This window comes from Misgurnus anguillicaudatus, chromosome 21, assembly GCF_027580225.2.
Source record: "Misgurnus anguillicaudatus chromosome 21, ASM2758022v2, whole genome shotgun sequence".
In the NCBI taxonomy this organism is placed as follows: domain Eukaryota; kingdom Metazoa; phylum Chordata; class Actinopteri; order Cypriniformes; family Cobitidae; genus Misgurnus; species Misgurnus anguillicaudatus.
The window spans coordinates 53592146-53736324 of NC_073357.2; the positions used below are offsets into that span (position 1 = coordinate 53592146).

Below are 144179 nucleotides of genomic sequence, written 5' to 3' on the forward strand. Positions count from 1 at the left end.
CTGGGTCACAATTGTAATCTAGACTATGCATAAACGCTCTAATATGCATGAGTTTACATGTGGGCAGCCGAGAAAAGAGCTGGTTGGAAGTGTTTTTAGTGTTTTTATGTGAATTGGGAAACCAACAATCTAAGTGACAAGCAGCAAGAGAGGCTTAATTCTCCCCATACGGGATGAGCAGGACACCTCTTCCTGCTTGAGCAAAATCAATAGGCAACATTCTATCTAGCTCAGCAGTCAATAAGCGACACTTAAGGTGTCTGAAGAAACTAAAGGAAGCCAATAATTGTTATTAATACCCTGGATTTCCCCAAGCACTGCGTTTAGGGCGGCTGTAACAGACTTCCCACACACTGCCTCTGCCCTGCAGCTACACAGCTTTAATCACATGCAAAACAAGCTCGTGATTATACAATAATGAGGACGGATTGTGAACAACGGCATTAATAATGCTTGGCTTATATGCGTTTGTGCAGCACTGTTGATGATAACACAACTGATTTTCATGCTCGTCTGTGGGTGGGTTGTGTTAACAGGAATGCGATGATGGAACTTTAAACATGCAAAAAATCTGCAGTAGTTATTCAGAAATAGTCTTGGTAGATCAATCTCATCTAGTTGCAAAGTTTGAAACAGTTTAATAATATGTGACCCGTGCTGGCAAATTAATTCAAAATGAGCACATTTTCAAAAATTAGTTATTGTTATTTCGACATTTTTTATTTAAAAAAACCTTCAAAACGATGTATGATTTGTTGAAATCTGGAAAAAATGACAGAGCGGCATGTGTTTGAACTTGATAGAGAGCAAAGTAAATTTTGAGAAAAGATTTTTGAAGGTTAAAAAACGAAATCACTGCATCAGTACCTTAAAATCACTGGTAAATCTAATAGATTTAGCACACACAAAGTCAAAAACAATATGTATATATAAAAATATGTATACATCAAAAGAAAAAAATGTATTTGGTTGTTTAATTGACATTGAGACAGACAGGTTTAAGATATATTGTAATGCAAGGATCTAATGTAATGTTACACATCACACTGCAAAAAATGACTTACTTACTCTTACTTGTTTTTGTTTTGTTTTTGGTAAAAATATTAAAAAAATCTTAAATCAAGATGTATTTTCTTGATGAGCAAATGACCTAAGAAAATAAGTTATATCAAAATAAAACATATCAAATTTAAGCGAATTTGTGCTTAATGGCATCTGCCAATGCCATTTTTAGCTGAATTTTTCTTGTATTAAAGGTATAGCGGAAGATTTTGTTTTCCGGGTGGATCATCAAGACTATTGGTCATCCCAGTTGTCAATCATTCTGATGATATGTTGACATAAGGTCGTCGTGCGTGTTCGTCCCGAGGTTCGCTTCTGCACATGCGCACATTCAGGTGTATATGTGTGGTGGGATACGGTTTCAGACATTCATTGAAGCTCGCGTTCTCACCGTGTTTTTTCAAAATGTCTGAGGTTTGCAAGAGAAAAAGTGTCTACGAATTGTATGACAAAAAGAGAAAAGCCTCTGAAGAAAGAAACAAGACCCGAGTGTTTTTTGGAGATTATTTCACACAGGTTGGGTTTCCCACTGATGCCTCAGTCGCAAAGTTTCTACTCGACAGGTAAAGTTTGTCATGCTATTTGGAGAGATACATTTAAAATCACTGCTAGTAAAAGTTGATGTAAGCAATGATTGAATGATTGAAACATCTTGATTTAATAATTTTTTGATATTTCTACTGAAAACAAGACAAAAATACTAAGTAAGAAAGTAATTTTTGCAGTGCAGATATTTTCCCCAACAGTTAATGAAACATTCACTGGAAGGGGACATTTTATACGACTTTTTTAAGATGTCAAATAAATCTTTGGTGCCCCCAAAGTAAATATGTGAAGTTTTAGCTCATAACACCATATAGATAATTTATTATAGCATGTTAAAATTGCCACTTTGTAGTTGTGCCGTTTTGGGTGTGCCATTTTAAATGCAAACGAGTTGATTTCTGCACTAAATGGCAGTGCTGTGGTTGGATAGTGCAGATTAAGCGGTGTTATTATTCCCTTCTGACATCACAAGGGGTGCCAAATTTCAATGACCTATTTTTTCACATGCTTGCAAAGTTACTGGGTTGATCTTTTTCACATTTTCTAAGTTGATAGAAGCACTGGGGACCCAATTATAGCACTTAAACATGGAAAAAGTCAGATTTTCATAATATGTCCCCTTTAAGACATAACAGATTATATCTGCCTTAATTCTTGTCAAAACAGTTATTTTTAAAACTGTAATTCTGTGTATATATCTATATATTGTGGTCCCGCGCTCGCGCATATGTGTGCATGCTTTGGATCTCTCAGTCCAAGTGAGGAATATCATTTTTGAGTCTTGTCACTCTTTATAACTTTTTTAACATAAAGAAAGTCCTGCACTTTATTTTCGAATTCCTGCATGTTTTAAAACCGAATCCAAAATTTAGATTAAGCATTTAGGACGATACACCTCTCAGAAAATGTACAAAAAAGATCATATTACATGTTTAATGACTATTTAGGGCATTGGGATTGCTTGATGAGAGCTTAATGTACTTATTTTTATAAAAACCTAAATTTTGACCAAACTCAATTATACTTTCTTTTGCCTGTAGCTTAAAATTAGACAGTGGGCATTACGACTCATTTTGCCAGCACATACTGTTTAACTGAAATGACAAATAAGACGAACAAAAAAATGCAATAAAAATGCTTCACAATAGGGCCTTTCTCACCTTGGGAACCTTTTCATAGTAAACAAACTATTGTTAGCGTGTTCGCACATCAGGGACTGGGGACGATTTTAGTACGAGGGGCCTGCGTAGAAACCATCCTACATTTCATTTTACGATCATTTATCAAAAAATGCGTACATGTGATTCATAAAACAAACCTACGCATAGAAGACGTGCGTACCCCTTTCTTTCAGATGTGAAATCTATAAATCGCGAATGTTCTTGAACTTGTGTGCAGCTGAGCAGTTTCAGATCTCCGCCTTTAAACAACGCGTAATTAATGTCATTGACATAAAAGAGCTCTTGTCAATGTTTAAACTTTTTTCGAGCAGCAAGAGTGGCTTATATTTTAAAAACCTGCAGCAATCGGACAAGCAAAAGTGCGTATGTCTGCTCAGACCCTGACGTAGGGCAAAGCACTTTTCCACGTCAAAGACGTCAAATATGGATTATGCTGTGGATTTTGCGTTTTTTGTAAATGACGCCCCAGGACTGCATGTTTCAGGGACTAAATTAGTTCCTGCTGGAGTAGGGTCTAACCGGCACAATGCAAACTATTTCTGACAACTGTTTAATAGGATGCCATACAAAACATTAGCAGCAATATTTTTTAAAAGCGTATATACAGTTTATACTTCACAAACATGTTATAAAACATAAAGTACACATACATACGTAAATAAGTTCTCAGCCTCCATTATTGAACTCATACAGCACTTAATTCTCTAATGCGTCCCGAATTGAGACAGACAACAAAGCACAATATGGTTATTAAGTTAGGTCAGTTTTTTAATTGAAGCATTAAATGGCCCTTTTAGTTCCTGTTTTCTTGTTATTGCTTTTCTTATTATAGGCACTGACAATTACACAACATGATCCCTGCTTCTGTAGTCACCCCCAAATCTCAGAGAGCACCAGAGGTGATCTTTCCTAAAGCCCACTGTAAAATGAACAGACCTTCAGATCCAAAGCATCTTGGAGCTCATCTGTGAGGTGAGATTTTACTAAGCCACCAGTTCGCAGTCACAGTGACACCAGGGCCATTATAATTCCCATCCTCATCACCAAGACCTTCAGCAGAAATCTCTTGTAAAGATGACTGCTGCCACTGCCATTCAGAAAGAGGATTTTAAAATGTCAGCCAATATCAGAGATTTCCCTCATTAAAGTGGGTGAGGGGTTTATCCCAAAGACCCTTATGAGAGGGGAAGAGTTGTATAACAGTCTCTCTGTGTGACGTAATACAGTTAGAGAACGCTTTTCCCAATTAATTTAATATTTAAAATGAATCCCTCCCCACAGAGCGTATTGCCCTTTTACACACAAAAAACTTAACTGTTGTTAATACACATCTCCTACACTTTCATTTTAACATTCTGGATTAATGACATCTCTATAATATTATAGTATCTGCCTCCAGCACATTACATCCAGAGACAAAAGCATTTTTCACAGTGCACTGCACCTCTTTAAAATGTGGTGCTTTGCTGTATATTTAGTTGATGTCTTTATTTTTTCTTTAGTGTGATGTATTTAAAATTTAATGCAGTGACCTTGTGTTGTTCTTAACTATTCTCATAACCCATTGTCTTCTACATTGAAGAGCTTGACTGACTGACTTAAACATTTTGTACTATGTGACCTATTATGGTACCCTTGTGGCCTCATGTTCATTATGTCCTGCAAAATGAAGAAAACAAACACTGTCTGTGACAGAATAATGTCCTCTAGCAGATCATCAATCATTCTAATCAAAGAGTATTAGCTCACCTGTCTGCTTGATGGACAGCTGAGTAAATGTCTTCTGGCTGTGTTGAATAATTCAATTGTGAGATGTTTGTGTGTTTATGTGCTCATGTGATCAGAACTAATAGTGTTACAGTGGATATGTTTTCAAGTTTTTGAGATAAAATGCGTCTTTGAGGTGGAATCTGAATCGTCTCGAGTCTTTGAGATGGAATCTGAATCGTCTTGAGTCTTTGAGGTGGAATCTGAATCGTCTTGAGTCTTTGAAGTGGAATCTGAATCGTCTTGAGTCTTTGAAGTGGAATCTGAATCGTCTTGGGTCTTTGAGATGGAATCTGAATCGTCTTGAGTCTTTGAAGTGGAATCTGAATTGTCGTGAGTCTTTGCGGTGGAATCTGAATCGTCTTGAGTCTTTGAAGTGGAATCTGAATCGTCTTGAGACTTTGAGGTGGAATCTGAATTGTCTTGAGTCTTTGAGGTGGAATCTGAATCATCTTGAGTTTTTGATGTGGAATCTTAATCGTCTTGAGTCTTTGAGGTGGAATCTGAATCATCTTGAGTCTTTGAAGTGAAATCTGAATCGTCTTGAGTCTTTGAGGTGGAATCTGAATCGTCTTGAGTCTTTGAGGTGGAATCTTAATCATCTTGAGTTTTTGATGTGGAATCTTAATCATCTTTAGTCTTTGAGGTGGAATCTGAATTGTCTTGAGTCTTTGAGGTGGAACCTGAATCATCTTGAGTTTTTGATGTGGAATCTTAATCATCTTCAGTCTTTGAGGTGGAATCTGAATTGTCTTGAGTCTTTGAGGTGGAATCTGAATCATCTTGAGTCTTTGAAGTGAAATCTGAATCTTCTTCAGTCTTTGAGGTGGAATCTGAATCGTTTTGAGTCTTTGAGATGGATTCTGAATTGTCTTGAGTCTTTGAAGTGAAATCTGAATCGTCTTGAGTCTTTGAAGTGGAATCTGAATCATCTTGAGTCTTTGAGGTGGAATCTGAATTGTCTTGAGTCTTTGAGGTGAAATCTTAATTATCTTAAGTCTTTGAAGGTAAATATTGAATCATCTTGAGTCTTTGAGGTGAAATATTGAATCTTCTTGAGTCTTTGAGGTGAAATCTGAATCTGTTTGAGTCTTTGAGGTGGAATCTGAATCATCTTGAGTCTTTGAGGTGGAATCTGAATTGTCTTGAGTCTTTGAGGTGAAATCTTAATTATCTTAAGTCTTTGAAGGTAAATATTGAATCATCTTCAGTATTTTAAGTTAAATATTGAATCAGCTTTAGCGTTTGAGGTGAAATATAGAATCAGCTTGAGTCTTTGATGTGAATCTGAATCGTCTTGAGTCTTTGAGTTGGAATTTGAATCGTTTCGAGTTTTTGAGGTGGGATCTAAATCATCTTGAGGCTTTGAGGTGGAATCTGAATCGTCTTTGAGGTGGAATCTGAATCTTCTTAAGTCTTTGAGGTGGAATTTGAATCAGCTTGAGGGTTTTAAGGCGAAATATTGAATCGGCTTGGGTCTTTGAGGTGTAATATTTAATCGTCTTGAGATTTTGAGATGGATTCTGAATCGTCTCAAGTCTTTGAGGTTAAATAATAAATTGTCTAGAGTTTTTGCTGGGAAATATTGAGTCAGCTTGAGTCTTTGAGGTGAAATATTGAATCGTCTTGAGTCTTTGAGGTGAAATCTGAATCTTCTTAAGTCTTTGAAGTTAAATATTGAATCAGCTTGAGTCTTTGAGGTGAAATATTGAATAGTCTTGAGTCTTTGAGGTGAAATCTGAATCATCTTGAGTCTTTGAGGTGGAATTTGAATTGTCTCGAGTCTTTAAGGTGGACTCTTAATTGTCTCGAGTCTTTGAGGTGAACTCTGAATCGTCTTTTATGTAGAATCTTGTGACTCAAGCTTGTGATACAGTTTTCTCTAACTTTTTATGAAATAACGCCAAGTTACTTTCTCTCAGTGCTACACTTTCACTAATAATTATGTTCAAATATTGAATCATAACACAGTAGAGTTGATCAACAAGTGTAAAAGGAATACAGCATCTAAAATGACTGTTTGATGAAAATAGCACACTTTATAAATGCAGTATGAAAATACATTTTATGAGGCTAGATAACTTAGAACAAGCTACAATACGCCATTTGACGTTTAGTTGTTATACTGATCATTAGGCTGATTTTGCTACCGCATGCCAGACTTTCTGCAAATGCTTTTCCACTCCGAGAAACTTTATGTTAGAAATTCCCAAAGTCTATAACAGGTGCAGTTTCTCAGTGCTCCATTTTGATGTTTGTTTTATGTGTGGTATTTGAAAAATTGCATACTGAACCTTCAATCATTTTAAAGTTTGACAGCTTAGAATTACAACGTTCTATCTGACATTTTTTGTCAAAATTTAGTTATGCACATATTCTCACACTTATTTACATTATGTGATGTTTTTCATTTTAGGACTTAAAAAATACAAATGGAATGTAAAAACTTTAAAGCTCAATATCTCAAAAAACTATTTAGAATGCAGATAAAACCTTATCATTCGCAAGCGGCGAGTTGTTCTTCATTAAGCTTACATCTTAAAATGACATAATCATTGTTGAGTTAGTTTCTCCAAAAATGTATATATTACTCATCATTAATAGTTACTCATTTCAAAAGTAACATTATTACTTTACTTATTACTCCCAGCCAACAGTAATTAGTTACACTACTAGTTATATAAATTTTCAATGACATCCAAAAAATTGCATCATTTTTGCAGTCTGTGAATCCATGAAATTTACAGATAGATGGACAGTCGGTGATATTGATGAACTTTTTTTGGATGGTCACTGTCGTAACACTTTACTTGAAGGGGTGTGCATAAGACATGACACCTTCATAATCATAACATGACACGTGCCATGAACATGAAGGAGATTTTATGCACATTTATGGAAACTGTCATTAATTGTAGAATAAATATAAAATTTAAGAAACTACCTAGCTTCATGGATTAACATTATATTAATAACTGTCATTTAAATTTCATTAAGTGTTAATACTCTGTCAAATAGTTTTATAACAGCATCATGAATATTTTTCTTGACCTCAACCACAGTGGTAAAAATTAAACTTGTAATTAAAATGTCGATAAGTGTTAAAGGTATAGCGGAAGATTTTCGTTTTCCGGGTGGATCACCACTGTTATTGGTCATCCCAGATGTCAATCATTCTGATTATATGTTGACGTATAACCGTCGCACGTGCTCGCCTCTACGTTCGCTTTCTGCACATGCGCACTTTCACGTGTATGTGTGTTGTGCTACGGTTTCAACCATTCATTGAAGGTCGCGTTCTCACTGTGTTTTTTTTTAAATGTCTGAGGGTCGCAAGAGAAAAAGATTCTACGAATTGTATGACAAGAAGAGAAAGGACTGTAAAGAAAGAAACAAGACCAGAATGTTTATGGGAGACTATTTCACACGCTGGCGTGAGCTAAAAGGACAGGTTGGGTTTCCCACTCGAAGTTTCTACTGGAAATGTACATTTTGTCATGCTATTTGGAGAAATTCATTTAAAATCACTGCTAGTAAAAGTTGATGTAAGCTATGATTAGCGATGCTAGCCCTGGCACAAGTCACGAACTGCACAGACACGGTAAACATGCCGACAGAAACTTGTAAACAGAGTGAAGAGAAAAACTGAGCTCCTGCATGCTCTCTCTCTCTCTCTCTGTCTCGTGCACGCGTTTAACAGGCGTTACCCCTCGGAGAGTGTTGCGTGTGCATCGAGGGGCGGTTCTTTTAAATAATTCGGGAAAATCTTCCGCTATACCTTTAACACTATGTCAAATAAATGTAAATATCTTAACAAAATGCAACAGACGCATCAAAAGATTAAACCTCACTTCATGCGATAATGCAATAAAATTTTATACATTTTAATTATTATTAATGGGTTTTTTTAAACACCTGGAGGAAACAAAAAAAAAACCTTATGAACTGAAGAATAATGTTGATGATGTTGTTATAAAACTATTTGACAGAGTATTAAAACTTAATGACATTTTAATGACAAATTATATTTGTACCACTGTAGTTGAGGTCAAGAAAAATATTAATGATGCTGTTAAAAAACGATTTAATGACACTTAATGCCAAATTTAATTTGTATCACTGGTAAAAAGTGGTCAGTTATGTTGTCTTGGTAATGTCAAGTTTTCATGTCAAGTTATGATGTATTGGTTAATGTCAAGTTTTCATAACAAAGACATCTCAAACAATGTCATAGTTGCATTAAAAACGACATAATTTAACGAATAACACTTAATGACAGTTGTCATAAACATGAAAAAAATCTCCTTCATGTTCATGACACATGTCATGCCATAATTATGAAGGTGTCATGTCTTATGAACACCCCTTCAAGTGAAGTGTTACTGTAACTGTAATATTATTACTTTTTTGTTATTATTAAAACTACTAGTTACCAGGGAAAGTAATATTACTACAGTTACTAGTTACTACACTGCAAAAAATGATTTTCAAGAAAAACATTCTTAGTATTTTTGTCTTGTTTTCAGTAAAATATCAAAAAAATTATAAAATTAAGAGGCTTTTTCTTGATGAGCAAAACGACCCAAGAAAATAAGTCTAGTTTTTAGACCAAAAATATCCAATTTTAGTGATTTTGTGCATAAAACAAGCAAAAAAAATTGCCAATGGGGTAAGCAAAAAATCTTGAAAATTTTTCTTAAATACTAAATTTAAAAAAAAAGTGCTTACCCTATTGGCAGATTTTTTTTTGCTTGTTTTATGCACAAAATCACTTAAATTAGATATTTTTGGTCTAAAAACTTATTTTCTAAGGTCGTTTTGCTCATCAAGACAAAGCATCTTCATTGAAGAATTTTTAGATATTTTTACTGAAAACAAGACAAAAATACCAAGAACATTATTTTCTTGAAAATCATTTTTTGCAGCGTATTTTTTACACTCTATCAACATGGTATTTCCCATAGTTACTAGTTATTGCCCAACACTGGACACGATAGATGGTTTAGTAGAGATAAAACTGCTGTTGATAAGTGATGTATGTGATATTGCTAAACATATTGGCACAATCTTTATGTTTTTATTGACACACTGTTTATTGGTTGCAATACTCAGTCATGTTGACCTCAGCAAATGTAACAACAGTATATTTTATTATCCACTTCCCATGCAACTATTATTCCTTTGCAAGTTTCAGTATTACCAAACCACTTATCCATTTTTTTAATGTAGACAATAAAAATTGTATTTGATAACATTAGGACATGCATTAGCTAACATGAATAACATAGTTTTATAGCATTTATTAATCTCTGTTAATGTGTGTTAATACCAATACAGTTATTCGTGTTGATTGTGCATTAACTCATGTTAACATATACAATGCTTGATTTTAAAAACATTAATAAACCCTGAGATATTGCATAGGTATCGTGTTGAGATCTCAGTTGTGTCATCAACATACCACAAACTATTGTCTTAGCTCTCTATTTCTACTAGTCGGCCAGTAATGGTAACAAACAAGCACGTTGCTTTTGATATATCAAATTTATTATTCGATACAAAATGTATAACGGTAACACAAATCAGACAATGTGAACTTTTTTTTACACTCTAGCAACATGGTATTTCCCATTTTCAATTTGCCAGATTAATGAGAAATGCAAAAATCCCTACAAACACAATATACAGATATACTGTACAGTACACGTTGAAAATAAAGCCTGACGCTAGAAAGGGCTTGCAAACTAGACTTACAAAATGACCCTCAGTGGAAAGCGGTTGATTAGTTTTTTTTATCTAACTTCACAGCAGTCTAAGCATGTCATCTCTTTCTGTACACAGTAGATCTGCTCAATGACTTGCAACCCAATTGCATCAAAGAAGATGTAGGATATGACTCCTCGCTGGTCAGTGTTGATTCCAGCGGAATGATGAAATATTCTAGCAATGTATTTGTCAGAATAACAAAGACATGGTACATCAGCAGGGGATTAACCCATCAAAGTACAGGAAGTTAATATTCATGGACGCTCGCTCTGTTCTCCGAAACAAAGAATTTTCACAAGTCAAAACATAGCTGAAAGAAAATTATAATTCCACTATAAAGTGAATATTACAGCAGTCCACGAATAAATGTTACTGTTCACAAACACACTGAAAACGCATTGATGAAATAATACATGAAAATAATCAAGCTGAATATTTTGATAAATGTCTCTGATCTCATTGGATAAATATGTTGAAGAATGACCTGTCTTTGAATTTCATTTTACATCAATGCATGACCTGTAAAATCAGGTGTAGTGCTATTATGCACTTTTTTCTTCAATCCAGACAGTCCCAAAGACACAAACAACACTTTGAGACGAAGGATGATTTTCTCCTTATACAAGTGCTCCTACTGGTGGCCAACATAGACAACTGCACAGAGACGATTACAATGAACTAAATGGCATTCATCAATTTTCAAATCACATCATGATGACATTTTTGTACTATACAAGAAAACGTTATTAAGATGCATTATAAGCCGAATCGTGCAGGTGTTCGTTTCGGTGTCATGGGAGCTTCCTCTTTCCGTCCTGGGGTGCAGATCTTTATGGCCCTGTTCGGAAATAAAAAGAGATTTTTCAGTGTTAAAATTTAGGTAGATTTGTCAAATATTCTGTCTCATCTGCACACCATATTTTGCTACACCTACCAAACATTAAGAAAAGTCATTAAAATATCTGTGACCCTGGACCAGCAATAACAATACATTGTATGCATCAAAATATACATTTTTTAAAATGCCAAAAAATCATTGGGATATGAAGTAGATATTTTGTAAATTTTCTACCGTAAATATATAAAAATTTATATTTTTTATAAGTAATACGTGTTGTTAATGACTTTATTTGGACAACTTTTGCACCCTCAGATTCCAGATATTGAGTTGTTTGGCAACCACAATCCACTCTCATAGTAACAAAAAAAACAACACTTGCACATCCCAAACAACACAAAAAAAATCTGCATTTGGGTTCTTAAAAAAAAGACGACAATGGGGATGAGTAACAATCCCTTTAAGGCTTACAAAGTCTTACTTACAGCCAAAAAAACTTTCATTTTCATGGGAACTTTAAGGCCACATGAGAAGTATGAACAGCAATGACAAGAAGGTTAGAAAGAGAAAAGGACAGTTTGTATCAGTGGGAGTGGTAGCGCCCAGATCTGATCCAGCTGACAGGGTGATCTATCATCTTTAATTACAGCACTGAACTCTGCTCCCCTTCTCACACCGCCTGCAATTACATCCATCAGGTCACGACCCACATCCAGCACAAACTCAATGTCCCTCAGTACTTTCTCTCATCCTCTCACTTCTGTACAAGTCACACAAGTGTGTCACAAGTGTGTCTTTTAAAATAACAAACTGAAATGGGAATAAACCACTGATCTATATAAATGACTGGATTGCGCATAGAACGCTTAACGTAACAGCGTGAGGTGAAGCCAGCGCAGAGTTCGAGCGGCCATCTTGGTATACCCAACCGGCAGAGAGCTTCATTGACTTCCATTCAAAATCATGTTTTAAATTCACCCGCTTTACAGCGTATCAGTTACGCAAGATTATTTTTAGGATATGTGTACGTAAATTAACTGTTAATTATGGTGTTATTTGCAATGTTTATGTTTTAATCGGGCAGGAAAATGGATTTATAAAAAAAAGGTGAGTGTGTCTGCTGCGTTCTGTTAATGACACGGGTATAAATAAAGTTTTTTTGACATTCAGCTACACGGTCAGCGTTATTTCTCTAAATAAGTTTAGGTAACTTGTAAGTTTAGATAACATAAAACCAGCAAATTATTGCATGTAAATACGGTACAAAGTATGATTATATATTTAGATTTCAGAATGAGCACGTTTGTCATTAATACTAAATATGTTGCGGTCTGTCTGCTGATCTGATACTGTAATGAAGATGAATGTATAATAACTGATTAAAAACTAAAATGTACAACTTTCAGTAAATAACTATGTACATGCTTAGGACGTTTGCGTTGTAATAATGTACAGGGTAACTTCAGATATAAAAACGAAGACTTGTAAAGTGAGTTTTATCATTAAAATCTGATCGCCTCCATTGATTTAATAGAACATTTGGGTATACCAACATGGCGGAGCGGTGGCTTCACAGTTGTGACGTCATGCGCAATCCAGTCATTTATATAGATCAGTGGAATAAACAGATATAAGTGCTGCTTGCTGTGCTGAAAATTCTGTCATCATTTACTCACCCTGAAGTTGTAACCAAACTTGTATAAATTTCTTTACTCAAATATCTTCCTTTGTGTTCAGCAGTAGCCAAAACCGTTTTAAAGCACCATTGACTTCCACAGGTTTTTTTCTACTATGGAAGTCAATGGTCAAAATGGCTTAAATGGCTTCAAAACTCCATGATTCCAATCATTCCTCAAAATATCCCCTTATATTCAGCAGAACAAAGAAATGTATACAGGTTCGGAACTTGAGGTTAAGTAATGATGACAGATTTAAAAACTTGATTAACTTTAGTCAAACAAAAGAAAAGGACCACTCACACTTTAATGATAACAATAACTTTATGTGATGTCATAAGAGTCAATTGTTTTGTATAGAGATTTATAAAATCACAATATTTGGTTGAGTCACTCACAACTATTTGTAAATCTGAGGGTGCAAAAAATCTAAACATTGAGAAAACTGCCTTTAAAGGTGTCCAAATGAACTCCATAGCATCTGCATTCACTCACAGAAACTGATCATTTTGACCCATAAAATGTATTGTTGGCTACTGCTACAAATGAAGAGTTTGGTTTCAAAACACGATAAACGCCTTTTTTATACTTTACCACCAAAATCAGTATTATTTCAGGTCAGTAATAAAAAGGTAATTCTTAATTTTAAGCAAAATCTGATATCCGTCATGTCATTCTAGGGGTGCAACGGATAACAAAATTTACGGTTCGGATCACATTACGTTTTTTGAGGCACGGATCGGATCAGCAAAAAAAAAAAATCTAATAACAAATCAAGAAATTACAAAAATGTATAAAAAAGAACAAAGTTGCACATTAAGTAAGGTCTAAAATCATTAGGTACAGAAATCAAATAATTAATAACACTACATTTATTGTATTAATTAAATGTAATTATAATGTTTTTAAAGTTTCAGAAGTGATTTTCTCTTTGTCTTGGGTTGTTTGATTAACATTAATGAGACAGACTTAAGTAGGTCAATTGAGCTTACTGTCTCTTTAAGGCCAAATATGCACAGACTGCATCTCTCTCTGTGTGTGCACTACTGAGTCCCCTTAAACGAGCGCACACACACACACACAGAGGGCGAATTACAAACGGCGCAGCATAAACAGTCTCCCACATAAAAACGTTACGTTGTTTTTTTATTGCTCTGTTAGCCAACTGTATTTTAATACACTACAGTATGAGAGAGAGTAGTGCAACTCTCTGAAGTTCACACATCAAGAGTTCTGATCTTTAAGATAATTACGTCTAACTCGAGCTGGACCGGACGCATTCAACCGCATGTGCGTTTGTGCGTAAAGTAAACTGCTCAATTTAACACCTTTTTGCAGTTAAACGGTTTAAAATCACTTGAATGTTAACATTTGCAAACCTTTGAAACACTTACAAATTATAAACTTTCCCTATTTAAATTTGCGTATTTATCCGCGAATCACATGCGAGCCAAACCGTGGGTCAAAACTGCGATCTGTTACACCACTATGTAATTCTGTCAATTTTTTTTCCCCAAAACGCAATAAACGCCAGTCGTCCTTTACTGCAGTATGCAATAAATCTGTTCAACAAATCACAGCGCACAATTCCACACATTGTAAACAACAATGATGTGTGTTGAATACACACAAAATCCTAGTTTTCCTCATCTACTTTGTTTTTGTTTGTTTGCTGATCACGAAGAACAAAATAATACTTTGGATGGCATTGATAAACGTGGTGGTTTTCTGTGACAGGAAAGAAACGTAAGTCATTAAAAATTGAATAATTTACATGAGAGGCATTCTGGAGACGGAAAAATGACGGCTGTTGCTTGTTCTCCTGACAGCATCAAGCTTCTGTCATGCTAACACATTGACCCCAGGGAATCTTATGAATAACTTTCCATTATTTTACGCAAAGTCAACAAAAATGAAGCAGGACCAAAACATTTTACAGCTGATCGCTGTCAAAAAAGTTCAGCGACAACGTCCCAAGTATAACAGCAGCAATGACAGTGTTCTTAATATGACAAAGTAAATGTTTTGATTAATGCCATTAATGTTTATTTTTAATCAGTGTATACCACTAGTCAACTAAATGAATATAACACGGCAAAGATGAATGCACATTTATAGATTGATTCAAAAGATTTGTAGCATTTTGAAAAAAAATATAAAATTTAAAATTTATAAAAATAAAAATTATTTTTATAATAAATCTTTGAAAATCAAATTATGGATTTGAATTTTTTATGTTTTTAAAGTGCTTTTAACACACAGTTGTCTGTCATTTCAAATACACAAGCACTTTAAAGGTGCCAAAGAATGCACTGATGCAATATGTTATATCGTTTACTGATACTACATAGAAGGTATGTGGCTTTATTAAGTGCAAAAATTATCCAGAGATGGTTTTACATGTCCATTTACATCCCTAGGATGAAATAGTCTATTATTACGTTATTTGAAAGGGTACTGAATAATAATGTTGAGCTCTGCTATGATTGGCTGTATCTCAGAGCAGCTCCTTTCATTAGCTCCGCGTGTGTGTGTAAACCTAATGTTTGAGACTGTATCAGACGAAGATACATATTTTGAGGATCAATCAATTATTTGGAGATTGGAAATGGACATTTCTAAGTGGCAAATTTGTGTTTTTCAGTACAGACTTTGTAATAGTAGAACTTCAGCCAAAATGCTAGCATATAGCATTAAAGGGATAGTTCGGCCAAAAATGATACTAACCCCATGATTCACTCACCCCCAAGCCGTCCGAGATAATTTTTTAGACTAACACATTTTCAGTTATTTTAGAAAATGTTTTAGATCTTTCAGTTAATCAAATGTAAAGTTACGGGGTCCACGTCCTTCCAAGTCCAAAATATGTGCATCCATCCTTCCCCAAAGAACGGCTCCACGATGATAACCAAAGGCCTTCTGAGGGTAATCCGCGTGGTGTTGTTGTAGAAATATCCACATTTAAAACTTTATAAGTAAGGGATAATGTAGAGGCAGCCGGTAGTTATTGGGAAATAAGCCCCGACAGTGTGATCAGGACCCGACGCGAAGCGGAGGGTCTTGTATCACACTGAAGGGGCTTATTTCCCAGTGACTACCGGCTGCCTCTACATTATCCCGCTTATTACACGGCTACTTGCCACATAAGAAAAAAAACTGGACATGAATATGAATTTGAAACGTTTTATTGGCATATTTGTTTTAAATTAACATTTTTATCCTTCCGCGAAACTTTGCACAGATGCATAAAATGCTCGTAATACCTTATTAAGATCCTCTGCTTCATACTTGTCTGTCTCCATTTTTTCTCTTTTAGCCAGTCTTTGAGAAGTTTTAATGCCCATTCTGTATTTTTTTGTGTGATGGCTTCGTAGCTGTTATGCTCTATTTTGTCAAGTTCAGTCTCAGTAAGCTGTCTGTGTCTTGTCGTGGTTGTCGAGTGTTTGTCACAAGATGGCGCCAAACAGACAGTAATCTTTATTGATCTTTATTGGCGCGGAGCGATTTTACTCGTGCAAGTAGTCCGGCTATGCGTTATTAATTTGGAGCGGTTATTATTTGAAAAGAACGAACCTGCAAATGTCTCAACTGACCAATCAGAATCAAGCATTCCAGAGAGCCGTGTAATAAACAAAAATAACTAGCTTCCGATAACGCCACCATTTTAGACGCGTCCGTATTCAAAATGAGAACGTACGCAGTTTACGGAGGTTTCTGTGCTGCTGCTCTGTGCCCCCACCCTCCGAATTGTCATACGTCACTAAGAAAAGTGCGTACACTACGCTGATACTCTCTCCTTAATAGCGAGGAGTTTAAGATGGTTTTGTTTATCATCCTGGAGTTTGGATTTATTTTGTGAAGGATGGATGCACATTTTTTGGACTTGGAAGGATGTGGACCCTGTAACTTTACATTTGATTAACTGAAAGATCTAAATCATTTTCAAAAATAACTGAAAATGTGTTTGTCTGAAAAATGATGGACATATGCATCTCGGACGGCTTGTGGGTGAGTAAATCATGGGTTTAATAATGTTTTTTGGCCGAACAATCCCTTTAACTAGCATATACAGTAAAACCCGACCGATAAAGGATTTTAAAGGCCGATACCGATAGAAATGTTTGTTGGTTTTAAATCCCATATATTGGCCGATATTTTTTTTTTCAGAAACGCGCAACAAAACATTAACAGATTTCCCTAACATTTGTTATTTGTAGTTATTTATGAGTTTTAACTAAAATAATATGATAATGCATTTTAAAAAGAAACTTGTTTACAACAGAACAGAGGAACATCAAAATATATTAAAGTTCTGATAAATAAAATGTATAAAAATACAAACTTAAGATATGAAACGTAATGGCCTTTGAACAAAAACAACAACCAAATCAAAGTTACCAGTTTTAAAAGACTTGCTTCATAAATATAACTGTGAATAGGACTGGAGACAAATTCTGTTAAGTTCTGATAAATAACAACAACAGCAAAATATAAATTGCTGATCACTTGACTCAGGCAGTTGCTAGACGCCTAAATCCGGACCCCACCAGCAGCTACTGCTTCAGAGCGCTCTGTCAAAAACACCAACAGTGAGGAAATCTTATGAAGGCTATTTCGTCCGTTTTTTTTTAAATATTCATTTATCGGCCATTATGAATGCAGATACCGATAGTTTGGAAAATGCATAATATCGGCCTGCTGATATATCGGTTGGGCTCTAATATAGAGCTAATTCAACAGTCACAATGTTGTTTTTAGCATTGTAACAACATTGTACTTTATTTAATGTGTCACTTTATTTAATACATCTCGACTGTAACATCAAAGTCAGTGTTTTATTCAGATTGGCCTGTTTTCCTGCAGTCTTTTTTATGCATAAGGTTTACATAAGAAGGAAGAAACAACAACGTGTTTGAGGCATACGATATGTCATTACCATGTACAGGACTCTTAGGGGTTGTGCACACCAAAACTTTTAAAAGCGGCTGAAAATGCCTAGACAACGCCGAATGACAGCTGTTTTTCAGCTTTCTTCAGCTAACCGCTTTGGTAGCTCTGATACATCAGCTGTGAGACGGTTGGTTGCTGTGATACTTGTCACGCCCCTCCTCCACTGTGATTGGACGGCTGCGTGAGAACTGACATTGCAAGTGGAGCTTTTCATACAAAGTTGATCATTTTTAACTCTCGGCGCGGGAAAACTGCCAGAATGAAACCGTGGTATTTTTTCTACAGATTATCATACCACCAGAATCTTATACCGGCTGAAAAAACTCCTCAAGTAATCACAACAATATTGCTACTTGTATCTTTATCATTATAGTTGTGGTGTGATCTCTGCTTTTCCCTTTCATTTAGACGTATTTTTATATTTATTGTGTGAACTGCCCTATAGGTATTTGTCTATATGGCGCACACAGCAGTCCTCTGAGCGGCCTGATTCGGGTCAGGACAGATGACCTCTACTGTCATCAATAGATCAGACAGCATCATTTAAAAAACCCACAAAGGCATCAGCACCCAAAAGTGAGACGGCACCTTTATTATCCATTTCCCCTATCATTCAAATCAAAAGTCTAATCCGCATTTTTAATGTGATTATTGTCAAGCCGTCCATCATGCAGACAGTCAGCCGAAGGCTTGGATACAAAGATATAAAGTCCAGATTAATTAATGGTGTTATTTTACAGAACTCATCTCCTGCGCTTTTGTGGATCTGACAGGTGTGTGTAAAATTAATTTCCCGGATTAGTGTGAAAATTAGCGTCTGCCTCTATTCCCCCTCTGCGGCGGCACCATTTAAATTGCTTCAGTAATGGGGATCAGGCAGGGGTCAATATTATTTCTTTTTCTCTCCGGCGGAGATGAGAGGTGAGAAAAGCTCATCGCAGACGAGACAAGAAGATGGCAGGTGAGGAAAGAGATGAGAAAGATAGAGGCAGCGTGGGGCCGGGGATAATAGCGTTCACAAAAATTGCCACATTAGTATTTCAGCACGTCGGCCTTACTGCTAAATAAGATGATTTAGATTTTGTACGAGAGCTCGATCGGACGTTACCCAAGAAAGTGACTCTAACCTGACGCTGCCGAGGTTGTTCTTCCTCTCCTGCTCCTCTTTTCGTGCTTTGATCTGTTCTTGTGCCATAGACATCTCCTCCTCCATGCTGGTGATCTCTGCCTTGGCTCTCCGTCGGTTCTCCTGAGTGATTGAAACCAACGTGAGTGAGAATGAGAAAGAAACTCGGTTTGGTGGTGTAATATTTTGGGAACGTGTTGTTCACCTGTCTGCTCTTCCCTGCGTGTTTGATGCTGTAAAACATTGGCCCGAGCTCAGCCAGCCATTCACCATCCACCGCTGTCACACACTGCATGTATTCCTGCAAAACACACAAGCTTACATCAACAAATCACATTTCACTCAATATTCACAAGACATCTGTTTTGTTTGGCAACATTAAAGGAATAGTTCAGCCAGAAATAATGTCATTCCAGGGAGTTGTCCTATGATATTTTGTCATCAGCCGTTGAGTAATTCCATGCAAATGTCAACCTTACCATGTAAAGTTTTGAACCTTACCGATATCTTAGATGTCAATATTAGTGGCTTAGATACCAATTCGAGGAAATATGATTTCATAATGGGAAAATGAATTAAAAGCTGCCAGAAACCTAAAATGCAATAACATAATTCACCATAAATACATGTAAATATAAGCACACTTTCACAAAGAAGGTCTTTCAACTTTAAAATATAAGATATGTAAAATTCATAAATTGAAAATGGTCACCAAATATGGATTTTATAATGGATAGATGACAGAAATGAATAATTTAAAAAGTTGCACATTTGATCATTAATCAATCCATATTATGATATCTATCAGAAATTATGTACTTTTTAAATGTATATTTACTAAATCGGTCCCAAATCTGATCAGACCTCCTTTGTGAGCCTTCATACCAAATTTCATGCTTTTATCGCTAAGTGATTGATTCTGATGAAAATCTGCGCTTAGCCGCCCCATTAAAATTTACACATACCACTTTTAAGTGCAACTTTCAGAATTGTCACATCCATAACGGAGAAATGTCACATCTATAACATTGCTTCTTGCTCATAAATGCACACAGGAAAAAAAAATTGTTCTTTAAAGGAATAGTCTACTCATTTTCAATATTAAAATATGTTATTAGCTTAACTAAGAAGAGTTGATACATCCCTCTATCATCTGTGTGCGTGCACGTAAGCGCTGGAGCGCGCTGCGACACTTCGATAGTATTTAGCTTAGCCCCATTCATTCAATGGTACCATTTAGAGATAAAGTTAGAAGTTACCAAACACATCAACGTTTTTCCTATTTAAGACGAGTAGTTATACGAGCAAGTTTGGTGGTACAAAATAAAACGTAGCGCTTTTCTAAGCGGATTTAAAAGAGGAACTATATTGTATGGCGTTATAGCACTTATGGGAGTACTTCGACTGGGCGCAGTAACACCCTCCCACTCCCATTATGAGAGTGAGAAGGGGAGCGGACTTTTCAGGCGAGTCGAAGTACTCCCAAAAGTGCTATTACGCCATACAATATAGTTCCTCTTTTAAATCCGCTTAGAAAGCGCTACGTTTTATTTTGTACCACCAAACTTGCTCGTATAACTACTCGTCTTAAATAGGAAAAAAGTTGATGTGTTTGGTCACTTCTAACTTTATCTCTAAATGGTACAATTGAATGAATGGGGCTAAGCTAAATGCTATCGAAGCGTCGCAGCGCGCTCCAGCGCTTACGTGCACGCACACAGATGATAGAGGGATGTATCAACAATTCTTAGTTAAGGTAATAACATATTTTAATATTGAAAATGAGTAGACTATTCCTTTAAAGAACCATTCCTTTTCAATTTCTTGCTTCTGGTTAGGGCATTTTTATTCACAGAATTCTTACAAAGTGTGTTGTCTGCAAAAACGTGTCTTTCTTTGTGACATCCATAAGTGGGTCAGTGACAAAAACGGTTTGGCAAGATGAGAAATTCAAAAATCTTTTTAAACTTGTTTTAAACGCATGTGTCAGGTATATTTCAATGCATATAGTGTATTTATGTTGATTTTATGCAATAAAAAATTACATTTGCACCATTGTTATGAAAGTTGTATGTACTGAATGGACCTGAAAATGTCAAATGGTGTAACCGCCAACTGTGCCAAAGAATGAGAAATATTAAATATTTTATCCACCTTGATAGCATGTAAGTGTAATCATCAATAAAAAATCATTTTAAAATATCACACGAAAATACATTTCATTAGTTATTTCTTAAGGTAAATTTTAATGTGTATAATATCATAATATAATATTTTTCCTGACATATGCTGAAAACAGCTCTGTTTTTTTTTTTTTAAATAATCTTTGACAAATGATGTAAAAATGTATGTTAAAAAAATTCATATTACACTAAACTAGATGATTATATTTTATTTCACTTTTTTATAAATATTTGTATATTTTCATTTTTTAAAAAAAATACTAGTTAGACCAATTGACACAGACTGGTTACACCACAATGACATTTTTGCAAGTATCCCCCAAATATTTTTGTCAAAATGAAATAAAACCAGAAATTTAAGACTTGTTCCTCATAAAAGAGAATGTATGCAAGTAATCTGCTAATTTATTTTGAAATGTTAACCCTTTTACATTTAATTGAACCATACGGATACACCAAATAATTAATGTCATGTCATTGACGCAATGTATTTTCCCTTATCTAAAACAGAAAACATGAGACTGATATCTGATGGTCTCTATCATCTGAGGTTTATTAAAGTATGAACAGATGGTTTAAAATAGTGTTAAGAAAGAAAAAGCATGCACATAAACCTTAAATGGGTGCGCGACTATAAATCATATCAGAAAAGTGAAGTCAGCAAAGATCTAATGGCGTGTGATGTTTGAGCACATACTGATGAGAGTCTGTGTGCTCGAAACGTCACACGCTATTTGAAAGTATTTTATTACTTGACATTACTTTTATAACAATATACTGGTAAGAAATACATTATCTGAGAAATTATATTTTAATTTTGACTGAAAAAGTCACATCCATAACACTGCTCAAGTGATTGTTGTTATGTGACTAAATTTTGCTATCTTTATGCTTCAGAAGATATTTTTATTTTAGTCATTTCGATTTTTAGTTTCCTAAAGACGTAGACAACTAATAAATCAGTGCATCGTAAAACCTAATTAAGGTGCATTGTGGGACTTTTAGAAGAATCTCTTGACAGGAATACAATATACATAACTATATTATCAGTGGTGTATAAAGACCTTACATAATGAACTGTATTGTTTTTATTACCTTAGAATGAGCCGTTTTATATAAAGTAGGGCTGTCAATAGATTAAAAAAATTAATCTAGATTAATCGCATGATTTCATGAGTTAACTGCGATTAATCGCAAATTAATCGCACATTTTTATCCATTCTAAATTTACCCTTATTTAACACTTTTCAGGTTTTTAATATTCTAATCATATATACATATATAGATGCTTTATGCAAATGTATGTTAACAACAGCCTGTTTACATTTTAACATAATCACCGGTCATTGTTTTGTATATGAATTTTCTTTTCAGAAGATTTTTCTTTCTCCATTTTTGTTTGCTGCTGCATCATTTGTGACCTGTGCTGGCAAGTTGAGTCGGAATTAGCAAATTTTAAAAAAAAATAGTTGTTCATATTTTGACATTCTCTATTAAAACATAGAACAATGCATGATTTGTTGAAATATAACAAAATATGACAGAACTACACGTCTTTGAAGTTGAAAGAGTCAAATTACCACAAAAATGTCCACATCCATACATTATATTACCACCTCAATACCTTAAAATCACTGGTTAAACTAATAGATTTAGCACACACAAAGCAAAAACATCATCAATGTATGTTCAACTTTTTTTTCCTTTTGTTTGATTGACATTGAGACAGACTGCTTAAAATCTAAGTGATCTAATATAATGTTACACATCAGATAGTTTTACCCAACAGTTAACCAAACATTTACTTAAAACATAACAGATTATAGAGCCTACCTGCGTGAATTCTTATCAAAACAGATATTTGTAAAACTGTACCCAGATAGCACAGGTATGTCTGCAAGATGTCTGGTAAAGATCTGGAGATCTGGAATACATCTGGTGTGTAAAAACGTCTTATAAAGGTCTTAGAAAGAGCTGCTTTACATACATTCTAAATCAAAAACGTCTCGCAGATGTCTTCAATATGTCTATATGACATCTTTTAGGAAACGTCTCAGAGACGTATTGCAGATGAGCAAACAATCTAAATAATACGTCTTGCAGATGTAAACGCAGACATCAAATAGACGTCTTCGAGATGTTTGTGTGCTATCAGGGTAATTTTGTGAAGATGTCTATATATCCGGGTCGCGCACTCGCGCGTATGTGTGCACGCGCTTCAGATATCAGTCAGTCAGCGTGAGGGGATCGCTTTTGAGTCTTGTCGCTCTTAATAACTCTTTAACATTAATCAGGTACCGAACTTTATCTCTCTTAATGACTCTTTTAACATCAAGCAAGTCCTGCAGTCTATTTTCTAAGTCATGCACAAAAGCGAAACCAAAATGAATTGAGACGCATTTTTGTATTAGATTAAGCATTAGGAGGACGGTAACGTTACACCTCTCAGACGTATAAATAAAGATCATATCAGATGTCCAACGAGCATTTAGAGCATTGGATTTGGTAGACGATTTGCTTAATGTTCTTATTTCTATGAAAACCTTTTCCTCATTTAGAGAGAGTCACATTTGTCTGCGTCTCTGTTCATTCAACTATGGGCTGGACCAAGGGTCAAACAGAAATTGCGCGTTGCGTTAATCTCCGTTAATAAAATTAGTGGCGTTAAAATGAATTTGCGTTAACGCGTTATTAACGCGTTAATTTTGACAGCCCTAATATAAAGATATAAAAATATACATTCTTCTTTGTATTCTTTATAAAATAACTATATTTAAATGCACTTGGCAACAATGAAAAAAAATTTATTTTTATAAATTATTAAAAAGTGTAAGTGTATCAGAGCAAGTGCACTAATTCACTCATATTCCCTCATGTCTTTTTATATTCAAGAGCTGAAAGTAAAACAGGTGAAATACCTTAGTAGTCATGACCAGCTCATGGTAGATGATGTAGTCTGGGGTGTAGCCCATGCCGAACAGAGCACTGGTCGGGTGCAGATGGCACGGCATTCCGGTTCTTACGTTCACGTACTCCCCTATTCCCTAAACACACAGAAAAACATGGATCGTCACAGACTGCCTTTTTAAATCTATGCTAAACATGAACCTGTTGCTTTCAGGTTGTGTACTGTATGTACCTTTAATTTAGCCGCTTGGTGGAAGTATGCAGCACAGATGCATTTTCTGATCACATCCCAGTCTGAGCCGCAAGAGATCAGATTCATTTTCTGTTGCACCATGATGTCTTTGAGCTGAGCTCTGACCTCACGCACCTGTAATGAAGCAACACAATTAACACAAACTCTTATTATAATAAAACACACTTCAGAATAATTTTAATGTTTGCAAAATTGTGGTCCAAAAAAGATTTGGACTTAAGAAAAAGTCTGTGATGCGGCCCCATTAAAGGGACACTCCACTTTTTTTGAAAATATGCTAATTTTCCAGCTCCCCTAGAGTTAAACATTTGATTCTTACCATTTTGGAATCCATTCAGCTGATCTCTGGGTCTGGCGCTACCACATTTAGCATAGCTTAGCATAATCCATTAAATCAGATTAGACCATTAGCATCGTGCTAAAAATAACCAAAGAGTTTCATTATTTTTCCTAATTAAAACTTGACTCTTCTGTAGTTACATTGTGTACTAAGGCCGACGGAAAATTAAAAGTTGCGATTTTCTAGGCAGATATGGCTAAGAACTATACTCTCATTCTAGCGTAATAATCAAGGACTTTGCTGCCGTAACATGGCTGCAGCAGGCGTAGGGATATTACGCACTGTCTGAAAATAGTCCCCTGCTATTGAAAGTAACCAAGGGGACTATTTTCGGGAAAATATGAAAATTAGAAAAAATATTGAAACTCTTTGGTCATTCTTTAGCGCGATGGTAATGGTCTAATCAGATTCAATGGATTGTGCTAAGCTATGCTAAAAGTGCTAGTGCAAGACCCGGAAATCAGCTGAATGGATTCCAAAATGGTAAAATCAAATGTTTAACTCTAGGGGAGCTGGAAAATGAGCATTTTTCAAAAAAAGTGGAGTGTCCTTTTAAGAAATGACCTTGAATGGGTAAGGCTGATGTACCTTGCGCATGGCTTTAGTATGAATGAAGTGATCATTACACCAGATGCTGGAGTAATTGTTGTTCTTCCACTGCATGTAAACATTCAGGTAAGTCAGGTGATCGCTCTCAGGTACAGAGAACTTCTCTCTCACCTGGTCACTCTCCTCCTCACGACCCTAGAAAAAATGACGGCAGTTTCAGCATCATCACACATGGCAATAAAAGCTTTACAATGAACTTCATTGACATATAGGGATGGGCCTTACACAGAAAATGATTCATTTGTATAATCAAATATATTCACGAAATTTCCCAGTAACATATGTGGGCCAAAACACAATAGTGGTCCATGCCCGCTGGTGTGGACAAATGAGAAAATAATGACCAAGTGATTTGTGGCGTGTTGGTAATATGGACAAATGACACCAAAGTCTGGTGCTTTTTGGTAAATGGACATACTGTTGTTATCAATGCCATCATAAATGGGTCATCATTTTCCCATGGTTCTCTCCTAATGGTTAAAGTGCCCAGATTTTATTTTGCATTTCAATACATACTTGAACTGAAAGGCGAGCATGTGATGTTTGACCAGTATTGTGTTTTGACCATGTAATAAAGAGTAATAATAGTGCTATTTATTACTATGGATTGTCAAAGTAAAAATAAAATAAAACTGGTAATACTTTACAATAAGGTTTTATCAGTGAATCCATTAGCTGATAAACGTGAACTAACAATGAGCAATATAGTTTGTCATCATTAATTACACTTTTTTTAATGTTACTTAATGCCAATACAATTGTTCATGTTAGTTCATTATAATGTGCATTAACTAATGATACAACAGGTATAACTTTTGTACAAGATTAATAAATGCTGTAGAAGTATTCTTCATTGTTAGTTCATGTTAACTAATGCATTAACTAATGTTAACAAATACAACCTTATTTTAAAGTGTTACCATAAAATAAAATATGTTTTACTACATACAGTGTGTTAACATGCTTAATTATTTTAACTTCTATACCAATTTCTATTTTAAAGGGACACTCCACTTTAAAAAAAAAAAAAAGGTTTATTTTCCAGCTCCCCTAGAATTGAACAATTGAAATTTAAAATTGAAAATCGCAACTTTAAATATTCGTCGGTCTTAGTACATGATGTAACTACAGAAGAGTCAAGTTTTAAATAGGAAAAATATCCAAACTCTTTGGTAATTTTTGAACGTGATGCTAATGGTCTAACCAGATTCAATGGATTATGCTAAGCTATGCAAAAAGTGGTAGCGCCAGACCCGGAGATCAGCTGAATGGATTCCAAAACGCTAAAAATTAAATGTTTAACTTATATTTATAAAAAAAGTGGAGTGTCCCTTTAAACGTTTGGAATCTACATGACAATGATGGCTGTTTGCTGTCTTTTTGACATAGCAAACCATTTCTATTTGTTACCTTTGGTCTGTAGAAGATGGATGGTACAGACAACATGGAAACAACGATGAGGATATCAGCGCTGCAGCCCATGTCACATGACACGATCAGCATCTTAGACAGAGCCGGATCCAGAGGAAACTCCACCATGAGACGTCCGGTTGGCGTCAGAGCGCCTGAGATGAGAGAAAAAAGCCACATCAAATACTAGGTGAAGTCAAATGAAAGTATAAAGCACCAAAAGTGCTGATGATGAAAAAGAGATTCAGATCAAGCGTTTAAGAAGCTCAGATTTCACAGAAGATTTAAAAGTCTAAGAAGATTAGTGAGAGAGTGGATACTTTGAGCAGGTAAACCCGAATCACAAATAATCTGCTGTTAACATGGGACAAGAGCTTCACACAGACAAATCCCTACAAACTCAGAGAGATAATGCCGGAAATGCAATAGAGATTCATCTGACACTTTAACTTTAGTTGCAACAGCTTAAGATCTTTAATATTTTACTGCAGTGCTGTGGTTTAAGTTCCCTTCAAACCAGTTTCCTTTCCATATAAAATACCATCACTACCAAATCACTGTCTTTGCATATTAGGGCTCCACGATAAATCGCATGTGATTGTCACGCGCATCTCGTCAGTAAAGCCGGTTCCTTGATTAGTAATACATTTAGGGATGCACGATATATCGGCCGACATATCGTTATCAGCCGATAACTGCTTATTTTTAATATTATTGGTTATCGGTCTGATAGCAAAATTAGGCCGATAAATGAAAGCCGATAAATGATGGATTATTTTGGTTTGTTGAACCACTTCACTTGCTCATTGCTGGCCATGAGAAGTTTTGATTCGTGCTTTCTGTGACATAGCACGAAGATGACACGTGTTGCAGGCTTAAGAAGAGTATGCTAGTCTAGCGCAAAGACAAGATGTCCGCGGTCTGGGAGTTTTTCATTGTGAAAATAATATGAATTTTTATCGGCCTATATATATATCGGTTATCGGTCCCCAAATATAAAGAGTTATCGTATCGGCCAAAATTTCCATATCGGTGCATCCCTAAATAAATTGCCATCAGCTGCTTTCAGATGGAGCGGCATTTACTACACAGAGCCGTAGTTCACTTACAAGAGGGGAAATACGGCTCTGTGTAATAAATGCCGCTCCATCTGAAAGCAGCTAATGGCAATTTATTACTAATCAAGGAACCGGTACAATCGCATGAGATTAGTCCTGCAGCCCTATTGCATATTGATATTATTTAAACTCTAGTGGGTTAAAAGATTTAGATAATTCTCCAAGCAGGTGAGCAAAAGTAAACAAGATGACAAAAGTCTTGGTTATAGTTCACCCAAAAATAAAAAAATGGTGCCATCATTTACTCACCCTCAAACCTGTATAAATATCTTTGTTTTGCCGAACACAAATGAAGATTTTGAAAAATTCTTGTTACCAAACAGATCTGGGGCACCATTGACTTCCATAATATAATTTTTTCCACTATGGATTAGTTTTTTATGGACAGATGCACAAAAAAATGGTCACTATCTAATGGTATTATATAGCTGAAAAGGGGGCCATGATATTATTTAATGGGGCTTTGGATAGTACGCCTCATTACAGCTCACTTTTGGGGGTTTTCCACAGTGAATTGTACCTAGTACCTGATACTTTTATGGCACTTTTCCATTGTATAGTACCTAACGGTTTGGGTCGGGTCAGCTTATTTTTGGGGGCTTTTCCATTGGGTACAGTACGAAGTACCGGATACTATTTTTAGTACCACCTCGGTTGGGGTTCCAAGCGACCTGAGCTGATACCAAAAAGTGACGCGAAAACACTGTAGATCACTGATTGCTCTGAGAGAATTGTCACTACCAGAGTCATTGCTAAACCTGTCAGAGTCTGTGCTCTACTATAAGTTCCCAAACTCCATTTTAGCGATGAAAAACATCCACAGGTTGAGAATCTTAAACACCATAACAGTTTTTTCGTGCATTTTGTGGCGGCACATTCGCAACACGCACGTTTGCATATATGCTTAAATGCAACTTAAATGAGTCTTGGCGGAGCGTGTCAATTGACTCCACAGGGGTTTGTACAGAAACTGTCATGTGAGACATGGGTAGTGATAAACACGATGTGCAAACATCTATTTGTGGTGGTCAATTTTAATTTTGTGGAATAAATGAATGCATGGGAACATGGCAACGCTCTCACTTGTATGATGTCACAACAGTAGGCAGGGCAAATATAACGACACGCCTATAATCCCTCACACTCCAAAGTGTTACTAAACTCAATGGAAAAGCTAACCAAGGCAAAGTGAGGTGAGCTGACCCGCCCTAAACCGTGGGGTACTATATGCAATTGAAAAGCGCTACTGAATTATTTGCAATGTGAGCCTTTTATATTTACCACAACAGAAAATAATTGTGTTACCGCTAGACTTAGATTTATAGATCCCAACATTTACTAAGCAGCCTTTTCCAGTAATGAACAGTTCCCCTTTGTTAATTCTCTTTATAAACATCTTCATGCAAATCTATTTATTGGTACTTCAGTTGCATCTATTTCATCTGTGATAAACTACACAAATGTGATCTTAGCCTCTGCTGACATTTGTGGTCGACTGGACTGCAAGATTAGTGAAGTGTATGACTTAAAAGCTTTTTTTCACTCCTCCCCTCACTGCAGCTGTCTGTTCTTTTCTAAATTTCAGGCGAGGCGCATCTAAAACAAGCCTAATAATGGGCCGCTCATTATCAGCAACTAGCAGAAGCAGAGCAACCAGGTGAGAGTGATCGTTGGCAACTGGATGGGGCATGTCCAATGACAAAATTGAGAAAAGTTGAATTTTATGGAAATGATCAGTGACTTTTGGGAGCGACTATCAATAAGAGCGAAGCAGTGGATCTGTCTCAGTTACTGGAGTGGACAGCACTCATTTGTTTATGACAACCAGATTTTGAAACGCAACATAAAGACCTCATTGGCTGCGTTTACACTTGGCATTAACATGCGACCTGTATCCGGATGTTGTCCACATACACATTGAAAAGACAAGTGTAAACGCGTCTGTGATCGGAATGTTATCCGATCTGTGTGTCCTGATGCAGAGGTAGTCGAGGACGCATTGTGATCGGATCTCAGTGTAATGTAAACGCAATCCAGCCATCGTATCTGCATTTACAGGTCAACGTCACAAAAAACCCCGCCCACTATCATCTCTCACTGACAGCTGTCAAAAATAAAGGACGTTAGGTCATGGAGCGCAGGTGAGAGACGCATACATTCATATTTGTGGAGCAATGGAAGCTACGCTTAAAAGTATCTAAATAAATCGATATTCAAAAGCATTTTAACACTGCTGGCTGTATTTAAGTTATTCAGGCATATATGTTCCTATTCATAGAGAGATTTAATATTTAATGGCAGAATTCAGGATCGTTATAATGTTTGAGTTTCCATGGTGACATATCAACGTGAATGTTGCGCTTCTTTCTGGTCAATCGGCTGTTTCTGTCTCATTTAACACATTTATTCAGTGTTGGTTTTATGCAAGGTTACTTATATGTGTTGTTTGTAAATTACATTACTTCTTACGCACTATGAACTGGAAATTTAGGAAATTGTTAGCTCTTTTAATTAAATCATATAAAAATTACCAGGAAACATAACTAACAACAGTTTATGGTTAAAATATAAATATACATATAAGTTCAGGCAGAGCCAAAAGCCCGTTATTAAGGCAGAATAAAACAGTGGAGTCGGTCATGTTTCACACGGATTTTGTTGTTGATTTAAAGCATGCGTGTGAAAGTCAAGTTCAGCCGGTAAAGTTAAACAGAACATTCATCCGCAGTGCGGACGCTATAAGGCTTTTAAAGATAAGGCTTTTAAAGCTAAAAAATATAACGCTTAAAATGTGAACATCACGGTTGTTGGGGTTGCTAGTTATTCTCTGCGGTTGGCTTCTCAGTAGCACTGTACAATACGGGATTGCGGTTAGCGCGAAAACCCTAAATCATGTGGCTGAAGACAGCTACCCATTTTGATTGACAGCTATCCACCCAGCGCGCGTCTCCCCGCACGGGATCCGATCACACATCCAGATACAGAAGCCACATTAATGTGACAAATGTAAACGCGCCGTGTCCTGATATAAGGATGATCGGATCTGCGTGAATGGATCACCGAGATGGCATGTTAATGCAAAATGTAAATGCAGCCATAGAAAGAGATGAGCGATACACAGCGACAAAGTTGCTTGTAATGTGTACAGGGCATACGTTTCGAATCCCACCCACTAAACTGCAATGGAAGTGAGTCGAGAAACTGACTGTGTCTTGGCTAAAAGAAGAAAGTCATAAACATCTTGGATGGCTTGGGGGGAGGTAAAATATGGGCTAAATTTCATTTTAGGGTGAGCTACTCCATGTGATTCTCACCAGTGTTGTCCAGCGCTCCCAGGATCCACAGCTGATACATTGAGTTCAGCATGTTGTCTTCAGGTGGAGGATCCATGAAGTGAAAGAGAAGAAGGTCCTGCACTCCTAGCGACTTGAGCAGCAGCACAACGTTGGCCAGGTTAGTCCTCTGGATCTCTGGAATAGTGGTCGTGAGCATCTCGTTCTTATAAGCACTTTGAGTGTACAACCTAAAGAAAACGCACACAATACAGTCAGGGTTTTATTTACGATTTGTAAATGTACCTCACCAGTCATTTCCAAACAACTTCTGAGGTTCTTAAAGTGTCACTGCGCAGCCCTAAGAGAATAGCAGATGTCTGCTGCTTCTCTACTAAATGGATAAACCCTCTAAAAATGCATGTATATACAAATTGTGACTTGCGACAGTGCATTCAAGCTATATGTGCATAAGCTGATGAAGTGCCGATCTTACCTGTAACACTGTCCTGGGCCTGTCCTGCCAGCTCTTCCTGATCGCTGGTTGGCATTGGCCTGACTGATGGGGTACACCTGAAGGGCATCCATGCCAATGCGTGGATTAAACACCTAAACGATCACAGGAAACAAGACTTCTGTTAGTTCTTCGGCCTCCTCCCAAGCTTAGAGGATTAGTCCATTTTGTTAAAAAAGTCCAGATAATTTACTCCAAATGTTGATGTCTTTCTTTGTTCAGTCGAGAAGAAATTATGTTTTTTAAGGAAAATGTTCCAGGATTTTTCTCGTTTTAAAGGACTTTAATGGACCCCAACACTTAAGAGTTTTGATGCAGTTTAAAATTGCAGTTTCAAAGGACTCTAAACGATCCCAAACGAGGTATAAGGGTCTTATCTAGCAAAGCAATTGTCATTTTTGACCTAAAAAAAAGGGCTTTTAAACCACAACTTCTCATCTATCTCTGGTCCTGTGGTGCGCCAGCGCGTCCTCACATAATTCACGTGTTACATATATGAAAACGCACATTTGCAGACCATTTTAAACAATAAAATGTCATTCCTTATACGACAACATCGAAACGGTCCTCTTTCTCCACACCTGTAAACACTGGGGCGTAGTTTCGCATACGTCATCTGTGACCTCTTGACGTGATGACGTATTACATGAGGTCACGCTGAAGCGTCACAGGACCAGAGGAAGACGAGAAGTTGTGATTTAAAAGTACATATTTTCTTGTCAAAAATGACAATCGTTTCGCTAGATAAGACCCTTATGCCTCGTTTGAGATCGTTTAGAGCAGTGATTCTCAACCGGGGGTACGCGTACCCCAGGGGGTACGTGAAGAGTTTCCAGAGGGTACGCGAAAAGATTTACATTTTGCTTTGATCTCATTTACTTTTAATAAAATTGTCTTTCGTTTGTCCAGTCATTGACCTACGATTGATTTTTGTGAGGAAAGCATTGTAAAAGGGACAACTTTGTAATTTTAATCTTATCATTAATATTAGCCGTCAAGAGTAAATGTGCTGCATGATCCAAAACGCAATAGCGATGTCCAACTCAAGAAAGATCTGACTATTTTTAATGAACCTGAATAGTTTCTAAAGACACAAAGTTTATTAACTATAATTAATGTTTAAATAATGTTATAAAATTCATTCCCGCTGCTGTTGCATTTTCAAATTATGCAAAAAAAACTTTTGCATTGTTTTTGGCTAACATATTTTGTCCCGTATGATGTCTTTTGTATTTATAGAGAATGCCTTAACACATTTTGTTTCTCTTTATATTTGAACAGAATAATTTAAGTTATTTGCACACTTTAATTATCAGTAACTTAAATTGAGATTTTAGTAAATTTAGGGCATTTACTAAAAAGGACATGAGAGCTCAATTCCAAATAAGCGCCGGAGTTGAAAATTTGCGTGTGATTTACTACAAAGGCGCAAATAAAATACACAGGCACAATAATGACACAAGCACATTTCTCTAATGACCATTGCAATATATAAGAGCAGCGCAAATTAGTACAGGGTCGCAAATAAGAGACCTCGGCAGGACATCACAATGAAAATGCGGACTGCGGAGTGTGAAATTCCAGCTAAGTAAAAGTACACTATGAACCGGAGAACGAAAGATGAAGGGTAAAATACGTTTTGAAATACCTGATTTTACTTCTCCTCGTGACTTCTCCTCCTCTTTTCTCCAGCAAATTAAACGGCTTGGCAAACTTTTTATTTATTTTAAAGTATGTTCCTCTGGCCAAATGTAATACTCTCCTCGCATTAATGTTAATGTAGGAAAACTTCCACAAATGCATATGCAATAAGGTCGCAAAAATAACACCTTTTCAGAGCTAAATATCTATTGCGTGTCTTTAGTAAGTTCAGTCGTTATTTAACGCCAAAATGATGGTTTGCGCAAGCTGTTAGTAAATCTGGCCCTTAAAGGGGTCATATGACGAATTTTTTTAATTTGTAAAATAAGTCTTTGGCGTTCCCAGAGTCCATATGTGAAGTTTTATCTCAAAACACCCTACAGATCATTAATTATAGCATGTCAAAATTGCCATTTTGTAGGCCTGAGCAAAATGTGCCGTTTTTGGGTGTGTCTTTTAAAATGCAAATGAGCTGATAAAATGCAAACACTGATCGCAATGGTAGTGGTTTGTTGAAATAAACATGCTTCATCAGTCAGTGCTTTTTACTTTAATGTTTACAATTAATTAATTAATTAAAATTACTAATTATTTGTCTTTAAAACACAACTTTGGTTTAGTTTTGATGAAGGGGTACTTGAGCCTTACTGATAGGGCTGTGGGGGTACTTAGGGCTAAAAAGGTTGGGAACCACTGGTTTAGAGTCCTTTGAAACTGCAATTTTAAACTGCATTGAAACTGTTAAGTGTTGGGGTCCATTAAAGTCCATCAAAATGAGAAAAATCCTGGAATGTTTTCCTCAAAAAACACAATTTCTTCTCGACCGAACAAAGAAAGACATCAACACCCCGGATGACATGGTGGCAAGCAAACCATCTGGATCTTTTAAAGAAAATGGACTAATCCTTTAAGAAGTTTGTTCACGCTACAATCGTTGTGTGATAGATGTTACCTTCAGTTTGCAATAACCCGAATCAACCACAAACATGATCCCATCCACCGTCAAAGACGTCTCGGCAATGTTCGTAGCAACTATGCATTTCCTCACTCCATCTGGAGCCTGTTATTAAGAGCAAAGTTAAGTTTTCACATCTAAATATGACTGTAGATGATCTAATGATGTGGCCTATAAACATTACCTTCTGAAAGATCTTGGCCTGCAGGTCCGAGGGCAGCTGGGAATAAATGGGCAGCACTGCCAAAGGAGGAGCGTTATCCAGATCCCCCAATCGCTCCACAATCTGATCTGATGTCACCTATAGCAAGACAGATGATGTCAGAATTGTTATGCAAAGCCTCAAAATAGGGCTGCAGTGCGCAATATATAACAATGTCACAAATGTGCCTATTGCAATAGTTTGACAATGATTTTAATACTTAAAAGGTTATGCAAAGTCAAAGTTTTAGTAAAGTGAATGTCTCACGCGTCTTTAAATGTATTTTATTAAAGTTAAAATAGATTTTGCAAACTTAAAGCATTATTGCATCACATATCACATTATTAAAAAGTTGCAGCATAACACATTTTACTCAATATAATGCAGCCTTAACTCCAAACAACATATTACAAATAAATGACATAAATTATTCAAAGGAAAAAAGAAAATTGTAATTTACTACATGATATCATTCTTCATAATGTAAAGAGCATTCGGTGAAAATACTGAATGCTCTTTACTTTATAATACTTGTAATATTGACTGAGTAAGGTCATGTCAAAGATTGAAAAATCCAAAATCTCCAAATCTCATTATTAGATTACGAGATTTAGCCTGGATTTTACAGACAGGGTCACAGTTAATCGTTAAGATGATGTTTTTTTATTCAGAAGAAAGAACCTCCTCACCTCAATGTCCTCCTGACCAGGCATGAAAATGAGGATGTCACCCGTCATCCCGCTGAGATGAATCTGCAGGGCCTGTTTCACGGCTGCCTCCACGTAGTCCTCCTGAGGAGTCTAAAGCACAACACCACTCATCTTCAGCATACAGCTCGCATAGCAGATTAAAACTTAACTAAAGATGCTTTTAACACCTCACCTTACTGAACAGGACGTCTACTGGGAACGTTCTGCCGGGAATGTGAAAAATAGGAACGTTTCCGAAGAACGACGCAAACTTGTCCGAGTCCATGGTGGCTGACGTGACAATGAGCTTTAAGTCGGAGCGTCTAGACACCACCTGAAAAGCAAAAGAGGATTTATAAATAAATGAGGTAGAAAATGAGGTTAATCAACTAAAGTTGTAACTAATGTATGTGATGGGAATTTGCCTTTCCAAATAAAACGATAATTACAAAAAAAATAAAATCATACAGTATGTATAAAACAGGTGTTCTCACCTCTCGGAGAAGACCGAACAGCACATCCGTGTTAAGGGAACGTTCATGAGCTTCGTCCATGATGACGGCACTGTAATGATCCAGATCTGATTCCCGCAGGGATTCCCTCAGGAGAATACCATCCGTCATGTATTTGATCACCGTCTTTTCTGATGTACAGTCTTCAAAACGGATAGCGTAACCCACCTGGCATACATATTACAACAGTAAGCAGAGGGCTCAACCATGTCCTTTAACAAATCATTGTAATGCAGAGAACTCAATGGGTCTCATTCCCTAATAATTGTGCAAGTTTTTCGTATTTATACGCACACTTGAACTTCTCACGAAAACTTTCTTCCTAATTCACAACACGTGCGTACGCACATGAATTTGTTCTTACTTGTTCTTACGTTAGTGAATTTGGAGTGTTTTACATGAGCGGCCTCGTGCACGAGGTTGGTAATTTGCATAAAACACGCCCGAACCCGCTCCATATAAGGGCTTTCCACAGAAAATTTTAGAGCAGTTTGTCATAGAAGCAAAAGAGCTCGAAAAGAAATCTATAATCATATTTATTATTGGTTCCGTTTTGCTTTGCATTTTTTATTTGAGAGGTTTTGCTGTCGCTGGAGGAAGCCAGTGCTGTCTGTCCACCGGAGTAACATTAAAGAATCATTGGATGCGTTAACAAATATGACATTTAATTAATATAACAGAGATGTGCATCTGTATTTAAAATAAAACAGACAGGAGATCAAGTGATTGACGTTTAGACTTCTCCTTACATTTACATGACGTTTACATTATGCATTAAGCAGACGCTTTCAAATAGAGATTTAAAAAGTGAGGAAGATTTGTCATTACGTGCATCTTCTTTATATGTGTAGAAAAAAATAGATAGGCTATAATAATGTATAATATATATAATAATAATAATAATATAGATCATGTAATATAATATAGAATACAGAAAACTTTATAATATAAAATATAATCATGTAAATTTTATACATCAAGATTATCATACACATTATAATTATAGCCTAGTATTTGATTATTGCGTACAAGTGGTTTTAGGTTTTCTTGAATTTTTGCGTACATTTAGATGAAATTTTGAACATCCGTACGCACATCTCACGCACAAATTTGTGCGTACGCATGCTTGGTGAATGAGACCCAATGGCTTATTGCCTATTTTCTTTTATAACATATAGGGGTAGTTTCCTGGACAGGGATTATCTTAAGGCAGGACTAGACCTTAGTTTAATTAGAAAATATAACTAGTTTTAACAAACATGCCTTTCTAAAAACATTACTTGTGTGCTTTTTGAGGCAAAAGAAAGGGTACTGATGTATTTTAAGATCTGTCTGTGCAAATTATTTTCAATTGAGACAGCTCAAACTTGTGTTTTAGTCTAGGACTAGCCTTAAGCCTTGTTTGTGAAACCAGGGGATAATGTTAAATATTATAAGAATAAATCACAAATAACAAGCCTTTTAATATCCGGACAGCCCTGTCCTAGTCCCAGAATAAAATGCATGTTTGAGCTGCCTTAACTTAAAAACACCTTGTACTGACATATATTATCATATATCAATGCCATAGCTTTGTCTCAAGATGCACACCAGTAATGTTTTTTATAAAATTTGTTTGTAAAAACAATTTAAATGTCCTAATATAACTAAGGACTAGTCCTGGATTAATCAAAACCCCTAAGTGTACTTTAAAGGCAGGGTAGGCAGGAATTATCTAAAAAAACTTTTTAACAAATTTGTTTAAACTGTCTTTATATACAAATGCATAATTAAAATGTAAGTACTCTGAAAAAGAGAGTATAAAACTCGAGTGTCTGTAGACCTCTCACGACTGTGTTAAACACAGTTAATTATTTCCATTCAGGACGAAACAAATGATTAGCTTGCGCGAATATCACTCTCTCTCGTGACCATGGCACCACCCGTTATGGGATCTGCCCAGACATGCGCACACCCGATTGATTTGAACGTGCACGAGGCACTCTAGGAAGAGCTAAAATATGGCAGAGAAATTCAGAACTCACAGAAAGTGCATTCAGAAGTCACAGTACCTGCATATCCAGTCAGCGAAGGCAAACAAGGCAAAAAAAAGGAATAAACGAAGCAATCAAACGAGAGTAAATATCACGTGGCTTTTCCTCGAGTCGATGATGCGGTAGCGGTATTGTCTGCGGAGTGTAGTCCTCATCAGAGTCAACAATGCTTTCATCACGGAAACTCTTCCATGCAAAACACTGGCTTAATAGTGAGTACTAAAAGCCATCCTATCTGTTTATATTCATAGTGATAAAGTTAGGTGTATTATTACATGTGATTGTGACTTGGAGTGAATGGAAAATGAGTTGTGTTTAAAACAGTGGTGAGAGGTCTACAGACACTCGACTTTTATACTCACTTTTTCAAAGTACTAACATTTTACTTATGTATTGATATATAAAGACAGTTTAAACAAATTTGCAAAAAAGTTTTTTTAGATAATTCCTGCCTATCCTGCCTTTAAATAAAAGGGTCTGTAAATGAAATATGTATGTAAATATTGTAAATTAGACTGCAATTCTATAGCTTGTCAACATTTTCTACAGTAATTAGGGTTGTGCCGATAGACGATATCATCGTCCATCGTGATGGTTGACTGACATCACGATGGAGAGACACCATCGTGATGCCACGCCCCCTCCCCACTCCGCTGCGAGTCGACATACACTTACTCTCTTCTATATAGACTATAGTTAACCTAATATCTTTGCGTGAATTGCTCTATAAATTAAATAGAAAATATAACTAATGCATATATGCTATTTTAAATACTGTAGTCTATGCCTGAGACGTGACGTGTGTTAGTCTGTGAAAATATCCTGTCAGGCATTTGATCTTGACTAGGGATGGGCACGGATATTCGAATATTCGAATGGCAATAATAATTCGAATTTAAAAAATGCTATTCGAATGTTTGTTTGTTTTTAATGTGCCACCAAAGGGTAACAACTTATTTGATGCTTTTTCACTTCATCTATACTGTCTTTTACACACTTAAATGTAAAATATACATGAACATTCATTTGTATGTATTTCTGATTGTTTGGCAATGCAGACGAATTTAAGTTTTTCCTTTTATCTCCGGGTTTGTCCCGTATTTGGCCACTGGCTCAGTGAGGGCTCACGTGTTATTAAACGTGCTTCTCCGCCGCCCGAATCAACACATCATGAGAGATTTGTAAGCTTTCTGTTATAAAGTCTACTTTATTTTGTTAATAAGGAGACAGACACGGAGAACGAAATGAAACGGAGAACATTTATTATATGCGGTGCTCTTTTGAAAATGAACCGGATAACTGCACATGGCAGTTTAAAGCAAAGCATGATTGTATCTAGTCAGAAGAACGGGCTTTCACCGAAGCAGGTAGGATAAATACGGTTTTCTTTATTCACAAATACATGTCAAACTAAACTGAGAAGATATTTAAATGGCGACTGAGCAGTCGGTTATGTAGATGTGTTTTTTCATTTGCTCCGGGCTCTTGGTGTTTTGAGTCTGTTTAAATCATGATAGCCTACTTTGTCAAGTCCTCAAACTTTAAACTTCGCAAGTCCTCAAACTTCGCTTAGATTTGGGGTTAGTGTATAATATTTGGTATAATATAATGTATGTAAGATCAAACAGTAATGAATTAATACTAACGACCGACTTGAAACTAAGGATTTGACTAGACTTCGCTCCGCATTAAGTTTTAACGCATTTTTTTTCGGTAGGATATTTTTTAAGAAGAATTTAAAATATATATAAATAAAATATATTTTTTACAATGTTTTCAACTTAAAAATACATACATATATATATATACATACAGAATATAAGTTTAGCTTGTTGTGGATATTTCCTAATTAAGCCTTCTGTGAAATTATGACAAAATGAAAAATACAAAACACGCATGTCTTAATTAACATAATTTAAATAAACGAATATTCGTTCTTTAAGAGCTTAAATATTCGAAAAATTAAATATTAAAAGTAATAGTAAATTACTGGTAATAGTAAGTTACTGGAAAATGCCCATCCCTAATCTTGACATTGCTAGAATCTTGTCTTTTTACATGTTGTACATTTATCTTAAAATAATTAATTTTGTACAAGAAAACAGCCCATATTAATCATTTATTAGTAGCCTATTGTAGTGTCTCGGGAGATCGTGCTCATACATTGAGGCTATACTGCACTGAAGCGGCAGATTAGGATATAAACCCAGAATTCAGCGAACGTCAAGAACAAGAAAACGGGAACAACACTCCGACCGAAACGCGGGATTTACATACACAGACCATGTTTAAATTTCGATGTGTCTGGCCCTGTTCACTTTGTCTAGTTTTAATAAGCTGCGGATTGAAGTGCTGGCTGCTCCCCGCGGTGCTGAAGACCCGCTCTCTGACGGAGTACTTGTGGCACATATGCACAGATATTTACGTGCAAAATTTGGAAAGCGCGGAGGAGTCGTTGGGTTAGTAAAATAATGAAATTATAGCTTTTAAATAGAAAAAAATATTTATGTAAAGAGATTAAAAAGTGCTTAAAAGTGCACAACTCTTCTTCAGTGGATTAAAGCTACTTTTTCCCCTTATGTGCAACCTATAGTAGTTGGGATAGAAAAATAACAAAATTATAGATTTTAAGTACAGAATAGTATTTATGTAAAATATATATTAAAATAAAAAGTGCACAACTTTTCTTAAGTGGAAGTAATAAAGTAAAATAACGAATAATAATTATATAATAACGAAAAATTAAAATTACCCCCCCCCCCCCACCTAACGATATCATCGTCCATCGCGATGGTTTACGTAACCATCGTCAACTGCCAATTTATGGGGACATCGCCCAACCCTAACAGTAATACACAATATAAATGTTGATGAAAGCGCTTTAAACATGCTTTATGCAATCAGAACTTAGCACACTCCAGCTATAATTTTTTAAGCATAAGAAATTAGAGAGAAAGGGAATTTAATTTTGGGTCAAGCTTAAAATATCTTGGTCAGTCATTTACAGGCCGAAAAGTGGATTTACATGCTAGTCTCTCAAAATCCACCAGGTGGCAGCATTAGCATACTAGCTCCAATGTGTGCAGTAAATGAACTGCTATGCGCTTGAGATGTCAGCTACCAACCTCCTCTCCCAGGTTACAGTTCATTTCCTCGCTGACTCTTTTGGCCACGCTCATGGCTGCCACTCTGCGTGGTTGTGTGCAGCCCACCATGCCGTAACCCGTGTAACCGTCTTCGTGAAGATACTGTGTCAACTGAGTCGTCTTACCGCTGCCGGTTTCTCCCACCACAATCACGATGTTGTTATCCCTGCATAGCAGATAGAAGACACAAAGTTACATTAGCATACTGAGTTACCCAACACGTGAATGAGATTGTGTGTCGACACCGAACAGAACCTGATGATGTTCAGCAGCTCCTGACGAACGGCAAATATGGGCAGATATTGTCTCTGCTCCAATAGTGTTTTCTTCTTGGCGAAATCACTGCTGGCTTCACTCTTCTCCTTCATGTGATCGGCAAACTTCTGCTCCGTTCTGAAATTATTCAAATGTATTGTGAGCAAACCAGTTGGCAGATAATGTTATTCAAAGCGACTTGTAGTTGCATCAAAGATAGTGTAAACATTATGTACCTGTAATCCACAGTTCCATCTTCTCCTACAGCGTTCCCCTCGCCTCCGTCCTCTTTTTTCTTGATGCCCATGATGTCGCCCAGTTTGGTGCCAGCCAGCTCCCAGTGTTTATGCTGAGCCTGTCATATACAACAGTTACATTTACATGCAGAGCAGAGTCTACAAATGTACAATACTGGTGAAAAAACTCACTTTTTTGTTTTTCCCCATTATAGTTTAATAGTAAACTCATCAAAACTATGGAGTAACACAAATGCAACTAGGGGTGTAACGATTCGTCGTGCAAATGCGCGTTTTCTCAATGAATGAATTTGAATGAATTACGGTGAAATCCCGGCATATCCAAACGCCAGAGGGCGCTCCCGTGCAGAAACTACCTTTGTGCCACACAAGAAGTAGCATTACAAACGCCATTCCAGGAAATGTCTACACATGAATATTTATACGCTGTTCTTCAAATTGGTTCAGGTATTTTCATGATAATAAAGAATATTTTGAATGATTTTGTTTAACGAGTGTTGCTTTTTTAAATGCACGTTATAAACGACTCCGACTCATAATGATTTTAGATTGATAAGGACTTCCTACTGACCAAATGCCGTAATACAGGCACAAGCTGTGCATAAAACAAAGAATCGCAGCCTTGCGATTCAGAATCGATTTCAGACAGGCATTTTTAATGAGGACCGCGATTGAATCGTGATTGAATCGTTACATCCCTAAATGCAACTGTAGGAATTATGTTGTGACAAAAAGCATCCAAAATTAATCAAAAACATCTGAAATGTAGTCACCCATTGCCTGGAATTTGCTAAATCTTACTTGTGGGATTTTATAAAAAACAACTCAAGGTTTCACCCTATTCTTCAATATTTAGTGTAATGTCATCTATTTCAAACAATTTTTTCAATAAAATTTAAAGTTAGGTTTTTTTTGTCTACAAAGGTCATTTTAAACATTTAAACCAGTGTTGCCAACTTGGCAATTTCATTGGAACATTGATCAACTTTTCAGACCCCTTCAGCAGGGTTTTTTTGACAAAAAATCTAGCGAAGTCACTGATATGCTAACTACATAATCTAGGTAAATTTAGCAACTTTCCAGGCTTTATTTACTATCCATTGCAAATAGTAGGCAACACTGATTCAAACATACACTTTCAGATAAAAGATTTTAAGATCATGGGAAACATTTCATTCAAGTGTTTTCAAACTTTTGACCGATATCGTATAAAACATAATGCATACCTTTTTTCTCTCTTTCTGCTCTCTGTGGCGTCGGACCAGCTGACTGCCCTTGCGGGAGATGATGGCCATGTCTGAGGTCGGATCTTTTACTGGAATGACCGGTTCAGGCTTGAGTCACAGAACCAAACACAAAATCATCAATTAAAGAAAAGATGCACAAAGAATGTTTTATATAAAATTGATTTAAAAACAAGTATTTTTATAAAATGTGACCCTGGATCACAAAACCACTGACATCACACGGGTATATTTGTAGCAATAGCTGACAATCATTGTGAAAATGATAGATTTGTCTTTTATGCAAAAAATCGTTAGGATATTAAGTAGAGATGTTTTGTAAATTTCCATATATTAAAAATGTATTTATCAATAGTAATGTGTGTTGCAAAGGACTTTATTTGGACAAATTTAAAAGCGATCTTCTCAATAATTTAATTTTTTTTGCACCCAAATAGTCAAATATTGTCCTCTCTCAAACCATACAGTAATGGAAAGCTTATTTATTTAAAGGGAGTTAAACATTTGATTTTTACAGTTTTGGAATCCATTCTGATCTCCAGGTCTTGCGGAACCCATTTGAGCATAGCTAGGCACAATCCATTGAATCTGATTAGACCATTACCATCGCGCTAAAGAAATAACCAAAGAGTTTCAATATTTTTCCTATTTAAACCTTGACTCTTCTGTAGTTAAATCATGTATTAAGACAGACAGAAAATTGAAAGTTTTATTTTAATTTTCTAGGCAGATTTGGTTATGAACTATACTCTCATTCTGGCGTAATAATCAAGGACGTTGCTGCCGTAACATGGCTGCAGGAGGCGCAATGATATTACGCGGTGCCCGAAAATAGTCGCCTGCTATTGAAAGTTACAAAGGGCACTACTTTCGGTGTTGTGTAATATCATTGCACCCCCTGAACCCATGTTACGCCAGCAAAGTCCTTCATTATTATGCCAGAATGAGAGTATAGCTGCTAGCCATATCTGCCTAGAATATCGTAACTTTACAATTTCCGCCTGTCTTAGTACACGATGTAACTACAGAAGAGTCAAGTTTTAAATAGGAAAAAAATATCAAAACTCTTTGGTTATTTTTGAGCGCGATGCTAATGGTCTAATCAGATTCAATGGATTATACCAAGCTATGCTAAAAGTGGTAGCGCCAGACCCGGAGATCAGCTGAATGGATTCCAAAACGGTAAAAATCAAATGTTTAACTCTAGGGGAGCTGGAAAATTAGCACATTTTCAAAAAAGAGTGTCCCATTAAAATTCAGATGATGTATAAATCTCAATTTTAAAAAAACCCATATGACTGCTTTTTGTGGTCTAGGGTCACAAAACCAATTTATTTCCTGTTTATAGCTATTTTAAAATGTCATGTATCAGGGTTTTGTTTGTGATTTTAAATATCCTTTTCATTGTTATTTTCATGTGCCTTTTGGTCTCCTTGATTTTTCTTCTCTTTAGTATGATTTAAATATGTTATATGTTGCCTTGCCATGCCAAGTTTGACAATGATGCTTCTAATCATAAGGAGATTCATGCTTAAAGAGACCAGCATGATGAACTTTACCTGCTTAGTGAAGACAATCCTCCCATCCAGGAAGGGTGGCACAAGGTTATGGACGAGCAGGTGGACTTTGGCAGCATTGTCCTCTTCAAAATCTTCGTCCACCTCCAAACGCTGCACCACTCCACTGGTAAGCATGCGGTTGGTCTCCCAGCGTTCATTATCCTGCAGAAAGACGCAGGCACGTAACGACAAAAACAACATGTTAGAGATCAGGTTAGCACAGCTTTTATCTTGAAACCTAATAAATGTGTACAGAGAAATGGCACAGGTCAAAAACTTCATCAGACAATATATTGTATTGCATTTTCTTTCACCAAACCCATTTGTATACATTCAGGACATTTGAAATATACTGCACAAGTGGTGTGAAGTTATTCCTTAGCACTTTTGTGTCCTTTATTGACACAACTTATATATATATATATATATATATATATATATATATATATATATATATATAGAAAGCCAACATGAGTTTGAATGACACAAGGGCTAGTTAATAATAATAAAATGATTCCTTTAATGTTAAGAAATGTGGATTCTGGAATTACCTCATTGATCTGTCGTTTCTGTGCCGAGATACGTTTCTGGGTCTGCTTTTGTAAGATCTGCTCTCTTTTCTTCACATACTCCTCTGAGCTGGACGTCAGGGGGTTGTGAAACTCATCATAACCCTCATCCATCATATACCAGTCACGATCAGCTTGCTATTTGGACAAGACACAATATCACAGTTTGTATTCACCAAAGCACCACCTTAATGTTGAAAATATGCATGTTGGTACCCACACACCCACATAGCATGTGATGTTTTTTTTTCAGGTAAAGTTGTTTTAAAAGTAAAGCCTTGAAAAGTTATTACATTAATATTTTAATATCCAATGAATGCAGATTATAACCAGGAGTCAGGGCATGCATAAATATAGCTAATAGGATCCATTTTAGGTTAGCTTTTGACCTTTTATGTTTTTAATGTAACATTAAAGGCCACCTGTTATGCCCATTTTACAATATATAATGTATAATATAAGCCTCAGGTGTGCACAAAATGTGTCTGTGAAGTTCCAGCTCAGATCATTTATTATATCATGCACTGTTTTCGTGTCTGTACTTTTAAATGCAAATGAGCTACAGTTCCTCACTTCCTAACCCAAAGAGACATCGAGTGCTTTCAGACCTGATTCCTCTGGATACAGTCTGAGACAATAGCATCTCAATATTGAGATATGGCGGACAGCGTACAACTCGCTGGGGGCGGAAACTATGGTAATGCAGGACTGTCAGTCAGTGGCCGTGGGTGGGGCTTTATCAGTGTGACATCAGATTATCAAGAGAATCAAATCACCATGTCTAAATGAGACTGATTTGTTTGCCAACACACATTTGTCCAAACACCTTGTAAAAGTGGATTTTGCCTAAAATGTGCCCTTTAAAGTCAACTGAAATAATTGTATAATTTATGTACTCACCCTCTGATCCTCCTCCCACTGTTCTTTCTCATCCTCATCATTAAATGTGATGCCATTGTCGCCATCCTCTCTTTTATCTCCTAAACAACAATAGTCCATATTAATGAAACACAATAACAACAGTACATAAAGCAAACAATGTTCAATAAAAATCCTGCCTTAAAACATTCCTTCAGTCAAAATGTCTAAATATATATATATATATATATATATATATATATATATATATAAGTGGCCTAATAATTTCAAAATTCTGACATGAATTGCATATACAGAGTTAAAAAGTAACCATAATACTAGTTATTATAACATTCACCGGCCCTAACCTTTCCCTCGAGACAGGCGAGGAGTGGAGCCCAGATGTTTTCTGTCATTAGCCCACTCGTTGTATTTGTATGAAGGAGTTGGTAAAGGAGTATCCGCTGGATATTGACCTCTAACAGACCTAAACAACAAAAGCAACAAAGTTGACCACTGATGGCTGATGCACAAAAAAAAACATTCAAGCAAACTTTATTTAGTGAGATGGTGATGCGATTCATACTTGTCCTTCCTCTCGCTGTCTCGGACCGAGCGATGGCTGCGCTCCGAGCGCTCGCTCTCTCGATGGGACGGGGAGGGAGACGGACTCTCCCAATGGGAGTGGCGAGAGCTGTTATAACCACTATCATCTTCATCCCAGCTGGAGCGCGATGGAGTGGCCAATTCTTTGTGTGTACATTAAACACATATAATGTCATTTAACCATGTAAGACATTTGTCGATCCTAGATCAGGGCATTGAGATTAAGTCTATATTTTTTTTTATTGGACACTGTAACGAAAACTATAACAATATTAGCATCCACATTAACAGTATAGTCCCTCAGTAGTGCTTAAATGAATCATAATATTTAAAGGCTGTATTACTGAGCATAGTGTCACTGACCTTTGTGTCTGTTACGTGGCGATTCAGGCTCATCTCTACGCCCGCCGCGGCTGAGACGCTCCGAGCCAAATTCCCTCTGTGATCGCTCACTCCTCACGCTGCCATCACCACGCTCGGAGCGACTGCTGCCGGACCCTCGACTGCTTTCACGTTCGTCTGAACAAACCCCATACAGGAAAACTAAGATCACAGCATGGAATTCTGGGTAAACACTGAGATTTCACAGCACATCACTTACCTCGGTCTCTTCTTTTTTCTCTCTCTCGGTCACGGGAGCGATCTTGATCTCTGTCTCTTGTCCTGTCTCTGTCCCTGCTCTTGTCTTCTTTGGAAGATGCATAAACACCATGTTCCCGTCTGTCTTTCTCTCTCTGTTGATGTCTCTGTTTGAACTCCTCACTAACCCCTCCCGGGTTTGAGGGCGTTTCGGAACCAGTCACACGGTACTTCCTGCAGAGACAAATTGTACACAGTATACCTTTTTAATATGATTAGTTTTGGTATAAATTTATTTTTGTTCCTGTTTACAGACTGTTTCATTGGACGCAATTGAAAACATGCACCGCTTAATTTGCACTATCCAGCACCGGGACTGCCAGTGCAGAGAGAGAGAAATTATTGACAGCACAATTGAGATTCAATTCAACAAACCACCATCATTGTGATCAGTGTTTGCGTTTCATCAGAACATTTGCATTTTAAAGGTCACACCCAAAAACGGCACATTTTTGCCCGCACCTACAAAGTGGCTACAATAAATTATCTGTGGGGTATGTGAGCTAAAACTTCACATACACACTCTGGGGATGCCAAATCTCATAAGACCCCTTTAATATTTTCTTAAAGTGGACATTTCACAAGACTTTTTTTTCTTTGGTTTCCCCAGAGTTAGAGGTCTTCTCGGGTCTAAAGAATTGTACCCGACCCGAAATGACCCGAATCACTTTACACCCGAACCCGATGTGCATAAATATATTTTTTTAAAAGAAAGACCCAACCCGAGACAAACCTGAGAAAAGACAAAAAGAAACCCCGCTGGTCTCGCAACCAATTTGGCGAGCTGCTCCATTTGTTTTACTTTGTTATCTGACAATGACACAAAGGTAACCGCTGAAATGTACATTTAAAATTGACTGACATGTCTGTACACACACTGTCGCAAGTGCTCTTGGCAAACAAAGGACAGGTTTGAAAAGGACACTGACGCACACACGCGAAACATTTAGTGTAATTTACCTGAGACCCGATGGCACTAATATTCTACCCGACCCGTGTCCAAGGCACAAGTGAAACTTTTAGACCCGAACCGGATCGGGTCTCTGGTCGGACCTCAGGTTTTCGGATCTAGGTGGATCCGTGAAGACCGCTACCCAGTTTTAGCTCAAAATACCCCATAGATAATTTAATAGCAGGTTCAAATTGCCACTTTGTAGGTGTGTGCAAAAATGTGCCGTATTGGGGTGTGTCCTTTAAAATGCAAATGAGCTGATGAAATGCAAACACTGATCACCATAATAGTGGTTTGTTGGAATTGAAACTCAATTGTGATGTCAATTTTTTTCTCTCTCTCACTAAATTGCAGTGCTGTGGTTGGATAGTGCAGATTAAGGGGTGGTATTATTATAATAAGATCCCCTTCTGACATCACAAGGGGAGCCAAATTTCAATAAGCCATTTTTTCATATGCTTACAGAGAATGGTTTACCAAAACTAAGTTTCTAGGTTGATAAAAGCACTGGAGACCCAATTATAGCACTTAAACATGAAAAGTCAGATTTTCCTGATATGTCCCTTTTAAGAACTCAAATTTTTCTTATTTAATAAAAGTAACCTGACATGAACACAAACAAAAAACTCACCTTTCTTTCTTCACATTCTTGCTGTCACCATCCTCCTGATTTTCATCGTCAGAATCTGAATCACTTTTCCCTTCCTCCCAATCCTTGAATGATGACACCTTAGATTTTTTGGGCTGATCATCCAGAATTTCCTTGCCCTCACGCTCCTTACGTTTCTGGGCTGCCAGCAGATCTAAGCCCAGGAGAGAAGTGCGTGGAGCTGGAACCCTGAACACATGTTGTTCTGTTGAAGCGCTCTTCTTCTTTACAATGAGACCTCCGACCTGCACCCTGGGGTCACTGCCTTCTAACCGATGCAAGGATGCATCATCTTCCATCTCAACCCTGTATTCAGCTGCTGTTCAGGCTATTAAAAAAAAACTGTCATCCACACAGAAAGTAAACAAAATTAGTTTTTTAATTGTTTTTTAGACTACTATGGTAAATCTTTTTAACCCTAACCAACAGAAAAAAAACAGTGCTGCCATGTCAATGTAAATAAACAACACCATCTATATTCAATACTCATATTTATTATGAGTAAGAACGTAACAACTCCCTGAAATATTTGAGACACAATACTGGTGTCGGTTGGCCTGTTGGTAACAGACAATTTAATCCCACTATCAGACAGCACACCACTAGTTATCAGGTATCAGGATGTTGAACTTAAAATTTGAATCGTCATATTAGTTATTTAGATTCAAAAACTACCCAATGTGAATGTGTGTTTCGACTCATATATACAAAACATACAGGTGATATAAGAAAAGGTAAGTGTCTGTATATGTATAGATTCTTTAAACGTTAGGTTATTTTAAAGCAGCATTTTGGGTTAGCGATTAACTGCTCTTTAAAAGAGAAAACGCGAGTTTTACGTTACCTTTCGAGCGCTATCCACAGTGCTCTGAGATTTCACTAACGTTACTTATAAATTTCTTACATACTACAATCGTTACGTGATGTGTATTAAAATGAAAAGATTAATCGTAAAACAATTTAGCGGCGAACGTCAACAATGCATGCAGGACGGCGCCATTACTATCCCAGCATTCTCAGCCCCGTGATGTCATGTACGCATGCGCGAAAGCTTGACGAGAAGTAATAGGTCTCGTGGTTGCGTCCGAAAGCTCGAAAATGCTGCTTTTGGAGACAGCACTTCGATGTTTGCATTAGTTCCTGTCTCCTCAGTTACCTTCTTCAGCTCGAGTTTTGAAGGCAGCATAGATTTTAGGCAAATAACTAGGGGTGCGACTAGATCTCGCGAGATTTCAATTTTCGTTGAGCGGCTTGTTCGACTTCATGCGTCGTTGTTAGAACTAACGGGCGGATGATGTCAAAGTAGCGCGAGAGCGAGACGTGAAATTAGACTTCGTATGACCTCTCAAATCGTTCTCGCGGTACTTTGACGTCATTGCCCGTCGGTTCTTGCGGCACCAAATTATGAATTACTTATCAAAGACTGAATACACGTCAAGAAGAATTCTTCACTAATTTTACAGTGCCAAACTGATGCTATCTGTGCTTTGAACCTCCATTAAATATTTAGTAGTTAATACAGTACCTTTTAGAATTTGAGTGAATGTTTTTTTATGCATGTTAATTTAGTCAAAAGTAAAAACATATATATACATATAGACAAACTCGCAATTATGTTTCAATTTTTTAACATTTATTGAAATCATATAGATTCAGTATGTCTTTCATTTTTACCCTGAAGTACCACAAATATTTCCAGGCAGACAAAGACAATGTTTAATTATTTTTACTTTTATTATATAATTCTCTCTATTGGCCTAAATGTAAACCATAAACAATAAAACGTTGTCTGATGAAAACGGGACAATTTTATTATCTTAATATTACCTTACCATTTAAAAATCACGCAAAAATCTGAACATCAGTAGTTGGACAAAGCTGAACACAATGGTAAAAGCAAAATAGTATTCATTTGCAAGGGCTGTAATTTTAAAGGAAAATGTGACATTAAACAAGACATGACAATTTGGGAAGAAAACCAAGTATGACTTTTTCGTACATTAACACTTTACAATAGATTTGTGTTTGTTAACATTGGTAAATGCATTAGATAAAATGAACTAATGATGAACAATACTTCTACAGCATATTAGAAGTATTATTAATCTTAGTTCATGTTAATATCAACATTTACTAATACCTTTTTAAATTAAAAGTTATAACTGTTAACATTAGTTCATGCACAAACTGTAAATTCAACCTTTACAAACAACGTAAGATGTAACAACAGAGCTACAGAATGTGAGCATAACGTAAATGAACATGCAACAAAACGATTTGTTTAACATTGACCGTTAAAGGCAACACTTGCATATAATAGTTCATATACTGCCCTTAAAGCTAAAGCCAGTAAAGCTAAAAGTTTTGCAATGCTAAAACAAACAAAAAGAGAAGCAAATGCATACGTTGTGCAATGAATATACGAATGGGTACTCTACACACTGTACAACAGTTCAAACTATCCAAGATTTCCCAAAAAATGTTCTCACCAACATTTCAAACAAATTGTGTTTGTAAAACACTTAAATATTTCCCAATAAATGCAGAATTTCAAATTTCAAGTCTGCCGATAGAGGTACCGCACTATACAAATCTTACATGTATAAGAAAAGCATATGTATTTGTAACTTTAAAGCACTGTATGACTGTAATCCTACTGTATGCTACAAATCTTACATTTCAGCAATTGTACGTTGTCTTACGTTGAATGACAATATTTAAAACAATGACGATATGTAAATGCTTTAATCTATATTTTAATGTATTTAAAATAGTGATTTATTTTTAATAGCATGACACCATGCTCTAAGACAGAGCTTCTCGTGGATATGTACCTTCTAGGAGAGTTTAAACCCAACTCAAACACACCTAAAATAGTTTGTCAATGTCTTCTGGTACCTTAAATGCATAAGAACAGTTCAGGAACTAAACTCTACAAGAAAGTACATCTCCGAATGCAGCACCTGTTTCAACAAGGAACGGGATATATTTGCATCATTTGGTCAAAATACTTGGGTTATAACCTAAAGGTGAAAAATGAATTAGCAGCCAAGTGGAAAATGTGAACTTCTGATTTGTCTAATTGCAGAAAAAGTGATCGAGATCCGATATGGTATGACTATGAAAAACCATAATGACAAAGATCGATCCTGCAGGTAAGGCAAAACTACTACATATGGTAAAACCTGGTAGAAAAGTGGAAATGCTCTAATGGTGTATTAATCAGGTCCAAACCCTCGGTTGGGTGGAACCTAAAGAAGTAGGATGGTTGGATGTTTCGAGAGCAGTGAGTTCATAGGCTCACTGTGTCCAACAAGTCAAGGCCTCCAGACAAAGGAAATCAATTGATGTTGAAAGACTTCAGGATGATTTGTGGTCCAGCATGTAATATCGGTACATGATGCCCACAAGCACAGTAGCTATGGCAGGAATTACCCAGGTGGTCCATGACCTAACACAAGCCAAATAAACCAGTTAAAATCCAACAAATTTAGGCACCAGACAAAGTTAATGTAATGTAGTTTATATCCTAGATAAGAATCTGACCTGGACTCCTTTGAAGTTGTAAGGTAAACATCCTAGAGAAAAAGGGATCAAGTTAAAAAAAAATTTTTTTAAAAATTGAGAGTAAAATCTAAAAACTTTTTTTGTTTTCTTACCTTTTTTGATTCTTTCTTTCGATCATCCTAAAACAATAAAAGAAGAAATTGGCATTAATACTTTTTGGGGCAGTTTCTACAAAAAAATATACTGGTGTGCATCTTGAGACAAAACAATGGCACTGATATGTTAAGATATGTCTGTACAAAGTGTTTTTACATTAAAGCAGCTCAAACATGCATTTTAGTCTTGGACCAGGATAAGCCCTGTTCTCCCAGAGCCTGTCCAACCGCCCCTTTATGCACTTGATTAATGCACAAATACAGAAATTTTAAACAAAGACATGCATAAGAAAAATAACAAAGCCTACCATATGGAGTTCCCCAATGTAAAACTGCTGAAGCATCTCTCTGGCATCTGTTGAATGGCCCACGTCTTCAAAACTTTCTGTTGCATCTGTACCTGCTTGCTCAAGCAGAACTTCTTCACCTCCTGGATGCTATAAAGAATCAAGAAGTGTTTAAACGTGCAATTTACTTCACTAACAAATGCCTTTTCATTGTATCATGATACATAAATATGGTTATCATTCGGTACCACGGCATACACAAACATCGTGATAATAATCTAATAGCATGGTACATCCAGTTTTTTAAGCTTATGAAAATGCATTCCTCAAATCACATATCATATATTCTGAAAATGTTCAATCAATCCCCTTTACTGGGTAAGATAACAAGACGACCTGTGTGTTCAAGAGCAAGATAAACAACATAACCTCTGGGACATCTTTGTACACCCTCCATAATTCCAGGCAGAGCTATTGCACAACATCTGCAGTAAATCTGTATTTTTCACATTTCAAACGGAACTAAAGATTTTGGTCTATTATTGCACCACTTATTTAAAAAAAAAAAAAAGGGAAATATTTCAATATATGCTCCATAAAAAACTAACCGACTATAAACATGAATTTCAGTCTGTTTTGATCACAAACATGGCTTTAAGTGTTAGCTTGACATTCATTTCAAATTTCCAAACTTACAGTAACAGTAGCATACAGTGGTTTAATGGTTTTAAACTGTAGAAGACAACACACAATGTTTTATATAGTATGGGTCCTTTTCACATGACGTCACGCATCTTCTGTTTTGACTTGAAGCAATGTATTGTTACATCCGCCGGCATCGGACGCTAATGTCACTAGCTGGGCTTCCATCGGAATGTGAAGTAAATCTTTTCAAAATTCGCAACAAAAAAAAAACACAAATGTGAATTAGGTGCGTTTCCATCAAGATGTTTAAGTGAATGACGGTGGTATTGGTAACCTAATAATAACAGTAAATAAAACAAGGCATGCTTAGAAAATGGAGACAGGACTGCATTTAGTTACGATTTGGCAAGTTAGAAATTGATTAGCATTGTAATTGCCAAACTGAATGCTGTGCACAGAAGAAGGAATACAGAATTTTTGATGCAGGCACTAACAGCAAGAGCTGATACAGCTAGACGATCAGTCACGTGGGTTTAATGTTTGCATAAGTCAAAAACCACCTCAAGTAATCATAAAAACATTCTTATTCAAAATTATTCAAAACCGTTGGAGGGTCGGCGGCGCCGATGGTGTAGTGGGCAGCACTGCGACATGTGGTGCTTTCGCACTTTCAGCGACCCGAGTTCGATTACTGGCTCGTGGTTATTTGCCAATCCCATACCCTCTCTCTCCTCTCCTCTATCAATGTTTAAATAAAGGTAAAATGGCCAAAAAATGTAACTTAAATTTTTTTTATTCAAAACCCAGCTACTGGCATTCAGGTAATTCTGTCCTCTACACATCTGTCACAAAAACAGCTAAAAGACGTACATCTTTTCGATTTTGACGGAATCAAACTTGACATTTGAAGGACACAGATTCTTCATTGAGCAGTACCTGTTTGATAATGAAGTGTTCTGGTCTTTCTTGCATTAGCAATGGTGCTAGGATAATGTTAGTACATAATCCTAGCACATTATCATATAATTCTCATATATTCTCATGTTATCATATATTCATTTTTTTGTTTTGAAATATTCTTAACTAAACAAGTAAACCAATGTATTACTCAGTTTTGAATGCAGTTGTTGTTGATGAGGTTACAGTGACAAATTCATGATGAAGCTCAAATAAAGAGTTATATAACATGATTAGATTAGTATTATTTATGCTGCAGTGACAGAGGCTTGTCTCTGGTCGTAAAGCATTATGTAAATAGATGGTGACAATGCTGTTTTAAGGGGGGCTTCAATATACTGACATTGCCTCTGCACCAGCTTAAGACATCAGTCAGATATTATTATTTGTTAGACTTATGTTTGATAAACAGTTAATAGTTTTCTTTGTCAACTAATGACTTATTCATTTTTATAGTAAATTGCACTTGAAGCTACACATGAAAGTGTGTAAACTAGTGGCAAAGAATAGTGTCACTGTTATGAAGTGAAGTATTTCTATCATAACATTAACATGTTGGTCTTAACTTGTAAAACAGAATTTTATAACATAGTTTTATGCACATGTGTAAATTATTAAATTAAATTATTAATTAATTAAAATTGTAAATTATTCCTTTTCTTTTTACAGTGAAAAGTAAATAATTCACTGTACACTGTGTAGGGTGACCAAACGTGCTATTCTTCCCGGACGCGTCCTGGCCAGGATTTCGGGTGCGTCTTCCGGAAGTCGTATTTGTCGACCGCATACGTCATAGAGATTATTATTATTATTACAGAAAAGTCATTCCTCCTTGTTAAATAGGAAATGTTGGTATGCAAGCATTTGATTCAAACCTTGATTTTTATATTATGGGAGCTTTTATTCGTTTTATTCATTGCCCTATTGTATTATCAAATGTGTAAATAAAAATACAGGTTTTACAAGTGTTCTTGTTCTTTTAATGAAAAAGGTGTACATACTTAAAATCTTAATAAACATTAACAGCAATGTTAATGTAAATACCTTACCTTCATGCAATATCTAACATTTAAGGGATAGTTTACCCAAAAATTATTCTGGCATGATTTATTCACGCTCATATTGTTCTAAACCTGTATGAGTTTCTTTAATCTGTGTAACACAAAAGAAGATATTTTGATAAATGATGGTAAGCACAAAGTTGACTGCACCCATTTAAATACATACATAGTGGGTCAATGGGTACTGTCAACTGTGTGCTTACCATAATTTATCAAAATATCTTCTTTTGTGTTCAACAGAAGAAACTCATACAGGTTAAGAACAACATAAGGATGGTTAAATTATTACAGAATTTTTTGATTTTTGGGTGAACTATTCCTTTAAATAAAATGTTTCAATATAAAAACAATATTTGCATAATAAACACTGCAACAGCATCTCTATGACTGCAGCATGAGTGTGTATGATGGGCTGCTGTTTGAGATGGACACAGAAAGGTAAGGGCAAAAGTATGGATATCATAGGAATAGTGAATTGTTTAGCACTTCGATTAAAAAGCTATCAATGGTATATATTTTGCTGTAGGTCTGTGACTAAAACCAGCCTCCAAATGTTATAATAATAACAAAGCAAACCCTTTTAAAATGACTCAGAAAAAAATGCTTTGTATTCAAGATTTTTAATATTATTATAATATTTATATTAATATTCATATAAAAACAACTAATAAAAAAAATGTGATTTACTCTTACAGCAAGCGATATGTGTTTATATGTTTCAACGGATTTGAGCACAGTTTGCCGTTTTTTAAAAAAAGGGGAAATGATGGAAAACCACTGACCGGTTTTTCCCGATTTTACGTACTTTGTAGACGGTCCCTAACATGGCCTAAGCTCTAGCGCGTCACTTCTAGAGCGTCCTGTCCATTGCAATGCATTGAGGCGTACTAAAACAAATAAACTGACATCTGTGTTCAGTTCTACGTTCTAATGCTTTCAATTTGAAACCAATATTATTCAGGTATGCTCATGCACTAAGGATCTATTGACGATGTTTGCGTCAAACGTCACACTAACTTTATCACGGTGTTAAAACATACAGGGCTGAGTACAGTGCGTTAAAACAGTATACTATAAAAACCCTCCCGACACAAGATGCTTCTTACCTCCTCCATGAAACCTGTGATATCATAAACTTTGTCGTGGATAATGAGCCATGTGTCTCCGCTCATATTATGGACTTGAACCTCCTGACGTGTATAATACTGCATACTGCTCTCATCCGGTGTGCTGTTGTTTTCAACCTTCCTGACAGTTTCTTTACTCATTTTTCTTCGAATATAGTAACTTAACCTTGAAATTTTCAAATGCGCAAGTTTGCTGCCGTGATCTTTTCTCTTGGATGTGGAAATTTCAGCCAAACCGTCTAATTCAATGCTGCTGGTTCACCCGGCGTACAGTTTCGCCACCAGTCACAAGAAATTACCCAATCCGTTCACTCAAACCAAACGAGCCAATCAACGTTCGATTCTTTCCAATAACAGCCAATCATAATCAAGAGCTGAGCATCATGAGTTGCTTGCGTGACACAGCCGCACGTCACACCCGTTTTTACGGTTGCATAACTGTACAAATCATTAATTCTTAAAAGTCCTAAAACATATTTTTGTAAATTGCGACTTAATGCATTTTCAAAAAAATTATTATAGTTGATTTTATTCTGATTATTGTAATAAAGAAAAAACGAGAAAGTGTATTTTAGGGATCACTACTGGAAAAACCTGCTACACCGGCAAGTTTTTTTACAGTGTGCTTTGAAACAATTAAACGATTGTGGAAAGCGCTATATAAATAAAATGTATAAAAAAATGTGATGTTGTTTGATTTTTAAACGTAGTGGCTCTTTTTTTCTAGAAATGTTATTTTAACTAGTTCTGAATTGTGTAATCTAAAAGCAGTCAGATATTGGCTGTAGCTAATGTCTTTATTTTATTTCTTTAAAAAGCCCGTTTCTGAATCACTGTCCCTCTTAAAATAAACCCAGTAAATGTTTACAGAGTGACTGACTGGAACTGTTGACAAATTTTAATCCTCTGGTACAACTCTCGCTCATTTGCATATCTAATCAATAACAGTCCCACGTGCACTGTACTGATAGTGTATGTGTAAAGGAAAACATATACGTCATTACTAGTCTCAACATTAAAGAAGCAGTTTAGGAAAACAATAATACATATTCCTACGAGTATTTAATAAGATTCAAGCTCAATAAACCATTGCCCAAGCAATTTCTGGTCCGACTGTGCTGGATTAAATCTGCATTTATAGCCATAAATGAACCATCTGCTGTTTACTATAAAAAATAAAACTAATAATCATTAAACCATTTGAATTTCTGTGACTGTTTTATTAGGCTTGTTCGAGTTCATGTGGCGCCTCAAGAACCGACAGGCGGATGACGTCAAAAGACCGCGAGAGCGATTCGATAAATCCCACGGAGCCGACTAATTTCGACTCGCTCTCGCGATACTTTGACGTCATCCGCCTGTCCGTTCTTCCGGCGCCGAATAAAGTCGAATAAGGGTTTTACCAGTAGGGTGGAAATCTATTTAAATAAAGACGTATAAAGCAATTGCTTATTAACTACTGATATATCATATGGATATAATGAAGTGTATATAGGGGACTTGACAGGAACAGGTGAACTGATGTCAGAGTGATGTGGCACACCTGTGCTCATTGGCACATCATTGATCATTGACAACAGGTGTTGTCTTGCAGACCCATGTTAAGAAAAGTGCATGACATGTGATATGGATTCATGCAAGGGAAATGGATATATGCTCTCAGGTGAAGGCTTTGTGGATTTTTGAGCCATTAGCCAAGACCAGCTGCTGAATTCTTGCCACTGACCAGAAGGGACTGTTTAATGGATACTATAAAAGGTACTATTTTTACTCAAACTACTTATTGTCACCTTTGTATGTCACACTTTTCCCTTGTGATGGGGACCCATTACGTGCAAGAGTTTTATTTGCCAACAGCTCCCGTTACAGAAACTTAATCCTTAATATTGAGCAGCAGTCTTTGTTTGAGAACTATGGGGTTATTTGAACGCCTCATTGTGTACTTTACACTTCACTCAATGGATACACTGTTTTCACCCCTTCAAATATAAACTCAATTCTTTTGGAAACTTTCTGTATTTTACTGTTAAGTATGGACTTTCTCTTAATACAGGTTGTTGGTGCTGTGTATGGTTTCTCTCCAGTATGGCCTCTCTGTTTGTGCATTTCTTTCGACTCTACCGTTTGGCATTGCTGCACTGATTGAATGGCACATGCGAGCACACTATTGCTTGAACAGGGCAGTGCTATGGCTTCTCTTCAGTGTGAATTCTTGGATGTACTACCATCCTACAATCTTTCCACAATCTGAGTCTTCAATAACAGATGTTCTGAGATTGGTGGGGGGGTTTGGTTTTACAAGTTTAAGACTGCACCTGTATTATCAGTACCACGAGGACAACACTTATCACCAAGCACTGACATTTTTTTTGTAATTGATTATTTTGACTTTTCACCAAACGTGTACAAGCTCACATTTTAATGAAATGTTCAGATTTAATTTAACTTGTAAATTTGTATGCCTATGTATAGTTTTTTTTATTTGCACATGGACACTTAAGATTTAAGTTATGTTGCTAGCGTTAAAGTTGTATTTTTTACTTTTAGTATTCATTTGTTAAACACTTCACATGGATGAATTTGCTGTTTTGTACACACTGCAAAAATTGGACACATCTTTCTGGTAATAAGGATTTTTTTACCTATAGAGTTTTGCACTAAGTTGTTGGGGTTAACTGAAATGTTTTGGTTTTTTAGATGTTGTATCTCAATTAAAGGGGTGATTTTACAAGACTTTAAAATGTCAAATATTTTTTTGCCCCCAGAGTATGTATGTGAAGTTTTATCACACAATACCATATAATTTATTATAGCATGTTAAAATTGATGCAATTTTTGTGAGCAAAAAAACCCTGCTGTTTTGGGTGTGTCCTTTTTTAAAATGCAAATGAGTTGATCTCTGCACTAAATGGCAGTGCCATGTTTGGATTGAGATTGAGGGGCGGTATATCCCCTTCTGACATCACAAGGGGAGTCAAATCTCAATTACCTGTTTTTTACATGCTAGCAGAGAATGGTTTACCAAAACTAACTTAAGTTACTGGGTTGTTGTTTTTCACATTTTCTACACTTGAATATTTTTTTCAGGTAAGTGGTTGCAATCAATTTAAGCTACATTTAAACAAGCTTTTCGTTTCTAATTTTTGTTTAAATGTAGCTTAAACTAAACACCAGTAGATTTTTTTTTCAGTCAACATATTAATTCAGTATCAACTTAAAATTACAAATAAAACACAGGGTAAGTGTGACGTGTGTGTGTTGACCTCACCACTACCCGGGTCTGGATCTCCACTGCATGTCCTTTTTTTTTTTTTTGGCACCACACATTAGAGGTTTTCATTTATCATCCAAACAAAACAGGGTAGGCCTGAAGTGCAAGCGGTGGCCTGAGGTGGGAACTGTCATGGGGGGGGGCTGCTCCTTGGACCCGGTGCCACATTTGTCCCCAACACCTCAAAACACAAAAGGGCTAGATGCCTGTGGCATATTTTCCTCATCTTTCAACCCCTCTGCTATTTCTCCCTTTTTTCTAACCGAATGAATCTAAATGTATTTATTAATTGGATTACATACTGCTAAACATGTATGCAGTACTTTAAATAACCCTTCATTCTTTACACACACATACACTTACAATATGATATGTATGGGCAATGGCTTTGTTTGTTTGTCTTATTTGTTTTGTTTTTTTTACCACATGTAAATAGTGTCACTTTCTGTGTCTGCAATATAAAAAAAATTTAGCTTAAAATTGATTGCGACCACTTACCTTAATAAAATTTAGTAAATTGAATGAACAACGTTTTTCAGTGTAGGTTGATACAGGCACTGGGGACCCAATAATAGCACTTAAACATGAAAAAGACAGGTTTTCATAATGTCTCTCTTAAAGTGTTTTTATTATGTTTAACCTGCATATGTTCTGGTCTTGTTCATGGGACTAAACTAGTTGACTTGCTTACATTGATTAGCTTGCCTCCCAATCTTTTAAGGGTAATGTTGTTTGTGTATGGCAAAACTGAGTTTAAATGTTATTGAATATGCTAGATTTGTTTTCTTTAAATGCAGTTGAGGTGAGACAAGATTTTTGGTCTTTTTTCAATTGCCACAAGGGGGCAGTAAACTCATTTAGATCTGGTGTTGATCTAGAAATTTAGTGAGGATTGGGACACCAAGCAAAAAATCATTTGCCTTGACAGCCAAATACTGTTGACATAACCCACATGCCTCCCTATCCAGCTTGGATAGTCTGCACTGTAAATCACCTTAAATTGACTCAATGCATAAGTTTTACTTCAACACAAATTCTGAAAACTTTTTGTCTGCTGTATAAAGTAACACTGAGGACCAATTTTGTAATGCGTGTAGACAAAATCAGTCTAAAAAAGCAGCAGCACAAATAAAAGATGGACCTGGTCTGCAATGGTTTACTGATACTATCCCCATCCAAGCATTTTCTATAAGAAATAAGTGATCGAATCTCAGATTAGAGCTAAAAAAACAGCAGGGAAATTGGATGGTGATTTCTACTTTGTTCTCCTAGTACCATATGGAGAGATGCATTGTGAGCGTTCTAAGCAAAAATGGATGAATCGTTTCAATGCCTCCATGAATTTTATCAAAAGCTTGATGCTTATAAATCCATTCTGTTAATGTTGTTGTGGGTACTATTTTAAAGGATAAACTAGTAAAGATGAGAGAAATCATCAACCCATGTCAGATCCAGTGTCACAGTATGTGATCCTTCCTGCTCTTCCAGTTTTCCTTTCTAAAACCATTTACCCCATGATGTCAATAGCATTTTGTTTGCAAAGATAAGCCATCAGAGGTTCACAGGGTTATACTGAATGCTGTGCAAGTAGGAAATCTCATGTTGAAATATGGCATGACTTGATATGTCACCACAGCAAGAGATCATCTTTTACACAGGCTCTAGATCAGACGGGTCAGGAGGGAACGTTACGTGAACATGGGCCTAACAAAAGCATCCAAGGTCAAGGCTCACTGAAGAGGCGTGACGACGGTGATAATTAAATCCGCCCACAGTCTTTAATACACGGGGGTTTAGAAGTCTTTTGCAAATGCATGCTGAATGTATAATACTGTGCAGTTATACCCAGGTTATCTTTATTAGTCTTGAGACAGATGAATAAACTCATTGTGAATTCACAGCAACAAAGATCCCACAAAAGGAAGGTAAAACAACGTGTTGTCAGAACCATTTTAAACTTGAAACAGTGAACTGAGAATTTAAATTTAATCAAATTAAAATGTCTTTGTTATTTACATGTATGCATGTGCTTTTACACAAAGTGACTTATGAATTAAACTGAATTCAACTGAACATATTAACCTAGAATTACTCACTCTGTGCACCTGAGCGGGAACAGTTTGAGTCAGAAACGGAGATGGCAGGCCAGAGCTTGACATTTTTGCGATCATAAAAAAAAGAAAGAAATCAAGCCTCAGCCAAGTAAGAAATAGCAACGGAAAGTAACTTAAAAGCATTACTTTCCATGAAACGCAATTAGTTACTTTTTGGGGGAGTAACTTAATATTGTAATGCATTACTTTTAAAAGTAACTTTCTCCAACACTGACTGTGACATAGTAATGCAAAAGACTGCCTCAGTCTAAAGGACAATATCCACACCTTTAAAAAATAATTACAACGTGCAATTCCACACATGCACAGACGGGGATGTTGAAACTTTTTACATATGCAACACTGTTACCCAATAATAGCAGTGGGCAGTTACTTCCAAGTTTTCCATGTGGCATGCCCCCCAAAATAGAGACTCAAAAACAGATAAAGACTATAGCTTACTAATGACAATTTTAAATAAAAACCTTTCTAAACTATTAGTAAACCACAGAAAACAGTACAAATTAATAATAAAAAAAAACTAGTTCATCATGACCCCTTTTAAGGTGCAATGTGTACATTTTAGGAGGATTTAATGACAGAAATTCAATGTAATAGACATAACTATGTTTTCAGTGGTGTTTTAAGGGTCTTTAAAGAACCATTCGGTTTTAATTACCTTTGAATGAGCAGTTTTATCTACATACACTGTGGTCCCCCTTACAAGGAAGTCGCCATTTTGCACCGCCATGTTTCTACAGTAGCCCTTATGCTGCGTTTACACCAGCTGTGGTAGAGGCGTCAAGCGCGTGAGTGATTTCTATGTTAAGTCAACATTGGAAGACGCGTTGACGCGTGTCTGGAGGTCTCGTGGTGCGAATGAGGCGTTTAGCGCGGCGCGGTAGATGTGTTTCCGCCTCATTCGCGCGTCTAGTTCGGGCGAAAGGCGCGAATTGAGCGTCTGGTACGGTACGCGTAAGTGGTGATTTTTGTGCATTTTGCGTTTGAAGCGAATTTGAGGCTGAAGCCCGAGTTGAAAAATGTTAACTTTGGCAGATTTTCACACCGCGTTAACCAATCAGGAGCCTGCTTGCTGCTGTGGCTGCAGCCCGCCCGGAGTCACTCATTCAACATGAAGGAAGGCTTGATATTGTCAGTGAGCAGTCACCTGGAGCTATACGACACAAGTTCTTATTTCTATAGAGACAGGAATAAAAAGGACCTCACTTGGAAGAGTGTCAGTGAGGACATTATGGGCAACCTGGTAGGTTGTAAATACACATTTCACTTTTAAGTCACATGACGTTTATCGACCTGCGGCATTCCCACCGTTTTTTCCCGCATCTACTTCAAACTGTTCAAGCAGCAAACTAGGTGTGGAAGACGCGATTTTGACGCCTCAAACGCGGCTGGTGTAAACACAGCATTAACATACAAACTGCTTTACAGAGCACATTTGTCACTATGTTGTCTCAGATGACTACCGTAGCTTCTCTATGAGTGAGCGCTGGACTGAGCCATTGGTTGCAATTCACAACCTCACCACCAGATACTGCCAAAATCTACACCCTGCACCTTCAAATGAATAATCCTGAGTTAAATGAGTTTTAAAGGGACAGCAAGTAGGATTTTCCCCCATCTAGTGGTGAAATTGTATTTTGTATTCAAATGAATAGTGCTCTCTACCTCCTCGCTTTTCCAATTGTGTGTTGGAGCTACAATAGCCGTTATGTTCTCACGGATCTCCTTGTCAGTTTTAGCTGGTTCACGTGTTCTGACCAAAAAGCGTTGTGGAAACGCGTTGTGGTAGGCTAGTGCTTTTTGTCCCTCTCTGCTATTATAGTTATTCAATATGGCGGAACGACATGGACTTACCTGTTCAATGTAAGTAAAGAGAAGAAATTCTAAGCTTATCAAGAAAAGTCAGATTATTGCCAGAGGTCATTTGACACCAATGAGGACATATTTAAGAATAAAGACATTGATTTTGACTAATAAAATACTTACAAAACTACACATTGTCCCTTTAAAGAGACTAAGTAGGATTTTAAGTGTTTTATTAATCAAAATCAATGTCTTTATTCATAAATATGTCCTCGTTCGTATCAAATGACCTCTGCCAGTGATCTGACTTTTCTTTGTAAGCTTAGAATTTCTTCTCTTTACTTACATTAAAAGGGGAAGTCCAAGGAGGCATCCATATCGTTCCGCTGTATTGTATTGACAAAAAGCACTTGCCTACCAATGCATTTTCATTCAGAACACGTGAAACAGCTGCAACGGACAAGGAGATCAGCGATTACATAACGGCTACCGTAGTTGCAACACGCATCTGGAAAGGGGAGGCGCTAGAGAGCACTATTCGTTTGAATGCAAAATACAATTTCACCACTAGATGGGGGTAAATCCTACTTATTGCCCCTTTAAACCCACAGCCTCTTGCTTTTAGATTTCAAAGTGGAGTCAAAGATTGAGACCAAATTAAAAAATATTTATAAGTTCCTAGTCTTGTTATAAATGAATCATGAATGCATGTCATTTTGAAAACAAAACTGAAGAACTGAAAAAACAAAACTGCTTTTTAACGGAGAGTAATCTCACTTTACCTCTAAATTGACTTCTATTATGGATTAATAATCCATAAACAACAGTAAATGAGCAATGATCATCTTCATTGTTTATATTTATTAGGCTATGACAGCTTTTGAGTGTCCCCATTTGGTGTCTGCATCTCCTCACAGTGGCACCGGGGCATCCACACGATCTTCAGTGTTCATTGTAATTGCATCACCATGACAACAAACAGCTAAGTCTTCTACTGGCTAGCAGATGAAGCACAGTGCGAAGGTTTGCTTCCATGTTAACACTTCCATGGATTTATGAGATAGATGTGTAGCCCCCATGGTGTCGCTGCATAGCTTACTATTCTTTTGCAACGCTGTCATTATGGATTTGCTATAAAGCCGTAGATTGTACAGTTGCTTGTATATGGATTTTCATAAGATCATCATTATATGTTTCTATTATTTTACAGATTCTTTCATTCGTATATATTATAAATCACATTTTTTATTTCCAATCCTCATTCATGCAAGCGTTATATAAATGATATAAATGTTAAACACACAACTGAACAAAGCACAACAGCAGGGGTGTAGAGCGATCTCTATTGACCTATGCAGATTTATCTCCTAAAACCAGCCTAGCAAAGCTCCCTCTATACAACATTGATCAGCATTATGTCTGATTTTAACCTTCGAGAGCGCTAGAAGCTGATTTGATATGACCACCATAATAGGATTTGGTGAGACTTTATCCTTCCATTTTTCTCAATTACAGAAACCAAGGAAAGAGCTGAATTGATCACGTCGTCTTCTGCGGGTCTATAATGGTACTGTAGCCGTTTTTTAGATGCTGCTGAAACAGCATAAGGTTGACAGAGATATTCCCACTGCCCAAATAAAGAAAAGACGCTGTACACTGTATGTGATCCAACGTTTATATGGACTCTTAATCTCACACTTTTTATGAGAACTATCAGTTTTAGTTAGGGTTGCAAAATTCTGGAAATTTTCAAGCCTGGAAACTTTCCATGGGAATATGGGAGTTAATGGGACTAAACTGGGAATTTGAAAAAATGCAGAGTTGCCTATGCAAAAGCATCTTTTGCAGCGATTTTTGTGTGAGCATATCAGTGAACACCCCTGACCACTCGGTGAGTTTCACGTCTTTGTAAACGAAAGTTTAATGCATTTTAGGAAGGATTGTTCCAGTGCACCTATGCACCCATTGTAGAGGTGAAACAACAAACACCCTCAAACTTCTCGGGCCAGCATCATATGTCCAAATTTCAGCCAAAACCGTTCTATTTCATCATCTGAAAACAGGGCTTTAAGTGTAAAATACTGAACTTGTCCTTTAAGCTTTTGTGTTACTCAAAGGATAAATTAAAGTTTTACTTAAAATTAAATGGTGTAGTGGACAGTGCTCCGACATATGGTGCAAATGCACTTCCGGTGACCAAGTTTGAATCCCAGCTCGAGGTCCTTTGCCGATCCCATACCCCTCTCTTCACCCTGTACTTTCCTGTCGCCTCTCCATAACTTACTATCAATAAAAAAGAGGCAAAAATGGCCCAACAAACAAAAACAAAAAACAATTAAAGGCGGGGTGTGTGAATTTTGAAAAACACTTTGGAAAAGGGAGTCAGGCCGAAACACACTTGTAGCCAATCAGCAGTAAGGGGCGTGTCTACTAACCGATATCGGTGCCTGGGTTGCGTATATGTGTGGGGCGGGTCTATCAAAAGAAGGTCCAGATTCTATTGGGGTAGGGGCATGGTTGTTTAGGCGATTTCAAATGTCAACATTGGCTTTCAGAGATCATGCACCCCGCCTTTAAATCAGTCAAGACATCATTTTTAAAAATTTTATTACCTTACATGACCAAACAAAATGTTTATTTATGTTGTATATGATATAGTTTATACAAATTTCTCTAAATTTCCAAAAAAATTCCTGTTACGTTTCCAATTTGGAAATACTTCCAAAATTCCCCAGATTTTGCCCCTTTGCATCCCTAGTTGTAGGTTAACCTTCCTAATTTGCTTGATTTTGGATTTGCATGCATGTCTGCTTATGAGCAAAACATTTTTTATTTATGTTTGTATATAATATAGTTTATATAAATTTCCCCAAATTTCCAAACAATTACCATAAATTCCTGTTAAGTTTCCAATTTGGAATACTTCCAAAATTTCCCAGATTAAGTTCCCATGAAAATTTTCCACCCTTTGGCAACCCTAGTTGTACTGCACTGTAAGTAACTTTAGATGAAAGTATTCCCCAAATGCATTAATGTAAATAAACACAGCCAATGGATGATTGACCAATAAGAATTAAGAAGCCTATTCCAGTAAGACATGTAATGATAATCTTGATTCATCACATACTTGACCAATATAGGTTTTTATCTAACTAAAAAACATGCCATATTGCAAACAACGTATTAAAGAGCAACTATCATCCGATTCACGATTTTACATTTCCTTTGATGTGTAAGTGTGTATTAGTACTTGTTAACAATATGGAAAAGGTACAAAGCCCAAAGTAAACGATGACGTGAGTTATCGTCTCCAACTTCAATCTCTTTTCTTGTACTACAACAAACACATGGATTGTGATTGGTGATGTAGACAAGATCGACATTATCATAATTCCTCTCGCTTGGACTCACAGCCTGCAATTTAACTCCTGTTATCATTGCATTGTGACTGAATCTTTCAAACACGATAAGGAGGCTCACATTTCTAGCAGACGTCAGAGGTATTTAGGCCAATCACAACGTACAGATTAGCTGGCCAATCAGGGCCACAAAGCTTTTCAGATCGATTAGTTTTGTACAAAATCAGAGCATTTGAGGAAAGCAGTATATCTGGAGCTACAAAAATTTACGTATGTGGAAAACAATGTGTTTTTTTAACCATGCAAACACATTGGTATTTTGTACATTTGGTATAATACAATGAAATATTAATATTTTTAGCAATAAAATATGAGCACTTTAAGTGAACAACCTTCAGAAAAGGCAGCATATACCGTTACTTTTTTGGGATGTGGGAAAATCTGTCATACTATGGTACAGTCTATACTATCCCTTACATATCACACCTTCATGTTTCAGTGACAAACTATAAATATCACCTTGATAAAACACACAGTCATGAGCTTGAGCAGAAAGTGGTCTCACGTTGCTCAGAAAGTGTCGAGCTACATACCCGAGTGCTCATGTGTGGGTACTGTCACAGTAACACATAAGCTGTTTTATATTTTCTCCTCTTCCAGGCTGCAATCTCATGAACATCTTAATGTTTCACAGGCCACAAGCACTCACAATTACATAGACAGTTTAAGCAAATATCCTTTTAAACACAGGGAATCTGATGTAATGGTTTAAGATTATAACTAAAGGTAAAATTTGTAATCACTGCACAAGCAGTAAAGCAATAAAGGAACCAATCAGACTTTTAAACAATGACAATTGCTATGTTAAAGCCTCACAAAGCCAGAATATTTAGAGAAAAACCAACATATATTGCTTTTCAACTGTAAGAAAAATTACCAAAAAATGGTCCCTAGCTGTCACTGCGGCAGTACCTATTCAAAAAGTACACTTTCGCGCAATTAGTACCTCAAAATAATATATCTGTACCTGACTATATTAGGATATTTTTAAAGAACACCCATTGTCCGACTCACGTTTTTAAATTTCCTTAACGATGTGCAAAAGGTACAAACCCCAAAGTAAACGATGACGCGAGTCATCGTCTCCAACGTAAATCTCTTTTTTTCGACTACAACAAACACATGGATTGTAGGCAACAGTTTAATCCTGGGATTGGTGATGTAGACAAGACCGACGATATCATAATTCCTCCCGCTTCGGATTTACAGCCTGTAAGTTAACTCCTGTTAGCATTGCATTGTGAGCGAATCTTTCAAACATGGTAAGGCTGACGTTAGAGGTATTCAGGCCAATCACAACCTACAGATTAGCTGAAATCTGGATCTACAAAAATGTACGGTATGTGGAAAATAGGGCGACGCAAAATATGCGCATCGATTCGTCAGACCCAAAATGGCGGCGCCAGAGTTTAGTAGCAACGCGAGTGGCTCCACGCTTGTTTCACACCGCAAGTGTGAGCAGTGCATAAGCGGCGCCTTTTTTTCAGCGCTCATGTTAACAAGTATGCACACCAAACGCATGAGCAGCACTAACTCGCGGAGATTAATCGATGCATTGAAAAAATAATCGCTAGATTAATCGTTTAAAAAATAATCGTTAGTGGGATCCCTAGTGGAAAAAAATGTTTTTTTTTTTACCATAAATCACGTGAACACATTGTATTATACCAAATACACAAAATAACGTTTTTATCTAAGAAATAAGTGCTCTTTAATTCATCAATTTGTTTTCCTGGTTTGTGCTTTCATGAGCAGACTACGAGTTCACTAGTCAGGAGGTTACAGCAGGAACTCAGTTGCTGGGCAACTACGTCAAGAGTTCAACTCATAACTTGTAATGTTAGTCTGCTCACTAACACGCGAACAAGGAAAACAAACGGATGTTATTGTTATTTTTGCTTTCTTTGCACAAAAAAGTTCTCTTGTCGCTTTATCGTATTATTATTGAACTACTGATGGCACAAAGACATTTTTGGCAATATCTTTCATTCTTTTCTGGGCTTGAATAGTTACAGTTATAGCAGTCTACAGGACAGTCACAAGTCTCTTGGTTTTCATCAAAAATAACAAAAAATGTAAGACGATGAAAGGACTTACCCCCATGTCGTTCCAAACCCGTATGTGACTTATGATCAAATTTTCATTCTGGAGTAAACTGTCCCTTTAATAAGACATTCAAAAAATTTATGACGCAGTAGATAATAAATGGGCTTTGATGCTTTATTTTTTTGTACAAAAACTGAAGGTCTGAACCATTTATATACCGTATAAAAATTGTATTATACACACCATAAACTTTTAGTATTCGATCATCATTGCTGGCTGCATAATATCTCCATGTGTTTCAGGAAACAGTACGAAGTAATAATGCACCCAAAACAATAAGTTATGCTGTAGATAATAAGTGGGCGTTGACGCTTTATTTTTGTACAACAAACAGAAGTCTTAACATTTTATATAAACATTTATAAACAGTATAAAAATTGTATTATTTACACACAGAAAACGTTTAGTATCCAAACATAATTTCTTGCTGTATAATACTCCCATTAACAGCTTTCATATGCATGCTTATAAACCTCCACCACACAGACATTTCACATTGGAAAACTTTTTTTTAACAAGTGCTTAAGCTAAAACTTAATTTAAAATTCAGATTTACAGTTTAATTTTACAACACAGTCAAGAAGTGCTTGCATGTAATTTCACCCTCTGAACATGGCTGTTTTTTTCAGCCCACCTTAGACCATTTGATATAGTTGGTTGCGCTGGTCCTACAATGTTCCTGGATAGAGAATGCCTGAAATGTAACAAAAAGGCCTACTAAGTTGGACATATAAAATTAATGTTTGAAAAGAAAATGTCATGATGTGAAAATGTTAAAGCCAAAAGGCATAGCTGATCTGACCTTTACATTACCTGCCTAATTACTCCCCTTTCTGCATAAACTCCTTTACTGAGATTTAAAGGTTAACTTTCCTCAGTTGCTTGATATCGGATTTGCTAGATAAAGAAATGTGTGCAAAAATGTGTGTGTATTTAATAACTTAGAATGACAAGTTAACAATGCAATATCTTTCTTTAAAGAAACATGACATTTCCTGAGTAAATATGAGATAGTGCCATCAAAAGGTAAAAAGGCACCAAAAGCCATTAAACTAAAAAGGACAAAGATATGGACAGAAAACGTTTGAGAATGATGATTAAAAGAAGCTTATCTGCAAGTTATTCTCCTTCTAGAACTGGACACAAATTAATGACACCTCTGAGGCGAGACCTTAAAACTTCAAGAGGTATGAAGGTTCCTCAAGCCGGTTGTGGTTCACAGATGTTGGTCTCAGTTCTCATGAGCGTGAATAACGTGCAGGTGGACGACACGCTAGAAAATCGCTCATGAAGCGAGTAGTTACTGTTCCATCCAGGAGTCACGGACGACTCTGCCGAGCTGACGCAACCAGAATCCGTGTCAGTGCCTGGACAGAGTCCTAGACAGAGTTTCTGAAGGACCAGATGGAATTTCCTTCTAAAGCTATGGTTGATCCAGAAGTAAAAGATACAATTGAGAAAGCCATTGGAGGTTGGTAGCCAGACAGCAATAAACTCTACCCACTCTGGGACGCCACTGCCTGAAATAGCTGAAAATAAACAATTTATATTAGCTTTAAAATTATGTGTGCCCCTGTCAGTAAAATCCAGGCTAGTGTCAAATTTCAATCATTAATTTTACATTAGCCTAATTTAAATTTTTGACATGACTTAGTCAATACTAAAGATACGTTATATTTTCACTGAATGTTCTTTACACTATGTAGGATGATTTTATGTAGAAAACAGCAAGGGGGGGCGTGTACACCAAAGCATTTAAACGTGCCTAAAACACCAGGCGCACGCCAGCGTTTCTTCGGCTAAGCGCTTTGGTTGCCGTCCCTGCTGAAAAAAAGAGCCCAGTCTCCTGAAGATGCGTATAAATAGCACGAAGTGTAAAACTTGTGCAATACATACGCCAAATTCCACTTTGGCGTGCATATGATACGCAAGTCCTTCCCATTCACTTAAACGGGGCATCTTTTTTTGTCGTTTTATTTATTGTTTTTTTTTTAAAAATCTGTTTTTTAAACCATTTTTGCTTGGGTTTAGGGTTAGATTTTAGATTTGCTTAATGAGGTTATTTAATATACAGGTTTCTCCATGTTTTTGTCCATATTTAAGCCATGGTCGCTTGGAGTTGGGGTTAGACTTGGGGTTTGGGTTAGGATGTCTTTTTTATATAACAAAAAGTTGTTCTAACCCTAAACCAAAGTGAAAATAATAAAAAAGCAAAAAAATTGAGAAACCAATAAATAAAACGACAAAAAAAATGCACCGTTTAAGTGAATGGGAAGGACTTGCGTATCATATGCACACCAAAGTGGAATTTGGCGTATGTGTTGCACGAGTTTTACACTTTGTGCTATTTATACGCATCTTCAGGAGAAATAAGTTATGAATTTAACAGTTTTTACGAAGAGACAAGTTTCCCAGACAAAGACATCAAATATACAACACAATGCAAGTCAGTGAAAATCAATTTATACTTTTGATGTCCGTGTTATCTATATTGGAACCACATTATATCCTTAAAGTGATTGTTCACCCCAAAATAAAAACCATGTTGTTACAAATCTGTATAAATGTCTTTGTTCTGATGAACACGAGGGAAGAAATTTTGAGAAATGTTTGTAATCAAATAGGGGTGTAACGATTCATCGTGCAAATGCGCGTTTTCTCAATGAATGAATTTGAATGAATTACGGTGAAATCCAGGCACATCCGAACACCAGGGGGCACTCCCGTGCAGAAACTCCCTTTGTGCCACACAAGTAGCAGCATTACAAACGCTATTCCAGGAAATGTCTACACATGAATATTTATACGCTGTTCTTCAAATTTTTTAAGGTATTTTCTTTATAATAAGTAATATTTTTAATGATTTTTTTTAACGAGTGTTGCTTTTTTAAATGAACGTTATAAACGACTCCGACTCATAATGATTTTAGATTAATAAGGACTTCCTACTGACCAAATGCCGTAATACAGGCACAAGCTGTGCATAAAACAAAGAATCGCAGCCTTGCGATTCAGAATCGATTTCAGACAGGCATTTTTAATGAGGACCACGATTGAATCGTGATTGAATCGTTACATCCCTATAATCAAACCATTCATGAACCCCATTCACTTCCATTGTATTCTCTTATCCTACTATGGACGTGAATGGGGCTCATGATCGGTTTGGTTACAGACATTCCTCAAAATATCTTCCTTCGTGTTCATTGGAATAAATAAATTTATACAGATTTGTAACAAACCTGGAAATGATGACAGAATGTTCATTTTTGGGTGAACTATCCCTTTAAGGCTAAAATGCAGCTCTGAGCTAATGATTGAATAGGTCTATCTTAGCCTACTTATTTTACATCTAAACATTACATAGGGTACACAACTTATTAATGTGTGTTACTTGGGATTCGAACCTATGATCTTGGCTTTGACTCATGATTGCAAACACAATGTAAACAGACATCTCACCATTGTAAAGCATGATCACCATGCACGGGGTCCAGCAGGTGTAGTACACGGTCATGACGGGCACGAGTACACGTAAGGCCACTTTAGGTCTGTATCCTCCACCCCAGTTGTGTTTCCTCAGCCTGACCCTCTGTCTCCTAGCAGCTATCCAGAGCCTGAGGTTACAGAAGGTCATGATAGCCGAGCACGGAAAGAAGATGAAGCACGTCAACGTGAGCGAGTACGTGACGTTGCTGGAGTACAGCGGGTTGCACACGAGCGATGCTCGCGAGAAGTAAACCTCAATGATGCCCGCGGGAAACGAGATGGGCACGAGGAGAACGGGTGGGAAGATCCACGCGAACGAGATCAAAAGCAGCGCCCTCCTCCTCGTCAGCAGGGTGGAGTATTTTAAGGGGTAAAACACAGCGATGTATCTCTCCAGACTTATGGTTGCGAGTGTGTACATGCACGTGGAATAGATAGTCGCGTTAAAAAACGCCACCACGTGACAGAACGGGTCCGGGCCCTTGTTATATTCCTTCATGAAACTGACGCACAGATTTAGAGGCATGATGAGCAACCCGAACGCCGAGTCGGCTCCGGTTAACGATAAAAGGAAATACCGGGAGTTTCTCGACCATCCCGATACAGCGGAAGCTATGACCATCACCACTGCGATGTTTCCCAACGTTATCATTACTCCCAAAACTGATATTATCCCAATTTTAATGGGGCGGTGAGCCTCAAGTGTCCCCTGTATCGTTAGATCCGTCTCTGTCACATTATACTCAACTGGTGTCGGGGTGGAGACGTTAGTTTCCATGGTGTGGTGTTAGTAACAAGCCATCGTTATTTGCTTTTTTCCAAAAATAAGAGATTAATTTAACAGGACTACACAGCACACGCTCCAGAAAAGATCCGCACCTGTCACAAATCAAGTTCGGAATCACGTGATCACACTCAATTAAAGGGCAGCAATGATTACGTCACTACGGGTGTGTTTGGAGTGGCCTTTTTAAATGATACACATATTTACTTTAAAAAGTGGAAAGAAAAAAATCACTTAAATTAATTTAGTGGCATGTATGTACATTTATTTATTTCTTTCCTTATTAATGTATGTTTATTATTTCTTTAGGCAGCTAATGTTAATAATGTGACTATTTAACATGAAAGTTGTATAGAAATATTTTGCATTTGATGCACAGCAAAAAATTATTTTCAATAAAAAAATTCTTAGTATTTTTGTCTTGTTTTCAGTAAAAATATCTAAAAAATGTTAAATTAAGATACTTTTTCTTGATGAGCAAAACGACCCAAGAAAATAAGTCTAGTTTTTATGCCAAAAATTGTGATTTTGTGCATAAAAAAGCAATTTTTTCTTGAAAATCATTTTATCCTTGACAGTGCATTCAAATTATACATTTTTATTAGTTTGTATCAAGTTTGTTCTCTGAAATTCAACCAAACGAGTAACAGAAATATTTCTATTTTATGTGCTCATAAATTACTTTATATTACACACACTGCAAAATAAAATCAAGAAAACATTTTCTTAGTATTATTGTCTTGTTTTCAGTAAAACTATCTAAACATTCTTAAATTAAGATGCTTTTTCTTGATGAGCAAAATGACCCAAGAAAATAAGTCTAGTTTTTAGACAAAAAATATTAAATTTAAGTGATTTTGTGCATAAAACAAGCAAAAAAATCTGCCAATGGGATAAGAAAAAATGTTTGAACATTTTTCTTGAATTTAGTGTTTAAGAAAAATGTTCTAGATTTTTTTGCACAAACCCTGTAAACCAAAAAAAAAAAAAAACTGTAAACAAAGAAGCCATGAGAAACATGTACACTCTAATAATGGCTGGGTTATTTTTGACCCATAATAAGTAAATATTGGACAGGACACATACTGGGTTAAAAATTACTCAATGCTGGGTTAAAATGATCCAATATTGGGTTGTTGTTATGCAACCAAGAGGTATAATAAACCAGCAGTTGGGTTTAAAAAACCCAGCATTGGGTCAATTTTAAACCAGCTGTGTGTTCTGTCCTATATTTACCCATTATGGGTCAAAATTAACCCAGCCATTTTTACAGTGGCACTAAAATTTATGTGCATTTAGTTATTAGTTTATTTTTCTTGCAACTGATGTTAATAATGTTAAAGGGATAGTTCACCCAAAAATGGAAGTTCTGTAATAATTTTCTCATCTTTGTGTTGTACTCAACTTGTATACATTTCTTTTTTCTCATGAGCACAAAATAAGATATTTTGATAAATTATGGTATGTACACGGCTGATTATAACCATTTACTTCCATTAGTAGGTAAAACTAATACAATTCAATCAACTGTGTGCTATACCATCATTTATCAAAATATTATCTTCATCATTTATCACAATGCTTCCATAATATTTGTTTTCATAAGTCAATGGTTACATACAGTTGTGTGCTTACCATCATTTATCAAAATATATTCTTTAGTTTAGAACAGCATGAGGATGAGGGAATGATGACAGAATTTTCATTTTTAGTTGAAATACCACTTTAATAATACGCAATACATCTTGTTCTGGCATTAAAAAAAATGTTGTTTTTACATTTTTAAGAATCAGACACATTAAGCATTTGGCAGAGTGTGTTCCCAGGGTATCAAACCCACAGCCTTACCAAATGAGCGACATGAACACTGATATTTCTATATGTAAAGTTTGTATGAAGTGGTCTAGTCCTGTTGTTCTTAATGTTAAAGGACAGTGTAGCTTTTACTTATTAAAACCTTTATTAATACAGTTAAAATAACACATCAACATTCTGATCACATATATTAGAGAAAGTGCAATGAGAGATCAAAGTTTCTTCTACATGTTTAATAACCTTTCAACTTTTTTGCAGAGCCTGTGTGAAAATGGATTTTTAAACACAAATGTATTCTGCGAGGTTATAAAAACTGTATGCATTAATAATCATTACAAAAGAATAAGAATAAATGCTGTTTTAGATGAGGTGCAGCATGGCAAAAATAGATCGGTGAATGACTGAATCTTTTGATTTAGAAAAGATTATTTTTCTCTTTGCAATACTGACTCCCACCAAATGACAGCTGACATGAGTGAGATGAAGCTATGATTGCTGCTGTCTTGCAGAAGATTGAGAGAGTGGGACGTGAGAGGAAATTCTGATTCAACATTAAATCTGTGTTGTGTACAAATCAGATCTATCCACATGTATTTATGCTTACATTTTCTGTTTTTAGACACTCAAGGGGTTGTGACCTACTTGCAGATTACTCATCTTTTTTACCGTTAAACTAAAAAAGTGTGAATTATCTTTTAAATCATATGAAACATTTCAGCCGATGTTAACAGGCAACAGTGCCTGAACATGTGTATATATCACATCTCTGCTGATGAGATATGGATCAATGCCTATTGAATGTATTGAATTTATATAACTCTCACCAAGTAACTTGTGACACATGACAGATACTGCAGAGAGATACAGTAGCAGCCTGGTTCATGCAAAGAGAAAAACTGTTGAAAACACACACAGAGACACAGAAGACTTAAAGGACTATTCCGTTTTCTTAAAGGAGAGATCCAGATGGTTTGCTCACCACCATGTCGTCCAGGGTGTTGGTGTCTTTCTTTGTTCAGTCGAGAAGAAGTTGTTTTTTGGGGGAAACATTGCAGGATTTTTCTCATTTTAATGGACTTTAATAGAGCCCAACATTTAATACTTAACACTTAATCGTTTTTTTCAACGGAGTTTCAAAAGTCTATAAACGATCCCAAGCGAGGCATAAGGGTCTTATCTAGCGAAACGATCGTCATTTTTGACGGGAAGGATAAGAAATATGCTCTTTTGGACCACAACTTTTCGTCTAGGTCCGGTCCAGCGCGACCTTACGTAAATGCGTAGTGACGTAGGGAGGTCACGTGTTACATATATAAAACGCACATTTGCGGACCATTGTAAACAATAAACTGACACAAAGACATTTATTAGTATCATTTGACATACAACAACGTCGGAACGGTCCTCTTTCTCAACACTTGTAAACACTGGGGCGGAGTTTCACGTTCGTCCTCTATGACCTCTTGACGTCATGACGTATTGCGTGGGGTCACCTGGCGCATCACGACCAGATCTAGACGAGAAGTTGTGGATATTTTTTATATTTCTTGCCTAAAATGACAATCATTTTGCTAGATAAGACCCTTATGCCTCGTTTGGGATCATTTAGAGTCCTTTGAAACTCAGTTGAAAAAACTGTTAAGTGTTGAGTTAAGTGTTAAGTGTTGGTGTCCATTAAAGTCCATTAAAATGAGAAAAATCCTGCAATGTTTTCCTCAAAAAACATAATTTCTTCTCGACTGAACAAAGAAAGACAATAACATTTTGGATGACATGGTGGTGAGTAAATTATCTGGGTTTTTCTTTTAAGAAAATAGAATATTCCTTTAAGGTTTGGGCCATGTGGATGCCAATTAATTTTAATAGGAACTGCTAGTTTTGATCAATTTTACTTATCTTAAATGATTAGGAAAATTCATGTGTGAATTTGTAAACATAACCAAACGATATAAAGACAAACAGTCAGAAAAAAATGTTTTTTTTTTTTTTTAAGAATTAGAATATATATATATTTAAAAATTACTTAGATTTATTTTTAATACACGTAATTATATAGCAACATTTTTTTTAAGCCTATTTTATACCATTTTCTTCATGCATTTTTATCTTTATCCATTCACTGATAGATGTATTACATAATTACTTACAATAGGTATATCTGCATAATGTAACCACAATAATTCACGATGTTCAGTTTTAAATATCCTTAATACTCTGAACACATTGGCTTTACCTGAATAACTAAGAAATTAATACACAACTTAATACATAGTCCAATAAGATAGCGTTGTACTTACCTAAACAGAAACCAGCTTATGTAAGAGGAAATGATGTTATTTATTTGAAAAGATGCAGACAATCTATTTGTGAATATGTTTGAGAATGTCAAATGATGTTTCACAAGTTCACACTAACATCCTTAAATTGCTGCCCATTATAGAGAGCTTGAGCATGGGCTCCTAACACCTTCCTCGAATTTACTTAACTAGGAACGGCAGAAGAATATTCACAGGAGAGTTATAAGCGATTTGTTGTCGAACTTTCTTACACCCCATTAATAGAAACTTTCAGTCCAGGTGGCAATTATTTCCATTTTAATAATTTCCTTGTGATATTATACATTTTTATATACAAAGTAATCATTTTTTATTCACCCATTTATATAATTGTAGCATATTTGGATATATGCACACACAGCTCATTTGTGAAGCTGTTTATGTCTGTGGTTAAGTCAAATCTCTAAAATAGCATGTTTTATCCCTGGGGAACTGCTCTGATCACATCTGCTCCCCCACATCCCAGTTTCTGCAAATAGACACCTGTGACCATACTGGATATTTTTAAACCACATTTCTCAGAAGCCGCGTATTCTAAATTATAATCATTATAATCAAATTAGCATAATTTTTCTATATCGACTATGTGTCTACACTGTCAGAAAAAAATGGTCAAACAAAAGTCCCAAGCTGTCACTGAGGCAGTACGTTCCTAATAAGTACCATTTAGTACAGATATGTATACATTTGGTATACCTCTGAGGTACTAATATGAATTCTTTAGGTGCAAATGTGTATTTTTGAATGGGACAGCCTTCTCAGTGACAGCTAGGGACTATTTTTCTGACAGTTTATAAATCTATCCACCTGTTTCTTGATGTAAATGTGGGGGCCACCATTTTGAGCTTTCTTGTTTATGACTTCCGGTGAGCCACTTAAGCTAATGGTAGTCTATTGCGAAGGACGCCAGTGTGCCGTTTTGACTGGCTGTTTAATGTTTATTATGAAATACAGGAAGACCGACATAATTTGTGCAGTTACGGGTTGCATTATTAGCTAAAACAAACACATGAATCTCTACAAAAAAAAATTTTCAACAATAATCCATGCACAAGAACCGAATGTGTATGTGGCGCACATGCCCTCATGATCTGTATTCACAAATCCATCCAGTAAAACCTTACATAGAAACTACCAGTAAACAATAAATACAATAATTGTTTAAAAACAACTAATATTATGCTGAAAAAATATGCTGATTTAGCAGATTTATTTATTCTGCTAATATATATTATTACAAAAATGCGATTACAGTACAGAATATATAGGACATAATCTGCATACTTAATGTTTTTAATAGTTCGTAATGTGTTTGCGCGTACTTTTGTTATGTTTTAAATGAAAAGGCAAATACTTTAAAAAGTAAGCAAATAATTTCATAAGCTTATGTCTCCACCAGTGGCGGCTGGTGACTTCTTTTTTTGAAGCTCACGATGCGAAGTTCGTCACAACATGTATGTAACTTGTCATGTGTTTGGTTCGTCATTTCAAAATATGTGTTCTGCGCTTTGAGAGATCGTGTGTGCATCACGTGTCATGCCAAAATAAGTGCCTGCTGCCTTGAACTTGAACTTGAAAGGAGACGCTTGTGTGTGCCAGATATTCGCACAATCTCATGCGTAATTAGAGTTTACTGTTAAGGGAGTGTCTTTTGTGTGTTTTTTGGGAACGCGACCGTCTCTTTTATCATAAACGGTTTTGACGCGTTTCCAGCAGGCACTTATTTTGACAAAACACGTGATGCACACAGGATCTCTCCACATGCATGACACATGTTTTGGAAAAGGGAACCACAAACGTGACAATCCGAACACTTATTATGAATTAGCGCATCCTCAGAAGTGCAGTCACGAGCCGCCACTGGTCTCCACCTAACGTTGAAAGTGCGTAAGAAGCGATGTAATAATATTTTCATAAAACGAAAACAATACTCAATACATGTTGTAGTTTAATATGTTTATTATGGTTTGTTCATATAACTTACAATGTGTTGAATGATACTGCTGACTGTGTCGGACCACGAGAAGCGGTCTATTAAAAATTGCCTTTTAAAAAACACTCACACCAGAGGGACAGTTGTGACATTTTAAACCATCCCCTGAAAAGTTAAAGCAACACTATGTAGTTTCCATGTAAAAATGACTTACAGCTCCCCCATGTGGTTGAAAAGCGCAACAGAGCCTGGTATCAGACACTCTTCTGCAGGCAGGGGGAGGAGCAGGGCTGTGTGCTCTACCCGCCAATGCAACTTTCAGAGTGTGCTTGTAGCAGCTAGGAGGTTGCTCAGGTTGCAGCAACAGTACAATTTGTCCAGTTAAAAGTTGTTCTATCACTGAAATAATTTTAGAGACATTATTTAAAGGTACAAAACTGCATAGTGTTGCTTTAAAAACGCGAAGTCTTGGTAAATTCCATGTACAAACACTCGATTGAATTTCCCATTGTAAAGATACTGGTATGTCTCTGTGCTTTTATATGCGCATTCAAGACCCATTACCTCAGATGAACACCACGAACGGATTGAATATATCTTCATATATCAAGCCACTTCTTAATTTCATCCTCACACTGGTTCATACCAGTATAGTAAATATTAACTGTTTAAATCATGTTTTATGCGTTTTCTACCGGCTGGCTATTGAACCGGAAGTCTCGCACAGGAAGGGAAATACGTCACATCACTTCCACGTTCGAGATGGTCAGGTCAATGTGCTTTAAAATACCATGCGGCTGTTACTGTTAACCCTGAACCACTGAGCTGGCATTGAAGTGGCTTGGTTGAACCTGAATAACTTAGATCTGAATGAATACTTAAATAAAAAAGAAAAGCAAAGGAAGGATTAGAGTATAAAATAATAAGCTGAGGTGGGTGTACAGTAACACTCGATTTTACCGCAAATCATAAATATTTACAAATATAGAAAAATCACTAAATAGCTTTTTTCTTGCCATGTTTTCAATCTTACAGTGGCATTTAGCTGCCCTACATGAAAGTTAAGTTATTTTAAATTGTAAATCTAAGTTCTCTTCTCAACCTCTTGACCATTTTTTCCTCGAGTCAAGCATAAAAATAACAAGGGCATTTTTCTCTCAGTTAACAAAAAATCGCTTAAGTGTTGTGTAACCACAGATTGTCTAGAAAGTCGACAATAGCGAAAGCTATTGACTTTCATCGAATGAGCTCTCGATCTTGTTTGTCAGTTCGAAAGCATCGATTCGAACCCATCACCTTTGCTTCTGCCTCCGGGGAAATGCTTCTTCCATAAACACATTTTATAAACTGTATAGCAGCTGATGAGGGGCTGCTAGGCAGACTTCCAATGTCCTAACCTTTTCCGAAACAAAAGGAAAGTGTCCGTCGGCATATGCACTCAGCGGGAGCTGCTTGGCACTTTGCCCGTGAGAATTAAATAATTCTGAAAAAAAAATCAGAAATAGGAAAGCATCAGAAATAGTTCATATGTATGCCAGTGTTGGACTATTAAGCAGCCCCCAAGCAATCCTGCAGGTCCAGACATCAAACTTATTATGATTCATTTAATGATGATGATTCATCACGAACAAGACTAAACTGGAAAAAGCAGCCCACATTTTAAATGGCTCAACCTCTTTTCTGCACAAAACAGAAGTTCATCAAACTATGAAGTACGTCAACAGCTTATTATACTGTACGTCATGCACACGTGAGACTCCAGTAATAACCATTGCATTCAATCTCAACGTCCCTTTGATTATTTTCCCTCGCTCAAAAGAAACCATCACAGATTATTATAAGAAACCAAAATCTCATCAGCTACAGAACAGAAGAATCAGATAAGAAACGGCAAACCTTCGGCTATCAGATATTCACGATTTCAGAGCTTCATGGCTCCTGGTTAACATAAAAAAGATGCAAAGTGAAATGACAGAATAGATTTAAGATGATCAAGAATGTTTTCACCCAGACTTGATGATGATCATCCTCACACAGATAGCAGATTATGACACCACCTCCCTTTTTGATTTATTTTGCTTGTCTTCACCCCAGCGGGTAAATGAAATAGCATTGCCACATTAAGCGACTGGCAGAGCCACTGTGAATGCTGAAGAATGCTTTGCAAACTTTCCTTTGAGACTATCGTTGGCTCTCATTGGCTCTGCTGACTGTGTTGAAAGGAATGAGTAATCATGGTCAGGCCAAGAAACTGAATGAGAGAGAGATAGGGCAGGAAATGGAAAGGAGAGCATTATTTTCCAAGCTGATAGTGCATGTTATTGCCATGATAATTGAGAGTAAATACTTTCGTGTGCTGGTGGATTTTGTGCATCCAAAAGCACCAGGTATTACCGCACTGATAATGAGACACTGAATGAAAACTACATGCCCACATATCTGACTAAATTATCTGTTAGGTTATGGCAGTCTCATAAGGGAGAGACTGCTATTGCCTACTTTAATACAGTGTTCTGACTTCAGTTTGGAGCATACTATCATGTGACTTTATCTACAATACTATGGTAACACTTTACAATAAGGTTATGTTTGTTAATAGATTAGCTAACACTGAACAATCATTTCTTAATCTTAGTTCATGCTAATTTCAGCATTTATTAAAATCAAAAATTGTTAATGTAAAAGGAAAACATCACAGTTTTTTAATATTGTACTATGTTCTTTCCTCAACTTAGACCAATTAATACATCCCTATCTTTATTCAATGCGTGCACTTAATCTTTGTACAGCGCATCGTGGATGTGTTAGCATTTAGCTTAGCCCCATTCATTTCTTAGGATCCAAACAGGGATGAATTTAGAAGCCACCAAACACTTCCATGTTTTCCTTAAAAAATCCCAACGTTTTGTTTTGTGTCTTTGAATAGGGAAAACATGGAAGTGTTTGGTGGCTTCTAAATTCATCCCTGTTTGGATCCTAAGAAATGAATGGGGATAGGCTAAATGCTAACACATTCACGACGCGCTGTACAAAGATTAAGTGCACGCAGATCAATGTGATTTATGCGCACACCTACAACACCATTACTGCTATAAAACTGGTGTAACAATTGTGATTCTGTCTGTGAAATTTAGGCTAAAGTTTCATAATGTAATGATGAGCAGTGGCGGAGCGTGACTGCTCATCCGAGGAGCGCAAATTCAAAATATGTGTTTGGGTCATATGTGTTGATTGTCTTTTGCATCATGTGTTTGTTGCATCATGTGAACCATGTGCATCAGGTGTTTTGTCAAAATAAGTGCCTGCTGCACAAGTGTCAAAACTGTTTATGATAAAAGAGATGCTCACGTTCACAAAATACACGCAAGTCATTCCCTTAACAGTAAACTCTGATTACGCATTAGATTATGCGAGTATCTGGCAAAAGCGAGCGTCTCTTTTATCATAAACCCTTTAGATGGTCTGCAGCGGGCACTTATTTTGACAAAACACGTGATGCACACAGGATCTCTCGACGCGCACAACACATATTTTGTAATTATGATGGGCTACATACATGTTGTGACGAACTTCGCATCGAGCACCCTCAGAAAACTTTTTTTTCCTATTTTTAAACCATGGGGTTGGAGTTATAGTTGGGATTTGGGTTAAGATGTCTGAAATGTAATAGAAAGTTGTTCTAACCCCAAAATTGAGAAACCAACACAATTCAATTCAATTCAATTTTATTTATATAGCGCTTTTCACAAGTGTTAATTGTTGCAAAGCAGCTTTACATGAGAAGATGTAGAAGAGAACACAGAAAATCAATAGATAAAATAAGAAGTAGAGAAAGCGGTTTAACCGTACAAGCGAGCATATTAATAATGTAACGTATACTGTAAAGTGCTAAGTTAAGCCGAAGTTGGCTGACTCTCCCTGGGATTAAAAACCCTCTAGGAAAAAAAACCCAATGGGAAAAAGTCCTAGAAGGACAAAAACCCTTGGGAGGAATTAATATATATTTATATATATATATAGAAACGGTAGGGATAGGAGGCGGGTAAGCGAATTAAACTGGTTTAGCCGGTGGTCGTTGGTCGGGCATCGGCTGGTCCTCACGTTGAAGGACAGCCAGTGGATCAGTGATGCAATGATCTTCACAGCAACCGGAACTGGGTCTGTTTGTCTCATTGTCCTCGTGGTTGAGGACGAGACAGGGAGAGAAAAACAGAATTCTATTAGCGTAGGGGCCGTTCGCATGCAATGCAAGTGTCAAACATTATAGTGGTTCAAGTCGGCTCGGTTCCAGACAGGCTAACTATTGCGGCATAAGTATATTACCCATATGAGGTATGTGAGTGCTTTGTTCTGGACAAACTAACTACTGCGGGAAATGTACATTTACTGGACATTTTATGTGAATGCTTTGTTAAAGAAGAATGTCTTAAGTTTAGATTTAAATTGATCGACTGTGTCTGATACTCGAACATTATTTGGTAAATCATTCCAGAGCTTAGGGGCTAAGTAGGAAAAGGATCTACCACCTTTAGACACTTTTGATATTCTAGGGATAATTAAGTGACCAGAATTTTGTGAGCGCAGTTTACGTGATGGATTGTATTCTGATAGTAGTTCTTTAATATACGAAGGCGCTAGGCCATTTAAGGCTTTGTAGGTGATTAGTAATATTTTAAATTGTATACGATATTTAACTGGTAGCCAGTGTAAAGATGCCAGAATTGGACTGATGTGGTCATACTTTTTAGATCGAGTAAGCACTCTTGCGGCGGCGTTTTGAACCAGCTGTAGCTTGTTTACCTGATTTGCATGGCATCCCCCGAGTAACGAGTTACAATAGTCTATTCTAGAGGTCATAAAAGCATGTATAAGCTTTTCTGCGTCTGATGCAGACAGCATATGGCGTATTTTTGAGATATTTCTAAGATGGAAGAATGCTGTGCGGCAGATGTTGGCGATATGACTATCAAAAGATAGATTGCTGTCGAACATTACGCCTAAATTCTTAACCGTGGAAGATGGCACCACCGTGCAGCCATCTATGGGCAACTTGTAATCTGACATATTATGTTTGTAGCGATTCGGTTCAATAATAAGTATCTCTGTTTTATTGGAGTTTAGCATAAGAAAGTTTTGTGCCATCCAGTCCCTAATATCACTAATGCAGTCTGTTAGCTTAGAAAACTGGTGGGTTTCGCTAGGATGCGACGAGATGTAAAGCTGGGTATCAACCGCATAGCAGTGAAAACTTATGTTATGTTTCCTGATAATGTCTCCTAGAGGTAACATATATAACGAGAACAGGATAGGGCCTAGAACTGATCCCTGAGGTATACCGTATTTAACGGGGGAGTGATATGACTCTTCCTCATTTACATAAACAAAGTGATATCGATTGGTTAGATACGATCTGAACCAGGCTAACGCCTGACCACTGATGCCAACATAGTTTTCTAGTCTATTGAGTAAGATTGTATGATCTATTGTGTCAAAGGCTGCACTAAGGTCTAGTAATATAAGGATTGAGATTTCACCACGATCGGATGTTAATAGGAGGTCATTTGTAACTCTAAGCAGCGCTGTCTCTGTGCTATGGTGGGGCCTGAATCCTGATTGGAACTTTTCATATGTATTATTATTTTCTACGAATGTGCGTAGCTGGCTTGCCACTACTTTTTCTAATATTTTAGAAAGAAAAGGTAGATTTGAGATTGGTCTAAAGTTATTAAGATCTCCTTGGTCAAGGTTTTGCTTTTTAATGAGCGGTCTAATAACTGCTAGTTTGAAAGCTGTTGGAACGTATCCTAATTCTAGAGATGAGTTAAAGATATTAAGTACCGTGTCTGACACTACATGAAATACCTCTTTTAGTAATTTTGTGGGAACGGGGTCTAGTATACAGGACGATGATTTGGATGACGTTACTAGTTTAGAGAGCTCTTCTATTGTAGTAGGATTAAATGACTCAAGATGTTCGTTTGGTAATCTAGTGGAAAATGTACTATTGGGTAGAGTGATGGCTGCTTGCGTAGTTTCTATGTTTTCCCTAATAAACATAATTTTGTTAGTAAAGAAGTTCATGAAGTCATCACTATTGTGTTGGAGTTTACTATTGGTTTCTGTTTGTTCTTTGTTTCTAGTCAGTTTCGCAACTGTGCTAAATAGAAAACGAGGGTTGTTATGATTTTCTTTAATAAGCGTACTGAGATAGGTAGATCTGGCAGTTTTAATAGCCTGTCTGTAGTGTTGAACACTCTCTTTCCATGCTGAACGCCATACCTCTAACTTTGTGCTTCGGTAGTTTCTTTCCATTTTTCTAGCTACTTTTTTAAGGGCTGCAGTATGATGGTCATACCATGGTGCTGGCGGTTTTTCTTTGATTCTCTTTTTTCGAATGGGAGCAACGGCATCCAACGTGCTAGAGCAGACGTTGTTCAGGTTTTCTATTATAATATCTAGATCACGATTATCTGCTACATGTTTCATTTGGGACAGGTCTGGAAGAGTGCTAATAAAGCTATCTTTAGTGTTGGAAATTATTGTTCTGGCTAATCTGTAGCATGTTGTAGACTGAGCGGTCCTATCTAGAAGTATTGTGCATGACACAAGGCAATGGTCTGAAACGGCATCGCTCTGGGGTGATATTTCGATGTCATTAATATTGAGTCCGAGTGACAGAATTAAGTCTAGTGTGTGATTACGAGTATGCGTGGGCCCTGACACGTTTTGTTTAATGCCGAGAGAATTTAGAACATCCATAAACGCACGTCCTAATGCATCTTTTGGATTATCCACATGGATATTAAAATCACCAACGATAAGAGCTTTATCTACAGTGACTGTAAGCTCAGATAGGAAGTCTGCTATTTCTTTGTGGTGGCCTGGAGGCCTGGAGGCAAAATGACACAAAAAGATGAGTGATATTAAGTGAACGGGAAGGACTGGCTTATCATATCTGGACTTTGGCATATGTATTGCACGAAATTAAAAAAAAAAGTGTTTATCGCGTTTTGGAACATGTATTTGCATTTGAATAGAGCTGCGTTACCGCTTTTGTACATTTTGGAATAAAACAACGCCTCTCCCTTTTCTTTGTTGCATAACTCCTCTCTCGGGGGCTCACAGGATAATAAATGGTCCTCTGAATGAACACTTTGGTCTGTTGCAGGAAGTAGTAGGTCATCAGTCTACTTTTCACCTACCGTTTTTTGAAATACTATGAATTCGGACCTTTCTACTTGCCTCCCCTACTGCTTTTCGCCAACTATAAAGTATAAAAGTAGGCGGTTTCGGACACACCCCTTGTGTTGTGCATATGGATCCACTTCTGGCTTTATCTCTTCCCACAATGTTACAAGAAAGATGTTCAAGAGAATCTATTTCTTTCTACCATCGCAATAGGACACAGAAAAAGATACAATCCAATCACTCTGTGCTTTGTTTCTCAAGTGCACACTTCCATATGCTTATCTGGCACTTTCACAATATTGTTGTGTGCCACTGAGACGCTCATTAATTTTTAATTTGTGTTATTCTCAACACAAGAGATTGGCAAGAACAACAAATATGTTAGTTATTCCCATGCAAAATCTATTAATGATATGCAAATGAGTTTTGTTATTATCTGATCATTGACAAGATTGTTTCGCCAAATAGACATACGAGTTTGGAAGCTTTTTCCGCTCATGCACATTTCTGTGATAAGTAAATACTTCAATTATAATGTGAGGAGAAGCGAGATGAGACGTTAAGCAATGAGGCATTGTTGAAATCTACCAGTGTGAAGTCACAGAGATAAACAGAGCTTGTAGAAAATGAGAAGCAGAGCTAACCGTGGACCAAGATAAGATCTGAAGTCTTTTTGTGTTACAGTGAGACGGAGGGTTCATGGTTATTCTTCACAGCCAGGAGCAGCTAACAGTGTCTCATTAAAGATCCCTGAAGGTCTTTGTATCCAGAATATGTGGCCTGTTAGAGATCTTTCCTTTTAATGTTGGGACCATTAGATAAACCTTTGACTGCTTCACATTTTATTTTTAAATATATAGAAAACAGGTACCAGCTATGGTTTCTGGTGTGAAAGTTGATATAACAAGCTATATGTTACCAGTTGTTTTTGATTAATGGATACCTATATACAGTACTGTGCAAAAGTTTTAGGCCACCGTGCTACCATTAGATTTGTTGTTTTTGCAATGTTATAGTGATCATATATAATTATTTCTCAGGTTCTTTATTACAGTATAAAAGTATAAGCTGAAGTGTCAAGTATTTAGAGTAAACTTCCCTTTTACTTGAGCAATAGCAGGCAGCTGCAGGATCTCTTAAACCAAAATGAAATTAAATCCTAATTTCTAATTCTAATTGAATGAGTTCAGGACTTCAGTCTCCTCAAAAAAGCTTAAGATGTTTTTCGTGCCAAGAGATGTCACACTAAACACTGACTGATGCCTGAAGAAGACATTTAGTTAGTAAAATTTCGTTTTTATTTTGTTTACATATTCTCTGTATTTTCTGTTTGTATAGTGACACTTTGTAGTTTTTCAACCTTCATCATGTATTTTTCAAGCTGCCTGTGATGGTACATTGACTTAAAATAGGTTGAATGACATGTCTACCGTAGCCTGACGGGGTCTGTATTGCTTTTAATCATACGTTTAAAATTGGGGTTTCGGGTAGTAACCTGAGCACAAAAAGAAAACTACAAAAATCGGCTTTACGGCATACGTCACTTCCTTCACTTCCTCAAATTCGGACGTGAGAGCGCAACTATTTATTTTCCTTATGTTTTTGTCATGGCCGAAGCAGCAACTAAGAAAAATAAACCCAAGGTTTTATCTGAGGAGACGAGAAAAGGGAGAGTGACAGATTAAAAAGAAGGACAAGGATCAATTTTATTGGGCCAGCGTTTGCTCGCTGGTGTGAACTAAAGGAGGTGGAGGGGTTCCTGACCGATGCTGACTTGGCCGTCATGCCTTTGGACTAGTAAGTAATGTTTTATATTGCTTGCATAAAAGTCCTGTATGGCTCCTGAACAGTTTTTTACGTGAATTTTGCTGGAGGCTACTTGTGGAGTGTAGAGAGACTAACACTGGCGCCGTGGTAGCGTACTAGCGTTATTTACCTACGACCTGGGCGAGCCGGTATCGATTCCCCTTTAAGGCAATGTTTTATATAAACTTTAACCAAGCAACCACCGTTACAACTGGCTTGAAAACATGAGCTACTCGATCTTTTGGCATTTGAAATAAAATAAAACCCATGAAATTATTTTCATATGACATGCTGGAAGGCACACTTTGTGACCTAAAGAGTTGTCTTCTTTTCCTTTGCGACAGTGCTGCAGCGCTTGTAGCCTCTAGGGGAGCTAGACGTGAAAAATACATGTCTAGCACCCCCTAGTGGCCAAAAGTTCCGCAGTGTGCCTTTAATAAAAAGAGTGAAAAATAAATATGAATGGACATTAAAAGTTTGCTAAAACAACATATCTGGTGGTGGTGGCCTAAGACTTTGGCACTATTTGTCTGTGATAGATGGATTTTAAGATGGATTATTCTTTGTTTAGTTACAATTTAACTTTAACTTAAAAATGTAAGTACAACAAGGATTTTTTTTACAGTGAATTATGAATGTATGATAGATAAAAATTAAATGGTTTTTAAAACTGTTAACCAAGACCCAGATATTACATGCACTAGGTTGCTTATTTTGCTCAAGAAAATTACACATAAGTTTACTAGTCATAATAAACAAGAAAGCTTATAACCCAAACTGCTCAACCCATTTATAGCATTAAAAAAACAACTTGTCATGGATTTATTGCATTTTGCGGAAAATAATCAGTTTTTATAATAAATCTTTGAAAATCAAATTATGGATTTAAATAAAAAAAGATGCTATGTGAAAGTTTTTAACAGAAAATATTGTTTTTCATCTTGTCACTTTCTTGGTATAGAAAACACATTTTTACCCAAATTAGTCAAAATTGATTTTCTTGCGTTTTGGAACCAAACTCTTCATATATTTAACAGCTGTCCCTTGTGGTTAAATTGTGCTTGTTTAACGCCATTCCAGTGACTTACATGTATCAACATGGCGGATGTAGTACTTAATTTATTCATACCATCCATATTTATACTATATATATTACGTTTTGTTTAAATGGTCGATGATTACTTCATCTAATTCAGTACCTACTGTCACATTATGCGATTTCAGATGCAGCCATCGGCTATTTATAGACAGATGAGATGGTGGTGACTCAATGACCTTGCCACTGTCACCTTGGTTTCCTTTGACATCCTGAAAAAATATGTATTCTAAAAATACTGTACAAATACAAAAAGTAAGATTGTCTAATGTAAAAGCACAACAAACAATACACTGTCAGAAATAAAGGTACAAAACTGTACCTTTTCTGTCACTGGGGCTGTACCTAAGTTTCCGTTTGGTACCTTTACAGGAATACAACCCAGAATACAATTTTGGGTAGATTACTGTACCTTAAGGACCTACATTGTTAGAAAAAAGTCAAAATATGTAACCCTAGCTGTCAGTGGGGCAGCACCCTTTAAAAAGGTAAATGTATGGACCATTAGGTACAGATATGTAAACATTTAGTACTAATATGTACCTTTGAGATACTAATATGTATTTTTGAAGTACTAATAAGTTCTCTTTGGTCCCAGAATGTACTTTTGAGGTACTAAAATGAAATCCATAGGGGCAAAGCTGTACTTTTTGAAAGGGTACAGCCCCAGTGACAGAAAAGGTACAGTTTTGTACCTTTATTTCTGAGAGTGTATGAAGTATCATACATGTCTGTACACTGAGTAGGAAAGTGTAAATGTTTTAATAATTTGGGTTAGGGGTCTAAGTGCTAAACTTGGCTGTAGTAATGGTGATGTTTGTTGTAGCTTTCTTGTAGCTCATCTATTTTTTTAAGTGGTACACCTTTGTATACTCAAAAAGTTCATATTAGTATGCCAGGGGTACAAATTGGTGCCAAAGAGTGCATATTAGTATCTCAAAAGGTATTGTTGCCAAATGTATACATATCTGTATACCTAAATAATACATATTAGGACCTTTTTTAAAATGAACGGACCCAGTGACAGCTTGGGAACATTTTTAACCATTTTTCTGATAGTGCTGGTACAGCATGGAACTAACAACATCCAGGGTTTATTACATGGCTCTCTGGAATACTTGATTCTGATTGGTCAGTTGAGACATTTGCAGGTTTGTTCTTTTCAAATAATAACCGCTCCAAAGTAATAACGCATAGCCGGACTACTTGTCAGTTAAAATCCCTCCGCGCCAACAAAGATTACTGTTTGGCGCCATCTTGTGACAAACACTGGACAACCACAATTAAGAATGGAACATTTTGACATTAATTTTAACATGTACGGAAAAAACTAAACATTTAAACAGTGGATAGAAGAACGAACAACGACAAGACACAGAGAGCTTACTGAGACTGAACTTGACAAAACAGAGCATGACAGCTACGTAGCCAACACAAAAAAAACAGAATGGGCATTAAAACTTCTCAAAGACTGGCTAAAAGAGAAAAAAATGGAGACAGACAAGTATGAAGCAGAGGATCTTAATAAGGTATTACGATCATTTTATGCATCTGTGCAAAGTTTCGCGTAAGGATAAAAATCTTAATTTAAAACAAATATGCCAATAAAATGTTTCAAATTCATATTCATGTCCAGTTTGTTTTCTTATGTGGCAAGTAGCCGTGCAATAAGCGGGATAATGTAGAGGCAGCCGATAGTTATTGGGAAATAAGCCCCTTCAGTGTGATACAAGATGTCCTGATCACACTGTCGGGGCTTATTTATCAATAACTACCGGCTGCCTCTACATTATCCCTTACCTAATCTTCAGAGAAGACACATAATGATGAAATGTAAAGCCTGAATTGTAAGTCCCTTTGCATAGAAGCATCTGCCAAAATGCATAAGAAGCGTATGGAGCTGATTTTTAATGCATATCGGTTGAGCATTTTGACGACGACTGTATTTGACAATTGAATGTTACATCATCGCAAAAATAAAGAAATACCTTGTCATTGGCTACATAATTATCAGAACATTCAGTCTCCTGTTTCAGAAAAGTGCAGAAGCTCAGTTAAATCTGTTATTGTGCTGCATGTAGTTAAACACATTTGTGTGTTTAATTAGACTTTCATGAAATTATTGACATTGTTGTTTGCAAGCTCTTGTATCTGTGCTCATCATAACTGTGACTCTTATCAAATGATGTACAGTATTAAATTCACATGCACACCGGAGAGACACAAATGAAGCAGTGCAAGAGTGGGCGCATCAGTTCTATTGTAACAGCATGACAAAATCACATAGCGGAGAGTTAAACCATGATATTGTAGCCTATCCATCCCCTGGGCTTCGATAATGCTTTTATCGGGTTTCATGATACAGAGAGAACTGTGTTTGTCTTCTTATCGACCACCAAGGACTCATCCATCATTTCAGTGCTCTGGTTGGCCTTTGGCCCGCGTATGCAGGTTTATTTTAGCATCAGCAGAAAGCCATTTATGAACACAATACATTTCACGTGGTCTGTATGATTAGCTTTGAGACAGATGGCAGGAACGGTGCCTTCTGCTCAGGTTGTGAAAACACATCACACTGGAAAGATCTTGTAAAAACTATTTTTTAGCAGTTTATATACTGTAATTTCCTCTCTGTCCTGTACTTGATGTGTTTATGCGTCTTCTGTTGAGGATATGGTGTGTGGTAATAATCAGGTTATACTGTATTGTTTTGGGGAATGTACCTGTATACACTCATAAAGCCAGATCCATACTATTAAAAAAATAAGCGAATACCGAGCAAACAGGTTCATATTATTCACATTAGTCGCAATATATTGTAAAGTTTGTAAAGGAAATGCATGCGCATTTGCAAATTGTATGGTAATACATGGGGAGTGCCATTTAGCTATTTTGTGCATATGATTAGATTTTAGTGTGTATTTAAATAATTTTATGTTATAATTTATATGAAACTTAGTTTCAAAGCAGCAATATGTTGCAAAACTTCTCAATTTTTAAAGAGAAAGAAAACTAAAGCCAAGCGTAATGTTCATCTTCGTAAGAAGAATCATTCACCTTCAACAGTGTGTGTAACATAAAGCAAAACTGTGAACATGACTACTGTATATCCTTATTAATCACCAATTTATTAAAACCCTAATTTTTCTGAGCCTACCTAATTAAATAAATATTTATTTTTAATTATAAATACTTTCTTTTATTAAATTAAAAATATTTAATTATTTTATATTCATTTATAATTTAGATATAATATATTCATTTATAATAATAATTTAATTATTTTAATATTAACTCTTATATTAAAAATATTCCCCCCTTAAACACAGTGAATAGGACCTCAGCTAAAATTTAAGGTAATTGATGTGAGTTTGTCTTAAACAAGAAAATAAAAATATAAATATATATTTACATGGTATATTGTTTTATAAATGAAAACAAAATTTGATAATGTAAATAGCAAAGGTGTGAAATGTTTAATACTCAAGTCATGCATTTATTGAAGAAAAACATCTATGTAAGAATGTATTTTTTTTTAACATAAGCCTCATGTTTATCCTCCTAAGACCTGGTGTGTCCACATACTGGACCATCACATTTTTTGTTGTTTGCACCATAATAGTTAATTCTGTGTAGCTGGAACATGTTGTACACAAACATGGACAATTACACTGCTCCATGTTCAAAGAAAAATATTTGGTTATTAATTATATTTATTGGTTCTTCCTAACCCCAAATAGCTGTAAGAAATCTAAAATGCAAGCCAAACCAAAGCTCGGGTGTTGGGAGGTTAAATTCTCCCGTCTAATGGCAGAAATTTAAATCTTGATTCGTGTTCATGGACAGCAATTGTCCCTTTGTTTCGTGTCACTTAGCTCGACTTTCTCTAATGGTAAGTTTTTCTTTCTGCCATTTGGGAGCACAAATTGTATTATTATTTTTTTACTTTAAGCGATATACATTACTTAACATTTAATCAGGAGATTTTACCATGCCAGCTAAAGCTATTGTGCTGGGTGACACAAAAAGTCTTCATAATTAATGGTAAACAAACTTGGCTTGCTGTCCTCGAAGGAAGCTCTGAACCTGAGCTCTGAACCTTCAGAGAGAACGAACCTGAGACCAGGGCTCGAGCCCCAAGTTGAACCCCCCTGCAATAGAACTGCACAGAGGAAGAAAGGAGGAGATGGAGTGGAGGAGGGAGGCTTCCTTATATACGCTCTTGAAGATTGACAGGCCTGAATGTTCAGGCTCCTCCCGAACCAATGTTTAGAACTTCATATAATTTGTGTCCAAATCAATAGATTTGATATTTGTGACAATTTTGTTAAACTGATTAGTCTTAGTCAACCCAAAAACAACTGGAAGGCAGCTGTGGTCAGTAAAGTGCCCCCCCCCCAGCTGGTATAGACTGAAGATGGCATTAGGAATCTCTGAAAAAGCTTTCCTTACATTAGTTTACAGTCTTTGAAATCCATCCTAAAATGACAAGAGGGATGTAGGCATTGGTCTGTGAAGTGTCCCTTGCTGTCTGCCCGGTCTCGGCTGTATTTGGCAGTAGGCATCGCTAAGCAACACAGATGAGGTTGGAGAGGGTTATGAAGCTGGTCATTGGCTTTAGATAACTAAAAACACTTGGTATCTGTTGTGGATCACATTTACACCACTGCCATGTCCTGACACTTCATTCTCCACAACAAAAGAAAAACAAGACACCTACCTTGGCATCTGTCCAATTCGAATAGTCTCTACACTTTAAAATATGCTGGGTTATTTTTAACCCAGTGTTGTGTCAATAGGGGGCAAACCCAGCCAATGGGTTAAATTTACCCAGAAAATGATTATTTATCCCAACAATGGGTTTAAACAACCCAGCATTTTGGGTGGAAACAACCCAGCATAGATTAAATTACAATCCAGTGGTTTGGGATACCCTGCAGAACAAATGCCTCGAGAGAATCCTCAGGATTCACTGCAGGCAGCAACATGTCACAATGAGAGGGTACGGGAACTGGCAGAGAACGAAAGAGTCCGAGATGAAGTGAGGAGGAGAAGATGGACCTGGATTGGTCACATGCTGAGGAAACATCCAACTAGTGACTGTGCTGTTTCCTTGGGTTGAAGGCCAGAAGGGGGGAGAAGAAGAGGACGGCTAAAAACAACATGGCACACAAATGTTGAACAGCAAAAAGATAGAGAGGGGTGGACTACATACGAGAAAACAAGACAAGCAAAGAATTGGAAGCAATGGAAAGAAAATATCCAGGCCTTATTCACCTTCTGGTGCAGAGAGAATTAAGGTTAAGGTAAGGTAAGGGGTTGGGTTCATCCCTTTTTGACCCAATGTTGGTTGAAAATAACCCAGCATTTTTTTAGAATGATATGATGATGTCATCAATCAAAAAAAAATGGCACTAAAAGTGGTTCACTGGCTTGTAATCATAGGGGAACCATTTTAAGTGCCGTATAGCACCTATGTAACACCTGCGTAGAACCATAGTGTGCTCTGCAAAACCATAAGTGGTGCTATATCACAATTTCTGGTTCTTCATAAGTGCTATATTGCACTAAAATGATTACAAGCTTTTTTAGAGTGAAAAGAACCCTTTTTGGTTAAATGGTTCTCTAAAGTACCTTTAACATATGATAAACCTTTCCGTTTCAAAAAAGGTTCTTGTGGTGAAAGAAGTTCTTCATATTATAAGGAGGAAGGAAAGAAATGGTTCCTGAATGGTACTTTGAGGAACCGAAAATGGTTCTTGCAAGGCATCACGCTGAAGAACCTTTTAAGAACCTATTTTTTGAGAGTGAATAATGTGTTGAAACATGATCATATATTACTAAATTATAATTGTTTCTGTGCCAAAAATAACATTAAAAGTGGACCATATTGAAAATGCTATTGCAATTTTAAATATTGGCATGATATGAGTCCTTGGTAATGGCATGAATTTCTAAAGACCCCAAAGTTTCAAAAAAGTATATTTCTTTTCAGTGTTGCTGTATTTCATGATGAAACAGGAAATTAGGGTCGGCCGAAACAAAGGGCCTGTCCAATATTTTTCGAATTATCCAATATCCTTTTGTTAATATCACAGTCTTGAACCAGGATTTGCTATTTGCTTTTGCTAGTCAGTGACGTGGCTCGAGGAGGTCTACAGCATGGACAATAAAGAGAGCTATCTGTTATTCTCATGCAAGTAACCCACATACTTTTATCTTTACTGGCTGACACATTTTTTAATATAAAACATTTGTGACTAAGTCTACAAGGCTAGATTCTACGGATCTAAAAGTCACCCTGAGGAATGAAGAGGCTCTTATTAATCAAAATCTGCAAAGAGAGCTGTACACACAATCAAAGCTTTATCACGTCTGCCTTCAGCTATTCATTCTTACATTAAAATGAGCCGAAGCGTGGTGTCTGATTGGCACAGATTAGAGACGGAAAACACAGAGCTTCACGGGAAAATCTTGAGAATGGCTAATCTCTGCTGGCATCTGAGTGTCCATTCATTGCATCTTCTTCATCTCCTGTTCTCAGCAGCACCTCATGGCGTTCTTGCTGGAAGCCATTTCCAGTTCTTATGTAGTAATCCAGGGGGATTTTCATTTCTACTGAGCCTGTGACACAGCTGCCACTGTGGTTTTCATGCACACGTTCACAAACATGAAAGAAGGGTCGCTTGTTGAGAATGTTGATTTTTTTTGGATTAGTGCTGTGCCCACACCGAACGCTACTCAATCTGTCAAACGCTATCACAGGATTTTTCGAGTCGCATGTGGAAAGAATGGTGGCCGATTAGATTAGCGAATTCACATGCATGTAGTCTCAGCTTGAAGTGAGTGCTGTGAAAATGGCAAGCTTTGATCTGATTGGCTGGCTTTAAGCAATTTCATTGAACTGTTTTTGCACAGGTTTGACAGAAGACGTCGGCTCTTTTACGAAATCTATTGAGCCATCTCCATATGTTTGAATCTTAATTTTGTTGCCTTCAAAAATACCGAAAATACCTATTTATTACATTGTTAATTAACTATAACAATTGAAATAAAAAAATGAAAATATTAAAATAAATAATGAACAAAGTTCTTAAACATTTTAAAATTAGGTTGTATTTGTTAACATTAGTAAATGCATTAGCTAACATGAACTAACAATGAGCTGAGCACCCACGGAAAAACGCCAGATGTGCTCATTTCATTTTAAAGAGCAGCTATTGGCCGATTCACATTTTTACATTTTCTTTTGTGTGTGGGTTTGTATTAGTACATGTTAACGTTATGCCAAAGGTACATACCCCAAAGTAAACGATGACGCGAGTTATCATCTCCAACGTAAATCTCTTTTGAACTACAACAAACACACGGATTGTAGGCAACAGTTTTCTTCCTGGGATTGGTGATGTAGACAAGAACGACATTATCATAATTCCTCCCGCTTTGGATTCACAGCCTGTAAATTATCTCTGTTAGCATTGCAATGTGAGCAAATCTTTCGAACATAATAAGGAGCATCACATTTTCGGCTGACGTCAGAGGTATTCAGGCCAATTACAACGTACAGATCAGCTGGCCAATTAGGGACAGTGCTTTTCAAATCTGTGCGTTTCAGGAAGAGAGTGAAACCTGGAGCTACAAAAATGTACGGTATGTGGAAAATAATGTGTTTTTTTAACTATAAACCATACGAACACATTATATTATACCAAACACACAATATAATGTTGTTTCTAGCAAAGAAATAGGTGCACTTTAATCAAAAACGCTTTTAAAAATTAAAGAGCCTTTCTGATTGGTGGATCTCACGAATATCTACAATTCTTTGATGAATAAGATAAATTAGGGGTGCTTCACATTTTGCATCTAAAACTGTGCAGAAAACATGATATCAGCCTTTTCTTACTTTTCAAAGCGCTTGGAAGCTCCTGTGGTGTCTGCCATTGCTAAGCATTGGGTGATGTTGTGCCAAGCGCACACCTGCGGAAAAAGAAATCTGCCTATTCCTAATATCCTCAACTAATGTAAAAAAATACAACCACTGGTAATGCTTAATTTTACAGTGTCTTTGGTAAACAAGTTACATGTACTTACTATAGTAATAATGATTAATAATGCATTATCACATGCAACAAACCCTAAACCAAATTCTAGTCCTAACCCTAAACCTATAATAAGTACATGTTGTTACTTGTAATTATATCATGTAAAGTGTTACCTATTTTTGTATCTTTTATAACCAAGTTGCATGACTAGTGAAGGTGAAAAAGTGTGGTAGATCTTCCGAACTACATTTTTCCATTCAAGTCACATATAGTATTCAGCAGATAATTTGCTTTAAAAAAATGTTGTCACCTTAAGCTCCCTCGCGTTGCTCAAATCTCAAATTACGTCAACACGAAAAAAGTGCGTGACTCCCCTTCCTTTCAGATGCGTATTTGAAATAGAACAGTTTGACAGCTCTTTGGATAAAATAAAACTGTGTATACCCATGTTTATCCAGCTGAGGATACAATGACAGAGTGCAATGTAACCCAGGTGGAGTCACGTCATTTAGGGGACAGTCAGCAACACTTCTGCTGACATGTTTAGCACATCTGAGGGCCCTCAAGTCTCACAGTTCATCTGACAAACACAGACGCTCGCACAGCCAGAGGGGTCGTCATGCAGTATTTCATTCTCACATACCTTAGACTGGATGAGCTGGCACCCCTGTCCTCCTTCCTTAGCCCTTACAGGCTGTTGGCTAGCAGATAAAACGGTGCAAGAACAGCTTGTTCCCTTGTCTTTTCTCCAGTTCACAGCAGCTCTGACATTTCCTTGTGAATCAGAGAGACATAGAGATGAATTTTAAAATTAGACTTGGTCCCAAACCTAAAGGGGCGGTTTCCCGGAAAGTGATTAGCTTAATCCAGGACTAAGCCTTAGTTTAAATAGGAAATATAACTAGTTTTAACAAACATGCCTTACTAAAACATTACCTGTGGGCATTTTGAGGCAAAACAAAGGGCCCTGATGTATTTTAAGATATGTCAGTGCAAGTTGTTGTCAGTTTGGACAGCTCTTAAAAATGTTTTAGTCTAGGACTAGTCTAATCCCTGTCCTGGAAACCGCCTCAAAGAGTGCATATTAGTACATATTGGTACCAATTGTATACATATCTGTACCTAAATGGGACATACTGTATAAGCTGTGTCCCAATTCGAAGGCTGCAACCTCCGAAGGCTGCATTCTAATGCTACGTACACATCAAACACGGGGCATCGCGTTACTCGCTCTAGATTACTCACGGGATTTAACTTCATGTCATACAAATTTTCACTTGAGCTGAATATTTTCAACTTGGGTCAAGACGCGTTTCAGGCGAATAGCATGTGTTTTCGCAGCAAATGCGCCGCCCATATCGCGTCATACACATTGCCCAACGTGAAGACGCATCTGATCGTGTCTTTGCATTGACTTTGTATTTAATCTACTCACGCAAATCATAGAACTCGCGTCTGGTTTGAACCCACAGTTATGCTATGTACACCAAATGTGGGACATTGCGTTACTCACACTAGATTACTCGCGGGATTTAACTTCGTGTCATGCAAATTTTTCGCTCAAGTTGAATATTTTCAACTTGAATATTTTCAACTTGGGCGAAGACACGTTTTAAAGTGAATAGCACGTGTTTTCACGGCAAACGCGCCGCCCATATCACGTCATTGCCCCACGTGAAGACGCATCTGATCGTGTCTTTGCATTGACTTTGTATGTAATCTACTCACGCAAATCGTTGAACTCGTGTCTGGTTTGAACCCACAGTTATGCTACATACACATCAAATGCGGAGCATCGCGTTACTCACTATAGATTACTCACGGTATTTAACTTCGTGTCATGCCAATTTTTTACTTTACCAGTTTTTTACTTTACCAGTTGAATATTTTAAACTTGTGCGAAGACGCTTTTGAGGCAAATAGTGAGTTTTTTTTTGCAGCAAACGTTCCGCCCATATCGCACATTTGCATCGCCCCACGCAAGGATGCGTCTGATCGTGTCTTTGCATTGACTTTGTATGTAATCTACTCGCGCAAATCGTTGAACTCACGTCTGGTTTGAACCCACAGTTATGCTACGTACACACCAAATGCGGGGCATCATGTTTCTCGCTCTAGATTACTCGTGGGATTTAACTTCGTGTCATGCCAATTTTTCACTTGAGTTGAATATTTTAAACTTGTGCGAAGACGCTTTTGAGGCAAATAGTGAGTTTTTTTGCAGCAAACGCTCCGCCCATATCGCATAATTCGCATCGCCCCACGCAAGGATGCGTCTGATCGTGTCTTTACATTGACTTTGTATGTAATCTAATCGCGCAAATCGTTGAACTCACGTCTGGTTTGAACCCACAGTTATGCTACGTACACACCAAATGCGGGGCATCATGTTACTCGCTCTAGATTACTCGTGGGATTTAACATTGTGTCATGCAAATTTTTCGCTCAAGTTGAATAAAGCACCGCCCATATCGCGTTATTCGCATCGCCCCACCCGAAGACACGTCTGATCGTGTCTTTGCATTGACTTTGTATGTAATCTACTCGCGCAAATCGTTGAACTCGCGTCTGGTTTGAACCCACAGTTATTCTACGTATACACCAAATGCGGGGCATCGCGTTACTCGCTCTAGATTACTCGCGGGATTTAACTTCGTGTCATGTGAATTTTTCCCTCGAGTTGAATATTTTAAACTTGTGTGAAGACTAGAAGTGAAGAATAGTGCGTGTTTTCGCAGCAAACTCGCCGCCCATATCGCATCATTCGCATCGCCCCACGCGAGGACGCATCTGATCGTGTCTTTGTATTGACTTTGTATGTAATCTACTTGTGCAAATCATTGAACTTGCTTCTGATGTGAATCCACAGTAAGACCGTTTGCGTCACATCAGCATGACTGAAGGCTAGTAAGGCGACCTTCAAGAAATAAATCGTCGCTTTCGGATTGGGACACAGCTATAGATGGTTTCATCAGACGTACGTGTGTTGCCACGGTTACGCGCCTGGCCCAAAGTTAATTTCCGGTCTGTGTTTGTTTATCGGTCTGGCTGGGAGATAAACTGACCTCTGAACAAATACTTGGTCTGAAGATGATGGGAGATGGCGAGCATGGATCACAGCTTTGCAAAGAGAGGTTTGGCAGCCAGGCAAGAATTCAAGGATCTGTGGCTAATATTGTATACATCAATTTTACATAGTAATAGCTCATTTAGCTATGGTTTGAACTAAGGTAATTTACTTGTTATATATTTTGCTTGTTATTAGAAATAACAGTGTACTGCTTATGTTGACATCTTCTTCCTTCTGCTAATAATAGCCATCTGTGACCGGCCCACCTGCATGACCGCACTGCTCTTCTGATGCTATCATCTGCCTCACTGCCTAAATTTTCTAAAGAGACACAAAAGAGCCAAAGTGTTCGACCTGCCCAATTACCCACAGTGTTGAGCCTGTACTTTGTGGTATGGAATGCAAATAGCTTCCACTTTCTGGAGATGTGACATTTCTTAAAAATACCCTACCGTCGTTAGCATTTTAGTCATGCACGGTCTATTTCACATCCGCCTCCTCAGTGCACAGATGATTTTAAGGCCATGACCTTAGTCTGTTTCTAATTAAATCGTAAAGGACATTGTAAAGTCATAAAATGGCAGGCAATCATAATGATCCTGTGCTTTATTGTTTACATGATAGAGTTTACATAGAGTAATTTTATCTTACATTTTTCAATCGAACATGAATTTCTACACACCATGATTTTCTATATTCATCCCGAGCAGAAACAGGCACTGTTTAGTGCACTATTAAAGAAGACTTTTTCCATGTTTAAGTGCTATAATCAGGTCCCCAGTGCTTCTACCAACCCAGAAAACATGAAAAATAGCAACCCTGTAACTTTGTTTTGGTAAGGCTCTCTCTGCAAGCATGTGAATATATAGGTCCTTCGGATTTCGCTCCCCCCATGACGTATTAAGGGGATCTTATTATAATGATACCGCCCATTCATCTGCGCTGTCCAACCATGAAGCGAGTGCGAGAGACGGAGAGAAAGAATGACTGAAAGCACGACGCGTTTGTATTCCCTCAAACACAAACAGTAGCCTACAATCTTATAACTTGCAGTTTTAAAGGTCTTTCTTAAGGTTGAAGATGAGGATTAATTACCTTAGTGCATTTAACTTGACCTCAAAACTTTAGAGTTACCAGCTTCTCAAATAAACCCTGAAGCTAACAGGACATACAGTAAATATAAAAGTATATTATTATTTGCAATCACTAGGAAATTATTACTAAAAACCTTACGCATTATAGATTGCACCATTAATATCATATCTAAGCAGCACATAATAGTGTTATGAGCACCACAGTAAGTCCTGTTCTGTATCTCTTCAGCTCCGGTAATGGCCCATGGAGAGTTTATTATAATGTTATACCAGCTGAGCTAATAAGATTGGCAAGGTTATGCAAGCGTTTGTCTGTGCATAGTTGTCTGTGTATTAAGTTTGTCTAAATTCGACTGTCATTATCTCGTCCACAGTAATGGATTACCTGCTGATTGCTGCATTGTTTTTCAAACGGTAAACCAAGCAGCAAACAGCACCGAAAGACATTCATAAATCATCTGAACCAAGATTTCCTGTGTTCTGTCGTGTGCTTCCCGAGATCCAGGCCGGAGATTAAACTGGGAAATGTAACGAACGCCTCCACACAGAGTACACAAAGAATAAATCAACAATTACAGCCTTATTAGTTTAAAAAAAAACATACATCATGGGAAGCTTTTAATATATTTTAATAAAATACTGAAGCAATAACATTTCACATTAAGTAGCAATGCTTTCAAAGATTAAGAAAATAGACTAAATGCTATGCTTTCTCATTTGTAAGTCTCTTTGGATAAAGGTATGTGGAGTATACTACAAGTTTACTATTATATTAAAAGTATAATACATTTATTTTTTATTTTATGTTCTTCATTGACCCTATCCTTATTTCTCTACATTATTTGTTTAGGAGAATATAAATGCAATATTAAAATTAATGATGTATTTGTTACTGGATATGCATGTTAACACTTCATATTTTTCAAACATGTCTGGTCTAAAATTAAATGTTTTTACACCACATTAGCTTAGCCCAGTGCTTCTCAATTATTTTCTGTCACGACCCCCCTAGGAAGAAGTAAACATTTCGCGCCTCCCAACTCTCCGCCGCAACTGTAAATAGTACAATTTGTCTATAAAATGACACATCTGCAAAACATTGTATCCTTATAAAAATTAAAGAAAACACAAAAATAGAAATATCGATCAACTTACAACAAAGAATAACTTTATTAACATTGTTTTTTAGTCTGTAACAAAAAGTCTTAAAATGCATCAATTTGCCTGAAAAAAAAAACAATCCTTATTTAAAGTATAATATTTTTTGACCACTTGATACTGAAAAATTTAATTAAATATAGGCCTAATCAATAAATAATAATAAAAACTCAAGCGGCTTATCAGCGTGATTGGGGTGTAATGTCTTTAAGTGACAGTGCAAAAAAAATCACTTCCTGAAAAAGTATTTTCCTCGGGGTGTCGCCTCGAGCCCCCCCTGGGGGTCCCGCCCCACTATTTGAAAAGCACTGGCTTAGCCCTTCTATTACTGTACTGTACTGTGTATAAAGCAACAAAATTCACTTGCAGTTTTTTCCCCAAATCCTGAAGTGTTTAAACTTACAATCATTCAACTTTATAAAAGTCTTCTTCAGTCGTCTACAAATAGCAGAGCAGAGTTGGTTTTCCCCTTTTCATAATAAAGAATATTCAGCACTTTTCCAGTATTTCCAATTCATGTTAGAGATGAAAATCCATTGTACAGTAGCCTCCATTCCCCTTTACAATATTACACACTGTATTTTATTTCAGAAACAGTGGCGGCTTTTTTTCGAGGGTGCATGATGCAAAGCTTGTCACATGTGTGTGGCTCGTCATGTCAAAATATGTGTTTGGCGCGTCATGTAAACGTATGTGCTCATGTGTGATGTCAAAATACTAGCCTGCTGCAGACGCTTCGAAGGGGTTTATGATAAAAGAGACGCTCGCATTTGCCGGCTTAATCTAATGTGTAAACAGAGTTTATTGTTAAATTAGTGTCTTGCGAGTATTTTGTAAACATAAGCGTCTCTTTAATCATAAACCCTTTTGACGCGTGTGCAGCAGGCACATATTTTGACAAAATGCATGATGCACATGGTTTACATGACACAACAAACACATATTTTGACATGACAAGCAACAAACATGATACTCCAAACTAGGGATGCACCGGTTGACCACCCAGAGATCGGAACCGGCCTTTTTTTCCAGAAGTGCAACTGCGTGCACAGACTACATTTATCATTCGCAAACATGTCTTTTGTGTAAAAGCATTTCGAAATCTGTGCGCAGGACATTAAGATTGCAAGCTGCAATGTCTTCAAAGGACAAGTTAATCGCGGAGAAACAACAATACATTCGCAGGGCTCTCAAGTGTCACGCATTCACTGTGAGATACACGCATTTCAGTCAGTTGACACACTCACACCTTGTATTTCTAAGAGACTGATAACTTTTCCTGCTATATACAATTAATGGATGAGGCGCAGGGAATTTATCTGTCGAGTTTAGCCGTCTCGAGTTTTTCTCGCGCTCCATTGATGTTAATCACGTGGATGCGTGGCGCGTGCACGCACAGAGTGAAAGTTAGAAGAGCAAGATCAGATAAATGCTGTAAATAACGCAGGTTTCTTGAATATAGCCAAATACGTGTTAAATTATGCTTGATTTATTTAAAAAAACTCTCCAACTGCTTTGCAATCAGAAGCTTTAGCTTACCGGAAACTGCTTCCTGAAATTAATGAAAGGACTGGAGATGTATTTCATTATTATTGCCATGTAGTACTGAACATTTAACCTTATCTCTCTCTTAAACACAGCTTAAAATACACGTGCGGCAATCCTACTGTATATAATACAGATTTCATTTTAATTTTGTTACATTTGTATTTTTTAATATGTAGAGCAATTTATTTAATTTGGAAAAATTGGTATGTGTTTTATCAGACTTACCAATTGTTATAATCTATATTTGTCAGTTATGAATAAAGGTAACATTGAACTGCTAGCAAAAACTTGAGAATTTGGTGGGGCAGAGGGGCCTCTCCCCTAACAGATGTTATCTCACTCCAAACTTTTAAATAAAACCTGAGAGCCCTGCATTCACCACAACAAACTTGGTCAGACATTTAAGTTCATTACCTGATAGAACACAATAAGTATCAAAATTCTGTTGATAATGCAAAACAGGCAAGACCATCAACCCTCACTGAACCATCCATGTCATGGTCTCATTTAACCACTTATGTTTGTATTGAACATAGCCTACTGCACAGTTACTGCTGTTAATTTTAGATGATTACAGTTATTGTTTTCAATAGCCAAACCAAGTTTAGCCTGTTAAATACCAAATAAACATTGTTTATGTATACTTTCATTTTTTCTTGTTTGTTGCTTGATAAGAAAAAAAATCGGAAATCGGAATCGGCCAATTTGCTTGTTAAGAAAATAGGTATAAAACCGGCCATGAAAAATCAAGATCGTGCATCCCTACTCCAAACACATATTTTGAATTCGCTCCCCTTGGAAGAGAAGTCACCAGCCACCAATTTTCAGTAATGTTTTGAAAGGTTATGTTGACTATATATTTTTTTGGCACTAGTGTAAGTAAAGCCTGTCTCAGGAGAAGGGGCTTTAATAATAGCCATACACTGTTAAAAAAATCTGTAGAAATGGCAGCTGTTTGCCCGTAACTTACTATAGATTTAAAAGGGGAGTTATTTTTATGGAAACAGTTTGTTCGAAGTTAAATTAACATTAAACATTAACCAAATATTTATCTTTACAGAATAAAACTAAAATACCAGCCTCGTGCAAAGCATTTTGGGAACCAAAACTAAAGGATTTGTATAGTTTTTTTTTTCAGTAAAGACAAAGACTTGTCAATAGTCCCTTTCACACATACGGTCTTTACTGGTACACTGTAAAAAACATATTGTGAAATTCACAGTAATTAACTGGCAGCAATTGACAAGTAACTTACTTTAGAAAAAGCACAGTAAGTTACTTGTCAATTGCTGCCAGTTAAATACTGTGATTTTTTTCTATAGTAAGTTACTTGTCAATTGCTGCCAGTTAACTACTGTGTTTTTTTTTCTATAGTAAGTTACTTGTCAATTGCTGCCAGTTAACTACTGTGTTTTTTTTCTATAGTAAGTTACTTGTCAATTGCTGCCAGTTAAATACTGTGTTTTTTTCTATAGTAAGTTACTTGTCAATGGCTGCCAGTTAACTACTGTGATTATGCCGTACTGTAAGTTACTTGTCAATGGCTGCCAGTTAACTACTGTGATTTTTCCGTACAGTAAGTTACTTGTCAATGGCTGCCAGTTAAATACTGTGATTTCTTTTCTTCAGTAAGTAACTATTGTCAATGGCTGCCAGGTAACTACTGTGATTTTTTTCCACAGTAATTTACTGGCAGTCATTGACAAGTAACTAAGCAGAGATTATATATTTTTAATATATAGTTCATTGTGGTTTTCCCTACAGCATTTGATTGGTTAGTTATTTTCTGTAAACATTCATCAATGTTAAAATAAAGTTGTAATGGTCAGCCTTAAAGGTTTAGTTACAATTATTTAAAAACTCAAGACTGTTAAAAGAAGGAAATACAAAAAACAAATCTAAAACAATATAAATTCCAAGCGTGTTAAAAGTCCAAATGTGCAAAGTTTCCACCGTGTATATAAAATCCAAGAAAGTGATATCCAAAGTCCATAAAACGTAACTGGACAGGTAAGCCCAAATACACAAACTCCACACACCAGCAACCGCTTGTTTTAGCTATAGCATCAGCTAACCATGTGCTCCTGCTCCTTCCTTTTATACAAAGTTCCATGTCATGTGACCCCTCACATGACAGGCAGACGAGGCAAAATAAAAGACATACACACATAAAATAGCAAAAGGATAAATTGGCTAAGAAAACATGTAAAACTAATTTAAACTCAAATATACATAAGTCACAATATAATGAGTGGTAAAACATGTATCTTGTTTGATCACGTCACAACGTTAATGATCTAATTTAAATATGCTAAATTACAAAACAATACAATAAGTTTTCTGATTTGAGGGAAAATGCTGCTGTTTCACAGATTTGTACTAAATAATTTTTTTTTTACAGTCAAAATACATTCAATAAATGCATGCTAACATTTGTAAAATAACATTTTAATTTGCATGAAAAAGTATGAATTCCCAAGAAATGCATCTTAAAACATCCTAAACTTTTGTTACAATCTAAAAATAACTAAATATAATTCAGTTTTGTAGATATACAGGACAATCTGTAAATAAAACAAAATAATTAATTATCAATCAAAAGTACACTGCAAGTAAACTGTAAGTTTCCTCCAATTCTTATTAAACACAATATTACTGTGAAGTATAATAACTGAAATGCAAAACAAGTTTATGTCTACAATATTTTCACTCCAAAATAAATAGTTCTAGTGCACAACACAACCATTGATTCTAAAAATGAGTCTAAATTCAGAATCCTAATTTTACAGTGTATAAGTAACATTAAAACATGCCCAAAAAGGTCAGTGAAACCATACCACAACAGACAATGTTAAGAGATTGAAAAGCTATTTTCATTTAAATTGCTAGTAATCTACTGGATCATACAGTATGAATAAACATATTTACAAGATTTACTAAAAGTTAGAATTTATGTTTTAATTCTATTCAACATGCTTAATCACATTATTGTTTAATTTACATTAAACGTGCCTGTATTGACATTTAAGTACGAAATAATATCAGCTTTGAGTGGACTAGTTATCAGATGTTTAAGTGAATCACCAAAACATGACTCCAAACAATGGACCTTTTCCTATAGATTATGTATCATGTATGTGAACAAAGTTACTTAAACCGTACTTGTGTGTGGCACTTAAACAGACATACTGGGTGCATCCCAATTCAGGGGCTGTGACCTTCCAAGGCCGTATCTGAAGGCAAATGACATCACCGGGCCGTGACGAAGGCTGTCACAATTCGAAGGCTCCTTCATATAAAAGCCTCTTAGTGTGGCCTTTTCCCCCCTGAAACCGAGTTAGGGCTGTAACGATATATAGCTTGTCCTATTAAAAAGACCTGCCTGATTATGCATCGCGGCATCGCGATTCAGTGTTTCATGCGCAGCTTGTGTGTGTACTATGGCGTTTTGGTCAGTCAAAAGTCCTTATCAATCTAAAATCATTATGAATCGGAGTCGTTTATAACGTGCATTTTAAAAAGCAACGCTCGTTAAACAAAATCATTGAAAATATTCTTTATTATCATGAAAATACCTGAAACAATTTGAAGAACAGCAATATAAATATTCCTGTAGACATTTCCTGGAATAGCGTTTGCTATGCTAGCCTACTTCTTCTGTGGCACAAAGGAGGTTTCTGCACGAGAGCGCCCGCTGGCTTCTGGATGTGGCGGCATTTCACCATAATTCATGCAAATTAATTGAGAAAACACGCATTTGCACGATAAATCGTTACAGCCCTACCGAGGATCCATAGATGTATCCTTCACAGCCTTGGCTATCCCAAAATTCAATATGAAGTGTATATTTTGCTAATTAAAGGTCCTTGTGTCTGTTTTACTATTATAAATGATGTTTTAGTGATGTAAATTAATATTATTGCTGCAATGTTGTGTGTTGCATTTTGCTTTTGTATATTTCTAAGGTTGGTGAATTTTACAAACTGTTGGATAGTTTAAACTGCATCAATGTGTTATATTTTCTAAAATAAAAAAATCTGCCACCATATTTATTTTTAAAAGTCTGATAGGTCTCAGCTTTTGTGTCCCGGTGACAATCGTAGTGGGCGGGAAAAGCAAGTGATGCCCCCGTAGGCTAGACCGTCTCATTTCAGTTCACTTCGTGGCATTTAGAGGCTGCTGCCTTTAAATATTGAGCCTTGCCTTCAAAGTCCGCGGCCTTAAAAGGATCCAGACCCTGAATTGGGATGCACCCTCATTTTGTTCAAACTAAACCAATGCTCACACAGCAGTCATTGGCCAGTTTACTGAATGACAGTCATATTAACCAATCATACTCAAAGCAACATGACGAGTCATCCTATACAATTTGGTAACACTTTATTTCGATAGTCCACTTTAGACATTTTACAAATTATAAGTAACTTTGCAACTACTTATCCTACCAATCTTTACAGTATTAGTAGACTGTCTGCACTTTATTGTGATGATCCCTCAACAGACATTCAACTGACTATAAGTATCTTTGCAGGTGCATGTCAACTTATTCCACTAACCCTAACCTCTTCCCTAACCCTAACAGTCTACTAATACTCTAAGGACAGTTAGTTGAAATATAGTTGCAAATTAGTGAAAGTTGGTTGACATAGTTGAAAAGTTATTTATAGTTGTATACGTATTAAGTGTAACCTACAATTTATTTCAGTGTGGTAGCATATTAAATGGAATGTTGTGTGTACCATACTGTAGACAAAACAATAATCATAGTGAACTTTCTCCTTTAAAGAAATAGAAAATTAATCTAATTTGTCATTACTAGCATAATACTTAAAATAATACAAAATCAAATATACTTTAAAATGTTTTCCCAACAAAGATTATTGAAGAAATGATTTTCTTCAATTTATTTTGTGTATCCTGAATAAGATTAGACATCACCATGTTGCTAACAAAAATTGTTGTTGACTGGACTTAAATACATTTATGAGTTTGCAGAATGTAAAATGTGCTGTAACACATCATGAAGTTTGATTTCTCAGAGTTTTTCAAAATAAAAGTCAATTGGGTTTAAATGTCAGGAGTTCCTGTCGGGATGAACACTTGTTACTCTTCTCCCACTGCCAATACTGTTGCATTATATTGAAAATGTATATTTTTTAATTTGATTTAATTTTATTTTGTTCAAACTGTTACATTTTTTTGTTTTTTTCAACAATTCAAGTTTCTACTGTCAGGTTGCTTTAGAAACATTTGATGAAACCAAAATTTTACCAAAAATACATATAAACAAGATCATAGTCATGTTTATTTACTAAAAACAAGTGTAACACAAAAATCTATCTTGTTCTGTTTTGTTACTTTTGAGCCACCTGTGTTACTTTCGTCCCTGCTGACAGAGTCTAAGGCCACAATGCCAAAATTTCACCTGGAATTCATAGTCCACACTTGAGTACCGATCACAGCAAAAATATCTAAATAAAAATATCTGTCTAAAATATATCTTTTAAAATAAAACGTTTTTTTCTGAAAAGTTGTACTTTCGCCCCTGCTCACGCCTCCTGTGAGTCTCTACAGTACAATGTTGGTTACTGTGAGTCTCTACAGTACAATGTTGGTTACTGTGAGTCTCTACAGTACATTGCTGGTTACTGTGAATCTTTGCAGGATATTTTATTCACTGTGACTTTCTACAGCACATACCTTTTTACTGTGATTTTTACAGTTTTAAAACACTACTGTGATTTCACACTGAATGCACTGTAATCCACTGTGAATTTTATTACAGTTATTTGCTGTGCACGAACACAGTTAAGTACTGTAGATTTCACAGGCATTTTTTACAGTGTAATTTACTGGTAAATTGCAGTTCACAGGTCATGTGTGAACAGGACCTTTCCGGTAAATCATTGCTGCCAATTTACCAGAAAGAGAGGTTGTAAGATTACCAGTAATTTACCGGTAAGCGCTATGTGTGAACACAAAAATATAGATTACCGGCATTTAGAACGGACAACGTCAGACCGCCCTGACAGCTTCGGGCCAACCTTAACGTTTTACAGATGACGCGTTTAGCCCCGCACTGTTTACAGACGTTTCCATACACACTCTACTTGAAAGTCAAGCACACCTGAAGTTTACGTCCACATTTCTTCACCAAAGGTGTTTAAAACAGCTTACTTGCTGAATTTCCAACGTCCTCAGCACGCCCTCTGTAAAGCCTAATATGCAAACAGTACTGTTGTTTAAGATGCATTTTCAGTTTGACGTCACCTATGTTGTTTGGTCACGAGCAACTTCGCGACTGTCAGTGTTTACCACAGACGTGAAAACAACAAAATACGGACCGTGGTTATGAACGACGTGGATTGTTTACAAATACAACACTGAGCTCGCTGCGTGCCACATGTAACTCACCGAATTTACCGGTATTTTGATACTGATGTGTGAATGATGTCTTACTGGTAAAAAGATGGAACGTGTGAACAACAAATTTTTGTATTTACTGGTAAATTCATTCAGGTAAATTCATGGTAATTTACTGGAATTACTGTGTGAAAGAGGCTATAGTTTAACGTTAATTTAACTTTAAACAAACTGTTGCCAGTAAATAACAAATTTACACTTATGGTAAGTTACTGACAAACAGCTGCATGCAAATGTTTTACAGTGTAGCTACATGTACCGTATATCCGTTTCATGTTAGTCTGAAAAATAAGCAATCGTGCTTTCTATCCTTGTTCTTGTTTTATATAACTTACACTCACCGGACACTTTATTAGGTACACCTGTCCAACTGCTCGTATACGCAAATTTCAAATCAGCCAATCTCATGGGAGCAATTCAATGCATTTAGGCATGTATACATGGTCAAGATGATCTGCTGCAGTTCAAACCAAGCATCAGAATGGGCAAGAAAGGTGATTTAATTGACTTTGAATGTGGCATGGTTGTTGGTGCCAGACGGGCTGGTCTGAGTATTTCAGAAACTGCTGATCTACTGGGATTTTCATAAACAGCCATCTCTAGTGTTCACAGTGAGCAGCAGTTCTGTGGGCGAAAATGCCTTGTTGATGCCAGAGGTCAGAGAAGAATGGCCAGCCTGGTTCTAGCTGATAGAAAGGCAACAGTAACTCAAATAACCACTCGTTACCACTGAGGTATGCAGAAGAGCATCTCTGAACGCACAACATGACAAACCTTGAGGAGGATGGGCTACAGCAGCAGAAGACCACACTGGGTGCAACTCCTGACTGCTAAGAACAGGAAACTGAGGCTACAATTCGCACGACCTCACCAAAATTGGACAATAGAAGATTGGAAAAATGTTGCCTGGTCTGATGAGTCTCGATTTCGGCTGTGACATTCAGATGGTAGGGTCAGAATTTGCCGTCAACAACATCAAAGCACAGATCTATCCTGCCTTGTATCAACGGTTCAGGCTGGTAGTGGTGGTGTAATGATGTGGGGGATATTTTCTTGGCACACTTTGGGCCCATTAGTACCAATTGAGCATCGTGTCAATGCCACGGCCTACCTGAGCATTTTTTCTGACCATGTCCATCCCTTTATGACCACAGTGTACCCATCTTCTGATGGCTATTTCCAGCTGGATAACGCGCCATGTCATAAAGCGCAAATCATCTCAGACTTCTTGATTATGACAATGAGTTCACTGTACTCAAATGGCCTCCACAGTCACCAGATCTCAATCCAATAGAGCATCTTTGGGATGTGGTGGAACGGGAGATTCGCACCATGGATGTGCAGCCGACAAATCTGCAGCAACTGCGTGATAATGTCAATATGGACCAAAATCTGAGGAACGTTTCCAGTACCTTGTTGAATCTGTACCATGGAGGATTAAGGCAGTTCTGAAGGCAAAATAGTTCTGAGAACAAATTAATATGTTTACCTATAAATCCATATGAAACTATATAAGAGCATTTAACTATTATAAACCAGCTATATGATATTACAGATAATGATGTTGTTTTAAGAGATTACTATATTTTTAACCCAGCGTTGGGTTCAAAAAGGGACGAACCCAGCCATAGGGTTAAATTACCACAGAAAAGGTTTCTGACCCAAAAATGAGTTAAACACCCCCGCATCTTGGGTTGAAACAACCCAGAACAGGTTAAATTACAACCCAAAGGGTTGTAATTTATCGAAACCAACATTCAAAAGAGTTATGTACATTTTAATTATTCTGATGACCCCAGGCATCCACACAAAACCACAAAGGAATATCTTGAAAATACAGAAATGTGTTATGGAATAATATTAATTAAATTTTACATGCTTTGATTCCACATCCAGTATCACACAAAGAAATTTTGCATGAAAGACTAGGGAAAGATTTTTCTCAGATGATGTGACCGACTAGACGTAAAAAGGATATTTTTGGTTATCACTGCTCATCTTTTTCAGTTCATATTTTCAATAAGATCCACTATTCATAAGCTAGCACATATTCAAAAAGGAGACTTTTAATTTAAAGTACATACAGCACTGTGTACACTGTATACATTTAGGAGGTTTTACTTTAAGGAGGATGAATGCAAAACAGTTTGGTTTGTGTCGGAAGCTCTCGTATCCCACACCCCGTCAGTTGTCTAAATGTCACAGCACAAAATCTGAAAATGGTATTTCCAACACTGTCATCTATATATTCAACAGTTTTCCTTTTAATATTGTCCTTTTATTAACACTTAAGTGGAGGACAAAACAGTCTGACGCCGGTTATCATCTGCAATGAGATATCGATTGAGAAGTTTTAGGTTGCAACTCATTCATGTGTTTGATTCAGACAAACTAGTTGACACCCTAATGAATTGTGACAAATCAATATCAAGGTTTAGCATTGTGCAATTGTCACTATATAGGCAAGTCACATTAATATTTGGGAAATGCGTCATGAATGTCTTGCAGAAATAAACACAAGTAAACAAGCTGTAAAAAGAGCACGTCAAAAGAGCCAAGACCAAGTGTTGTACCAGAGCACTTATTTATAATTTCGTGATTTATAATTTAATTTACATAATTATTTTATGAAAACTCAGTTACATTTTCAGAAGCAGCAGTTTTAGTGGCATTTTAGCAGTCATAGAAAGCAACAACATGTACGGACGAGCTGAGACTTTAATAAAAATGCACAAAAAGACCTACCATTAGTCATTTCAACTGTACAACATAAACAATACTGAATAATACAAAAACAAGCATTTCTGAGTTTACATTACATAAACACATCTCTCTGAAATGTGACTAAATATTCGCTCTTCAGAACAAAATGTATAATAGCTACTGTACTTTTCTTATGGGACTTTTAAAGCTTATTAAAGAACAGCGTGTGTAGCATTGTTCTTCGGGACATATTTAAAGAGTTATTGTGCTCATTACTGTGTGCTCTCTTTCTCTCTCTGTTTAGGAGTCCTTGGATAACCCAATACCGCTTGTCTACTTGTGTATATTATAATGAGGTGATGGTGTGGGTCATCTGGACAAGGCTCTAATCTCTGATATAATGAGCAAAAATTTGCCAATGTCGAATTACACATATGTAATTGCATCCACAGTCTGTTTCATCTACTGTATTATCTGTAATCTTAAACCTGATTATACTCTGTAACCGTGAATTTAAATCAGCAGGCAACACAGCACAACCAGCATGTCCCAATTATCTTATATTGGTATTGAGATTTACACTTCTACAAATTCTTATTATACTCAGGTTTACTTAGTTGTGGTTAAATATTACAGGAGATTAATATATGTGACCCTACCTGTGAAAAAACACACTGTAAAAAATTCTGTAGAAATTACAGTATTACCGGCAGCTGGTTTATAACTTCCATAGTAGGAAAAAAATACTATGGAAGCGAATGGAGCTCACAAACAGTTTGGTTACAAACATTCCTCAAAATATCTTCCTTTGTGTATCTATATATATTTCTTGTGAATACAGTCTAAGACAATAGTATCTTTGGCAGCATTAGCGCTGCAATGTGCTAACAAACACATTTAGAAAAGCTTTTGGGTAAAATTAACCAGTCAGTCGGTCAGTGGCTGTGGGCGGGGCTTTGTTTTTGTGATGTCACATTAACAAGTTAACTCGTCAATTAAGAGACAACACTTCCCTTCCAATGACGAGCATTTCCTGCAATACCGCTATTATTTACCAGATGGATAATAGTGTTTTGATCATAGTTTGTTTGGTCTTTCACAAAACCCAATATTCTCAAAACTTTATTCAAACTTTTGTCTTTTTGAAGAAACCTAGAATACTTGAGAGGTGATTAAAAAAAACAAATGCAGGTAGGATTAAACTTTTTTTTTTTAACAGAGGGTCTGTTCTTTCTTTTGATATATTGAATGTTTATATATTTAAAGAAGAACATTTCCTGGAAGGCTGGAACTTTTGTGAAAATCATAAAAAATGCTGCCGTTGGCTGGCAACTTATTTTTTAAATGCTGGCAGGGAAAAATTTAAAACAAGGAGAGGGTGGATTTTTTCATTGTAGGGTCGTTGTGTTCACACACTGCCAACACAAATTTATGTCCAAGTACCTTTTAAAGTGGATTTTGCATAATATGTGCCCTTTAAATCAATGATTGAAATCAAACTGTGATGCTGTGTCATCTCATAATTGCATTATGAGACTTTAGCCAAAATGTCACAAAAAATAACCCAACAAATGTCTATATTTGAACAAGCGCTGGGTTAAAAATAAGGAGTGTACATACATTCACAATAAAAAACAGCTTTTTTCCTTGGATTTCGCAAAGACATGTTATGACATGCAGTACATTTTTAGGTCACTAACAAAAAATGTGATATTTACCTTGGTATCTCCTCTGTACAATAGGTCATATTTTCTTTCTTCCGCTGAAGCGCCACACGATGCTCTTTGGAACATTGTCAAATCCTGCTGTGATGACATGGATCATCAGGCTTTGTACTGAAGAATCTCTGACTCCATGTCAGCTTGAGGGCAACATTTTTTTTTAAATGGACTACCTAGACTGAATGAAGAAAGGAGCTAAAATGAGCCTAGAATAGATGGGAACTCCTTCAAAAAAGTGTTTTAAAGGGATAGTTCACGCAATAATGAAAATTCTGTCATCATTTACTCACCCTCATGGTGTCACAAACCTGTATACATTTCTATGATCTGCTGAACACAAAGAAAGATATTTGTAGTTAAGCAGAAAACAGAAGCACAATTGACTTCCATAGTAGGGAAAAAATACTATTTAAGTCAGTGGTGCTCAAAAATGGTTTGGTTACAAACATTGCTCAAAATATCTTCATTTGTGTTCAGCAGAACAAATAAACTAATAAAAGTTTGTAACAACATGAGGGTGAGTAATTGATGACAGAATTTGCATTTTTGGTTGTACTACCTTTTATAAAGAATCTAAACATGAGACTTCAAAAAGCTGATGCCATAGAAGAACCTTTTTTGGTTCCTCAAAGAACCATTTAGTCAAAGGTTTTCATACATTTTTATATTCGGATTCGGAAGAACCTTTTTCACCTTAAAGAACCTTTTGGGAGACAGAAAGGTGCTTTAAAGAACCATCATACAGAAATGGTTCGTCTATGGCATCGTAAGGCACCTTTATTTTTAAGAGCGTGTGTATAAGTCATTGATGGGTTTGGGTGATAAGTGATGCAAGTCATACCAAAGGTGTTCAGGTCTGGGCTTTATGCAGACCAATCAAGTTCGTTCACATTAGACTGAATCAATCTTTTTTTAACCTTGCTTTGTGCATAGAATCATTGTCATGTTGAAATAGAAAAGTGTTCGATATGATGTTGCTATAAAATTAGAAGCACGGAGTTCTCTATAATATCATTGTATGCTGTAGCATTATATGCTTAGCATCCCAACACTTTTATACATAAAGGGGCGGCCGGGGATTCCAGGACAGGGCTTATCTTAGTCCCAGACTAAAATGCATGTTTGAGCTGCTTTAATTTCAAAACAGCTTGCCCTGACATATTTTAACATATATCAGTTCCATGGTTTTTCTTAAGATGCACACCAGTATTGTTTTTGTAAGGTATGTTTGTAAAAAACTACTTAAATGTCCTAAGGTCTGGTCCTGGATAAATCTAAACCCTGTCCGGGAAACCGCCTGAAAGTGTGTATATATAACACAAAACCAAGGCAGTTGCAAGTAAGCCAAAAATGGAAACGCCAATTTCACTGCACTCGTTTATTTCTGAAAATAGTTCAAACACAAGCAGCTTTTCTGTAGGGATGATAGCAGACGCTACATTACACGTTACCCCGAACAGAGACCAGCGGGTCACAAAACTGCTCATACTATTCATTTCTTTACCAAGCTTATGACCCTTCTTCACAGTACTGCTCCATGAACCATTTAGCCTCTGATCTCTATCTTTGGTATCTTTTGCCGAACCCATTATTCTGAAGAAGGACTGTAAAAGAAAACAGTTTCTGAAGTGCTATTTGAGCAAAGCCTTGCGTTTCATTTACTCCAACTCATTCATCTACAGTGAGGTTCGGGTTATAGTTATTTTTCACAGCTCTGGTAAATGCATTATATCCAACACATCAAACAGATGAATGTAGCAACCTCCAGTTACCATAAAATAACATGTTTTAGTTTTAGCCTTCACATTAAATGCACAAGGTCAACGTGTTCAAAATGCATTCAGAAAAAAAGATTCGATTTGAACATGCAGTCCAGAAACTGACTCATATATCCTTGCAAGATGTGAGAAAAGCAACTTAAAAATCAGCATCATTTTTTTCCTCTCAGGCGGGGTGCAAAAAAGTCTATTTCTTTTTCAATTGCATTACCAAAAAAAAGCTGTGTTATTTTCAGCCAAGCGTTGGGTCAAAAATCGACAAACCCAACCATTAGATAAAATTAACCCAGAAAATGTAAAAATGTTGGGCATTGACACAACCCATAGGTTAATTTAAAACCCAATGAGTAGGGTTCAACCCTTTAAAACCCAACAGTGGGTTGAAAATAACCCATTAATGTGCATATTTTTTGAGTGTATTCACATTAATGCTGGACATGCAAAGACTTTGTAAAAGTCTATTCTTGTGTTTCATGGTAAAGTCTATCAGGATTATTAGTAAAATTTTAAAACTGACCACTGACCACAAATGTCACCACCTCCCCCTGCACCATCACTGTGTTTTTTGTGTATTATCATGTACCACTACAAATGTTTTGGCAAAAATCATAGATGTTGGGTTCAAGAACAAAAGTCCTATTGACAATCATTGTTGATGAATTTAAGTAAAAGTCTTAATTTGTCATTAATATCTTATCTCATAGTTGTCTTGGATATGGCTTAATACAGGTGTAAACAGGGTGTAAAATGTTTTAAGCTCTGTCACTTTCAACCACATTCAGAGGTAGTTGAAAATGCATTCGATCAGACCACATACAGCTCCGCCTAGTGATCTAATGTGATTTACCAAGCACAATGTTTTTACAACAGACCTGACTTCTAGCGCAAACTTTTATTTTGCGAGCGTGTGAAAGTTGTGCTAGCTTATTTCATCTATTTCTCTAAAATATCTGAGAAAGCCCTTACATATACATTTACTAACAACATAACCAGCGGACTTTGACATAATATTAGTGCACCTCAATTTAAACCTGTCATTTCTACCACTTGCATTTAAACAAAAGCAGACGACCTCCTCATAGAAATCAGGACAAAAGCAATCGAAAGTGGACCAAAGGGACAGATTAAAATATTTACGGCAATCCATATTTCCGCTTTTATACACTGGGTGGCAGTCTTACCCAAGTTATAAAACACAATTGCATCCACTGATCCAAAAACAGTAAAAACTGTGTATGTTTTGTTCATCGCTCTGACTTTGATCTCTAACCAAAGTCATGCAAATATCTCAGTTTTTTGTTCAAAATTTGGTGTTTTTGAAGAAACCTGCCCATATTTGAGAGGTGATGAAAAGAGAACTAATGAAGGTAGGATGAAACGGTTTTCTGGAAGTCATTAAACTTTTGTGAAAATCATAAAAAATGATGCCGCTGGCTGGCAACTTTTTTTAAAAACGCTGGAGGGGAAAGAGTTAAAGAAGAAAATTTTCTGAAAGGCATAAAACTTTTGTGAAATCATAAAAAATGCTGGCACTGGCCAGCAACTTTAAAAAAAAAAAAAAACGCCTGGAAAGAGTTAATACTAGGTATAAACAGCCCAGAAATCACCACAAAACCATACTGTTTAACCAGCTTCGCCTGCTGAATTAAAGAGCACCTATTTCATTGCTAAAAACAATGTTATTTTGTTTATTGTGTGTAATACAATGTGTTTGCATGGTTTATAGTTAAAAATACATGATTTTACACATACCATACGTTTTTGTAGCTCCAGATTTCACTCTCTTCCGGAAACGTGACGCTCCTTACCATGTTTGAAAGATTTGGTTGTTAACAGGAGTAAATTTACAGGCTGTAAGTCCAAAACGCGAGAAATTATGATAATGTCGGTCTTCTCTACATCACCAATCCGAGGAAGTAAACTGTTGCCTAACATCCGTGTGTTTGTTGTAGTCCAAGAAAAGAGATTTACATTGGAGACGATAACTCGCGTCATCGTTTACTTTGGTGTTTGTACCTTTTGCATATCGTTAACATGTACTAATACACTTACAAACCAAAGGAAATTTAAAAACGTGAATCGGACAACATGTGCTCTTTAAACTGGTAAACCACAGGGCAAAGATGTGTAGCCAAGCACAGGCCAACATGAACCAGCTGAAACCAGCCTGACACAGCATCCATGCTGGTCTAAAATGGTCTTTTAGCAGACATGCTGCTCAGGTGGAAATAAAAGATCAGACAGAAGAGGTGTGAACCTGTCAAATCAGAGCACTCACATGGTGCGTAAAATAACACAGGGATGGAAACATCGAAATAGCTTTCAGTATAAACACAATGCAAGTAAATCTGCTCCCTTCACCTCACACGACTCTTCTGCATGGATTCTGCGGCTGGTTTCTTAATCCGTCCCACCAACTAATTAAAGTGTGATTAACAATTAAGAGATGACAAGCGCAAAATGGGACCATCTAAATATGGTGCTGATGAAATTGTGGGTTTGGAGTGTTGAAGATATACCTAAATGCCTGCAAAGCTAACCATTTATCGAAAAACATTGCTGCTTCTCTAGACGTAAGGCGATATCTCTCCGTGCAGACAGGCGCCTCCGTCTGTCTGTCTGTCGGATATGATAAAAATGAGTATGAGCTACGGTACGGCATAAACAAATACCTTCTGCTCTTATAACATGTGTAGGCAGAAAGCTGCAACTTTTGTCAAAGAAAAATTGAGCCAGGGAAGCAGCTCAGTCAATACTGGATCATAACCCTTGTTTATTTGCATTACATATTATATGTTTTACATACCACTGCAGTCTGGTGTGTCATTTAATAGACGTTCTAGTATTTAAGTGTAGGAGTAGGACAATACATTGATATGGATCCATTCATTGATCAAACGTTTAAAGAGGCGGTCACACTAGACTTTGAGCATGGAAATATTTATTGGACATCGATTATGGGAAGCAATTTGTCCATCTTTGTTTTCAGTAGAGAAAGGTCACACCATGACGTATACCGATTTTCTACAGGTCACATGTTTTCACATGATACGAATTCGCATGTCAGAGTTCACCAGACTTGAACTTTGGTACGCTGTGAAATATCTTTGCACAAACTTGCGTTTCCAGTCTGACACATTTGCATGCGTATGAATGAAAGTCAGTGGAACGGACAGTGCAGCGTGACCGCCCCTAACAATGCATCAATGCCAAACATAAAATATCGATATGAGGTACCTTTATTTTGCGTAGACCTAAGGTCACACATTTCTGGCAAAGTGCACATATTTGTTTACTGAATACTGTGTGCCTGTGCGTCAGACTGCGATGCAACTACAAAGCGGTGTTAACAGCAAAAAGACAGATGGAGTAAACTTTGTGTCTGCTGTCGATAAATCAATATTTAAACAACTGAATCGAAATCATATCACAGAATTTTTTACTACTTTAGGCACTATGGTTAGTTTCTCTTCAAATACAGCAAGGTAACCATGACCATTAAATCAGTATACAGTCATTATAGTATACAGTACAGTCATTGGTTGATAATTATATAATATAGCCTCATGCCACTGGCAGAGACAATCTTGTAACATCAGGTTGGTCAGGACACTTAAACAAACAGAGCCACAGTCTTAGCACTTTCAAGAATGCAAATTTCTCACTGTTCTCAAATGTTTTACTGCGTATATCACTTTTCTCTGAATGATTAATAGCATTGATTTAGCTGCTTTCAGTCTCAAGCGAGTCTGATGACTAGGGCTGCACGATAAATCGCATGTGTTTGTCACGCACATCTCGTCAGTAATGCCGGTTCCTTAATTAGTATTAAATCGCTATCAGCTGTTTTCAGATGGAGCAGCTTTAACTGCACAGAGCCGTAGTTCCCTGACAATCGGGGCAATTTTGCATTAATTATCGCGGACGTATCGCCTGCGATATGGCCCAAATTGTCAGGGAACTACGGCTCTGTGCAGTTAATGTCGCGCCATCTGAAAACAGCTGATGGCGATTTAATACTAATCAAGAAACCGGCATTACTGACGTGATGCGCGTGGTATCGCATGCGATTTATCGTGCAGCCCTACTGATGACTGATGTGGACTCCCAGTGTGTGTCCTTCCCTGTAAGGACAAAGACCACTGACCACAGGCCTACAGACACACATATCAATTTTCCACCTGGACTGACTCCGTGTCGGCACAGCAGCTGGAGCAAACACTCAGCCAGACCTCAGTACCGGCTCAGATTTGCATAGCGTTATATATTAGAATTCGCTATGGGGGGGGGGCAATATAAAAAAGGATTTGCATATTGTATTTGCAATTGCGTTTCCTCTTGTGGGTGTAAAAATTGTGACTTAAAGGCAGGGTGCATGATCTCTGAAAGCCAATGTTGATATTTGAAATCACCTAAACAAACACGCCCCTACCCAAATAGAATCTGGACCTTCTTTTAATAGACCCGCCCCACACATGCGCAACCCAAGCAACGATGTCAGTTAGTAGACACACCCCTCACTGGTGATTGGCTACAAGTGTGTTTTGGTTCTCGGCCCAACTCACTTTTCCAAAGTGTTTTTCAAAAATCATGCACCCCGCCTTTAATTCAAAAACAAATGCCAACTGTTTGAATTTCCGTTTACACTAACGTACAATTTTCAAATGGAAAATTAAATTTTCTATGTCTTTCGCGTTACGACACTCCCATATTTTAATCTCAATTGCAATTCACTATTTGCTATTTCACTTTCTCTGGCATTCAAACGAATCCTGCCAAAACTCAAATGAAATTGCAATTCCCTTTGCATTTGCGTTTCCAATGCCTGCACTTAAACTTGATAATCACATTGTTGGGGGTGGGGTTATACTATAAGGCGTGTTTGTATTTGGAAGCGACGTCACTCACAGTTGCCCACACTTCAGCTGTTAAATGGCCAAAAGGTAGAGCACAAGAAAAGCTCAAATGATAACGCAAATAAAACGTTATGTACATTAAATTATATTACCTTAGTTATGTTCCTTAGTTACAGAATTGCAAAATTACAATTCCTTTTTAATATTGTCTGCAAAAACGCCCCATAATTCTCGTAATGTTGTTACGTGTAATATTAGCCTATAGAAAAAAAATCTTTATTTTTATTACAAAAATCTAAAAAGTCTTAAATCAAGATGGATTTTCTTGATGAGCAAAATGACCTGAGAAAATGATCTAGTTTTTAGACAAAAACACACATTTTTGTGAATTTTTGCTTAAAACAAGCAAAAAAAAACTTAACTCAAGGAAACTTAGTTCAAGAAAAATTTGCTTACCCCATTGGCAGACTTTTTTTTGCTTGTTTTAAGCACAAATTCACTTAAAGCGACACCATGTAATTTTTCAACCTTCATAATAAATTTTCAAGACCCTTGTGATAGTACATTGACTTTAAATAGGTTGAATGACATGTCTACCATAGCCTGACGGGGTCTGTATCGCTTTTACTCGTGCTTTAAAACTTAGGGTTTCGGGTAGTAACCAGAGCACAAAAAAACTACAAAATTTGACTGCTTTACGGCATACGTCACTTCCTCCACAAAAAATTTTTTAACGTGAAATTATGTGACTCTGTGGCACTGTGTTAGTGTCACAGACTAATGACACGGGCGACCCGGGTTCGATTCCCCTTTAAAGGGATAGTTCGGCCAAAAACGATATTAAACCCATGATTTACTCACCCCCAAGCTGTCCGAGTTGCATATGTATATTTAAAATTTTATTAACGTAATTAACTACCTTCCGGTAGCGCCGCCATCTTAGTCTCATCCGCATTCAGGATGAGAGCTTACGCAGCGTACAGAGGTTTCTCTGCTGCTGCTCTGTCCCCCCGCCCTCCGAATTTGTCATACGTCACTAAGAAAAGTGCGTACACTACGCTATTACTCTCTCCTGAGTCTAAGATGGCGGCGCTACCAGAAGGTAGTTAATTACGTTAATAAAATTTTAAATATGGATATTTCTACAACAACACCGCACGGATTACCCTCAGAAGACCTTTGTTTATCATCCTGGAGCCGTTTGGATTTAATTTGTGAAGGATGGACGCACTTTTTTTGGACTTGAAGGTTGTAGACTATGGCTGGACCCCGTAATATTACATTTAATCAACTGAAAGAATATTCTCTAAAATATCCGAAAATGTGTTTGTCTGAAAACCGATGGACATATGCAACTCGGACAGCTTGGGGGTGAGTAAATCATGGGTTTAATATCGTTTTTGGCCGAACTATCCCTTTAAGGCACTTTTTTATATAAACTCACGATCTTGATTCATACATAAATGCAATCTTCTTTATAAATGACGGCGATTATCTTGCATATAGTTCCCTGTATTCAGATGCTGCATTCACGTGTTCACGTATTTACCTTTCTTTTACTGTCTATGGCATTTACATTACAATCCAGGATGCTATAGCAGTCAAACTTGCTCAAACTCACTGCAACTCACACAGTGTAAAACCAAACCCTATTCATTTACGAATCCCTATTCATTCACCAATCAGATCCGAGCGTTTCTCTCTTCCTCATTTGCTGCGTTCCGATGTCACTCACGTGACGTATTACAAAGCGGCAGACCTAAACACATCGGTTTACTTGGATTTGGAGCGACAATTTTCACACAAAAGAGAGGGAAAACGAGCACCATTGCAGAAAATCCTGGTGGCGAGGGAGAGAGAGAGAGACGATGCAACAATATTTGTTTCGAAAAAGGCAAGGAAATACTTCTGGTCGTTTCTCAATTGGAAGGCTGCAGCCTCCGGAGGTCAAACATGCAGGCTGCATACGTCATCAAGCCTGGTTTATTAAGGTAAACTGAGCATTACATTCGCAAGTCATAAGCATACTGCAACAATTTACGATTAACTAAGTATAATAGTCAACTTTATAATTGTTAATATTCTGAAATAAGACAGTCTTGATGAAGTATGCAGCATCCGGAGGCTGCAACCTTCAGATTGAGAAATGGCTTCTGCCACGAGTTCCTCATCACAAAGTTGTAACATGACCGCGTTTCTCCCTGATGCCTCAAAATGTTGATCGTTTAGCATTTTAAAGGTTTAGTTTTTAGGTTGGCCAGTTCTTTTCCTTTGCGACAGTGCTGCGGCACTTGTGGCCTCTAGGGGCGCTAGGCGTGAAAAATACATGTCTAGCACCCCCTAGTGGCCAAAAAGTTCCGCAGTGTGCCTTTAAAGTCGCCATGAAAATATTGATATATTGTGGTCTTTTTTAACAAATTAATCAAAAACACTAATCTCCTCCCCTCCTCAAAATGATCTCTCTTTACTTCTGTTCATATGGTATGGCAGGTGGGAGGAATCTGCACTGCTGACTGCTAACACAGTATTTAACCAACTGTTTGATTTAGCAAAGCACTTTCATACCATAGCACAGTGTATATGCTACTGTATAAAGTAAACTATAAAAATAGTAGCATGGTAGTAAACTTATAACAAACAATCTTATCAATTTATCATTTGATTTTTGAGTTATTTGAGGTTTGGGGTTAAGGATAGGGTTAATGTTTGATGCATTTTTAATTGCCATTTACAATGACGTTGTTCCAGAAATAACCCAAGAACACTCCCTGCTTTACGAAACCACTGTCACCGTTGTCCATACTGAGCAGTGTAAGCGTCACTTCATGACAGGTAAATGTGTTAGGGTCAGTATGGAGGTCAAAGAAGTTATGAATTAAGAAAGAAGATAGCTGACATTAACTTCTCATGAATTTTACATCTCACTACTTGGTAAAGTTTCCCAAAGACACAGGAAACTAAATATTAAGGTTGAATCATCCAATAATATTCACATAAAAATGAAGACGGTATACATTTCATTTAGGTGTACAGGGAGTTCTTTCTTATATAACTTTAACTGCAAGTAGGTTTTTGATGAAAGTATTGTCTGTGTATGCCATGGCAAACTAAACCATCAATCTTTTGTAAAACTTTTGTTTCTTTGTTTGGAAGCCTCAGCTGCAGCGCTTCATAAACCCTTTGTTATCAGGTCCTGTCAGTGCACATTAGAAATGAAATTATTATTTTATTTGCAAAGCTCCTTTATCTCAAGGTTTCCTCAGAGAATGAAGCCAAACAAAAATTGAGGCTGTTTACATATTGCATGTTATTATCTCATCCTGCTCACCTGCTTCAGAGCATTTCGCTCATTCAAGGAGCTAACAATATCTCCTCCCACCCATAATGCTCGTGATATTTCGAAACGGGACAGGGAACATTCAGAAACCAAAGTGATGGATTAAAAAAAGCTTTGTCAAAAGTTAAGCCTGTTGTGAACTATACAGTACATGGCGCGAGGAAGTTCATAGGAGTAACAAACATCAGTGATAAAATTTTGTTATAGGCCAAAAATAAGGGGACCAAAATGTCACGTGAATACAGTCCCAAATGTCTCTGGGTCAAGTTTATGAAGGCGCTGCTATAAATATAGCATCATAATGGAGAAATATTGATTAATATCACCTTCAAAGCATTAGAGAACAAGATCTACTGAATGTTTTTCAGGACTGCATTTATAAAAAGTCAATATTGGGTTAATATTTGGGTCGTTTTCACTCACAGTTGAATGATTCCACCGCTCCCGCGACACATCAACCCAAATGCTGGGTCAAATTACTCAGCGCTTGGGTAGGTTTGCAGTGCTGTTTGAATTTATTTCAGGTGTGGAGAGGCTGCGGTTTTTACACAGACAGATTCATGTAGGTAAACAAGGTTGGTAATATATTTATCTATAAAACCATTAGGCTACTGTTTTCTAGAAAAAGCAAATATGTGTGGCAACAGTCCAGTTTACATCACGTGAAGCATTATTAAGGTCATTAGCGGTAAGTTGTTCCCACAGGATCGTAAATACCTTGGTTACTCTTTTTTTGGATGTTAAAAATAAAGTTTTTAACAGTTCCCTATAAATTTCTGAACATCATCTTGTGTGCAGGTAAAGGGCACCTCAACTGTGTACTATTCACTGAGTCAAATCAGCCCCACTGTTAAAGGTGCTCTAAGCGAATTAATGCGTTTTAGAACATAAACCATTTTTTGTTACATACAGCAAACATCTCCTCACTATCTGCTTGCTGCCTGTCCACTGATCAAACTGTAAAAAACGCGATCTCTGGGCTCCACAAACTGCAATAAAACAAAGTGGCCAAACCTACCACCAGAAACGATAACAAAGTGTTCCAGCCAATAAACGACAAGAAGGATTTGGGGGTTAGGGTTAGGCGCGTTTATGAAAGCACGGAAGGGAGGGGGAGCAGTTAGCTACGCTCTGTTTGTTTGAAAACAGTTCAAACATCAACAAAAAGTAACGTCACACAGATTCCCTTAGAGTGCCTTTAAGTTACCCGTCACGGGCATTTTGGACCATCATCAGAACAGACTCCAGTCAGCACTTCTCAAAAGGATATATTAAAGTTATCATTTGTTTCTTGTGAAATAAATGTATTTTTATTGTGATTAAGTTTTATTTCAAGTTCTTAGATATTTTTTGATTGAGGTAAACGGTATACTTATAGCACATGTAATTTTATTACTAAAAAGTAAAGGAGATACCATGTGGGTATGTTTTATTTTTATTTGGTGTATTTGACATCTGCAATAAAGTAACTAAATAAAATAAGGATAAAACAAAAATAATATCATAAAACGGGCAGTTCTGGTTCTTCATTCTGATTGGTTGAAATGTGTTCTAAGCCGTGATAAAATACCCTGGTAACCCCACGGTTCAGACCGCATCACAAGTATCACTGCGCCACTGTTGCTGCGTACTGATTTATGAAAATAAACACCACAGTCTTTAATCATATTTAAATTTTCTACATTTGCACAATTATGGCGATATCCCAATAAATGTCACAGATATTGTTGAGTCATTTCGTCAATAAAGAGAAAACGTCTTAAATGTATATTTCCGCTATTGTCCACTAGATGGCAATCTTACCCAACTTAAACACTCATGCATTTACTCAACACAACAGCGTTGTGGTGGATTTAGCATAACGTGTGAGTTTTGATGGCTTACAAAAGTTCTTCACAAAAATGGAATTATCTCCGCTCCGAAAATTTGAGAGGTGATAACTGATAAGAGAACAAATGAAGGTAGGATGAAACGTTTTGTTGTTGTTGTTGTTGGAAAGCGGATGGTCTGTTCTTTCATTTGATATTTTATGTTTATTTAAAGAAGATAGTTTTTCTGGCATTAAACTAAAACTGGGTCGGGCAACTTAAAAAAAAAAAAAACACTGAAGGGGAAAGAGTTAAGCATGCTTCCAAGCATATTTGATAATCACTTCAACAGTTGCACAATATAAATGTTAATGTATATTTTAGATAAATGTTGATTTATAAAAATAAACACCACAGTCTTGAATAATATTTTCATTGTGTCTTTGCTGCATCTAGTTGTGAACTGCGCTCTGTTGCAGCCACACTTGATTCTGAGTAACTACTTTGTTTGGCGGAAGAGCAATATTTGTACTAATAAATTACAACTTATTTGTGTTTCATTTTGTGACACCCTGCTATGCATATGAAGTAACCGTTTTATAAACGCAATAAACCCCCGCGAAGCAGTGGGGTTACAGTGCATTTTATAACAGCTAAGGGGGTTTTAGGCACTCCGCTTTGCGTCGTTTGTAACCCACTGCTTCTTGGGGTTTATTGCTTTATTAACCCATTTATTAACTAAATTAACTCAATGTTTCAATAAAAATGAAACCATAATTTGGGTTAAAAAAACAACTCTCTTGCTGGGTTAAAATTAACAACCCAACTTGATGGGTCAAGTTACCCCAGCGCATGTTCTGTCCTATATTTACCCAGCCGTTGGGCAAAAAAATAGCCAAATTTGTTTTTTTAACCCAATGTTTTTTTAGTGTGTATATTAGGGACCTGGCTTCAAAATGTAACCCTTCCAAACGACACACTTTTCTAAATAACAGCCCTAGCAAACTATTTTTTCACTGGCTGACAGGAGTTTGTATGAATAGGCAACTAAACATGCTTTGACTACTCTTGACAGACATGTGTTTTTGTGGAGAGCTGGTTACAAGAGCACAAAGCTCTTTTATTTGAAGCAACAGTGCATTAAAATGAAGATTCTGTCATTATTGACTCACTCTCATGTCATTTCAGACCCATGGGCTGTTATTTTTAGTGCTATTTTGTCTTTATTTGAGCTTGAAAGCCTCTGGTCACTATATTGTGATTGTATGAGCAATTCCAGCATTATAGATGTGACATATGCAGTCAAAACTTGAAATATCCATTTTCAAAGAATGCATTTATTACCAATATATTGAACAATCTGTTTATATTTTAAAGGGCACCTATTTCATTGCTAAAAAAAAACTTTATTTTGTGTATTTGGTATAATACAATGTGTTTGTGTGGTTTGTTGTTCAAAAAACACATTATTTTCCACATACCATACATGTTTGTAGCTCCAGATTTCACTCTCTTCCTGAAACGCATGGATTTTGTACAAAACTCATCCATTTGAAAAGCTCTGTGTCTCAGATTGGCCAGCTAATCTGTACATTGTGATTGGCCTGAATACCTCTGACATCAGCTGGAAATGTGACGCTCCTTACCATGTTTGAAAGATTCGCTCACAATGCAAGGCTAACAGGAGTTAATTTACAGGCTGAGTCCGAAGCGGGAAGAAATTATGATAATGTCGGTCTTTTCTACATCACCAATCTCAGGAAGTAAACTGTTGCCTAGAATTCGTATGTTTGTTGTAGTCCAAGAAAAGAGATTTTCGTTGGAAACGATAACTTGCGTCATCGTTTACTTTGGGGTATCTACCTTTTGCATATCATTAACATGTACTTTTACACACTTACACACCAAAGGAAATGTAAAATTTTGAATCGGATAATTGGTGCTGTTTAAATACTAGTGGAGAAAGGACAGCTCTTTAAAGAACATTTTATATTTATCTTATTTTTAATTTTGTTTGCGCATTTGTAAGGAAGAAACACTATTATGGATGTGACATTTCTACACTCCCTGACAAAAGTCTTGTCGCTTGTGTACAAATTGACTTGAAGTGCTGCTGAAATATATTTCTAATCTCGTTTTTTTTTTCAAGAAATGGCTCATTTTAATCCCAACAGCTTTTGTTTGTTTCAGTGCAAAATGAAACTGTCAAAAAGTATTCTAATGTTCACAGCTTGGTAAAGCTGGTAAAGAGTCAATTTTTGCAACGACATAAGTCTTGTTGCCTTGTCATATGAGCTTCATCTGTGACTAATAATGGATCAATTAGGTCTCAGGTGTGTTTAAAAAGAACCCCAGTACACTAGGAGGCTGTTTACACTTGGCATTAACATGCGTTTTCGTCGATCGGATCACAAGTGGACGACGTTAATGCCAGGTGTAAATGGTGTTCAAAAAGTTTTGAGCTCGTCCACTTTCGACCACTTTCAACCACATCCAGAGGTAGTCGAAACCACTTTCGATCAGATTGCTTTGGAGTTGCGGTACACATATGTGGTTGAATGTGTTCGAACAGCCATACGCGACTGCCTTCTCTCCGCCCATTTATCCAACCTGAGGTATTAAACACAAGTGTTACATCTTTTTTTGACTTCTGGCATGAACATACGGTGAACAGCGCTATTTTTAGCCTTTCATTGATAAATCTAAAGCGGCTGATCTCCGTAGTTTCGTTTTGAAAGCGTGTGAAAGTTGCGCAATCCTATTTCATCAATTGCACTGAAAATTCAGAGAAAGCTCTTACATACACACTTACAAAACTCTGTGCAGCATGTTTACTTGCTAAACAAGCAGCGGACTCCAACATAATATTAGTTTGCGTCCAAATAAACTCATAATTACTCCCGCTCGCGTTTGAATGACAGCAGAGACAGCCCACCGTCTCACGGACCGTCCCCTCACAGTATTCAGGACAGAAGCGGTCGAAAGTGGACAAAGGAGACGGATTTAAATACCAGGTGTAAACGTAATGTGTCTCTCTCGTCCACTTGTGATCCGATCGATGAAAACACATCTTAATACCAAGTGTAAACAGCCCCTAGACCTTCACATCAACTGCAACTAGACCTCTGCAAACATGCCTTAGATTCACCCTGAGACTAAAGTTTTGATTATCAAGAGGCTAAAGACCAGATCCACTGCTGATGTGGCAGACACCTTCAATGTGTCTCAGCATCAAGTACAGAGGATAAAAAAAAGATTTAAAGAGACTGGAGACGTTTTAACAAGCCCAGGCAGACCCCAGAAGACAACTGCTCGAGAGGACTGTTTGTTGGCTCGAAAATCCAAGGCCAGCCCATTTTCCACTGCAGCAGAGCTCCACGAGACCTGGTCACCTGAAGTCCCCGTGTCAACCAAAACAGTTTGTCGGATTCTGTCTCAAAATGGCCTCCATGGTCGATTCAGTGCCCAGAAGCCAGCATTAAACAAAAGACACTTGAAAACTGTGTGGCATTTGCCAAGGCCCACAGCCCGCTAAAAGGATGGACGCTGGAAAAGCAGATTTTTCAGATAGATCTTCTGTTGAATTAAACCACAGTCACCTCAAATATTACAGGAGACCTACTGGAACCCGCATGGATCCAAGATTCACCCAGAAAACAGTGAAGTTTGGTGGCAGAAAAATCCTGGTCTGGTTACATCCAGTATGGGGGTGTGCAAGAGAACTGCAGGGTGGAAGGCAACATCAATAGTCTAAAATACCAAGAAATCTTAGCTACCTCTTATATTCCCAACCATAAAAGAGACCAAATTCTGCAGCAGGATGGTGCTCCATCGCATACTTCCATCTCCACATCAAAGTTCCTCAAGGTGAAGAAGATCAAGATGCTCTAGGATTGGCCAGCCCAGTCACCAGACATGAACAATATTGAGCACATGTGGGGTAGGATGAAAGAGGAAGCATTGAAGATGAAACCAAAGAATATTGATGAACTCTGGGAGGCATGCAAGATTGCTTTCTTTGACATATTTTTGAATTTGCAGTAAATTTGTTCAATTTCTGTATAGGCGACAAAAAATTTGACTTTTCTTTCTTGATTAAATTAAATCTTTTTTTCAGTGAAATTTATTTTAGTGCATTAAACATCATTTGGGAAGGGTTTAGCTTTTTTTTCATATGAGCTATTTCGAACACCAATTGATTCATTAAAAGTCAGGTTAATAGCAGGTGTTTCTACAAAATGGATAAGCGACAAGACTTTTGTCAGGGAGTGTATGTTATGGTGACAATTCTGAAATTGAACGCCAGAAACGTTTGAGAATCACTGATCTAAGATATCAGTATGGTTTAAAACTTTGGGTAAAACTTTATTTTTCATAATAAAGCTGACATTTGCATGGAATTCCCATGTGCAAATTCATCCTTCAAGACGATTGGCGAAAAATGTATCTGTAAAATTGCATTTTTCAAATTGCCCTGGTTTTCTACACTGTAAAACATTTCTGTAAAAATTACAGTATTACTGGGTATTACTGGCAACTTGCTGCCAGTAACTTAATGTAGATTTTACATTTATGTTATTTACTAGCAACAGTTTGTTTAAAGTTAAATGAACATAAAACATTTTCCGTCTTTATCTTCTACAGTAAGTTACTGGCAACCAGCTGCATAATTACAGCTAATTTTTTACAGTGTACGTCACAAACATGCAGCCCATCATGTCAACACAGTTGAACAACATGTGGATCAGGCTGTCCGAGCCAAATATATGTTAATCTATTAATATCATCAGGAAAAAAATACATGTATACATTGTGAAACCATCAACTACGGGTATGGAAGTGTCAACATATCTATGGTCTGAGCTGGTGCGATTTAGTGGTGGTGTATACCAAATGAGGGAAGGGTGTAGATTTACATTCAAACTTTTTTAAGGCATACATATGCTGTTTTGATGCTCAAAGATGAGTTTTAAGGGACAAATGCAGTACACAGATGTTTGCCAGGTCCCACAGCATCAAGTACTGTTTCAAACATTGCATGTGTAGTTCTTGCTAGTAAACACTTGACATCATTAGAGCAAAAAATATATATAATTACAACCAATAGCCAAACAGTCATGTAGACATGTTAAAACTGCCCCCGAAGGTAATGCAGCCTTTCTTAAATCTCTCCTCTAAATAATGCAGTCATTTAGAGACGCGTTAGGGCATACTGAGGTTCTCTCAAGGGTGAACTTGACTTAAAAAGCTTACTTATAAGAGCCCAAGGTTTTATCAGGGGAGTTGTGCTCCCCAGTTAAATGTGAAATGGGTATTGGGTTGCTAATGTCATTTCAAGTTGACTAACATAAACTGTCTCTTTTCTTATTTCAACCTGACCTATTGTTCAGTATAATAAGGTCTTCCTTTATGAGACCATGACACTATCAAAAAGCCCTTAGAGGATCCTCAGAAGATGCAGTGAGTCAATGAAGGTCATGAGATGACCTAAACATTGACATTAGACACAGTGCATGAGTAAAATGCAAGAAAGATTGTCACTCGTTCTATACACCCATTGTGTAAATCTGCACTATCAAAGGTGAGCAACATAAAAAGATTTTTTGTTTGAGGTTGGAAGGCAATACTGTTTTCCTCACAATACAGATCTGTAATGTTGACTATTCAGTAAAATCAAAAACCCGTCTTACTGCTAAATGTGGCCGTTTTATATTAAGACCCAAACTGGGTTTTTTTACTACTGGTTGCACACTAGACTCATCATACAAAATTGTGTAGTGGTTTCAGACTCAGGAAGATGTTAGTCCGTATAATTGCACATTAGCATTTATTGCAGGGGAAAATGAAATATTAAACAGCTGCTCTGAAATACAAATCCACGAACAATTTAGCCCCAGGGATCTTTGTGTGCAAGGCAGAACAAGCCTGGGTAAAATTAACCACATTAATCTCAAATACTGCCCACAAACTCAAGAAAAAAAAACAACCTTAAAAAGCCAACTTCAAAAATGTTCTGTATGTTGTTTTAGATGCTGGTCAACAGCTTGAGATGATCCTGTGCCTGGTGTTCCAGCAAGTTCTTGACTAGATTAACCAGCGAGACTTAACAGGTCAACTAATTTCACCAAAAACCATGATGATCAAACCAGGACAAACTCCAGCAAAGGCTGGATACTATGCTGGTAGTGGTGCACCAGCTACTGTAGACCAGCATCAACGCAGACCATTTAAAATTTAGCTAGACAAATTTCACTAAAGTGATGTTTAGATACCCGTGTACCTAATAAAGGTAAAAAAGAATTACTCCACTTTCATACAATTCTGATCATTTACTCACCCCCATGTCATCCAATATTTATATATTTCTTTGTTCAGTCTAGAACAAATTAAGTTTTTTGAGGAAAACATTACAGAATTTTTCTCCATATAGTGGGCTTTAGTGGACCTCAACAGTTTACAGTATCAATGCAGTTTAAAATTGCAGTTTCAATGCAGCTTCAATTGGCTCTTAAAGATCCCAACCAAGGCATAATGCTGCGTTCACACCAGCCGCGGTAGAGGCATCAAACACGAGCGATTTCAATGTTAAGTCAATGTGAAGACACGTCTGGAGGTCTTGCTGCGCGAGTGAGGCGTTTATCGCGGCGCGGTAGCATCTAGTTCACACGAATGGTGCGAATTGAGCGTTGCCGCTGCAAACGCGAGTTGCAAAAATGTGAACTTTGGCGGAAAAACGCCCCGCATTAACCAATCAAGAGCTTGCTCTAGTAGTGACGTGATTACAGGAAGCGAGCGGAGTCGCAGAAGCCCCTCCCATGACGCGAATTTCCGTGTGAATTTTCTCGATGACTATAATTTCACACGCGAATGAAGCGAGTAAACTCAAATAAACGGTAAAGGTCTTATCTAGCGAAACAATTCTCATTTTCGCCAAAACAATAAAAAATATGTACTTTTTAACCACAACCAGTGTTGCCAGATTGGGCGGGTTCCCGCCCAATTGGGCGGTTTTGAATTTGATTGTGCGGGTAAAAATTTGCTTGGGCGGTTGTGCAAATTTGGGCTGGTTTGGGATCAGTTGGGCGGGTTTGAAACGTGCATTTTATAGGCTAATTATTTAACAAAAAAAAACAAATGTGCATGTATTTCATGACGTTACTAAATACACGCCCACTGCATGTGTTTGTGTTGACGCCACGCCGATGATGAGTCCGCGTTTAGCCAATCACAAGTGATAGCAGCCAGCCAGCTCTCTCAGCGGGAAATCCAGATGTTACAGATAGGAGTCGGAGAGTGACCCGGGCCTGAAGCAAATGGATAATACCTTTTAAATCGGAAAATAGCACTGCAAATTCTGCAACACGGACTCCGGATTGCAACGTATACGTTGCTTGTCACACATCGGCCGTGTCTCAATGCGAATGCTGCAGTCTCCGGAGGTCGCATTTCTAGGCTCCATATACGTCATCGACTGTCTTGTTTTAGAATATTAACAGTTATAAAGTTGACTTTTATTCTTAGTTAGTAGTAAATTGTTGTAATATGCTTATACCTTGCGAATGTAATGGTCAGTTAACTCAAATAAACCAGGCTTGATGACGTATGCACCCTGCATACGCGACCTCCGCAGGCTGCAGCTGGAGTGAGAAACAGACATCAATTACACGTGTTTGAGCCGTGGGTGAATTATCAGAGCATTTCAGGTGAACAGAACCAAATGTTCGGCTGTCATTTAGTCAATTGTGGAACCATGAACTTCAGCCAGACTGTACATAGTTCTGAAAAGTTCAGATGTTCACAGTGTTCTTCAGCTTCCTTGCAAGTTAACGCACAACCAACAGCCTATATTATTGTTCTGCATTTACTGCTTAAGGTAAGCCTATTTACGATCTCTCTCTCACACACACCTATTTATCAAGAGTAAAAATACATGATTAATAATAATATAAATAGATAAAAACGTTATTAACGAATTGGGTATTTGAATAATCATAAAACACTTAATTATACGCTGTAAAAGTGCATTGTGCGTGTGGACGAGGGAGCATAATGTAGCTGTTGTGAACATGTCATTTTGCTAGTGTGGTTCTGTTCTGGTGTCGCTAGCTATAGTATGTTGCATTAATTGTGTAAGTTAAAATAACTAAATGCTAATCAAATTAAACCAAAATGTTGATTTAAATATTTTGGGCATTTTTTTTGTGCGTTTGGGCGGGTTTTGGAACACTTTTGGGCTGGAAACCATCAACTCTATCTGGCAACACTGACCACAACTTCTCATCTTGCACTAGCCTTGTGATGCGCCAGCATGACCTTACAAATTTCGTAATTTTGGCGAAAGTTCACGCAGGACGTATGCAAAATTACAGCTCCAGTGTTTACAAGTGTGGAGAAAAAGGACCTTTCCGATGTTGTTGTATGTGGAATGATACTAATTAATGTCTTTGTGTCTGTCATTATTTTGTTTAACATTGTCTGTAAGTGTGCGTTTCACATGTAACACATAACCTTTTGACGTGATTAAGTTATAAGTAAGGTCACGCTGACGCTAGTACAAGACTAGAAGTTTGAAAGTACTTTTTTGGCGAAAACCAAACCAAAATGACGATTGTTTCACTAGATAAGACCCGTATGCCTTGGTTGGGATTGTCTAGAGCCCTTTGAAGCTGCATGGAAAACTGCAAACCGTTGAGATACATTAAAGTCCACTATATGGAGAAAAATCCTGGAATGTTTCCTCAAAAAAAAAAAAAAATTTCTTTTCAACTAAAGAAAAAAACAAACATCTTGGATGACATGGGGGTAAGTAAATTATCAGGAATATTTTTATAAAAGTGGAATAATCCTTTAAAAAAATTAACTTTGAAGAACTATAATGAAACTAACCTTTGAAAGACTAACCGGCTAATGTCTAATTTTTAAAACAAATTCTGCATTGATTTTCCAGACACAGCTCCAGCTGGCTAGAGATGCATCTTTTTTGGACACTGTGGAGTCAGTAGGTTGAAATGCCACATTTGTGATGTGCAGCCTGCGCTTTGAACATTCATTTACATCAGAAATGCAAAGTAAAGAGGGCAGACATCAAATACACGCACATCAATCGAAGTTCGGATTTTGTTTGTTTGTGCACGTTATCTAGAAATTCAAATGCAACTGCCTGCCACACAGAAAGTGTTTGTACCTACTGAAACTAGTAGCACAATGCAGATTTATTTCTCACATGAAAGCCTAACAGATAAATCATACACAAAGAAATATAAATAGACTACTGGGATAATAAAAAAATGCTAATGCAAACATCACACTTAATTTTGTTCGTGAAGTGTCAAAGTATTACTAGTATACTGTGTGCAATAGTTATGTTTTCTGTTTGCATAATTACTCAACACCCCAACAAGCAATATTGCACTTAAAATCTGTAGCGTTTAAACACAGCCCAGACACATAGGCTAAAACAAGGCAAAATTTCACAAGACTTTTTTAAGATGTAAAAGTGCCATGGTTGGATAGTGCAGATTAAGGGGCGGTATTATCCCCTTCTGACATCACAATGGGAGCCAGATTTCAATTACCTATTTTTTCAGGTTTTCTAGGTTGATAGACGCACTGGGGACCCAATTATAGCACTTAAACATGGAAAAAGTCAGATTTTCATGATATGTCCCCTTTAATAGACATCTAACCATCTAACCTAACTCATAGCCAGACTATATCAGGTCTACAGTTAAAGGATAATTCCGGTATTTAACAATTTGAGTCTCATTTCTGGTTTGTTTTGGATGAACTACAGTGATGGACACAGAAATTTTGACAATGGGTCGTGTCTTGTGTTTTTGACTCGTTTAGAAGCGTCTCTTGACTGCTTCAGAATGGAAGTCAATGGCCATGCACAAACATGTCATTAAAACAACACTTAACGTTCATTTTCAAAACTGTGCTACTCACCGAGTGGTTTGTGGTGTTCGTTGATGATTAAAACCAAGTTGTGTAGCGAAATACAGTTTCTGTCGTGTTTTATTTGGCATTTTGTAAAATTCCATTGACTTCTCTTGGAAGACTCATTGCTCGCTGATATATCACTCCGCCGCCGGGAAACAGAAAAGGGTTTACATGTGGTTGTAGTTTTTTCGCTCGGTTTCTCTCAGAAGAAATTTTTCCCATATTTGTAGGGCTGGACCAGAATATTCGAATATTCGATTCGTGGGTTGACATTCGATTTTCAGTTTTGAGATTCGAATATATATATATATATTACAGCGTTAATGCAGAGCTTTTGCCAAGCAGGAAGTGCGCTTCACGCTCCCGCTCTATAGGTGGCGCAGAGAGACCAACATCCATAGCCAACAGGCACCAAATGCACACCAGTGGAAGAGATCGCCTCAAACGGAAGCGCGCTTCCTGCTTTGGCATTCACGCTAATAGTGTTGTAAATAACGTTCAGTTTCTTGCAAAAACTGATTGATTTGCTTCACGTCAATATGTCACACGGAGTTATGGGGGATTACTGTTGTATTGGATATATATGCTTTAGCTCTTAAAGTGTGCGGATCTGTTGACTTGCATGACGGAGCACTGGGGTTTCTGCAAAATATCTTCTTTATTGTTCTGCTGATGAAAAAACATATTGGATGGTGTAAGTGTTATAAATAAACTTGATTTTGAAAGTATGCTACCGTTTTATTACAGTTTGTTGGACTACGTTCATTCATGCTTCAGACTCAAACCATAAAACCTAGATGCAAATATTAAAAAAGAACAAACATGGTATAGTCCCACCTACACATTCTCAGAAGCACTGCAGTACATTTGGTATACATGCTGTTTTTAGAAACTCCTGAACTTCAGTCAAGGTTGTTCAACTCTCTTAACAGCTCATCGCACTATATTTCTTCATAGATGCCTATTAAGAATCAGCACAATTTCCATGGCAACTACAATCACTCACGTGTGTGTACAAGTAAATGTAGCAACACAACTCATATATATAGAGAGGAGACCCCATCATCTTTACTAATGATGATACACCACCAGTGGTAATCCTACTGTTATATTTATGAGCTACGAGAGTGATATTGCGTTTATATATAACAGTTCAACAAATGTGTACATGATCAATCAAAAACAACACCGTAGTCGTGTCTATAAAAGACTCTTTTGTGCGGAACTACTTCCTTCCGCCATGGACTTGAAGCCCAGGATGACAGGTAAACAAGCCTTCGTTATATTACTTTAGTTAATAAACGGTAAAATTGTTCCCGTGGTGGTGCTGGTGGGATATCAGAGAGAGAGAGAGAGAGAGAGAGAGAGAGAGAGAGAGAGAGAGAGAGAATATAGTTAGAGTAACCAATACGGTTGCATTTACAGAGAAGTAGAAAGTGATAACGCCTAATTGAACTCCACTTTTCATGAATTAAAGCAGCAATCCTGGGACTGGACTGAAATAAAACTGAAATAACGTTTTCTGTCTGTCACGATACGCAATAAGAAGTCTCAGTACACCCACGTGTGTCTTGTGTGCTTTTAAATGGAGTTCAAGTAACTCACGGAGACGAAAATAGACGTGTTGGGCTTGGATCCAGACGCTGTCTTCGGCAGGTGATGTCCTTAACAGTTTTGTAAGATCCTGTGCTCTACATTTGGTTATAAATAAAAGAAAAGCATTCGAAGAAATGTATTTGACTGGTGAATTCACACACTGACAGGCCTAATAAATAAAAATGAAGGACCTCAGAGCAGTTGTGATTAAACTTTCCTGCGCAATGGCCGTCGCCATGGTTACAGGTGTTCTTCGCGCCTATCGCGAGAATACAGACGTCATTGACCGCGATTATGCGTTTATAGCGCTGATAATTTTTCTTTTTTGCTAGTCACATTATAATAAACAAAATACAATAATTATTTACACATTATGGTATAACAATTGACTGAGATTAAAAAATAAAAAAAAAATTGCAGAGGAAGTAAATTCTGTTTCATGTATTGTTTTGGTGCAGCACATGTAAGATTAAAGTTGAAGCCGCATATCAGGATGTAAAGGCTAAAGATATTACTTTTATTATACCATTACAAAAAACAAGTTTATAAAATGGCCCGTTCTGGTTCTTCATTCTGATTGGTTGAAACGCGTTCTAAGCCGTGATAAAATACCCCGGTAACCCCACAGTTCAGACCGCATTACATAAGTATCACTGCGCCACTGTTGCTGCGTACTGATTTATGAAAATAAACACCACAGTCTTTAATAATATTTTAAATTTTTCTACAATTGCAAAATTAATGGCGATATCCAGATAAATGTCAATAAATATTGTTGAGTCATCTCGTCGATAAATAGAAAACGTTCTCAGAGGAGTTTCTAACTCAAATTCATACGTCCGCTATTATCCACTAGATGATCTCTTGAACAAATGCCTCGTCGAAAATAACAAATGTTTTGGTTTCCTAGGTAACCTATGTGTTGTTTTTTTTTGCTTGTTATATAAATAAACTACGTTTAAAGAACTTTGTTGTTATTTATTCTTAGCGGAGTTTACCGGAAGCTACGTGCAGCCGCTTGTTTATGTTGTTACTGCTGAAACGGTCTATACTCTTTGACTCAACACTGAAAACAGAGTGTAGTACTGTTCATGGCTCTGAATTGGGTGTGCCCCATAGGCCTTGAAAAGTGAAGCCTCTGGCTCTTTGATCGCCGCCTGGTGGCTGGCTGCAGTACAAGTCATAAACCCTGCCCTCTCCATTTAAACGAATGGGAATCTGCTCTAAATAAAAAAATTATTTACACTTCCAATAAAAGTTTCCGAAATATGTTTTTGGTCCTTTCAAGTAGTTGTTATCACGCTGACATACGTTCAAGTGTTCATTATTGTGGTAAGTTCATTTTAGCTAGTAATTTGATGCTATAGAAACAGGGCGTGTCGTTATGATTGGCGTGGTTAAATTGGTCCCGCAAGGGTTTGGGCGGAAGTTTGATATTGCGGCACCGCCTCGATCTGGCTCCACGGACGATTCCTTCTGCGCATGCCTTGGCTCCAAACTGACGTTTTTACGTAACATGGCGGGGACCGTGGTCGGACATTTTTGGCTTCAATTCATTACAAGGGTGGGAGGCGACGTCGCGTCGTCCATCTTTTTTTACGGTCTATGCTCTGAATCTGATCTCTTACAAAAGTTCTTCAGAAAAATGGAATCATCTCTGCTTTTAGATGAAAATTTGAGAGGTGATAAGAGAACAGATGAAGGTAGGATGAAACTTTTTTTTTTAAAGCGGAACGTTTGTTCTTTCATCTGATATTTTATGTTTATTTAAAGAACTTTTAAAAAAAAAACGCTGATGGGGAAAGAGTTAACGTTAAGCATGCTTCCACGCATATTTGATTATCACTTCAACAGTTGATGGTACCAAACAGAGATAAAGTTAGAAGTGACCAAACACATCAACGTTTTTCCTATTTAAGACGAGTAGTTATACGAGCAAGTTTGGTGGTACAAAATAAAACGTTTCTAAGCGGATTTAAAAGAGGAACTATATTTTATGGCGTAATAGCACTTTTGGGAGTACTTCGACTCGGCACAGTAACACCCTCCCTCTCCCATTATGAGAGGGAGAAGGGGAGAGGACTTTTCAGGTGGTATTTTGTACCACCAAACTTGCTCGTATAACTACTCGTCTTAAATAGGAAAAACGTTGATGTGTTTGGTCACTTCTAACTTTATCTCTAAATGGTACCATTGAATGAATGGGGCTAAGCTAAATGCTATCGAAGTGTCGCAGCGAGCTCCAGCGCTTACGTGCATGCACACAGATGATAGAGGGATGTATCAACAATTCTTAGTTAAGGTAATAACATAGCTTAATATTGAAAATGAGTAGACTATTCCTTTAATTCTGAAGAACTACTTGATTGGCAGAAGAGTAATATTTGTACTAATATAATTACAACTTATTTGTGTTTTATTTTATGAAATCCTGCTAACGTTATGCATATGAAGTAACCGTTTTATAAAAGCAATAAACCCCGCAAAGCAGTGGGGTTACAGTGCATTTTATAACAGTGCCTAACAATGCCCCTTAGCTGTTATAAAATGCACTGGTAACCCACTGCTTCTTGGGGCTTATTGCTTTAATTATCGAGTCTTTGTTGCCCTTATGAATGTCTTGCCCTTTAATATAAATATAGTACGTTGTAAATTGTAGGCAGCTATACTGTATGCTGTATTTAAATATATGTAAAGTGTAATAATAAAAAGGTAGGGGAGAGCGGGCACAACCTAACGCTTTTTGGTTTTGATTCATTTTAAGACAAAAAAACACACACATCTCTGCTACAAATTAACATTTAAGTTTTTTTTACATTTTTGATAAGACAGACACATTTTGTTGGTATTAAAAACAACGGCAAATATTGAGTGCTGAGTGGTTAGTTCTAACACAATATTTTCAAGCCTACCAAAGAAGTTGCTAAGAGCTGCAGACAGATTTCAAAATGATGCTATGTTTTAGTCAACAAGACACTGATTAAGATGACATAACATTGGTTTTGTTATCTTACACACTCAACTTAGAAACCGAAAAAACACATTATGAAAAAATTTACTTACATGCCACCAAAACATTCATTCATCAATAACTCTCTCGAAAAACATTATACCTTTCCATTAATTTGCGGGAGACTGTCTTTTGGCAGTGTGAAAACAATATCGGAAAAACAAATCGCTTAATCATCTGCAACAATGTAAATGGTCCGTGTTACAACTAACCCCGTATTGTACCCCGCACACCCCTATATTCTATATATATATATGAATTTTCATTGCATGTATACTCTGAGATATCGCTCTTTGTTTTATTACACAACGACATACACCACCATTAGTCAAATTATTAAATAATTTATTAATGTTGATGCAGAATTATGAGTCAAGACTACAGGGCTGGTGCAACGGCAGACTCGCTTTCAATGAAACACTGAAAATCAGACAGGTACATATCAACACAGAGAAGTGCATGCAATAAATCACAGCTTTCGAAAGAGATCCAAATCAAAACACATTGCTGAAACAGGTTAGACTAAACAGGGTTAAATGCTGAAATGATTCCTCTTGCAATACAGTGGCTTAGGCAGTAAAGTGCAATAATTTAATAAGGATTTATTTCTGGGCAAAATAATCCGTCCATTTTGTCCTTGATGTTATGCAGCTGACTTTCTCCACGATGTCTTGAAGCAGACGTAATGTAGCTTAATGACTCAGGTGTCTGAATATAAAGCTTTGTTCCACCAGAAAACTGGTAATGATCTCACCAAGAAAGAAAATACCACAGTGTTGATGATCCACGTGACGTTTCAAGCACGCTCTGTTCTTCTGTTCGCGTGCATGAAGAAACATCTCCTCCAAACAAGACGGAACAGTTTCAGCGTTTACCCCAGGATACACTGAACATGCAATGTAGTTCATTCGGAAAAAAAATAAGCAAACAGGAAAACGACAAATTAACAAAAATGCAATGCACAAGATCACAGCGCTTTGCAAAGGTCAAATAGGCTAGATGTACAGTAGAAAGACATTTTAGGTGAGAAATCAAATTCTGGCAACCCTTGTTTACTTAATCAGATCACAACTGAATGATAAGCATTGATGCAGTACTGGCATGTACGTATGTTCTGCATTTACTGCAGATGGAGAGAGCAGAATGCTGTAGGAGTTGAAACCCATTCATGCGCTTGAATAGAATATATACGAAGCACATCAATGGAGACGTCAACATGCATATGACACTTTTCATTTTAAAGCTGTCCCATAGTCTGAAAAGCAAGATAATCCCATGCTCAAAACCATAAATGGCATAACATGTGGCATATTTTAATGGGTAACTAACTAAACCGTTCATTTTACCCACGGAGTGGTACAGGGTTCATAGCAAAATGTACAATCATTTTCCTATAATTTTCCCGAAATAAAGTACATTATAAGCATATTACATTTCCACAGTTTTCATGTTAAAGGAACTATTTGAAAAAAAAACTGTACAATAAATACACACTGCATGATAACCTGAAGTCTGTTTCTGTTTTTTATTGTATAAAAGGTTGCAATTTAGTAGGAAATTTCATTTTTTTTACCGTATAATTGAATTTCCATTTATAAGAACGAACCCATGGCTATTAGGAAGTTAAAAATTGTGATTGTTCTCACTGTTTTATCCAGTAAAATATGAGAGAAATGTGTAAATATAACCATTTTTGTTTGTTATGTACATATACAATATTAGTATTTGTGTTCATGCACAAGCCACCCGTATATGACATGGCTAGATTGTTTTCAGTCTACTGATGCAAAATGTATATATTCTATATATATATATCAAAATGTATTAAGCATTTTTGTATAAAAATATCCATATTTAAAACTTCATGAATCATAATAACTAGCTTCCGGTATCGGGCAATGTGCTTTCATGGAGCTTCTATATCATATAATGGCAGGCAGCACCAACGTTAAGGAGCTTTATTGCCACATACTGTGTTGGAGTGGCTTTTATACTCTGATAAGGCTGGTGTTAGATGACGAGAGCGAGTTAGGTGGCGATAATGCACCTTAACGTTGGTGGTACCCGTCATTAAAAGAAGAATAGTCCCCTGCTATTGAAAGTTACCAAGGGGACTATTTTCGGGCAGTGCGTAATATCATTGCGCCTCCTGCATCCATGTTACGGCAGCAAAGTCCTTGATTATTACGCCAGAATGAGAGTCCATGACTGTTTCTAAATGTCAAGGATACTTCCTTGGCAGGCCTAGTCCTTACAAGTCACTTCCTTCAGAAGCTATGTGAGGCTCCACTTTAAAATTTGTAGAATATGTAATGGAACAGGCTAGCAAGTGCACGTCATTGCATCATTACGTCAGTAAAAATGTATGCTTTTGGCGCTCCGCGCATGGGATTGTGGGTGGTTTGAGAGCGCGAAGGATACACATATGCATCCTTTCCTGTATATGGGATATTTTTCGAACGAAGGACTCAGTCCTTGGTTGCATTTCCGAGGATCCTCGACATTGGAACAGTCCTTCGAAGGATGTCAATGACGTTTCTGGCTTCCGAGGATCCTTCCTTGACATTTAGAAACAGCCCTACTGAAAAATCCAGCCAAGACCAGCATAAGCTGGTAGCTGGTTTAAGATGGCACTAGCTGGTTTAAGCTGTTCCTCCCAGTCCGGCAAAGCTGGTCATGTTGGTGGATAAGCTGGTCTTCCAGCCTGACCAGCTAAGTCCAGCTAGACCAGCTTGCTACACCAGCAAAACCAGCTTGCTACACCAGCAAAACCAGCTAAAATCAAGCTGGGAGACCAGCTAAAACCAGCTCACCAGCCCACGCTGGTCCAAGCTGGATCCTTCAGTAGGGAGCCCATATCTGCCTAGGAAATTGCAACTGATTTCAGCTGATCTCCGGGTCTGGTGC

The 144179-nt window shown here is 37.0% G+C and overlaps 4 protein-coding genes across 5 annotated transcripts in view; all 4 read right to left on the reverse strand.

Moving 5' to 3' along the window:
• Window positions 1-10081: 10081 nt before the first annotated feature.
• Window positions 10082-49319, reverse strand: dhx38 (DEAH (Asp-Glu-Ala-His) box polypeptide 38). Its single transcript, XM_055213174.2, has 27 exons — window positions 49129-49319; window positions 48267-48626; window positions 46646-46857; window positions 46408-46563; window positions 46025-46187; window positions 45807-45925; window positions 45481-45560; window positions 44563-44718; window positions 44012-44173; window positions 42435-42542; window positions 41188-41306; window positions 40952-41089; window positions 40676-40862; window positions 35500-35685; window positions 35199-35339; window positions 35006-35116; window positions 34299-34415; window positions 34112-34219; window positions 31501-31613; window positions 31047-31255; window positions 26615-26769; window positions 25184-25339; window positions 24235-24369; window positions 24014-24139; window positions 19118-19213; window positions 18914-19035; window positions 10082-11160 (listed from the first exon to the last, which is right to left on the reverse strand). The coding sequence occupies exons 2-27, from the start codon at window positions 48581-48583 to the stop codon at window positions 11079-11081; spliced, it is 3774 nt and encodes a 1257-aa protein (XP_055069149.1). The 5' UTR covers window positions 48584-48626; window positions 49129-49319; the 3' UTR covers window positions 10082-11078.
• Window positions 49320-49997: 678 nt separating this feature from the next.
• On the reverse strand, window positions 49998-56333 carry cyb5b (cytochrome b5 type B). The gene is made up of 5 exons (XM_055213198.2): window positions 56003-56333; window positions 52255-52383; window positions 51944-51970; window positions 51831-51862; window positions 49998-51735 (listed from the first exon to the last, which is right to left on the reverse strand). The coding sequence occupies exons 1-5, from the start codon at window positions 56162-56164 to the stop codon at window positions 51645-51647; spliced, it is 441 nt and encodes a 146-aa protein (XP_055069173.1). The 5' UTR covers window positions 56165-56333; the 3' UTR covers window positions 49998-51644.
• A 12683-nt stretch (window positions 56334-69016) lies between these two features.
• LOC129450438 (melatonin receptor type 1B) lies at window positions 69017-73134 on the reverse strand. Of its 2 annotated transcripts, XR_008646344.2 has the most exons (3): window positions 72199-73134; window positions 69550-70265; window positions 69017-69430 (listed from the first exon to the last, which is right to left on the reverse strand). XR_008646344.2 is itself a non-coding variant. In XM_055213208.2 (2 exons), the coding sequence occupies exons 1-2, from the start codon at window positions 73001-73003 to the stop codon at window positions 69937-69939; spliced, it is 1134 nt and encodes a 377-aa protein (XP_055069183.2). In that variant the 5' UTR covers window positions 73004-73134; the 3' UTR covers window positions 69017-69936. The 2 variants fall into 2 exon arrangements, 1 of the variants encoding a protein (XP_055069183.2); XM_055213208.2 differs by having other exon boundaries at window positions 69017-70265.
• A 68466-nt stretch (window positions 73135-141600) lies between these two features.
• cpne7 (copine VII) overlaps window positions 141601-144179 on the reverse strand; it is an 82104-nt gene continuing 79525 nt past the window's right edge. The window contains exon 16 of the mRNA XM_055213224.2: window positions 141601-144179. This exon is cut by the window's right edge and continues 1452 nt beyond it. The gene's annotated coding sequence lies outside the window, so the exon portion shown is untranslated.

Excerpts from the sequence above, each read along its gene's own strand:
- dhx38 (XM_055213174.2), bottom strand. The coding sequence starts at position 48,583 with ATGGAAGATGATGCATCCTTGCATCGGTTAGAAGGCAGTGACCCCAGG. Across the intron at positions 41,090-41,187 it reads GATGGAACTGTGGATTACAG|AACGGAGCAGAAGTTTGCCG; the intron begins GTACATAATGTT and ends GAATAATTTCAG. Across the intron at positions 40,863-40,951 it reads GAGCTGCTGAACATCATCAG|GGATAACAACATCGTGATTG; the intron begins GTTCTGTTCGGT and ends TCTGCTATGCAG.
- cyb5b (XM_055213198.2), bottom strand. The coding sequence starts at position 56,164 with ATGAGTAAAGAAACTGTCAGGAAGGTTGAAAACAACAGCACACCGGAT. Across the intron at positions 52,384-56,002 it reads TCACAGGTTTCATGGAGGAG|CATCCAGGAGGTGAAGAAGT; the intron begins GTAAGAAGCATC and ends GATTCTTTATAG. Across the intron at positions 51,736-51,830 it reads ACAACTTCAAAGGAGTCCAG|GTCATGGACCACCTGGGTAA; the intron begins GTCAGATTCTTA and ends GGCTTGTGTTAG.
- LOC129450438 (XM_055213208.2), bottom strand. The coding sequence starts at position 73,003 with ATGGAAACTAACGTCTCCACCCCGACACCAGTTGAGTATAATGTGACA. Across the intron at positions 70,266-72,198 it reads GGTGATCATGCTTTACAATG|CTATTTCAGGCAGTGGCGTC; the intron begins GTGAGATGTCTG and ends GTTTATTTTCAG.